Genomic DNA, 144,179 nt, shown 5'->3' with positions numbered 1-144,179 from the left:
ATCACCCAAAGGTGTCTACATCATCATACAAAAATGGTACAAAACACTGATACATAGGGAGCCCTCTAAGGCTATGATGAACTCCCTCCCTCGAAGTTGTCCGACCTCGACGGAGTCTGAGCCCTGGAAGGACCCGCCCCAGGATCGTCTCTCCTGTCCCCTCTGTCCGGTGGTCGTGGAGGACCCATGACCCCACCGCTCGATGCCTGTCTCCTATCCCTCCCTCCAGTGGTCGTCACTGTCCACGATGGTCTACGAAAGCTCCTATCCCACTGCTCTAGTGGCACCACTCCATAGTATAGGTCTCTCCAGTAACCTATCTCCTCCCCGACCCACAGAACATAGGCATATCAAGCCCCTGTGTCCTTTGTTGCCTGCCTCCCTATCCTCAGTACTATCTTAGCCTCTATATAGCGCTGAATATCTTGATCCCTCTCTCGCTTAGTGTCCCTTAGTTGTCTCCTAATCCTAGTTGTATCCCTCTCTAGATCCTGGATCTCATCTGCCTATCCCTAGCAGATCTCCCTCAAGGATTGTAGCTCATCCTCCTCCTCTCCTCCCACCTCCCCTTGTCCCTATGGCTGCTCCTATGGTTGTCCATGTCCAACCCTCATCTCTAGTCCTGGATCTTGAAACACTTATCTCAGTGCATTCCTGTCTCCATCTCGATAAGGAACCAAATCCCCAACAATCGGTATCCATGGTATCCTATACACATCCTCTAAGATGACTATCATCTCACCCATCGGCAAATGAAATGTGAAAGTCTCTGAGTGCCATCTCTCAGCTAGCGTAGTCACCAACCCCATGTTTGCCTAAAACTCAAGCACATACAGAATATGTCACAAGCCCATAACCTTAATTGATATCCTATCCTCAAATATCAGCTTTGGTCGTAAACTTTGAGTCGATGGGAATCTCTCCCATGACTCTAGCATAGGCAGGTACTCCTGCAATCAAGCAAATCAACTGTGTCAGTCAAAGTGGTATTCCCTGTTCATCACAAAATTCTGCTTATTATCCTAAGTGCTTATGATACTCTATCCTAGTGGCACTCCCTGTTCATCACAAAGTGTTGTTGTTTATCCTAGTGGTACTCCCTGTTCATCACAAAGTACTACGTGTTTTGCACTCCCTATTCATCACAAAGTGTTTCTCTTTTTAGTACTCCCTGTTCATCACAAAGTACTATGTCTTAGTACTCCCTATTCATCACAAAGTGCCTCGATCTATCCTATCCTAGGGCTCTGCTTGAGTGTATCCTCTTGAGTAGTTTCCTAATTGGCAACGTATGTTCTATCACAGAATTGTCAATCCCAGCCCTATCTGCTATTCTAGTCTTCCCTAGATGACTTGCTTGAGTGTATCCTCTCAGCAGCTTATCCAATTGACAGCATATGTTCATCACAGAACTGTTGATTTGACCTAGAAGACATAAACATGCTTTTATAACATAAACGTGCTTACATACTGCACATACATGTCTTCTCTACATAGACGTGCTTGACATACATAGACGTGCCTCTGCTCTGCACAGACGTGCCCATACAACATAAACACGCTTGCACAACACAGACACACTCGCATCTGACAAAAACACCTTTGCATTCATAGACGCGCCTAGCACAAACATAGATGCACCTAGCCTACCCAAACGCGCCTAGCACCAGCACAGATGCGCCTTAGCATTTTTTTACCCCTACTTGGCATATCTAAAATGCAATTAATGCGCTACCTAACATGTATTTATGACAACATTTCATGCGACAAAGTACAAGGAGATTTTGTAGTACTTACCGACTCTCCTGCATCTATTCGCCTCTGAAATTGGCGAACGCGATCGAATTTGTGCACCAATGCCATCGTTGTTGACTGCTCTCTTCTCTCTCTCCACTCTGATCTCTTAGATGTGTGGATGACAATGAGGATGTTTTCCCTCGTAGTCTATCTTATAGACTACCCTAGCCGTAGCCCTAGCCCTCATCTCCCGTGTTAGTCTTCTTTATCTCGTGACTCTGTCACTCTATCTTGTCACTTCATTCTAGCCTTTCTTTCTTATCGAGAGATTGTCTGTGATCTTTTCAAACATTTTCATCCAATCTCTCAAGGGGGCATAGCATTCCCATCTTGAGGCAACTTTGTATCAATTCATATTATCTTCTTTGAAACAACACGACAAGCTGCATTGTCTCAAAGAGGGGCAAAATGTAGACACCTAAAATTGTCCTATCTAATTAAATAAATATCTTTATTTATTTAATTATTTTAGCCTAATTCTTCTATTAATTAAATAAATATTTATTTATTTAATTAATTCATTTATCCTCTTCTAGCCTTATTTCTCATTTAAATAAATACCTTTATTTATTTAAATTGCCTTTTCCTAAATTAAATAAGTACTTTTATTTATTTAATTATCCCACTTCTTCTATTAATTAAATAATTATTTATTTATTTAATTAATTCATTAACCTTTTCTACCTATGACACATGTCATTCATCTCTTAATTCCTACACTACCTACCCTCTCATTATTTTCTTATTTTCTCTACCTACCCTCTAATCCTAGCCGACCATTTATCTTTTACACCTCTCAATCTTATCCCTCCATTTCTTATAGTGCCTTCTATATAAGAGGATATTTCTCTCATTATCAACCCTACACATCCTAATAAGCTAATCATTCTAATCATTTTGTTCAATAATAATATTCATTCTACCCGACTACGCTTTCGAACTTTCATATGCGATCTATCTATCAACCACATTTCCGTTCTTTGTTGAGCTTTTGTGCACACCTAAAATCTGAGAGCAAATATATCAAGCAAGATCAATGGAGATAGGAAGAATGGAGATCCAAACCCTATTGGACATGTGATGGTATAATATTTGTGATTTTATTTGATTTGCATTGTCTTAGGTAATCTTCATATGTTATGGTGGATCTTTATTGATTGTTAGGCTAGGGTTTTGTGGTTGAATTCATTTAGCCTTTCAATATTGTTGTCTCCACTTTTCACCATATACAGGTAGTATTATGACAGTGTATGCAGAAAAATGTGAATGTAAACTATTGAAAAGATAAACTAAACAATTAACAGACACACATTTCAACCACACTCAAGAATAGGACCCTAAGAATGAAGAAAAAACTAAATAAACAAAAATTAAAGTGCAAACTCCATATTCTTCCTTCTATTTGATTGTCCCTTGATTTGATGTGTGCTACTATATGGTAGATACTCGATTGTACTCCATGATAGTGAATGGAAAGATGAAAACTAAGCAAGATGTGATACAAAATGCTATGCTAAATGGATGTGATTATGCAAAAAAGATGAGTGAGCATTTATACATTATTAGGGGATGAAAATGAAAGTGGATAGCTAAAATGCATTATAATGGTATGAGATTGTGAAAGTGTGTGGATTGTGAAGGAAAATGAGGGGATTAAATAGGCCAAGTTGGGAGAAGAAGAGTCATGAATATGAGCCACTTGTCCTTGAGAAAAGAAAATATCATGGAAGGAAATGACAATTGTCTTTGAGAAAGGCAAGTGTCTTGGAAAAGAATGGCAAACGTCCTTGAGGACACATGCCTATTTGAGAGAGAGACACCCAAATAAGAAGATTCATTTCCAAATATTAGGATATTTAGGAATACACACATATGGGGTGGAAAAGAGGTTGGAAAGAATAAAAGGATTCATTTCCAAATATTAAGATATTTATAAATATTAGGATATTTAGAAATACACACATATGGGGTGGAAAAGAGGTTGGCAAGAATAAAAGGATTCATTTCCAAATATTAGGATATTTAGGAATACACGCATATGGGGTGGGAAAGAAATTGGAAGAAATAATATAAGGATGACTAAAAACCCAAGGTTAGTTAATGGGTTAAGTTAGATGAAAAGTTATATGGGGGCTAAAGTTAGGAGACGTGTGAGGAAATAGAATTTATTTAATTAATTAATTTCGTGATATTTCCATGACTTGGGATATTTGGGAATACACACATATGGGGTGGGAAAGTAGTTGGAAGAAATAAAAGGATGACTAAAACCCAAGGTTAGTTAATGGGTTAAGTTAGAGGAAGAGATGGATGAGGGTTAAAGTTAGGAGGCATGTGGGGAAATAAAATTAATTAATTAAATTAATTCCATATAGGATATTAAGAGGAAAGGACAAAAAATGAATTAAATAGTCAAAGTATGAATATGATTTATGTAATAGAAGAAGGGATCAAATTTAATTAATTGATTGATTTATGGTTGTCCATTAATTAATTAGAGGAGGACTATAGCATAATTAACAAAGTTAATTAGCTAGAAGGAGGGAACACTAATTAATTAAATAATACATAATTATTTAATTTAAGAGCATTTAGGATAGCTAAATTTAATTAATTAAATTAATCAAATTTAGGTGTCTACATTTTTCCCCTCTTCACGGTGGCGCTAAAATAGTGTCAGTGCGAAGACAATAAGACACCATCGACTCGAAGAACAAGGTGGAAGAAGATCAAGTGGACAAAAGAAGGACAAAAACTAGGATCAATAGGCGAGAATGACGTTCAACAAGACGAGAGGTGTATACACATTCACAAGTGAAATCACGAAAGGAAAAGAACTATGTGAATGCAATGCATATGCAAATGTGAATGAATCATGGGCCATGAGTATCTTTAACATTGATTGTTATTTTAGCAAGCACTTATTTTGCTTTAGCACCGTATGTGGCACACAAAGATACAGAAAACCATTGTAATTTTCACAAACAATGCATGGACTGACTCACATAAACAGACACAAAAGGTTAACCTAGCACCACACGGAGTTATAGAGACTCTACAAGAAACAGTGCTAGAACAACCATAAGAAGAAGGCATGCCCTTGTGTAACATGAGATATTCGAGACCTCATGAGGGTATAACAAGGAACGCATCCAAAAGAGATGCCAAGCAAAAACCAAAAACAACAAGATCACATATTGAGACTTATTATTCCCAACGCACCATGATATAAAAGATCATGGCAACCAAGAGGAAACAGGACCCAAGGAGCTTAAAAAGATAAACAAAGATAAAAAATAATCAAAGCCAACGCGAGTGTCTCAAATATCTTTTTTCAAAGGATGATTGATTGGATGAGGATTGACAGTGTGTGACTCAAGGAAGGATACATCCTGCATAGACTAATGATGGGTGTTGTTGATGTGAGAATGATATATCTCAAAACAACACCAAGGTAAAAGATTGATGAGCGATGTACTGAAAAAAGGGACCCGATATGATCATGATGACAAAGATGATTTTTGAAGAACCAGTTGATACGATATGATCTCAAAGAACAAGACTGATGCGCACATGTACAGTGACCCCTATTTACAAGATGTACAAGAGCTATTGATGATGGAGGAAGACCCAGGGATGGGTATGATGTTGCTCCAGTCAAGATGAAAAGCCCTGAGAGATTGATGATTGATGGGGTGTTTTTGATGTGAGAATGGTAGATCTTGAAACAACACAAGGATTGGGAAGGATGCATCCTGGTGATGATGATTGGATTGCAATCAAGGCTTGCAGCAAGGCTAGGAACAAGACCAAGGATGTGATTGGATGATTCAATTAGCATTCGACCTTAGATAGTTTAAGAAGATGGATAGGATTTGTATGTGATGGTGGATTGCGAGGAACAGATGGATTGATTGGATGAATGGAATTAGATTGTGTGGGGGTATCCTAGAGCTAGATACCAATGACAAGGGATGTAAGAGGTGATAGAATGACATTAGAGGAGGGAGGAAAGGATGAAATGGATTCATAGATGGAAGCATTATGGATGTGGTTGTGAGATGAAAGGAGGAAGGAGGAAGGGATGAAGGTAGATGAGGATTGAGAGAGGAGTCAATTATGGATGAAGGGATGCAGGAACTAGAAGCTAAGGGTTGGTGGATGGATCAGGTTATGGGTGAAGAGATGGAGGAATTGGGAGATAAAGTTTGGTGGATGGATCACGTTATGGATGAAGAGATGGAGAAATTGGGAGATAAATTTTTATGGATGGATCACGTTATGGATGAAGAGATGGAGGAATTGGGAGATAAAGGTTTGGTGGATGTATGAATATGATAAGATGATAGATAGAATGATAGGAAGTTGAGGGAAGTGGATGGAAGATAGGTGATGGGTGGATAAGGACTATGAAGGTATGCGAAAGGATGACATGGAAGGGAGGAAGGATGGGTGGATAGGAAGGTGAATGAAGGCCAAGAGGTGACCTTTTCATTTTATCAAGATCTAGGAGAGGATGGAGGAAGTGAACTGGATAGGATACGATGGGTATGGTAGGCAGATGAGATGAAGGAGGTGATGGATGGATGGATGGATGGATAGAAGAACTTGCCCCCAAGAGTGGAGAGCAAAAGGATGAGGGGAACTACACATGATGCATGTTTTCTGGGTTTACATCAAGGTACTTATCCAAGGATCCTGTTTGCCAAGTTTTCGCCATTGGCTGAATTTTTCTCTTTACTTTTTTTTTTTTAATTTTTAAATTTTTGAATTTTGGGGAAAAAATTTGTGGATGCAATCTATGGATGAGGATAAATGGATTTGGGATAGAGGGATGGAGGAATCAAGCATCAAGTTCCATATCAAGGTATTAGGAGCCCATTTGGAGTGATCACTGGATTTTGGTACAACTTTATTAGGATGGGTAGACTATGCAAAGGCTAGGATTAGATGGTTTTGATGGGGAATGTATGTGGTGTAGGGGATATAGTAGTGGCAAGTGTTTAGATGGAATGAGGGAGAGTTAGTATGATGGGGGGATGTTGTCAGGACCAACATTGGAACGTGTTGTGGGGGATGTGGGATGAGCAGAGGGAGATGGATGTAGCATGCATATAGGATGGAGGAATTATGATAGGTAGCTTTGGGACATAGGGACCCATAATAGATTTAGGATATGGAAGGGAGGAATGCTTAGCTTGTGTACTAGCAACTTTTGATGCCCTTGGAGATTTTTCTTTTGGATGCATTACTTCTTTTTGCTTTGGGATCCTTTTTCTTGATTTTGCTTTAGTGGGCCTTTGTGGCCTTTGGGATTCATTGCATTTTTGTATTAGATTTTGCTTTGTTGGAGCATGTCTTTTGAATTGAACATGGCCATCTTTATATTGTTGTTGATGTTTAGATTTATGCATTTATGAATTGGCATCCAAACTACTGCTAGAAGCATAAGAAGGAGTGTGTAAAAGTGTAGGAGATGGAGGAAATGTGGATGAAGTGATGTTTGTAGGATGTTGGATGGAGTGTGGGGATATGTGCCTTTGTTGATCCTAATTAGGAATGAAAGGTGAAGAAGGTTTATGATGGGTGATGGGGATATGGGATTTGTGTATGGAGGGACGAGTAGGAAAAGATGGAGGATAGGTTTTTGGGATATAAGGGCCCAAAATAGATTTAGCATGTGGGGGATATATGAAGGTGGATTTTGGGATGTAGGGACCCAAAATGAATTTAAAGGACGAAGGAGGGATATGGATGGTTGTTTTGGCTTTATATGATGGAGGAGGGGAACAACAAAAAATGATTTGGAGGAATGATGGGAAGATGTAATGGTGTGTTTGAAAGCATACTTGGATTTTGCATTAGTTGTACCAACATTTTTGGATGCAGTACCTTGGGATGTAATCGAGACCATAAGATTATGGATGTGATTTTACGGAATCCAAAGTACCTTGTTCATGTAGGCCTACTTTCCTTTACCTTGATAGTTCATTTTTTTGAGCATTTTATCCACGATGGGATACATGTTCTCTAGGTAACAAGATGTGAGTCCTTTATCAGATGGAGGAGAATGTGTGGTGTATATGAGATGTTCTTCTGCTGTGAGTGAACTACCATGGATGAATGTAAGAAAACCAAGGGAATAGAGTGATGGTGGTGGGATGGTTTGGATAGGAGGAAATGGAGGATCAAGAGGTGGAGTATATGGGATAGGAGGATCTTGACTTGGATGAAGAGATAATAAGGACTCTTCAGAAGGAGTAGATGGACTGATAGGATCTTGATTTAGATGAAGGGATAATAAGGGCTCTTCAGATGGAGTAGATGGACTGGTAGGATCTTGATTTGGATGAAGTAATGATAAGGGATCTTGAGATGGAGTAGGTGGACTGGTAGGATCTTGATTCGGGTCAATAATTCTTTCAACATGCTTTGGAACAAGATCTTGGCATGAGGGGATTGGTGTGGATGGTGTGATGAGGGGTGAGTGGGTATATTCTTTAGATAAAATGAATGGAATGATGGAAGGTTCAATGACTTTGGTGGATGGACTGGATGAGAGGATGAGAGGTTATTCAATTGGGATAGATGAGGTAGATGGAAGGACGAGAGGTTCTTCAACTAGGATAGATGGAGTGGATGGAAGGGTGAGAGGTTCATACACTGGGGTAGATGAGGTGGATGGAATGATGGGAGGGTCATTGGATTGAGTTTGGATGTTGGTACGAGTTGGTGATAGGGATTGTGGTTGGACAGTCTCAATGGATGAGAGGTTTTTGATGGTGGTAGGAGGTGGGATAGGAATGATAGGTGTGGGAGTTGGAAGTGAAGTTGGTGGATTGAGATAATATGGGGTGGGTGAAGGTAGAATAAGGTAGGATGAAGTGGATGGTGGAGGATTGTGGTAGGATGGTGGTGGATCGAGGTAAGATGGGGTGGATGAAGGTGGACTAAGGTAGGATGAAGTGGATGGTGGAGGGTTGAGATAGGACAAAGTGGATGATGGTGGATCGAGGTAGGATGAGGTGGATGAAGGTGGCCTATGGTAGGATGAAGTGTATGGTGGAGGGTTGCGGTAGGATGAAGTGGATGGTGGTGGATTTAGGTAGGATGAGGTGGATGAAGGATTAGTATTAGATAGAGGAGTGAGATAGGATGGATGGTTAGGATTGGATGGAGGAGTGAGGTAGGATGGATGATTAGGATTGGATGAAGGAGAGAGGTAAGATGGAGGATTAGGATTGGATGGAGGTTTGAGGTAGGATGGCGGATTAGGATTAGATGGAGGATCGAGGTAAGATGGCGGATTAGGATTGGATGAAGGAGAAAGGTAAGATGGAGGATTAAGATTAGATGGAGGAGTGAGATAGGATGGGGGACTATGATTAGATGGAGGAGTGATATAGGATGGGGGATTAGGATTATGGATTGTGTGGGGATAATGAGAAGGTGGATTTGGATTATAGATGTAAGTGGCAGTGTTGTGAGGAAAATATGGGGGTTGAGATAGGACCATGGGAGAAGATGGAGGTATGGATGTTTCATACAAGGGATACATGGAGGTGATATATGAGGGAGCTTTGGGCGGGAGACGTGATGGATTTCCCTTGTCAAAGGTGTGATAAGGATTATGAGTGGATGCACATGGAGGAAGTATAGAGTAGATAGGATGAACAATTGAATTTTGGTATCTGACACTCAGTGCAAGCTTGCTAAGGATGAGGGTATCAAGATTTTTAATTTCATATTCTTCTTGATCAACCATACCCTCATCATCATCAGAATGGGATACAATGGAAGAAAATGAAGGATGACCAAACTCATCATAATAAAATTACGACATAATGATTATTTGATGAGTAGGAGAGATGAAAGATGAAGATGGACAATAGTGACGATGCAAGAATTGAGATGAGGACAACCAAGGTGATGACTCAAAACTGAGATGATAAAGGTGACCATGCAAGTCAAAAACCCTAGTAGATGATAATAACGATGTCAAATTTGAAATGATGACAACCAAGATTATGACTAACAACCGAGATGATAAAAATGACCATGCACGTCAAAAACCATAGTAGATGATAATAATGATGTCAAATTTGAAATGATGACAACCAAAGTTATGACTAACCATTAAGATGATAAAAATGACCGTGCAAGTCAAGACCTTAGCAGACGATAACAACGACATCAAAATTGAAATGATGATGACCAAGGTGAACTGATTTGACACTTGACTTAGGTAAAATTTGACAACATAACGAGACAACTGACGCAAATTCGCTAGAATGAGAGGACAATTTTTTGAAGGACAAGACCAAACTAGGACCTAGTGACGCATGAGATGTTTGATATTTTGAATTGATTTTTGACAAAGATTATTTTGACACCAAACATGACAAACACGTGAGTATGAAAAATGAAAAGCAATCATACACTTCCTAGGTTGGTCAAGAGACAATACTTGTTGAATCCCCTAGCCCAGAATACCATATTCAACAGGATAGATAGAAGCTTGGCAGCACTGGCTCCACTCCACGACACACACTTCTCGGGCATGCCAAGATTTGAATTTCTAAAGATTATAAGATCTCAAGAAATTTTATATCTCAAATTGAAGGGTACATGAGGGGTATCTTTGACATGCCCGTATCACAATGCCTAAGCCAACAAGTAGAAGAATTGGGGCTGCTGAAACATTGGTTTGTAGTGGAGGAACTTTTAGCATAAATCATGTGGTTATACATGCGTTAGCTAGCTCATTTAAGAGATATCCTAGCCTATAGAACACAAGTTTTTACACATCTACCACACAAGCACCAGGGGATTTTGACTTTCATCAAGACCACAAATCTATTTGCATGTAGATACTAAGAGAAACTGTCAGTATAACACGACGACACCCGTTGATTATGGATTTCACCAAAATCATGAATATTTATATAGCAGACTGAAATAGTACCGCTTGGTTCGTTCCCTCTCACCCAGCCTTATTGACTACTCGGGAGGCAGGCCCTTCTACCTAAAAAATAAAAGTCGAGCGTCATTAACACTTTTCTCTTGCACCCAGGACCACGAGAGCCATGGGAGAGGATAGTGTGTGTTTATAGTAGGACCACTCTACATGCACAAGCATTCCAGACATGAAAGACAAAGGTTCATTCCCTTATGAAATTGAGGTATTTGCTAACTACAAGAAAACACGATTCATTTTAACCCAGTTTTTTTTGGCAACTGAACCCTTATTTAGTGGTTCTGCAACAAACAAGTTAGATTTTTGAGCCTTGGGGTCTTTGACAAGTGATGTAGCTGCACAAACATTAGAAAATCCCAATCAAACAACAAACATTAGAAAGTTAGTGACAAGCTAAGAAAAATTAAATTTGGGAAAATGATAGAAAATAAAAAGCATAGAGAATTTCCACCACTTCGCAAAGCAATCCCCACTACTTCTAGAAATTGAAATTGAGATGAAAAATACTCCCGCTGATGTGGAAATCCACTTGTATTCTCATGTTTTTGTTTGAAGGTTTCAAAAATCTACAATATAACACTCTAAAACAACAAAAAAACATGAGATGGACCCGTGAAGTGGGTCCCACCGGGCATGTCATAAATGTATGTAGAAAATTGTGAATGTAAATGATTGAAAAGATAAACTAAACAATTAATAGACACATATTTCAACCACACTCAAGAATAGGACACTAAGAAGGAAGAAAAAACTAAATAAACAAAAATTAAAGTGCAAGCCATATTCCTCCTTTGATTTGATTATCCCTTGATTTGATGTGTGCTTGCTATATGGTAGATACTCGATTGTGCTCCATGATAGTGAATAGAAAGATGAAAACTAAGCAAGATGTGATACAAAATGCTATGCTAAATGGATGTGATTATGTAAAAAAGATGAGTGAGCATTTCTGCATTATGAGGGTATGAAAATGAAAGTGGATAGGTAAAATGGCATTATAACGGTATGAGAATGTGAAAGTGCATAGCTAAAATAGCAATATCATGGTATGAGAATGTGAAAGTGGGTAACTAAAATGGCATTATCATGATATGAGAATGTAAAAGTGTATGGATTGTGAAGGAAAATTAGGGGATTAAATAGGCCAAGTTGGGAGAAGAAGAGTCATGAATATGAGCCACTTGTCCTTGAGAAAGTAAAATATCATGGATGGAAATGACAATTGTCTTTGAGAAAGGCAAGTGTCGTGGAAAACAATGGCCAAGTTGGGAGAAGAAGAGTCATGAATATGAGCCACTTGTCCTTGAGAAAGGAAAATATCATGGATGGAAATGACTTTGAGAAAGGCAAGTGTCATGGAAAACAATGACAAATTTCCTTGAGTACACATGCCTATTTGAGAGAGAGAGACACCCAAATAAGAAGATTCATTTCCAAATATTATCTAATATTTAGGAATACACACATATGGGGTGGAAAGGAGGCTGTAAAGAATAAAAGGATTCATTTCCAAATATTAAGATATTTCCAAATGTTAGGATATTTAGGAACACACATATGGGGTGGAAAAGAGGTTGGCAAGAATAAAAGGATTCATTTCCAAAACTTAGGATATTTAGTACACACATTTGGGGTGGGAAAGAAATTGGAAGAAATAATAAAAGGATGACTATAACTCAAGGTTAGTTAATGGGTTAAGTTAGAGGAAGAGTTAGATGAGGGCTAAAGTTAGGAGACATGTGAGGAATAGAATTAATTTAATTAATTAACTCCATGATATTTCCATGACTTATGATATTTGGGAATACACACACATGGGATGATAAAGTCTCATAGCTTCCAACGCCAATTGGATGGTAGTTTAGGTTACCCATTTTTTTCAATCCTTAATGTTGATTAATGTGTATGGCCCTACATCATTAGTTAGCAAAAAACTCCTTTGGGACTCTTTGTCAACAATTTTATAATCTCCCTAAGATGAAAATGTGGTTCTAGGTGGAGACTTCAATGCAATCTTATCAATGGAAGATAAAGTTTGAGGCATAATTGCTCTTGTAAAAATAATTCAAGACTTTAATGTATTTGTTACCAAAAATGGTCTATATGATTGTGCTCCCACTAATTAAGACTTCACACAGATAAATAAAAGAAAGGAATACCAACATATCATTGTAAGATGATATATTTTTTATCAATCCTTCTTGGATCCTTCATTATGGTTTAGCCTCAGTCAAGATTATCCCCCTAATAGGTTAAAATCATTTTCCTCTTCAATTTTCAGTTTTAGTGCCCTCATCTCATAAGAAATCTAAGCCACACTTTAAATTAAAACAAATGTGGCTAAGAGATTTATCTTTCCTCCCTCTTCTAAAAGAATGGTGGATAAAGGCTCCTTTCTTCCCTGACTCTAGGATGTATCAACTTTGCAAAAAACTTGGCCACATCAAAAGAAAAATACTTTCTGGAATAGATCTCATTTCAAAAATATTTTCTAGGCCAAAGAAAACATAGAACAACATCTATCCTTAGTTAATGAACAAATTTCTCAGCAAGATCACTAGACTCTTACGCTCGTCAAAAGGAATTACAAAAGAAAATAGAGGAAATTTTGGCCAAGGAGGAAATATACCAAGTTGGAGACACAAGTCCAGAGAACTCATAGAAATACAATTTTTTTTTCATACATTAGCTAAAATCAAGAAGCATTGTAATACTATCTTGCAAATTAAATATTCTAATGGAAATTTGCTTATTGAGTAATAAAAAATCCAAGAAGAGACAATAAGGTTTTTCTCAACCCTTTTATCCAAAGGACCTCCTGATCCAAATGAGGAAGTAGTGGAAGAGGAAGTGCTTGGCTATATTCTAAAGCTGGTTTTTGAAGATGACAATTTATGTCTTTGCAAACCCTTTTCATTGGATGAAGCTAGAAGAGCAGTATTTTATATATAAGAAGATAAAGCCTCCAGCCAAGATGGTTTTACAATCTTATTTTTTTTTAAATGCTAGGAGTTTTTGGGTACAGACATATGGTAAGCCCTTGAAGAATCAAGGAGGAATGGAAAAATGATAAATCAATTTAACACAAATTTTATTTCTCTAATCCCAAAAGGTAACAATCATTCCTCCTTTGTTGAATATAAACCTATTTCTCTTAGCAAATCTATCTACAACATCTTTACAAAAGCAAATTTATCTAGACCTACCTCTATCATTTGAAACATCATATTAGAAGAGCGGGGAGGATTTATTCTAGGAAGGGAAACCATAGAGGGAGCTCTCATTGCACACAAGATGTTACACACAATGCACTCCTACAATATATTTGCAATGATTATCAAATTAGACACGATGAAGGCTTACGGTGGAGTGAACTGGGTTTTCCTTCATAAAGTTCTCTTGATTTTTGGAATCTAAAAAATGTGGTGCAAATACATCCTTTCATGCATCTCGAGGAAAAAATTCCCAGTCCTTGTGAATGGTTATCCATGTGGCTTCTTCTCATCCCAAGGGATCAGACAAGGTTACCCATTGTCGCCATCTCTCTTCATTTTATTGGCAAAGGCTCTCAGTCGATTCATCAATCTTCAACATTCATCCCTCAATTGGAAAGGAATTTCAATTCCTAATTCTTAGCCATCTACAACTCACATCCTCTTTGTAGATGACACATTGTTATTTGGTGAGGCTACCATGTCAAAATCTAAACTTATAAAATCATCTCTAGACAAGTATTGTTGCTTATTAGGTCAGAAAATCAACACAAGTAAATCAAAAGTATTCTTTTTCAATTCCCAGGCCTTTATCTCCAACTAATACAACCCATCAGAAAAATAAGAATTCGGTGTGCAAAATGAGATATGAAATGATCACACATGAATTGGAGATCAAATCATGTTGATCCCAATGTGACTAACAATTTCAAAAGCCTTAATCAAAATTGATTGTGGAAACAAAAGAACAACTACAAAACAAGTAAAAAATTAGATGAAAAAAAATAAAAATAGTATACCCAATTCTTCCTCAAGCTCTGGAATTGAGGTTAACTTGTGCTTTGTAAAGTATCTACTTCCATCTTGAAGGCTGACACCTGTATGGGCTAGAAATTTTGCTATTTTATTCCCCTCTCTATAGCTGTGGGAGATTTCATAGCTTTGAAATGATCTCAATAATTCCAAACATTCTAGGAAGATGTATTTCAGACCCCAATTGTTAAATTGTTTGAGACTCAATGTATTGACTACAAGAAGAGAGTCTCCTTCAATGAATAAATGAGAGATGTTCTTTATTTTTGCCAATTTGATACCAAGGAGTAAAGTCGTAGCCTTAGTTGTGTTATTTGTTCCATTTTGTGTTTTAGAAGCAACTACTAAGATGATTTGACCTGTGTGTGATCTCAAAACACATCCCTAACCCGAGGGGCTAGGATTGCTTCTTGCCGAACTATCAAAATTTTATTTGATAAAACCATATGGAGAAGGTTTCCATTTTATATATTTTTTATCCACTTTGTGTGGGAGGTTGAACAAGAGGCTTCCTTTGAAAGGGAGGGATATTTGCTTCCATTTGTTTAAAAAGTTTGAGTCTCAGGAAGTGAATAAAGAAGTTGCAAAGAGAGATTGTCAATCTTTCCTTGACCATTGTGAAAGTTATAAGATCTAACTACATCATCAAACATCTAGTTAGGCAAATATTCTCCATGAACAAATTCACCAACAATATGGGCAAGCTAACCAAATTCTTAACATAGGTCAAGATAGTTGCAGAGGAAAATAGATAACTACGAAGGAAAGAGAAGCCAAGAAGGTGAAGCTGACAAGATGTGGTCGCCTATCAATTCTTTGATGGCCTCCTCAATGGGGATTTTTCTAAATAAATATATTACTCAAATAAGTGTTGGAGCACTAACCTACAATAGGGAATTCTCATTTTCTCATTGAGACATTTATTTTGAAATTGTATGGCATATAGGTTTGATTGGAACAATTTGTAGAAGTCATCATGTTGATAGCCATGAAAAAAGCCCTTGCACCTGCTAATGAGCCTAGAAGAGAATGTGAGAAAAAGAGCACATATAAATATTTAAAGGGAGCCACACATGTGGAAAACTCATTTGGATTAATGCTAGGATAATAAAATCATATTGCTAAAGATCCATTAACAAGAAAAATACTAGAGGCATAAACGAATCAAGATAATGGTGGATAAACTATCTAATATCCCAAGCTATAAGATACATAATTGCCATTTAGAACTACAAACCACAAACTAGTTGCTCTTGCGATGAGTAAAGGATTAATCGCCAATTAGGACAACCCATAAATAAAATGTGAATTCGGTGTATAAAATGAGATATGAAATGATCACACACAAATTGTAGATCAAATAATATTGATCTCAATGTGACTAACAATTACAAAATCCTTAATCAAAATTGATCACAAAAACAAAATAACACCTACAAAAGAAGCAAAAAATTAGATGAAAATCAAAATAGTATACCCAATTCTTCCCCAAGCTTTGAAATTGAGGTTAGCTTGTGCTTTGTAAAGTGTCTACTTTCATCTTGAAGGCTAGCACCTCTATGGGCTAGAAATTCTGCTATTTTATTCCCCTCCATGTAGCAATGGGAGATTTGATAGCTTTGAAATGAACTCAATAATTCCTATCATTCTAAGAAGATGAATTTTAGACCCCAATTGTTAATTTCTCTGAGATTCAATGTGTTAACTATAAGAAGAGAGTCTCCTTCAATGACTAAATGAGAGATGTTCTTGCTTTTTGCCAATTTAAGACCAAGGAGTAAAGTCTTAGCCTTAGTTTCATTATTTGTTAACTTTTGTGTTCTAGAAGCATATGTTGAGATGATTTGACCTGTGTGTGATCTCCAAACACATCCCAAACTTGAGGAGCCAAGTTTACCTCTTGTAGAACCATCAAAATTTAATTTGATAAAACCATATGGGAGGAGGGGGTGTTCCATTTTGTAAATTTTCTATACACTTTGTGTGGGATGTTGAACAAGAGGGTTCATTTAAAGGGGAGGGATATCTACTTCCATTCATTTAAAAATTTTGAGTCTCGAGAAATGAATAAAGAATTGTGGGTCTTATTTCTAGAAGTGAAAGATTTAAAATTATGAGAGATAAAAGCCTCAATCCCTTCAATCACCTTTTCAAATAATTGAGTTTGCGATCTAAACATCCTCTTGTTTCTTTCCCACCAAAGGTTCTAGATGAGTATTGTGGGGAAGACTTTCCATATGCATACAAAAAAACCATCATGATGAGGAAGATGCCAACAATTTATAAGTTGAAAAAGTGAGTTGGTAAAGGACTTGTCCATTTCAATTCATTTATTAACCACATCCAACAACTTTGAGAAAAGTCACACTAAAGAAGAAGGTAGCATGAGGTCTCAAGAGAAGAGTTAAGTACAATACATAATTAAATTTGTCAGAGATGCCCAATTTTTCTAGTCAATTACTAGTAACGATTATTTGGTTTAGGGCAAACCATGCAAATGTACCCTCTTTAGGCAGGACTGTTTGATTCCAACATAAAAGGAAATCTCAAGAAGATAGTGAGGGTTTGTGATAGTTGAAGTATTCATTACCCTTTTTTACAAATATGAGGCTGAGGGAGAAGATGCCTATTGGCAACAACAATGAAGGAAAATTGAGGGGGGGGGGTGAATTAGTTTTCACCAGATTAATCAAATTAAGAACATCTCATATCTCAATCAACTATAGCAAGAAAAAATATAAACACACATGACACCAAGATTTTTGACTTGGAAAACCTGATTAAAGGAAAAACCATGGTGGTAACCTACCCACAATAAGATAATACTCTGCAGTAGTATGTATAAATATTTCAATGGGGAATGCACATGCATTCAAGTACACTTCCTAGAGTTCACTACTCAAAATATAATAACCCAGAAGGCTCCAACCCTTAGAGAAGATTCACTACCTTACGATAATGATTGAACTACAATTTGGATTACATGAACTGCAAAAATAACATTTGCTAATGCCTGATGACAGTTCCGATTTAGCTCATTTGTCTGGCCTACAACAATATTTGCTCAATACACCATATTGAAGGATAAATTCACTTATGCACACATAGACCACTCTCTGATAATGCAGATACCACATTGACACACAAATTACATAAATATAACACCTATTTATACAATTCATCAACCTTAACTACAAGGTCGGCCAAACCCTCAACCCTTAATTACAAAATGACATCACATGATACAAAGATCAACCATCAGACTAATACAATGCCATAGATGACATAGCATGGACCTAAATCAAATCTCTAAACACGCATCACCACCGAAAATCTTGCCAAGATCAACCGCAACACGTTACACCACCAAAAATACCGCATAACACGAAGAATATCACTAGATCAACAAAATCACCATTACCGCACATAACGATCAATGTGGACCAACAAAACAAATAGAACATGATCATGAAACACCAACAAGCACATTAGAACCATCCACAATAGTTGCACCAACACCACTTAATCAAATCTTCATCAGTCAACCTGCTAACACTCAAGAACACATAACAACAACAATTCAGACTAGAAAGATAACTTGCGGAGCACCAAATCACAAACCATTAGAAATGTAGATACACATGAACATCCAAAACACTCTCCCAAATCCACAACCAAAGATATAATCATACCGGAGCACAACAGATCAAATACTAGATTCTGCCAACCACATAACAGAAGAACAGTCTTCATACCAGAATCCACAACTCAACCAAATCACTACATAGCATCATGGAATCAATAGAGATACTAGAGATACATCATTATTGAACCACAAATCCATTCTCTGCAATCACCAGAACACCAAACACAAAAATATGTTGACATCAATGACAACAACATACCCTAACAGCAACAATATCCAACAATCTCCCCCTTTAGCATTGATGGCAACATATGCATGTGAAAAACAATCAATGCAAAGGAATGAATCAACACCAACAATCTGCATAAAACTCCCCCTAAGATCATGCACACAAAGCTCCACAGATAAGGCAATTTTTTCACATGCTTCTCTCCCCCTTTAACAACAATGTCAAAGACAGAATGCAAATCATGCTTCTTTACCCAAAACTCATCCTATAAGAGGGAAGATCTCTCCCCCTTAGGATAAACTCACAACTTTGAACATCTGAATCACACATTGACTACTCTAGTTGAGTAGAAGTATCAACTCATCAACCCAAATAAGAAGATAAGGCTTTGAAATCCACCAGATTGATGTAACTCTATGCATCTAGTTCTCATCACAAGGGGCAGAGACCCCTAACTTGTCTCTCAAATAGACAAATGTATATGCAGACAAAGGTTTAGTGAAAATATTTGTAATTTGATCCTTTGTAGATATATTTTCCAATCTGACTTCTTCATCACTGACTCTCCCTCAAGAAATGATACTTTATTGACACATTCTTTGTTTTAGAATGCAATACCAGATTTTTGGAAATATTGATAGCACTTGAATTATCACAATAAATAACAATAGGCTCATCATAAATCACTCTAATATCCTTCAACATTTGCTTCATCCAAACTACCCAAGTACAGTTGCTAGCAACAACAATGTATTCAGCTTCAGCAGTAGATAGAGATACAACATCTTGCTTTGTTTTGGACCATGAAATCAACTTCTTTCCCAAAAATAAGGCTCCACCGGAGATGCTCTTCTGATCATCAACATCACTTTCCCATCTAGCATCGACATAGGCATATAGTAGAAAATCATCATTTTTCAGATATCACAAGCCATAGTCAACAATCCCCTTCGAGTATCTAAAAATCCTCTTTACAACAGTAACATGAGTCTCTTTAGGATCACCTTGAAATCTAGCACAAATACAAACAACAAGCATAATATCCGGTCTAATCTGAGTTAAGTACTTGACAATCCACCAACCATAGATCTATACAAAGTCTGATTAACTTTATGAGATTCATCATTTTTAGACAATTTACATCCAAGCACCATATGAGTTCCAATAGGTTTAGAATCATCTAACACAAACTTCTTCAATAATTCCTTCACATACTTAGATTGAGAAATGAAAATGCCTTTGTCAATCAATGTAACATGTAGTCCTAGGAAGAATTTCATCTCAGCTATCATAGACATCTCAAATTCCTTTTGCATATCATTAGCAAATTTCATACTCAAATCATCATCTCCTCCAAAAATGATATCATCAACAAAGACTTCAACAATCAAAATATTATCATTATCAACCTTAAAGTATAAATTACTATCACTGGTACCTTTATAGAATCCCAACTTCAACAAATACTTTCCCAATCTAGCATACCATTCTCTAGAGGCTTTCTTAAGTCCATACAGAGTTCTCTTCAATTTGCATACCATATCTCCTTCATCTGATAAAGAAAATCCATCTGGTTGCTCAATGTAGACTTCCTCTTCCAAATACCCAATCAAAAAGGCTGACTTGACATCCATCTGATATACCTTGAAATTCTTGTAAGCAACATATGCAAGCAATAATCTAACAACTTCAATTCTAGCTATCAGAGCAAAGGTCTCCTCATAATCAATTCCTTCCATCTGAGAACACCCTTTACATACCAATCTTGCTTTGACTCTGACAACTTCACTACCTTCATTCATTTTGTTCTGGAACACCCATTTAGTGCCAATCACATTCTTGTCTTTAGGTCTTGGAACAAACTCCCAAGTGTTATTCTTCTTAATCTGATTCAGCTCCTCTTCCATTTCTTTTGTCCAATTCTCATCTTTACATGCTTCTGAAACATCTTTAGGCTTAATCTTTGAAATCAAACATATCTCTTCAACAACAATCCTTCTCCTAGTCATCACACCTTTATTCTTATCACCAATAATCTAATTTCTCGAATGATTCGATCTTACATACCTCAAAGTCTTTTGATTATTCTGATTGTCAGGCTCTTGAACTTCTTCACCGACAGCAACAATATCTGGATTACCTGTCTCTACTAGATCATTCTACTTTAGGATCTTAGTCACAACATCTTCACCATCAAAATCATAACCATATGCTCTGATCTTCTTTCCAAGGCATTCATCAACTTTCACGTTTGCAATCTCCATTATCTTTCTTAGTCTCTTGTTATAACACCGGTGGGCCTTGTTCTTAGTAGAATAACCCAAGAATATTCCTTCATCACATCTTGCATCAAACTTTCCTATATCCTCATCTCTTTTGATATAACATTTACTTCCAAACACTTTGAAATATCTAATTGTAGGAACATGACCAAACCATAGCTCATAAGGAGTCTTACCGGAATCACCTTTTATATGCACCCAGTTGAATGTGTAAACAATAGTGCTAACAACTTCCCTCCAAAAGTTTTGAGCAACATTTCTTTCAATCAGCATAGTCCTGGCAACATCCAAAATGGTTTTGTTCTTCCTTTCAACAACTGCATTCTGCTGAGGGGTTCTAGGAGCAGATAAATCTCTTCTAATTCCATTCCTCTCACAAAATGTATCATACTCTCCTAATGTAAATTCTCCTCCTTTGTCAGATCTCAGGTACTTCAACTTTAATCTTGTCTCAGTCTCCACTCTAGCTTTGAATATCCTGAATTTCTCCAATGCTTTTGATTTCTCCCTTAGAAAGGTAACCCACATCATCCTAGAATAATCACCAATCAACAACATGAAGTATCTATCACCCTGCACGCTTCTCATTCTAGTAGGACCACATAAGTCAGTATGCACTAGATCTAACAATCCACTAGATGAATACAACTTACTCTTGAAAGTAGTTCTTGTTTGCTTTCCCATGTGACATTCCTTACATACCAGATTAGCAGGTTTCACAATCTTAGGCAAATCTCTAACAACTTGAGTAGAACTTATCCTTACCATGCAATTAAAATTAACATGACACATTCTCCTATGCCACAACTAACTTTCATCAATTTGAGCAATCAAACAACTTTTATCACCAACATTCAAATGAAAGATATTACCTTTAGTCTTAGTTCCTGATGCAATCTCTATACTAGAGGCATTTAGGATCTTACATTTACCATTATTGAATTGAAAATCATATCCCTTGTCAACTATCTGTCCAACACTCAAAATATTATGCTTTAAACCTTCAACATACAAGACATCATTAGTATTATGCTACACCATTAAAAGATATAGAACGTCTACCATGAATCACACAAGCTTTATTATCTCCAAACCTCACTATACCACCGTCATACCTTTCGATACTCACAATTTTACTTTTATCACCTGTCATATGATGTGAACAACCGCTGTCAATTACCCATTCATCTTTCTCTTCAATCTTAGCAGCCAAAGCTTTCTCCTCAATAATGCAGCTTGTAGGATTCACTGGTACTAGATCATCTTCCTTGATAGCAATAAATACAAACTCGTCTTCTAAATTCCCATTTTCTGATTCTTCATCTGTCACACCTTCATCAGCAACATAATAACACCTCTTCTAATATCTGAACTTCTGGTTAGGCTTATAGGGCTTGTCATTCTTTTCATGCTTCTCATATCTATCATACTTATTAGATCTATCATGCCTTTCAAATTTATCATGCTTATCATATCTAGACATTCTCTTAGGGAAATTAGAAGCAAAATGTCCTATATTATTACAAGAGAAACATTTCAAAGGTAACTTTCCATCATACTTACCGGCTCCCTTAGGCAATCTCCGAGCAATAAGGGCTTCAAGCTCATCCAATTTTCTTTCCTATTCTTCCATCTCTCTCTTATCTCTTTCATATCTGGATACTCAACATTAACTTTCTCCCAGATCATACTTCTACTTCCCGGTTACAGAAGCTTTGAATGCAGTCTCAAATTTTCCATGTGATTCTCCAAATTCGCTCAACTCAAATGCAACAAGCTTTCCAACCAACATGTCTCTGGTCATAGTAGTCACACTCTAGATCTCATCAATAGCAACTACTTTATGCTTGTAAGCAGAAGGCAATGATCTCAACACTTTAGCAACAATCTCATCTTCTTCAAGAGTTCCACCGACACATCTGATGTTCATGACAAGCTCATTCACCTTAGCCATAAAGGATGTTATGTTTTCATCTTCTCCCATCTTCAATGCCTCATACTTCCCTTTCAAACTCTAAAACTTAGCTACTTTGACTTGTGCATCTCCTCCATACAAGGTCTCTAACTTCTACTAGATCTCATGTGTACTCTTCAAACCCATCACATTTGTCATCTTTGAATCGGTCAAGGCACACAACAATGCTTCCTTAGCTCGTGTTATGTTCAACATCCTTGATCTTAGCAGTAGTAACCAGTCCATTCTGAGGGACATTGTAGACATTCTTTGTAAACTTCCAATACTCATCTCCAAGACACTTCAAGTGAACTTCCATCCGGTCCTTCCACACAATATAATTGCTTCCATCAAATCTAGGACTCTCCTTCTTGAACACATAGGTTGTCATCCCAGATCTCCTCAAGCGGTCAATTAGTTTTCACCGAATTAATCAAATTAAGCACAATCTCAAATCTCAGTCAACTGCAGCAAGAACAAAGATAAACGCACATGACACCAAGATTTTTGATGTGGAAAACCCGATTAAGGGAAAAACCATGATGGGAACCTACCCACAATAAGATAATACTTTGTATTAGTATGTGTAAATATTACAATGGGGAATGCACATGCATTCAGGCACACTGCCTAGAGATCACTGCTCAAAATATAATAACCCAGGAGGCTCCAACCCTTAGGGAAGGTTCACTACTTTACAATATTGATTGGACTACAATCCAGATTACATGAACTACAAAAATAGAATCTTCTAATGCCTGATGACAGTTTCGGTTAAGCTCATTTGTCTACCTTGCAACAATATTTGCTCAGTACACCATACCGAAGGATAAATTTTCTTATGCACACATACACCACTCTCTGATAATACAGACACCACATCGACACATAGATTACATGAATATAACACCTATTTATACAATTCATCAACCTTGACAAGGTCGACCAAAACCTCAACCCTTAATTAGAAAATTACATCACACAATACATAGATCAACCACCAGACCAATACAATGCCATAGATGACATATCATGCATCACCACCAGAAATCTTGCCAAGATCAACCGCAACATGGTACACCACCAAAAATACCGCATAACATGAAGAATATCACCAAATCAACAAAATCACCATTACCGCGCACAAGGATCAATGTAGACCAACACAACAAATAGGACACAATCATTAAACCCCAACAAGAACATTAGAACCATCCACAATAGCTACACAAACACCACTTAATCAAATCTTCATTGATCAACATGCTAACACTCAAGAACACATAACAACAATAATTCAGACTAGAAAGATAACTTGCGGAGCACCAAATCATAGACCATCTGAAATGTAGATACACGTGAACATCCAAAACACTCTCCCAAATCCACAACAAAGATATAATCATACCAGAGCACAACATATCAAATACCAGATTCTATCAACTACAAGACAAAAGAACAATCTTCATACATGAATCCACAACTCAACCAAATCACCATACAACATCATGGAATCAATAGAGATACTAGAGATACTTCATTACTGAACCAAAAATCCATTCTTTGCAATCACCGGAACACCAAACATAGGAACATGTTGACATCAATGAAAACAACATACCCTAGCAGCAACAATAGCCAACACTGCCTAGGTCAAAAAGTCTTCTTTTGATGCTAGATGCAGATCTCTCTCTTTTAAGTAGATGTGTAAGAAGATCTTTTTGGTCATGTGGAAAAGGGAGATTAGAAATATATCTCCATTTATAATGAGTAATATTATTCTATTGATATCAAGTCATAGAATCTCTAACTTTTACTCCCCAAGAACTTTGGAGGACATATTTTGCTTGTGATAGAGCTTGGTTATTAGCAAGAGGGGTCTAACGAAGCCAAGAATCCTCCCAGGATAATGTCTTATTACCATCCTAAATAACCTAGGTTAGATGTGGAAGGATCACACCTATGCATTTCATTATGAAGTTCCACATTTTCATCCTTGAAGAGGATTTGCTACTGAGAAAATTCTTTTAGGATTGTTTGAATCTAGATATTTTGTGTGAACGAGTTTAGCCCATTTGAAGATGGTCTAGAGTATAAGTTCCAAACTAATTTGGCAACTAAGGCCATGTTAATACTTTTCTCTTGCACCCAGGTCCACGAATGTTAGGGGAGAGGATAGTGTGTGTTAACAGTAGGACCACTCCAAAGAAAGAGCAAGTGCTCAAGATTCCTTCCTTAAGATATAACATTGTGTTATTTATTCTATTCATAAGCCTGATTCACATTCATTTTAAAGCCCAAACTGATGTGTGAGATATGCATGTGCATGTCTATTTTAAACACCAAAGTAAAGTGTGAGATCATGCATGTCAATTTTAATCCCAAGATCAATTTTAAGCACCAAGTTGAAGTGTGAAAGCATGCATGTCAATTTTAACCAGATTTGTTTTAAGAACCTAGTTGAAGTGTGAAAGCATGCATGTCAATTTTAACCAGATTTGTTTTAAGAACCAAGTTGAAGTGTGAAAGCATGCATGTCAATTTTAACTAGATTTGTTTTAAGCACCAAGCTGAAGTGTGAAAGCATGCATGTCAGTTTTAACCAGATTTGTTTTAAGCACCAAGCTGAAGTGTGAAAGTATGCATGTCAATTTTAACCAGATTTGTTTTAAGCACCAAGCTGAAGTGTGAAAGCATGCATGCCAGTTTTAACCAGATTTGTTTTAAGCACCAAGTTGAAGTGTGAAAGCATGCATGCAAATTTTAACTGGATTTGTTTTAAGCACCAAGCTAAAGTGTGAAAGCATGCATGCCAATTTTAACCCGATTTGTTTTAAGCACCAAGCTGAAGTGTGAAAGCATGCATGTCAATTTTAACCGGATTTGTTTTAAGCACCAAGCTGAAGTGTGAAAGCATGCATGTCAATTTTTAACTAGATTTGTTTTAAGCACCAAGCTGAAGTATGAAAGCATGCATGCCAATTTTAAACCCAAAATCCAAAATTGATTTAACCCTAAAGGATCCTGCAATCAAATTGTTAGCGACTTCCAAAATAATCTGGGATGATCAAGCCTTCTCTATAATTTTGCCACACGCTGCAAACATGGAATTAGTAACCAGGAAAATACACAAAAAACCAGAAAATAGAAAGTCAAACTACTTATCAAACAAATGTGTGATCCTAATTGAGCAAATGCGTAATAATGTCTAGGTGATTCCCTTATGATGACTGAGTGAATGAGTAAAATTGATAGAGCGAATGCGTGAAACTAACAAGGCGAATGCGTGACAGACAAATTGAGAATTAAGAAAATCTACAAAAAAGATTAAATTTCACCAAAAATCTACAAAATAGACTGTGAGGCCCTAGTCATATCTCTCATCAACCATTCTATATTAAGCAAGTCATATTTCACTTTGTATGATAGAACAAGGCTGTTGTATCTGTTAATAGTCGGTTGGTCTTCAAGGTCTTGTATTCTCTTTTCTACCTTTAGGATTTGCTGGTAATTTCTGGCTTGCCTCCTTTGTTTTGTTGTTCTTTGAGCACCTGAAATTTTAAATTTTACCTTATGTGCCATGAGATGTTATATTTGAATCATCATATAAGGATAAAAATCTTCAGATTTGCAGAATTGAATACATAATTTAGACAAAACATAGGATTAAAAAACAGGAAAACAAAACAAACAGAATGCCTAAATATGAATGACGAATGCATAATTATGTCTAGGCGAATGCGTGAAGGTATCATCACGAATGTGTGACCTTGTTGGGTCGAATGCATAATTCTATCCATATGATTGCATGATGATATCTACACGATTGCGTGATGATTAAATCCGCCTTTAAAATCCGTACAAAACTTGCAATTTTTTTTTTTTAAATAGTACGATCCTACAAAATCACACAGAAAACACAGAGGGTTAATTAGCTGTTGTTCACGTTGGGTTCACCAAAATGTCATATGTAAAATTCATCATTATTCAATTAGAGTCAAAGGGAAATCATGAATCCCTATCCAATCAAAGAATCCTAAATAAACCAATGAAATAATGCAAATCAAAGTAATAGGAATATAAAATATTCAATTAAGACTCCCTATTCCATGACTGCACATGGCTTCCATTGTTCTTCTCTTCTTCGTGGTATGATGACTCTCAGATATTGCGTTGGCAACCTGCAAATGACACAAAGATTCAAAATTCGTGATTGTTGAAAATGGAGATTGAATGCTCAATTTATAGATTTTTGGAGAAGATTGATTGAGAGGTGGAACAAAATGATTAAGAGGTGGAACTTAGGTGAGCTCACATGCTGATTGATAGTTGAAATGCTGATTTGGAGGTGGAATAGAATAAGATTGAATAGATAATTGAGTTAACTGATTGAGAAAAAAGTTGATTGGAAGATGAAAAAGAATGATTGGAGGATAATTAAAGAATGATGTAATTAATCAATTAATTGAAATGATCAATTAAAATAGATGGAATAGTTAACTGATTGAAAGCTTTTTTGGAAAAAGCTAATTAGAAGATAGAAATAGAATGACAGGAGGAAATTAAAGAAATGATGTAATTAATCAATTAATTGAAATAATCAATTAAAATAGATTGAATAGTTAACTGATTGAAAGCTTTTTGGAAAAAAACAAAGTGGAAGATAGAAATATGAATTGAAAAGATAATTGATTTAATTAATTAATTAATTTAGCACGTGCTTGCACTTTGACTTTGATTTTCAATTTAATCTTTGCATGAGATTTAATTCAAGTATTGAATTTATTTTAAATTCAATTTGTTATTTGAATATATTTAGAACTTGACTTTGATTTTCAATTTGATTTTTGAAATCATGGACATGTATTTGAAATTAGATGAATTTAGAAGAATTAGAATTAGAATTAGAATTAGATTTTGAAGAATTAATGAAATTAAATGAAATTAGAAGAATTAAATGAAATAAAATGAAGTTAGCATTTGAAGACTTGGAATTAGAATTTGAAGAATTAATTAGTTAATTAAATAATTTAAAGAAGCTATTTAATTATTTAGAAATTGAATTTAATTAAATAATAAAGATTATTAAATTTAAAGGATTAAATTCATAATTAATAAAATAATAAATATTTAATTAATACTTATAAAATGGTTAAATGATTAGAAATAGAAATATAATAATTAGTAATATGATGAAGAAATATGAATTTAGAAGAATAAGATTAATTAAATTAATTAAATAATTAAAAAATTACTTAATCAATTATACGAATAATTAGTACATGATCAATGAGACATTTTTAGGTCTATCTCTCTCTCTCTCTCTCTCTCTCTCTCTCTCTCTCTCTCTCTCTCTCTCTCTCTCTCTCTCTCTCTCTCTCTCTCTCTCTCTCTCTCTCTCTATATATATATATATATATATATATATATATATATATATATATATAGTAAAAACTAGATTGAACCTATAACGTCGTAAATTGTACACCCTACACCCTTGATTAGGGTTGTCCAATTTCACGCTTAGGTTAACACCCACCTTAGTGTGTTGCATTTTAAAAATTCCTTTAAGCATTTAATTATTAATTTAATTAAATCTTAAAAACCTCTCTCATCATTCCACACATTATAAAATTGGACCCTTAACCCTAAGTGTGCCCCATTTTATTTTATATTTTTTAATTAATTAATTATTAAATCCTAATAAAGTCCTATTTCAAGCTTCAAGGCATATTTTCACATATCTAAACACTTGGATTGACTCACCGAGTTGGATTTGACTTTGTCATCATGACACCTTGCATCCCTAAACATTTGGAAAAAAGTCGGTTGGACTAGTGTGGTACCACCACATTGGTCTTGACTTTTTCTCCTTGAATTTCGGGAGCTTAATTTGGTGGTATTATAATGTTCAAATCCTGCTTTGTGCAAAATTTTATCAATCCTAGGTTGACACTATGATCAGAATTAAAGTTAGGGTTTCATATATATAACCTTTTCTTTCCTCATTTGAAGGATCTAGAATCAAGCAATTGGAGGAGACTCTTATGAAGTGAAAGTGCAGGTTTTATGTGAAGCCTACAATAAAAAAATTCATCATCAATCAAGTTTTCATCAACATTTTTCAACATCCATGGAAGCTTAGGAGATATTGAAGAATAATAAGGAGATCATTGATTGTTGATTGACTTGTACCTCTCCCTTATGGTTTGGTATGGTTTCATGTTATTTTCATATCTCTATGTGAGTTTTCAAATCTACATATCATCTATTTTCAGATTTACATTATTGCTTTAGATCCATATTGCATTTGTGATTTGAAGCATTTACATATGTTCATTTAGGGTTTTTACTTCAAACATATGGAAAAACTCTAGTTTTGCATCCTAGCTCATATGAATCTTACAAATAGATGAGACTCTAGGGCAACCACACTTTTCAATACTTTATTGGCTATTTGTGGAGGTGGAAATCACTAAAACAAGGGGTTTAACTAAGATAAAACCCTATATAGCCACACATACACCATTTTCTAGCTTGCAGGTACCTTTGCAGGTTTTCGTCGGAGGGGGAAATTTCCGGGAAGTCTCAACAAGAAGACATAGAAAGGAAATTCTAGTTTAATTTGATATTATATAAACATCCTCCAACAAAGAAAGGAAAATATTAATTCATTAACAATTTTAGATTTAATGTTAGAATCAATTCTATTAATATTAATAATAATAATGAGATATAACAAATAATATTAGACATAATAGAGACCCTCTAAGGATAAATTTCTAATACAAATTAAAAAAAAAATTCAAATGAAAACTTCAAATATAAAATTATTCCAAACAAAAAATCTTTGCATTTTTAACAATCATCAGAGCATACTAGTGGTACCGACAACAATGGGTAGTTGTAGATTTCACTTTTGACATTGTTGTTTATTGTATTTAATGCTAGGGGTATGCTTTAAAAAATAGACAAGTTAAAATTAAATGAACAAATATTACTAGTGAGAAAAAAATGCACAAAATACATTGTTGGTAATTTATAAACACATTTTTAAAAAATAGCCTTTCAATAGCAAAAAAACTGACTAAAATATTGGATATTATTAGTGGATCTTAAGACCCCAAGTTTATTATCAAATCATAGATAAGAAAAATATATTTCATAATTGTTAAACTTAAAAAATACACAACTAGACTTTAAAAAAAAGAAAAGAAAAGAAAAGAAAAGAAAAGAATACCTCCCCCCCTCTCTTATATCTATATCTCTTTTCCTCTATACCTATCTCTCCCTATCAATTCTTTCATTTATCCTTCTATCTCTATCTAGTTATTTATATCTCTCCCCCCCCCCCCTCTCTCTCTCTCTCTCTCTCTCTCTCTCTCTCTCTCCTCATTCTCCATCTCTATCTTCAACTCTATCTATATCTCTATCTCTTTACCCATCTCTCTCTCACTCTTCCTCCTCTATATATGCCTCTTTATAGACCTATCTCAACCTCTCTCTCGCTCTCAACCTATTGTAAACATAGCATGAGCTATTGGTAGTTAAACTTGATTATCTTCTCAATTCACAGGTTTTATTTTAGTTATGATTGGATCCTTGTAAGTGGATGCATAGTTGATTTTAAGCTATCACTTCTCCATTGAGACCTTTGCTACACAAGCAACATCGTGACCTAGCAATTGACCTCATGTACTACACAAATTTATGCAAAAAATAGACCAAATTTTTCCTAATTGACCTTCCACACCTCTTCGGCATACCCATTGCACACCAAGATGCAATTACTACTAACTAATTAAATTAAAAAAAATCAAACTTATTGCAATAGTACTTAACCTCTACAAGTTGTAATAATAGTTAAAAAAAATAAAATCTTAGATATTTCTATCACAATATTAAAATGACAAATATTTTATAAAAAAATGTTTGTGAATTGTCATGAAAAAAAAAACTTCATAATATATGCTTAATGATAAGAGCATACGACAAAGGTTTGATAAATCACCATGTAAAAATACAATTAAAAAACCTATGAAACTGAACAATTAAGAAGCCTCCTTTATTCCCATTCAATAATTACAACACCTATTAATAATAACCAAGTTATCGTCATTTCAATATACGAATATACGTTAAACAATTAAGAAGCCTCCTTTAGTCATGTTCAGTAATTGCGACACCTATTAATAATAACCAATTTATTGTCATTTCAATATATGGAATACACGTTAATAATAACCAATTTATCATAAAAAAATATACATAGGGGCCAATATATTGTGGAAAGCCAAAATCCTCATTGCTTAATTAAGAACTAATTCCCATCAATTCCCTTGCGAAACTGTACGTTGGAAAGGACCAAAAGAAGCTTGGGAGGAAAGAGTGCGTACTTCAGGTGAAGTTGACAATGAAAAACACTTCATTCTAGAATGAGACGCTTCCAATGTCAGTAGGGACAACTATGAAAACATTGGCAGCCAACTTTTGGGATAATTTATTCAGCAAGGAGTTTGTGGAGAAATTAGGGGCACTCATCATCACACTACACAAGAAAGAGTTGAAATGCAAAAGTTGTTTTGTAAAGGGGTCTATCCCATAGACTATATTTAGCCTCGTGAACATTAAAATAATTTCTTTCTTTTACGAGATATAGACTTAACTTCTGCCACAACCAAGCGCGCTCGCACAATCTTTTTCCACTATTAAAAAACCTTAATTTTTAAGGGCTACGATTTTAACTGAGTATCTAGATTTAAGAACTGTTTTTTTTTTCACACGGATGGCTGAGATCTGATGTCTCGACTGTAGAACATCTATCGATATTAATAATAATATAATGTTTTCTGCCGGGAGGCTTTTCTTTGTCTTTTCCACTAAAATATTTTCCATTGGAAGAGCTTACATTTACAACTGCAAGACGAACTTCGGCAAATCGGGTATGTCCTTCAAATCGATCGCACCGGTACTTTCCCTAATAACAATAATTTATATTGAAATTTTTTACAGTCGAATTTGCTCAACACATTGAAAGCCTAGAAATATTGTTTCAATCATAAATTCTTTCTGATACCGCAACGTAACTATCATTCATTCACTTGGATTGGCATGCATCTCCAAAATAATCTGGAAATGCAGTTGAATTTGTTTTATTAGTAAAACAAGTTCGACATGTCACGGTGTGAAGCTAAAATTTAAAACTTTTTAACGATCTAAACCCTGGGCAATTAGGCCAAAATGGGAGTATATGTGTATATATCATACCAGAAAAACAGTTCTAAATAAGAAAAAGTAAGATTTTTAAGAGAGGTGGCCCTAAACCTCAGAACTCTATTAGAAGGAAGTTTTTTCATGTTTGTTCGAATCTTCTGTATTTTGTTGTTACATTCATGACATCTTATGTCGATTAAATATCTATGCAAATTCAACTCTTTGGCCCTAGTTAGACTATGAAACATTCAAAGCAAACTCCTCCTCTCTCATCCTTTGAACTGAAAGAAATCAAGTATGCAGGGATAAACGAGAGAACCAAAAAACTCCCAATGAATAAGAAACAATAAAATTGACGAATTTTGTCACTCACACTAGCAGAAGTGAAAATGGCTGAAGTATCTATGCTAAAATTAAACTCACTCATTCAACTACTTGACATAACTAGGATTTAAAAAGATCATACTTACAATGATCATACTTACAATAGACTAATTCATATGAAGATAAGATAAAAACCTCTTCACCCAACTAATAGAAAGATAATACATTTTTTAATTTGGCAATAAATAGAGTAAGTAATAACTAATAATTATCTCCTCACCATAATGCCAAAAATTCATTTATTCATGACAAATATAATGAGCACAATTGGGTATTTTCCACATTCTCTCCATAATGACTACCTTGGGAGACTCCAAGAAGTGCTCTGTGTATGTTGAATCTATCATAAGCTAATGATTTCATAAAATATATGTTAATTTCTCTCTGTGCTGCAATATATAGGCTCAATTCAACTTCATTGTATAAATGATGATGAATCTCTATATGCTTGGTTGTGTTGTGAAATACTGGGTTCTTAGTCATCTAGATAGTCCTTGTGTTGCCGTAAAAGACTTGTGTAGGTCCATCCTGCTTCTAGTGTAATCCTTAAGAATTCTGCAAAGCTGTACTTCCAATCAAACTAACAATTAAACTAATTTCTGGTCTTGTTGTGGTCAAATACATCAAACTACCAATCAAGTGGTGGTACAATGTTAGATCAGGTGACTCCAAACTAGCACACTTGCGCAAGCTTACCCCAAGTTTAATCGGTGTTGCAACTCATTTGCAACACTCTATGTGAAATATTTGCAACAAATCTAGAAGCGTACTTGCCTTGTGAAACAAATATGTCATTCTCTGCCAATCAGTTCTCAAAGCTCCAAAGACAAAAAGAAATGCATCTGCCGAAGACCTATCATCTCAAACTTTGAAGTCATCTCAGCTCTAAATATATCAAACATTTACGAACTATTAAGTATAGATAATATCATCTACACAAATAACAATGATAAGAATCAGAGTGACTCTTTTGTAAACCTTCATTCTGCAGATGCAATCCTTGAATCCTAAACTTGAAATGCATGCTCACCACACACAGCTTTTTTCAAATTTCAGGCCATATACATGATCTTCCTTGTGATATACTTCAAAGCCCTTGGGTTCTGCTACATAGATCGCCTCAATAATCTATCCATTCAGAAGAGAACCCCTCATATCCACCCGATATACTACTCATCTTGCTGCCAAAGCCAAAACCAACTGGATGGATGCCATTGTCACCATTGGTAGTTCGACACCCTTAATCTATGTTGTGCACAAGGATATGTGTAGCCGACTTGTGGCTAGCATAACACTTAATTAAGTTATATGATCATATATATAGTCTTATATAGGTAGTAAGGTTGGCTTGGATGGCATCCATGGAATATGGCATTATAATTTATAGGGGCTAGTTGTTAGTTTATTATTGTCATGTTGTGTATTGTGTTCTTATTGAAGAGTATTGGAGATAGCTCCCCCAAAGTGGCTTCCTTTTGGAGGTTGTCCCCTTGAAGTGGCTTATTTTTTTTTATGTGATACCAGACTAGGGGTTTGGACCCATTATATTAATTTGAAAAAGGATTTTACATTTATAGTTCATTTTTACAGCAACTCTGCTACCGCCTTAAAACAAAATCACAAAAAACCCCCTCCTAACTATATCATTTTACTTGCATACTTTGAAGTAGCTTATTATTATCAAGTATTTGCTGCATATTTCCTATATTCTTCTTTTGTGGAAGTTATTTTGTTATAGGTACAGATGTCTCCCTGCATAGTGTACTCCCTCTGCTGAGTAAAACTTTGGGAAATGAACCCTGCTTTACGCCTATTCAATGTAACACGACTTGTAGTTGGTTTTTAATATCCACCTTGTATCTATCACATACTTTCTATGGGGTAGCTTAATCCCATGTGCCATTTTTCTTAATGGCATCCATTTGTGACCCATTCTTTTTGTTCTACTGGCTCCTCAAAAAAGCTAGACTTATCGTTTTTTATAACCTGTATCATCAAAGCAAAGTTCATTTGTGCTTTGGACTGAGTGGTTCTCATATTAAAGTTATTGTCCAATATTTTTAGTGACAGATAATTCTTCTCTACTCACCTCGTTCGTCATAAGTGTTGAATACTATGGGTTTTGTCCTTGAAAAATATTTTTCTTTCAATTTTTGAAATGAACATATTCTTCATCCTTGTCCTTGGTAGGGTCGGTTCATTAGAAGATAGAGAGCTTTGGATTCCTTATGTCTCCAGGATGGGAATTCAGGATCTGAACTTGGCTTCATTAGTTTGAACAAGAAACTTGTGCGTGTAGAATTCTGGCCATCAAAAATGAGGGAATATAAATTGCAATGCAATACTTCAATTGCAGGCTGTGGACATGGGTGGAACCTCGTAAGGTGGGAATTATTACACATGATGAAACCAAATAGCCAAAATCATGAACATAGCAGCTGCCAATGGGCTGACAAAAACCACTATATTTGATAGAGACCTTTAACCTAACCTTGACAATTGATTTCTTCACACGGATTCAAGTAGACCATTTTTTACCATAACTAAAAGAATAAGATTCCTATAAGATAATAGTTTAATACATCAGCTTTATTAAATCAATCCTCAACGTTATTAATATTACAATAACTTTGGTTGAAAAGTTTGGATAATAACTCCACATTTTTTAAATAGCAATGTTCTTTGCAGGAATGCAATGCCACTGAGCAATACATTTGGACAAACACAACTATGAATCTTGTCACTTGCCAGTTTTGAGCGCTTCATTACATAATAGGTAAGGGACTTCATTTGTACTAGTCATCAAACTTGCATGTAGAAACAAATACTGTTGGAAAAAAGGCGTTAAGGACAACATATTAGTTTGGATGCAGAAAAATACTAGGAAACAAGGAATGCTTCATCACAAAGTCGCAGTTGCTTTATCCTGTTATATCAAATGCGAGGATATTTGCACCAACCATTGTATGTGTTAGTCTGGAAAATCCAGTTGAAACAAGTGTGGGTTCAATAAGACAACTTCAACACGCATTAATTGAGTGTCATGACTTCACTAATACTTTGAACTACTTTTCTAAGCAAGTCAAATGCAATATAAACAGAGTTGAAGGACAAATCACAACATTAACAGATCTTTGTCAAAACAAGACATCCCTCCCAAAAGGGGAGTGGAAAACAACAAACATCAAAGCTTTCATTTGAGAAAGACTTATAGTGTGCACTGCTAGAAATTGCCTTGAACTTGTATACACATGGAGATGAAAATTATAGTATAATGGTTAATGCAAGCTAGAAATACTCAGATTTTATGGAGTGTTATTTGGTATCTCTCTGATTTGTAGCTTCATCACCCTCCATTAGATCATTATCATTCTTGGTGAAATAAATCCCAATAAGAATTTACATCCATATTCTTTTTGTTGAAGGACTACAATGGTTCACCATGTTGGTCACAACTTTTGGGTTCCACTCATGTTTGGAACCATTTCCTTATCTCTAGATATGTTTGCAATGTTTGTTGAAAGCTCAATATGTGTTTCCTAGGATGTTTTCAACTTGACCTTTCATGTTTAGTAAAATGCTTGTTGTCTAACCCGTGGTTGAAATTACAAAAAAATTGCTTGAGTCAATAAGGTTTCCAAAGTGCTTTTCCTTCTTGGTCACATGGTGGTTCTAACAATGTTCTTTTTGTAGTAACCATATGAATTTTTTTGTGTTGTGTCAAGTTCTAAACCAGACGTTAGTCGTTTCTTGTTTGTGAGTTGTATTTGAAGTATAAACCTTGTCATTTATTGCTTCTAAGTTCGTGTTGCTAGTAGTTGTCAATGCCAATTTTAGCTAATAACACCTATGCAAGGATTATGAGATAAATATTTGCAAACATGCTAAACACAGACACGCCAAATCAAGTACAAGGAAAGGTAGTATAGTGCAAAAGAAAAAAAGTGGAGGATAGAGCTTTGAGGCATGTTTTGATGAAGGAAAGGCTCCTTATAGCAAATTCAAGAATGGAAAAGGCTATTGGGTTATTTGAAGGGTGCGTAAGGAAGAGAAAGTAATATCTAAGTGCCAAAATCACATAAAAATCACTACAAGAAGCTTGGGCTTGCCCAAAAGCAGTCTAGTGTCACGATGCAAGCCAAAAATCACTCTAAGGCAAAAAGTGCATTGTCAATGATAAGATAGATCACTTAACTAACCCCAAAAATGCTTTTTCAATTAAGTGGCAAAAATCAAAATCAAATTCGGAAAAAAACGTTTTTTCATTTACAAAGGTGAATGCCAATGAAGAATTAGGATGAAAAAGTGTACTTTTTGATAATTATGTGGCTACGCACATGTTGGACAACTTAAATGTTCAAATGTTGTTGATCAACTACCTCTCTTGTGTGCTCAATATGACTAAGGGGTCAAAATGCCAATGCAAAATTAGACTAGAAAGTGCTCCTCATTACTTGGGCATGCCCTTGGAAGGGAGTTTTTCAGGTTAAAAATATAATGAAAAGGTGCACTAGTAGGTTTGGATGCCAAAATGTCACTTGTAAATTAGACCAAAATTGCACTCATTATCTCTATTGTGCCCCTAAGTGTCCTAGTGTCATTTTGTCAACTCAAAAAGTTGTCCCATGAATATTTTAAACATGTCAACTCAAAAACATGTGGGTGCTACTGAGATTTTTTAGGAATATTTTATAGTTGGCAGTCCCATGAATTTAGATGTGCAATTCAGCTTAAAAGTTTAAGCTCCTTAATTTTGGGAAGCTGGTGGAATGTAATTGTAAACACAAAGATAAAAATTAATAGATAAAGACATTTTCCCTGCAATTTTTCCTAACAAGATTTTTTAAAAATTGAGATTATTGACAAGTGCCAATGAAAAACCTAAGCTAGTGGGGCAATTTCTAGGTGCATCCCAATTTCACCCACTCAAATTTGTAGCCCTAAAAAGTAGCGACTACTATTATTCACCAAAAGGTTCTAAATAATCCAATAACATATTTTTTTTGCTTCATGGAATCCCTTGTTCCTTAAAAATAGATCTCGAATCCCCTCCATGGGACCCCAACCTAAGTGATTGGGTGTGCCTAGAGGGTCCTAGTGTCAAATTGTCAATGAAGCAATAGAAGATCTAGCTGCCCTTAGTGAGAGGACTTGGATGTTAGAAAGTAGGATGGAGACACAAGCGAAGATCAAAAAGCGCCTCTTTATATGCCATAGTAAGGGTTCAATCTTCAAACTCACATGGGAGATAGCTTCTATAGTCTCTTGTTGATTATTGATGATAGATTCCTCAAGCTCCTTCACCATTGTCCAAGGATCAACACTAGTCTTTGTCATAGAGAATATCCAAGTACATGACACAAATTGCATAAGCTTTCAAGAATGGAATCAAACTCGAGTCACCAAGACTAGTCATCAGGGTTTCATGACTTTTTTAGAGCGATCACCATGGTTAGATTGGAAGGGTTTTGTTAGAAGCATTACTAGGAGCCAAGTGTTAGATTGGCTATTTTTAGTTGTCATTTTTTGTAGAGATGAATCATATTTTGGGATATCTTTTTTAGATCGACTATTTTTAGACAACCTTTTAGAAGGTCTATTTTTAGTGGATGGTTATCCTTATTAAAAAATTCATTAGAAGATTTCCTTTATTTAGTGTTAAGAATTTGTGGAAAAAATTGTATAATAAGCTTGCGTTGTGTGCAAGTAAATGATTCATATGATAGAAGTTCTAGTTATTTTTTTGATTTTCTCATGCAAAACCTTGTAAAAGTTTATATTAAGTTCTTTTGGCACTTAGATGATCATGAATGGAATTTGGTACGACAATTTTGCTTCAAAAATTGCTATCGGATGTCTTATGAGTGATCTTGTGTAGGTGTGTTTAAGTTTATAGAATCACTTTGTTGAATCTGCAGGCTTTGTTGTAGGTTTCTATAAAGTTTGTGTTTGTGGCTTTTAACACAATTCCATATTTCGTTTTATTGAATTGTGCTTTTCTTCAATTTATTTCAGTCCTTTTGTTGTATTCACACTTTTTATTCTCTGCTTTTAGCTTGAAGGAATGAAGGTTTAATAATTGCTATAAGTTGTTTGCTTTAAGTAAAAAGACAAAGTTCTCTTGTCTTGAGTAAATGTGCTATTAAGCCTTGTGCCCTTGCTTGAGAACTCAAACATAGGTGGTTACTTAGTTTCTTTTTGCAATGTATATTCAGAATCCCAACATTTAAAATATACATTTTGTAAAAAGATAGAGGTTTTATCCTAAGGTTCTAGGATCTTTTTTTAATTTTCTGTTACAAGGAGCTCCCCCTTCCAATTTGCAGAGAGATCTATCCTCAATTCTATTCCATTTTGTGCTGCACTAAAAGGTTCAAATTAAAACACTAACACCACTCATTAGAAAAGTGTTTTTTTTAAGCAATTGGTACCTCAGATGTTCTAGAACTAGCTAAGTAGGCCAATAAATCAGCTTTAGAACTAGTGCACAATAGGTGATGACTGGTTGATTTACTTTTGATGTTTTGGAGACCATGCCGGGTGGTTAAATATATCATCCTTTAATTGGCAAAGAAAAAGAGTGTGACATTATTATATTGTGTGGCAATCCATGTCTTACAGCTTCTTCATTGGCCAAATCTTTGCCTTCTATGTGTATTTTGAGTGATCCCCACACTTTGATGTGTACATGTGTCATTTGCCTCGAATGTTATGGATATGATAAGAAGGTCCCATGCACAAGATACCAAACCCTCTCTAATCATTGATCTTTATGTTGGACTGATTAATCTTATTTTATGTGAACTCAAACTATTTGCCTTGGATGTTTTGTGGATGGCAAGTGGAACCCACTAACAGATTTCTAGATTGTTGATGATTGTGTATTTTTGTTACCTCGCTATTGGTTGTTTCCACATGGCATTCTATGGGTTGCCTCAAATGTTCGTTGGACTGATACAACGGACTTAGTTCCAAGCTTAGATTTGTAGCGTTGTATATTGTAATTGGTATAATTCACAGCTCATGTTTGCACTCCTACTTTAGCGTGTCCTATCTCCATTCCCCCTAGGTCACTTTTGGTCCTCTTTACTCCAACCTTGATGTCACTTGTTGACACCACTGAGTGGGCCCCATTCGAGAGTTGCCTTCCCCCAATTTTTGAGTTGTTGGTCCTGTTGTTGTTGGACTAGGGCGTGGAGCGCCTTGGTATTGGACAAGGGTGCCCCAAACCGCCCTGGTCCCCCTTAAATAAGACCCAATTTGAATCTAGGCAGGTTCTCTCCCTCCTTGATGGATTTCGGTCCTCGTGGCTGCACTTGACTGTTGGAGGTTGGCCTAATTGGTAATTTACCTAGGGAACCCTACATAAAGACATCCCATCAATTCATTTTGACATATCTCTCATACCCCATCATTCGTGCATCTATCAAGCATTCATCATCCAACATTCTTAAGCATTCAAGGCAGCATCTTATTCTTCAAGCATTATGGAGGTGTTTGATTAGGTCTTTCATGTTTATGTGTTTGTCATGCCATTACATCCAACATTTGTGATTACATTTAAAGAGCATTGCATCATCAATCTTTCTATCAACCATTGCAAATTTGAGGTATATCTCCTAGCATTTTACTTCAGCATTTACATTATTCAATAATTCCTAAACTTGGGTTTGACCCAAGGAAAACCTCTATCCACAACCCTTTCTTCTCTGGAATTGACTCAGGAGTTGTACTTTGAGATTTCGACAAAGCTGACGATGATGAACAGGTTCAAATTTCGACAGAGTGAAAATTAGAGGATCAGGGCAAATCTCTGCTACCTAGTCTTGGTAAATCAGCCTGAACTTTTGAGAACAGGTTCTGATTCTCTTCTTTTGCTCAGATCCCTGTTTGTGGCTTTGTTGGATACCTACGAAAATCTGTTTTTACTGTTTTATCTCAATTATCCCTTGTCTTGCCCTAATTTCACAATTCCCATCCAAATTTCAACTAAAAGAGGGTGGCAAACAAAACCAGTGAATCTAATTAGAATTTCAGCCCTTTCCCTATTTGGATCGTGGCTAGATCTATTGGATTCACCCCTCTTTCAATGTGTTGGTCCCGTAGGCAAGATTAGTGGTTTTATTATCTTAATTGGTGAAACCCTAATTTTTCCTCACCAATACAAGATTTAACACCCATTGTCTCTCTAATCCATAAGATCAACAAAATGTTGCTACATGGAGGACACTTTCTTTCCCGACTTGTTCGAAAGATCTTGGAGTAAGAGGATTCGATATTTCAGATTTATTGAGGATTATGGATGGTAGATTTAACTTGTAAATTAAAAAAAGGTAGCACATGAGTTGGAATTTGAATTTGAATTCTAGTGGGCCATGTGGGAATGAAAAGCTCACAATTAATGCAATACATATTAATGGCAGCCCTAGTGTTTGTGATATAAAGAATGGTTTTGGATTCAAGTTCACCTTTGTTAGAGAGATTTGAGATTGAAGCAATTTGTGTGAATTTTGAGTTAGTGGTTAGATTAACACAAATTAAACTTAGGTTTGGAAGCAAACTATACGATGAGTCCTATTCTTATATGGGTTTCATCTAAATTGTTATTGGGTGATTTGTTGCTTTTGAGTTCTCAATTTTTGATTTTGGTTCTTGGTATAGTTAAATTGTATGGAATTGCTTGCGGGTTAGGTATTATAGAAATTTAGTTTAGGGCTTTTGGTTATGGGTTAGTCTAGTTGTGAATTATAATTTTGTATCATGATATGATATTTTCCTTGTTGCAAAAGGCTAGTGTAGACAAACCTAAGACCCACCATACAATGAAGATAATTCTCTTGAACTGGAAAAGTTTGGGCGTTGGGGATTTTTGTAATTTGGTGAATCAAATTTTACACAATTAGGGTTTTTTTGTTGCGGGCTCATTTGGTTGTGAATTAGAATTTTACATAAGTCATCATCATAAAATATAACTAGCTGTTGAATTTTTGAACTAACACTAAAGCCCTAGTGTAGGAAAACCTAACCTACAATCCATCACACAAAGGAGATAGTTCTTGAATTGAGAATGTCAACCAAGAGTATTTTGTGTAATGAGGGACCAAAGATTTTCATGGTATACTTGAAAAGAATGAAAAAGGCCATTGGTCCACAAGAGGACTAGGACCCATGGAAACTTTTTGAGGATAAATGATAGAACAGTGGGGACCCTTTGCTCTCATTCCTCGGCCTATCCAATTCTATAGGTGTGGGATAAGTGGCATGAGAAAGCCCTTGCCAGTAACATTTAGAACTTAGATTTAAGACAAGCCCAAACTGTTTTGAGAATTTGTGCATCCTAGAGTGGATGATTGAATTACAGCTCTAACCAATATGTTTCAGAGCCTCAGCAACTTCAGCTTCAAGCTGATCTAGACTCTGAGATAGGTTTTGCATATCCTTAAAATCAATTTTTGTCCGCTTCATGTATTTCTTGAGATTCGCTTTGGTTTAGGCACAAGGACCCTTCTCGTCCAACACCTGCTTACCCTTCTCTGCATTATCAAGATCAACGGATGTCTAAGTAGCATTATCACTCTTCCTGAGTTGTATCTTTATATCCTTGCATTTTAAGTAGTAAGGGGTCTGCTTATATCTGAGAAAATATAAGTTTGTATATAAGGATTCTTATCCTACTAATGTGACTGAGTTTCTGGTAATAGTCTGATTGCCTTCCCTGCATATGACCTTATAAGCATGCAATTGGTTTGACGCTGCTCCTGATCAATAATTTTTTTATTCATGTGTTCATAGCCTTGTAGATGGTGAATAAATACCACCTGTACTCGGCTGCCTGAAGGCTCTTGAGCGCTTCTTTAATCTGAATCAAATGTATAAAAAATAAGTTTCCAATATGTTTTCCAGGCTTGCCGTCCTCCTTTAAATGTCTTAGAATGGACATTCATCAATAGACATATCTTTTCATACTCAGCAATTGCTTCCTTTGTATCATAACCAGTTCTTTCTAATTTAACAAATCATAAACAATGTTAAATCATTACCCCATTGACTGATGGGATTGCCACCTCCTTGGGTGGCAATAACTTATATTAAATAACAAGTTATTGTGATTTTTTTGTTTGGACGATGGATAGCTTTTATTAAGCTATGCCTTAATATTTCATGGTGAACAAGAGGGTTTATTACGAAGTTAGTGTTCTGTGCATCAAGGTAGTTATGTTGATATTATCATCAACTAAGGTTGCTCACTAATGTAAGGATTGTAGGAGTCTAACACATTCATCTCTCAATCATACCATTCCAAGCAAAACCTTAAACCATAAACACAGTTGACCCTTGTGCAAACAAGTAGATCAAATAATCTTCTCAATAACAGCCAAAAATACTAAGAGGATCTACAAGGGACATTACATACAATCAGATTATGGTAAGAGAGTCAGAGCAAACTAAAGAAACCTTCATCATGCCATGGGGAACATTTGTGTATTATCGAATGCCATTTGGATTGAAGAACACTGGAGCTACATTCCAAAGAGTCATGGATGTCGCCGTTGCTAGCCTCATAAATGAAATGATGGTTGTCTAACATGATGATTCGATTGCATACCTTAAGGATCGAAATGATCATTGCAAGCACTTGGAGTTAATCTTTTAGAGATGTTTAGAGTACAAGATTTATTTGAGTCCCAAGACATGTTTTTGATGTGGAAGAAGGTAAACTTCTTGGACATATTGTGTCTAAAGAGGGGCTAAGGATTGATCTAGAATGTGTCAAAGCCATTGATTTTATCCCACAACCGTGAAATGATAATTAAATGTTGTAATTAATTAAGAAGTGGAATGCTTCTTATATAGAAAATTACAAGACGATCTTTCCATAACAGAAACAATCGAGAATAGACACACGAAAGACAGAAAGGGAACTTCCTAAAATAACTAAAGATGAAAGACCTAAACATAAGTTTCTAAATACTAACTAAATGACTAGGATGACCATTATATCAATATTACAATATTATTTTACTACCCTCCCTTAATGGTCATTCTACTAACTACCGTACAAAAAATGTGACATAATGCAAAGAAGGCTGCTCCCTTCTCCTCAAAATGCTTTGCGACTTGAGTTTGTTATTGAAGCCTGAGACCCTCTCCAATTCTGCTGAATTTCTGGATATGACCAAGTTTACCACAATCCTTCCTGTTAGACACAATGCACCACTGAGAGGGGGGTGAATCAGTGGTTCTCAAACTTTTCCCTTTAACTATCCTATGTGAGTATACCGGTTATCAGATCTAACTGAATGCAAACTTACCGATTAGATGGGAGGCTAACACAAATGCACTCACACATAAAAGGACATCACATAACAGCAACATATACGAGGAAAACCCAAGATGGGAAAAACCTCGGTGAGAAACGTTGCTGGAGTCTACTACTCCAATCCAGCCTCACAATGAATATCTGATTACAATGTTTAGGGCACCAACCCAAGGAGCACCGACCCCTGATTTAGGGCACCAACCCAAGGAGCACCAACCCTTGATTTTAGGGCACCAACTCAAGGAGCACCAACCCCTTATTTAGGGCACCAACCTAAGGAGCTACAACCCCTGCACCGAGCTACAACTCAGTGAATACAAAATCATGTTTTTATACCAAAGTTATCTTCTTGTTACAAATGGATTTTGTAACACTTTTGCAAATCTCTTTGTTGGATCTTCTATCCAGTTTACTGCCGGTTCTCTGTTAACCCTCACACTGCTGCAACCTTCCTTTCTGCTACATTCTTGTCGGTTCAGCCTCTTCTCCTTCTCTGCCGGTTCTACTCTCTGTCGGTTCTGCACTTCACCGGTTCTCTCTTCTCTCTGCTACGCCACTGCTCTCCATCGGTGCTACTCTCTGCCGGTTCTATGCCTGCCTTCTCTGCAGTCTTCTGCACTTCTTCTCTGCCGGTTTGACCTCTGCCGGTTCACTCCTCTGTTAGACTCAATGGCTAGCTGCCGGTAGCCTCACTGATGCTGGTTGAACACTTCAACCCTGTTCTTTCTCATGCTCAGTCTCTTCTTCTTCTTGATGAGCACTTGACTGATTTCACTCCTTCAACAACAACACTCTCTCATCCAACGGCAACCTTCAACGATTTTGGCTTGCATATTTATAACCTGGTTTTCCCACCAAAAGCCAATTCAAAATTCAGGCGGTTAGGGTTTCCTCATCGACCTCGAGGCAAACCAAATCCAATCAGATCTCCTTCCAGAGATCAACCTCCTTCAATGGATCAGTCAACTCCACCAATCGCGCGGCTTCCAATTCACTTTTGCTGAGTTTGGCAAACATGGCTCCTTCTGTGGTCTACACTTGTTAGACACCTATGAAGCGATCAAGCAAATAGCTTCACCTCCCCTGATCAACACCTGGACACTCGGCCTTAATCATGAAGTCATCCAATTAGATCTCTGTCATTTGATTAGTCTCGGGCCGCACTCTTCTGCACCTCGACCCGTGAAACACGCTATCGACATAAATGTCGACCTGTCACCGTCTACCTCGCCGACAACACATTCACCATCCTGTGCATGCATGCCACATCACCTCCACGTGGCCCCTTTGTCGGCAGCCACCTTTGCTCGAACATCTGTGTCGGTATGGATTGGATCACCGACCAACACCATTACCGGGTTCCTCTACCGGGTTACTATCCCTGCCGGTTAAACCCTTAACCGGTTTGCTTTCAACCTTGCACTCTGCTTCTCTTCTGGTGGAACACTCAACCGGTCAGCACGCTTGCTAACCTACCTTATGCACATCTTCATCAGATGGGAGTCTTCTGCATTTGCACCTTGTCCATATTATCGGTGGACATACATACCGGTAAACCCTCTTGATGACACTATGTCATCAACCCTCAACTGACTCCATCTTCAATCCGGCCATTGTCCTCTGTCTGCAGTTGCTCAGCCTTGCCTTCTTCATCAGCCCAGACCATATCTCAACCGGTTTGTCAAAGTGACAGACCCATCACTCTTCATTTGTCTTGGCAACTCAACATGCCTTCTTTGTCTGTCCAGTGCATAATCCCGATTTCATGCACTTGAGGAATCTTTGTGATTCACCAGTAGATCCAGTGTGAGCCTTCAAACACCTGCTTTTAACTCTTCTGTCTTATCTCACAAAACTATGATGCACGCTTTGCATAATAGGAGATAAGCTCCACTTATTGGTGGTAGCGAATCCTTGTCATTTGCATCCTGCAATCCACTCATGTGGCTTCCCTGTTTGTGCAACATATCTTCAAACAGGCACATGTGATTCAGTGTGGGCACATTCACTGTCAGTCATCTCTTCACATGGTGACTGCATCTCTATCCGGTGGGAGTCCTGCTGTTTTGCATCCACACAACATACCAGTGACCTGTACATCCTTCTCCTCCCGTGTTGATGTGATTTAGGTAACATTTCGCCTCTTCATCACAAACAACAGCTCAAGCACCTTCCTGCTTGTACATTGGTCATGAGCTTGTTGGTTGGCAACTACTCACTGTCAACACAACTCTTACTAGTTGACATCCTTTCTTTACCGGTGATAGACTGTACCGATAACCTGTCCATTTCATCCACACAAGTCAAACACTAACTTGTGTATCGGTGACTCCAGTGGTCATTCCTCTGAATGACATTCTCTTCCTTACCGGTGACTTCCAACACAAGTTGACATCAGTGACTGCACATCAACAATACTCCCATACCGGTTGTCCTTCTATACCGGTTGACATCAATGACAACACAATGCCAACACTTCTGACATGATGTTGGGTAACAAAGCCATCCCTCCTTTTATCCAGAGCCATTGAGATCAGCTTTTTAAAACCACACAAAAAACCCATCATGATTTTTTTTGGAAAAAAATAAAAAAACCCATAAAACAACATTAGTCATGATTTTTTGTGGAAAAAATCAGAAAACCCTCAGTGAAGAAAGAACCCACAATTTTTGTGTGAAAAAATAGCACAAAAAAAGAAAACCTATGACCATGATTTTTTGGAAAAAATCATGCAAAACCCTCTATGATTTTTTGTGGGGAAAGATCAGGAAACCAATCCACGATTTTTAAGGAGAAAATTGTACAAAACCCCTAGTCTGTTTAAAAACTTTACTTGCAGCCATCATGAGTATTAAACAAGAATAAAACTCCTTGATTTTTGTGGAAAAAATTAAGCAAAACTCTTCCATTTTTTTTGTGGAAAAAAATCAGAAAACCCATGAATTTTTTTACTAAATTTTTTTGCCAAAAAAGAACCTAAGCTCTGATATACTAGGAAATGATAATTTAAATGTTTATAATTAATCAAGGAGAGGAATACTCCTTATATAGAAAATTAGAAGACGATCATTTCATAACAGAAACAACCAAGAATAGAAACCCGAAAGATACAAAGGAAACTTCCTAAAACTAACTAAAGACGAAAAACATAAACAAAAGTTTCTAAATACTAACTAAATGACTAAGATGACCATTATATCAATATTACTATATTATTTTAATAAGCCCAAATAGTCAAAGTAGTTCAATTGTTCTTTGGATAGATAAATTTTGTTAGGAGGTTTATTTATAACTTTGTAGAAAAAACAAAGGCTATCTCAAAAGTTCTAAAGAAGCGACAATCATCAAGTTGGGATAAGAAATCAAGTGTCTCCTTTCTAGAAATCAAGGATACCCTAAAGAAGGCATCAGTGCTGGCAAGTCTGGATTACTCAAAGCCTTTCTAATTATTTTCTTTTGTCTCATTCTACATTATTGTTGCTGTTTTACTACAAAAAAATGATGAAGGATATGAACAACCCATAGTCTTCTTCAACAAATCCTTATAGGATGCTAAATTGAAAATTTTTCATATTGGAAAAACATGCCTATGCTCTTGTTAAGGTGGTGAAGCATCAAACCTTATCCTGTAAGAGCCAAGGTCATCGCTTTTGTGCCATATATGATGGTTTGAGATATCTTTGTGCAACAAGAGGCATCGGGATGGTGTAGATGGATCAACAAGATCCAAGAGTATGACATGGAGGTTAAAACAACTAAGCTAGTTAGATGTCAAGACCTAGCCAAATTAATGGCTGATGCAAATTTAGATGTGGCTGAAATACATTAGGTGAACTTTGATCTATCTTTTCCTCCATGTAATTTGAAGGATTCTCCTTGATATAAGGGCATTATATTTTATTTAAAGAATCGATGTTGTCCTCTAGAGCTAAATGATAAATAGAAAAGAACATTAAAGCATGAAGCTTAGAGTCAAGTGCTATTCTAGGGAGAGTTAATATCAAGAAACCTGGATGGTGTGCTCCTAAAATGTTTAGCTGGAGTGTAGTTTATGAAATTTATTTAGGAATGCCACCAAGGATTGTGTGGTGGGCATTTCATGTTAAAGACTACAGCTCATGTGATCATGAGAGTAGGTTATTGGTGGCCTACATTATTTAGAGGTGTGGCCAAGTTTGTAAAAGGATGCGATGCTTGCTCGAGGTTTTATCATAACTTGAAAGTTGTAGGTGCTCTACTTGTTGATGTGTTTTTATGCACATGCTAACGCAAAATAAAATACCCAAAGTATCTTATCCTCTCTTGAACAAAGTCTCTCAAATCCTGAAGATTCGCATAACGATCACTTGAGACAACTCCAAGGTTTAAATGTCGGGTCATGACGTGTGGATAAGCTCGTTGGTTTGATGTGATTATGCTGGAATCACAAGGGGACTTACGTTGAATTGTTGAATGCTTGAATTGTTGGAATTTGATCATCTGATGTTGCGATCTTGTGATGCTTTTTATCCTAAACTAGCTTGAGCTTGAAGAAAAAAGGCAAAAGGGAAAGGGTTGAGGAATTCTATCCTAAAGCCTAGAATGCAAGGAGATGGGTGAATGATTAGATGGAATCGTACTGGGCAAGGTCTTATCATCAAATTGAACAATTTCTCACAAGCTGAGTGCAATCTTCTAAGGTGCAATTCAAAGATGTTCAAATCATTATCATCAAACATTGATTACCATTCGAGTTAATGCATAAACAATGGATATATAGCAATTTGAGGTTAAACTCATATCATTCCAGTTGACCACGCAAGGCACACTTACAATCAGCAAGAGGCTAGTGGTATGGACTAAACGGATTCCACACAAATGCATTCAACAAATTCCTCCATTCAATCTAATTATTCATCATCTAACATGAAGATCCAACAAGAAACCATGCACTTTGTAAAGGAACATCACATTCCACCATAACTTCAATGAAAAGGAAGTTTATTTACAACTTTGGCAACAATTTCTACCTTCTCCTCCTACTCTACTCTAGCTACTATCTAAGCTCTATTCATTATTCCTCTGCTACTTATTATTACTATTCGCCTTTACAAATGAAGAGCTTGAGCTTTATATAGAGAGCTCATTACAATGAGTGGCCTAGGTTGATTTGAGATCAATGGCCAAGGTTTTACAATGAAACCCTAATTAGGGTTTGTTACAACAAACCTTATTTTGGCCAATGAAATAATTACAATGCTTTGACACATGTCATCTTTAGAATATTCGACCAATAAATAGTGGGGGTAGGTACATCGGAGTTTGTGCCCCCATGGATGAGCTTGGTTCGTGTAGAATTCTTTTGGTTGGTGGAGTAGTGACTGGGACGCCACCTCAATATGCACTTGTACTTGGTAAATCATCATGAAGGAATGTTGAGCAATATCTCTTGATACTTAACATTATCTGGTTTGCTCAATGTGATGATGATGAGAAGCATTGTTATGATCTAGCAAACTTTGATTAACTCTTTTGAAACTATCTATTTTCTTGATCATGTTTGATGTAGGCTGTGTGATGACCTTGATTGATCTTCCTTGCGCATGATACACTTGGTGGGATTAGACTCCTCAATGTACTGGCTTTGATTCTTGGATTCCCAAAGGGAATTCAAGATTGTAAAACATTCTTTCATCATGTTAGTTATCTTTCCTTCTGACTAATGCCTTGACCTTGATTTCATGACTCGAGCTTGATCTTGATGTTGATTTATCCTCGATTCCTTATTTAATCATCTGCAAAGCAAACAACAGTGTGTCAAATACATAGAATACATAGTTAATTCACTTATCTTTCACTCTCATATCTGATTTGGAAGTGCTCCAAGGTCTGAGTCACATGTTCGGAGATCTCATTCCACCTTTTATATGCAAATGTAGGGTTGATTACACAGAGATTCTGATCTGAAAATGCCTTTAAATCAGAATAATGATCTTCAAATTGATTCCATTCTCCTTGTCACTGTGTCTTTGATCAATGAAATGATCAAACCTTTGTCCAAAATTGCCAATATAGATAACTTCGCTCCTCAAACTTGCTATCAAAATCACAGATTGTGGATGAACCTGTCCTTCAAAATAGTGATCTCAGGGATAAAGATCTGAATGTTTCTCTTGAAATCGATTTCTTCTTTCTTGCAAATAAGTGTGTGATCAATGAAATGATCAATCACAATCACTGCTGTAGGTGAATTTGCCTCCTTTGTAGATGAATGTTTGCTCAAGGTAATGATCCGCTCTTCAATCAAAATTACTGTTGTAGAAAGAAAATCATGATTTTCAGAGATGCAGATATGAATATCAAATTGATTTTCACCCTTCTAATTTGCTTTGCTTATGTAGACAAATTCGCCCTTTGTTGAACCTGCTCCTCTGTAATGTCCCCATTTTTCCTGTGATCACTTAGTTGCATAGTTTTGCCTGTTAGCCATCTCTGCAGGCAAATTCACAGTGTAGGGGGATGATTGATTAGCCAAAGGGGACAAATACTTAGACAAATTTTGCTTTGGTGAGCCTTTAATAATAAAACTTTATAATTTGATGTTATAAAGTTACTTTTTCTAAATTAATAAAAAAGTGACTTAATAAGTTACTTTATGTTTTAATAAGTAACTTTATTATAAAGTTGCCTTGTTCGCCCCCTAGGTGAATAAAACATGTTGAAAAGGTGGGCAATTAATTATGATGAAATAAACCTCTTGCTGGGCATACCTCCTAAAAAAAGAAGATTCTTTTGGAATCTTAAAAAGATGCCATGGAAGAGTTCGATTAGGGTTGGGGCTATTATATTTTTGTTTTGGCGTTCATTTTTGGTATTCTTGGATTATTTTCTTCATCGACATAGTTGGAGCAAGTCTGCAATTTCAGATATGCACATAGTTACAGGGATTTGGGAACGAAATCTCCCATATCTTCACAAGTTGGACGTAGCCTCTACCTAGTTGGCACAATTTTCAGTATATCAGCACCTTGAGAAGCTATTTCAGGTCATCTAAGGACCAAATTGTGAGGTTATTCAGCTAAGACAGTAAGAAGATGGTATGGACAGCAATTCTGATCCAATTGGAGGTTACTTACAACAATCTCACCACTCTTAAATGCTAGCCATTCCATTCCAGGGAATTCACAGAAAATAAATTGGAGGGTTTATATCTGTTTTTTTTGTGCAAATTTCATTGTCAGCATTAGGAATAAGAAAAGAATCATTCTCTCAGGATTATGATGACCTTGGAGAGAGATATGAGCATATTAGTGAGGAAAATTGACCAATTCCAGTGAAGTCTCCTGGGGGCTTGAAGGAAACAGCAGCAGTTTGATCTATCTGTGCAAGATTTGTTTTTGATAATTATTATTTAAGAGAGTAAAACTCATTGGAGCTGTTGGTGCACTTTAGAAGCTCCTACAACAACATTTTTATTCAATAAGGTCAATTATGAAGCCTCCAGGGAAGGCGTTGGACCACTGGTAAGCCAAATTTGGCTATTTAATGTTGAAATTCTTTGATTCCTTGCAATTGTTAGTAGCTGTTAATAATCAGTTATTCTAAAAATTATTTTCATTTGATGTCAATTTTTCTTGCTTGCATTTCCAATTTGCATTATTCATTCCATCTCCTAAAACCCCCAAAAAACATCAAACTCAAACCTCTGCAATTAAAACTCCGAGTTACAATATGCTGGTCAAAGTTTGGTACTGAGACACAACAAATCAGATTGTGCCAATATCTCAGTTGGCATCTTTCAGTGGTATCAGAGCATAATTCTACCAGCCTGTGGGGTGGTAATTGCATTCACTTGGTGTGATTGGATTTGGATTTCAGTTGGACAGTAAAAAGAATCATCATGACAGGGTTATGTAAAAATAAACAAGCAGGGAGGGAATTTGATCAAACATCTTCAAAGAGTTCAACACACCCTAGAGGTACAACTACATCTAAAAGTACAAGGAGGAGGCTCCCTGTTAGAGCATTCAATGATACAGTCATTAGCAACTATCATAAGTATTACTCCCTTCCAAAAATGTTATAGGAAATGCTTACCTTCACCCAATTTATGGGTATTCCAGATGAAGCTGAAAATGCTAGGAATTCATATCAGCTGCAAAGAAAAGGAGGAGAACCGATTGACTCATCCATAAATGAGGTTTGTAAAAATCTCTATGAAGAATTCGATGACCATGCTACAAGGGATGAAGTGGTAGCGATGAATGTTGAAAACATGTCACAAAGGTATGGCAACCATTCTGATTTTTATAACAGTAGTCTTACTATTGAGCATAATCATGATTTAGATGCTTTGGTACATAAGGATGATGGTTGTGAGGGGTTATCTAATGCAAACACTCATTGTTTGGGTGTTATTGATGCTTTTGATATTGAAGATACATGTCATAATGAGTCTGATTTTTTCAAATCAGACCTTAGAAGATGGGAACAAAACAGAAAATGTGCCTAATGGTGATGGTTCCAAGGAGAGTTTGACGGATGTGTGTGAGTCTATCTTGATAGGGGAGGTGTATGTTGAACTTGGCAAATCAACAACCTCTAGCATGTCATTCGAGCCACCCCACGAGGTTAATAACGACAGTATACTTGATGAGGATATGTGCGAAGTTGGTAGCACATTATAGGGTGTTTACCAAATGGATAGTGATGGTGACTCAGCCTCATACCATAGTACAGATGACAAACCAGGAAAATTGTATGGGGGTGATGAGTTTCATAATCCTCATAATTTTGCAGGGCAATTGAAGGTGAACGAAGGCACGATTGCTTCAGCCTTAGAACACTTTGATGTTGTTCAGCAGTTGGTGGCACATTGTTTGTGGACACTAGGTACATATGAGCGCTGTGATGGTGGACTTTCCCTTGCAGAATTTCAAGCACCGAGAGAAGCAGTTGGGGTAATGAAGAGAAATCATCTACAACTATTATTAGATAGAGATCATCTTCTCATGCTTGATGGAATCTATCATTATGCTTTAGAGGGAAAGGAAGAGGAGGTTGATGAGCTCACATATGAGCTTGAGGTCGCCATGGTTTCCTTGAAGAACACTTAGACAACCCTTCAAGAGTCCCAGTTTCAGATTGATGAACTTACCATGGAGTTGAGGTTGGCACAGTATTCACCATTCATAGGTACAGTTCTGATTCCTATGACATATACTAATGATGAGCGTACACCCACTGGTAGCAGTAGTGAGCACATGGAGGATGTGGCTACATCCATTACATCGACTGGAGCAGATGACATATATGGGATGAGTGCTTTAGTAGAGAGTAGCAGAGAGCCATCTGTTGCATCAGGTGATTCTGAGGATAGCCCTATGTCATGGTACATGATGATTTTGGCAGTGTCTCCTATTTGAGGATTGGGATCACTCCTTTTGACTCAATCGGTGTTGAGGGTCACGTGTTGCCAGATGCAGAATATGTAGTGGATCAGCTTGATGATGCTGGTAGTGGTCTTATTGATTCTCTCTTAGTGGAGCTGTTACCCTAGAGAGGACTTTGTTGAGTACGCATGACATACATGCTCCATTGGTCAGTTTATCATCCAATTCTCTTAACATAGCAACGATGTTCTTGCTGATCAGTGACTCCATGATCTTTAACACCTTATGGACAGGTAGTTGTCCAAGCTGGAATCATATACCCTTCCCAGGTTTGGCATTGATTACATCGGTGTTTTAGCACGAGATTATTGAGGGGTATTCCTCTTGGGTATTCTTTGATAGGAATTGGTTGGTTGACTAGTTTGCGATCATTCATGTTGCTGGTCAGAGTTATTACAGCGAGATAGGATGGCCATTGGTGCTAAGATTTGAGCATGCGGAATATCACATCCACATAGTTTTGATGTCCTAGATACATAGATGGTTATGTGCTAGTGATGGTGATGATATGATACTTTTCTTCTACATCACATATACTAGGATGTATATATTTATGTGGGACCTAGGTATTGACATGTATAGTACATTCATCCACTATACCTATGATGAGTGGTTACATCGCGGGGGTACTGATGTTGATATCAGAGTGGCGCAGTGGTTGGATGGTGCTGCATATCTCGCATTGGTATGGGATCCAGATGTTGGCTTGCTGGGTACTTTGTTCCTCATGGATCACAGCTTGTTGTTGCATAACATTTAATGTTAGACTAGAACAACAAGAGCATTCAGTATTTTATGTACGACTTGTATGGGATGGTGGTGGTACATGGAGGCATTGCTTGTGGACAAGCAATCCTCGGGAAGGGAGGACTGTAATGTCCCCATTTTTCTTGTGATCACTCAGTTGCATAGTTTTGCTTGTTAGCCATCTCCGCAGGCAAATTCACAGTGTAGGGGGATGAATGACTAGCCAAAGGGGACAAATACTTAGACAAATTTTGCTTTGGTGAGCCATTATTAATAAAACTTTATAATTTTATGTTATAAAGTTAGTTTTTTTAAACTAATAAAAAAGTGACTTAATAAGTTACTTTATGTTTTAATAAGTAACTTTATTATAAAGTTGCCTTGTTCGCCCTCTAGGTGAATAAAACATGTTTAAAAGGTGGGCAATTAATCATGATGAAATAAACCTCTTGCTGGGCGTACCTCTTAAGAAAAGAAGATTCTAAAAAGATGCCATGGAAGAGTTCAATTAGGGTTGGGGGCTATTATCTTTTTGTTTTGTCATTCACTCTTGGTTTTCTTGGATTATTTTCTTCATCGACATAGTTGGAGCAAGTCTGCAATTTCAGATCTGCACATAATTATAGGGATTTGGGAACGAAATCTCCCATATCTTCACAGGTTGGACGTAGCCCCCTACCTAGTTGGCACAATTTTCAGTATATCAGCACCTTGAGAAGCTATTTCAGGTCATCTAAGGACCAAATTGTGAGGTTATTCAGCTAAGACAGTAAGAAGAATGTATGGACAGCATTTCTGATCCAATTGGAGGTTACTTATAGCAATCTCACCACTCTTAAATGCTAGCCGTACCATTCCAGGGCCAGCCGTACCATTGTTTCTTGCCTGGGATTCACAGAAAATAAATTGGAGGGTTTATATGTGGTTTTTTTGTGCAAATTTCATTGTCAGCATTAGGAATAAGAAAAGAATCATTCTCTCAGGATTATGATGACCTTGGAGAGAGATATGAGCATATTAGTGAGGAAAATTGACCAATTCTAGTGAAGTCTCCTGGGGGCTTGAAGGAAACAGCAGCAGTTTGATCTATCTGTGCAAGATTTGTTTTTGATAATTATTATTTAAGAGAATAAAACTCATTGGAGCTGTTGGTGCACTTTGGAAGCTCCTGTAGCAACATTTTTATTCAATAAGGTCAATTATGAAGCCTCCAGACAAGTCGTTGGACCACTGGTAAGCCAAATTTGGCTATTTAATGTTGAAATTCTTTAATTCCTTGCAATTGTTAGTTGCTGTTAATAAATCAGTTATTCTGAAAATTAGTTTCAGTTGATGTCAATTGTTCTTGCTTGCATTTTGAATTTGCATTATTCATTCTATCTCCTAAAACCCCCAAAACACATCAAACTCAAACCTCTGCAATTAAAACTTTGAGTTACAATACGCTGGTCAAAGTTTGGTACTAAGACACAACAAATCAGATTGTGCCAATATCTCAATTGGCATGTTTCAACCTATTGTGATTGAGTTTGTCGTAGTGCTGATTGAAATTCGCCTGATTGTTGATGAATTCGCTTTGATTTGATGGTTAGACGATTGTTCTAAACTTCCTTATATAGGCATTGGAGGTTGAGGGGTGTGTCTTTTTATTAGAAAACGTCACAACACTACCCCTCACTACCATTTTAGTAGAGGCTACATTCTAGCAGTGGAGTATAGACTTCATAGGGGAGATAATAGAAAAGTCCAATGGTTATAGGTGGATATTGGTAGCCATTGATCGTTTCACAAAATGGGTGGAAGGAATCCCTAAAAAAATTCTACCTCAAAGGTAGTGATTGAATTTATACTAAATAATATAATTACTAGGTTTTGTGTACCATCCTTATGCAATGTGTTTTACTTTTAGATGTCGAGATTTTGTTGACGTGTGTTCTCAATGTGGGATCTCCTTGAAACATTCATCCCCTTATCATCCACAGGGAAATAGACAAATTGAGTCCAATAGCAAATGCATCTTGAATATTATTAGGAAAACTTTGGATTTGAACAAGAAAAGATGGGATGATAAATTGAAATTTGCTATTTGGGCCAACAAAGTCACATATAAGAAGGCTACGGGAAAGAGTTCATTTGAATTAGTATTGGCATGGAGGTCAAGATACCAATCAATCTTGAATTGCTTGCGTACAAATTGCTACAACATATTGAATGGGAAGAAGAGACCATTTCCCAAAGAGTGCATGATTTGGTCAAGCTGGAGGAGACAAAAAGGGATCGCCTATGAGAGAAGTTTGTTGAGATAGCATAACCTCTTTGATAAGGAGGCTATCAAGAGGGTGTTCTTGGTTGGTGACCTTGTTTGTTATGGTAAATCGATGTTATTAAACAATAGAGTGAGAGATCTATATAAAGAATTTACAAGAGATGATGTTTCTAAAAGAAACAATCGTAAATAGAAGCTGAAAAATAGAAACTAACTAAAGATGACTGAGATGACTAAGATGACCATTAAAGAAACATTACAATATTCTAATACCCTCCCTTAATGGTCATCGTACTTCTAACTACCTAGAGAAAAACAAAGAAGGCTGCCCCCTTCTTCTCATAATGTTTTGCGACATGAGCCTGCTATTGGCCCTGTCACTGAGATGAGCCTACCATTGACCCTCCTAGAATCTGGAGAACTTCTGGATAACACAAATCATACACAAACTTTTGCAGATGAGCATGACGCCCCAAAGCAAACTGCAAGAAGCCACGATTTTAGAGGAAAAAATCTCCAAACCCAGAAACCGAATTTTACAAAGCATCGTTTTTTTTCTTAAAAGAAAACGGTAAAAACCCTAAGACAGGAACACTTGTACCCTTGATTTTTTAGGATAAAATTAGGCAAAACCCAACATGATTTTTGAGGCAAAAATCGAAAAAACCTTTACAATAATTTTTGAGAAAATTATAAACTAAACAAAATAATTATTTTAGGAACTAGCTAACTTAACTAAAAATTACATAATTGACCATTAATATTAAATAGGTTAAATATTAATCCAATACCCTCCCTTAATGGTCAATCTGTCAACTACACCAAGTTGCCCCCTAAATTTAACAAACTTATTCGGACTTAGGGACTTGGTAAGAATATCTACAGTTTGATCCTCTCTCGGAATATGCTATAGCTGAACTGATCTGTCTTCTACCAGCTTGTGGATGTAATGACAATGAAGCTCAACATGCTTGGTATGTTCATGGAAGATTGGATTCTTGGCCAATTTGAGCACCCCTTGGTTATTAGTGTACAAGGGAGAAGGATCGCTTGAGTCATTTGCATATCAAAAAGCATCCTTTGTAGCCAAATTGCCTCACACGCTGCCTTAACTGTTCCCCGATATTCTGCTTCAGTTGAGGAAAGAGCCACTGCTTGTTGATTCTTGCTGGTCCATGTTACAGCACCTGTACCCAAATTGAATACATACCCAGAAGTGGATTAATAAAAACTTTGTAATTCCAAAAAATTGCTTTGGTGAAAATTTTAAAATCCGTCTAGGGTTTTTTGTGCTTGTGTTTTTTTAAAGGGTCGTATTTTTTTGTTTGTGTGGGTTCTTCTCTATTCGTGGCTGTGTTTTTCGCACAAAAGCTTGTAGTGGCTCTGTATTTTCTGTGCGACCTAACCACATGATTTCTTTTTGGGCCGCGTGTTTGTGCTCCTGGTGGCAAGAGTCGACGTGTTTTTTCCTGATTGCATTCTTGCGTGACACAAATTCTCGTGATTTCTGTAGACATTTTCTTTGGCGCACGATTTTTTTCAGAAAAATCACGATTTATCTCACGGTTGTTTTCTTCCGCCCGCATTTCTTCAAATCGTGATCTTTTGCGAAGGCTCACTATGTTTTGCACACGTGAGATCTTCTCTGTGTGTCTTGGCCTTCACACTGGCTCGCGATTTCTGGTTTTTTTTTGTCACGATTTACATAATTTCTGGTTTTTTCGCGTTTTTTTGCAAATTTTGGTTTCGTGGCGGTGACTATTATTTTCACCTGCGTTCTTCTATGCTTGGCTTCTGTATTTTTCTATGGCTAGGGCATTTTTTGTGCTGTAAAATTATGACCTAGGGTTTTCTCTTAACCCTGTGTATTTTCTGCAAGTGACTGGGGTATAAAAAAAATATATATCGAACAATTTTCTGGGCATTTTGTGAAACTTGCCCTAGGGTTGGGTTTTTTATTTTCTTTCTAGGTGCTACCAAAAATTTCTGGGTTTTGCATTATTCCTGTGCCCTAAGGTTTATACTCATTTTGTGTTGGGTACTTGCATTGGAATTTGTGCCAAATTTTGTTGCCTCAAGTATCGTGCCATTTTTTTTCTTTTTGTTTTCAGTGATTTTTCGAAAATCGTGAAAAATGGCATCTTTGACAAATATTATGCTTGAAAGCAGTAAAAAATTTAATGGGTGCAATTATAATACTTGGAAGCAACACATGATGACTATCTTTGAATGTCATTGCTTGGCATAAGTTGTTCTGGGGACCATCTCTCGTCCTACCATTGCCGAAAAAGACCAAGACGAATGGGATGAGCGCAACCATGAAGTGATGATGCGCATCGAACTTTTAGTGACTGATGATCAACTACCCCAAGTGCCGTCTGGCAAGACAGCTGCTGAGATCTGGAGGCACTTGAAAGATCTCCATGAAACGTCAGATAAGAGCCGTGCATTCTTTCTCAAGAATATGCTCTTCACAATCATGATGGACGAGTAAACATCTCTTCAGGAGCATCTGACGAAGATAAAGGATATTCGTGACCAGCTGGAGGCTATTGGTCAAAAAATGGAAGAAGATATGGTTGTGATTACTCTAAAAAGTTTTCCAAAATCTTAAGAGCATTTCATTGAAACACTCAACATTACTTCAACAAATGTTGATTTGAAGTTTCCAGATCTTTATAATAAGCTTCTACAGCAGGATCGTTGGAGACAATAGCTTGGTAGTAATGTCAGTTCATCCTCCATTGAACAAGCGTTCTCTGCTAAATCTTCTGCTAAGGACAAAGGGAAAGGTCAATCTTCTCAGCTGAAAGGCTTAGGTCCTTCTCAGGACAACAAGAAAAAAAAAACGTTCAATGTAACTATTGTCACGAGTATGGTCATGTGAAGGCTGACTGTCACAATCGATTGGCTTCTGAGCAAAAGAAAAAGGGAGAGTCTCAACCCAAAGCAAATGTCGCAGAGCACTCTGATAAGAAAAATCTTCCTTCTATGCCTTTATGGCCAAAAGAACTGCAGATCTAGTCAAATCTTCTGCTTGGTATATCGATTCAAGGGCTTCTTGGCATTTTACTCATCGTCGAGATTGGTTCACAAAATACGAACCATTCTCTAATTTAGTGATCTTTGGAGGAGAGGAGTATACTGTTGTTGGTAAGGGCAACGTACAGATTCATTTTGGAGGGATAAATTTGATTTTTCTTGATGTATACTATGTTCTAGGTATGGAGCTTAATCTTCTCTCAATTAGCCAGATCATGAGGCATTCTCCCCAGTTGGATATTATTTTTCAGTTTGCACACATGCAACATTGTTGATAGGGAGACTCGCACTATAGTCGCTATGGGACTTGAGGATCATGGTCTTTATAGACTTGTTGATTTAGGTGATTCTTAGGAGCACGCCATGGCAGCCAGAAGTTCTTCTATCAGCAAGCTTTGGCATCAATGTTATGGGCACTTGAATGTGCACTATCTATCTCAGTTATCTCGGGAGGGTTTGGTTGTTGGTCTACCTAAGATCCTAACTCAAAATCATGGAATTTGTGGAGCTTGTTAGGTTGGGAAGCAACATTGGACACCATTCTCGGATGGCGATTATTGGTGAGCCTCCAAGATACTTCAATTGGTTCACGTTGATGTATGTGGACCAATGAATACTCCTTCTGTTACTGGGTCCAGGTACTTTTTATTATTTGTTGATTATTTTAGTAGAAAAATGTGGGTGTATTTTTTGAAGAATAAATCAGATTTGTTTAGTATATTTCAGCAGTATAAGGCCTTAGTTGAGAAAGAATTAGGTTCTCAGATTGTTACTCTAAGGTAGATAATGGGGGGGAGTTTTGTTCGTCTGATTTCTCCACCTTTTGTGCTACACATGGCATTAAGTGCCAACTTACCACACCATACACCCCTCAGTAGAATGGTGTCATTGAGCGTCGAAATCGCACTGTTACTGAAATGGCTCGTTCTATGTTGGAGCATCAAAATGTTCCTAAGAAATACTAGGCTAAAGCGGTTTATATTGTAGTATATCTTCTCAATCGGTCACCTACACAGGCATTTAAGAAGATGACTCTTGAAGAAGCCTGGTTAGGACGAAAGCCGAAGGTGGGCCATCTGAAAGTCTTTGGTTCTATTGCTCATGTATGGATTTCTGAAGCCAAGCGTGCCAAGCTGGATTCGAAGAGCCAAAAACTTATGTTTACTCGTTATAGCGACAATCACAAGGCATATAGATTGATTGATGTGGAGACAGATTGTCTGATATTTTGTTGTGATGTTGTGGTTGATGAGACTATTGGTCCCTTTCTTTCTTCTACTACTATGAGTCCTAAGGATCAGCCTATGAAAGCTTCTGATTTGGGTGTTCATCTTCCCCTAGGATCACCTGATGTGAGGGTTTCAGATCTTTCTGACTCTGAAGATGTGATGCAGGAGCATCCCCGGTTCACAACAATCTTGCATCAACCAAAAACATTTTCCTTTCTGTTTTGTTTGCAGTTTCAATTTTCCTTTCTGTGTGTCCCGGTTTTGGCTCACCGGATCCTGTGGAGTTGGATTCTACTTGAAGACTTGATCATCTTTCTTGCTTTCAGACCGCATCGCATTTGGATCACTTACCGTCAAGATATCGCTATCGGTTTCCATGACAATTTCTTGTTACCGGTTGCCTGCGACCTATTTTGGTGATCTGCCGGAACCCATTCCGAAGCTTGTAGAGCCTTGAGCGTTGATTTCGATGTTCCTTGGCGTGTGGCCAACCTTTTCCCGCCATCTACATTTCATCCTTTGGATTTTCTGAAGGAATCTCTTGGCGGAGGCCGACCTTGTTCATTTTGCACGTTAGGTCTTGTTCTTTGGTTTTGATCCCTTTTGGGCCGACTGGATCCTTTGGATCGATATATTTGTAATCATACTTTAGAATGTAATCAATTAGAATCAATCAGAGTATCAGACAAATAGACTGTGCCTAGAAGATAGATCTTTCGATTCAAGGTCCCGGTTGTGACCTATTCTACCAGGCTTGTGTGCCGGTATGTTGCAACCCGGTTGTTCCTGGTTGAATGTAATCAAATTTCATGCAATAAAACTACCTATTTTGCATTGCGTCCATCATATATGTGTGGAAGGGTCATATTTGACTTCCAAGTCAACTGTAAACTTAGAACTTTGTGTATGTGCACTTTTTGAATTATTTTGGATAAGTTTTAATTACCTTTTTAGGTAGTTATTACTCCCTTTGGGATAGCTGCTGATATTTACCCTCCATTTATGGGTATGGGTACCTTTTGTAAGGATGAATCTGGGCCACTTGTTTAGATTAGATCTTGGCCATTCATCTATTTTTGGAAGCCTATTTAAAGGGGATTGGTTTTCCCTCATTTTGTAAGAAGTTCATGGATTGTTGCTGAAGCTCTGGCGAAATTTACAGGATTTAATGCAAAGTTAAGACTGTTCCAATTTCATTGTGAGTGCATGTTCTCCTTCTTCACCAATTTGAATCATTCTGTTATGTTTCTTTCATTTCTATAGCATTTTCTAGATACACATCTCATAGAATCCTCGCCGTTCATACCATTAGGGATTAACTGACTGTCATTCCTTCTGCATGGTTAATCTGAACCGTCTCATATGCTTAGTTCGGTTATTGAATACTCATTGAATGAATTTTAAAGTTCTGAAGTTGTGTTTAATAGCATGAAAACTCTATTTTTCTTGAAGATCGCACTAGATTCATACAAATATTGTGCTTAAATGGCTGATAGTGTTTAATCTAGTTATTTGGAGGTGTCTGTCTGTTTTTCTTAATATGCTATCTTAGCTAAATAGTTAGATTCTCTGTACCTCTTTTCTCTATCCCTTCTTTTTCCTTTTTTTACCAAGAAACCCCCCATAGTCCAGCTGAAATAGTATCATCCAACCGAAAGCAACTGATAACAAGACTGTTAGAATTTTAGGGATCTCATCCAACAATTATCCATATCACCGTAAGTCCCCTTTGTGTTTCCAGCAAATCACATCAATCACTGAGTAATCCCGCAGTCAAGACCTGACAATCAAAACCTTGAGGTCGTCCCCTTTGATCAACGAAAAACAACATTAGGGATTTCCTTATCTCAAGAGAGGATAGGATACTCAGTGAGTACATTCTATTCTGCGTTGGCCGGATAAAGTTTGCAGCGATGCGACTTTAGACACGTCAACACCAGTACAGATCAAAACAAGGACAAGGAAGTGAGCAAAGAAGGTAATTCATACCGAAAGGATGATAGAAATTTTTTCCGGAGGAGAGAACCAGATGGTTACCAGAATGAGAACTTTGGAAGACAAGACAAGAGGATGTTTAGAGGAACTCTCTTTAAGTGTGGAGGAGAAGGACACCGTGCATTTGAGTGTAAGAAGATAGAGGCTACCAGAAGAGCAACGGTGGTCTAGGAAAATTCCACCGGATCAGACAATAAACTGGAAGATGGAGAACTGCTGATGATGAGGAGAGCTTTGTGTCATACCGGAGGAGATGTAGAACCCTTGCAGAGGAAGAATTTGTTCAAGACCAGATGTAAGGTATCCGGTAAGTGTTGTAAAGTTGTTATTGATAGTGGTAGTTCAAATAATCTTGTTTCAGAAGAGATGGTGAATAAGTTGAAATTGGAGAGGTTGAAACACCCTAAGCCTTATCAGATAGCATGGATTCAGGATGAACATAAGTTGTTAGTAAGTGAACAGTGTTTGGTAAAACTGAAAATTGGGAATTATCATGATAAAGTTTTGTGTGATATTATGCCTATGGATATTTGTCATCTTTTGTTGGGAAGACCTTGGCAATTTGATAGACAGGCAATATACGATGGAAGGAAGAATACATACACTATTGTGGCCAATGGGATGAAGCAAACCTTGTTACCTTTGGAGGAACCTTTGAAGAATGAAGTCTATACAAATACTAGAATCTGTTTAGTAGATGGAAGGAAATTTATGGATGGACTTAGACATGAGAATGTGTGTTTTGCCTTAATTCCTAAGAAGACTAAGAGACCGAAACCGGAAGAAGAGCACTGGGAAGAGATAAGAGATTTGCTGACAGAATATGAGGACATCATTTCGGATAATGTACCTGATGGATTGCCACCTGTTAGAAGTATTGGTCATTGCATGGACTTGATTCCCGGAGCTAGTTTGCCTAACAAAGCTGCACACCAGTTGACATCGGCAGAGAATGAAGAACTAAATAGACAAGTGCAGGAGCTGTTGAAGAAAGGTTTGATCAGAGAGAGTCTGAGCCCTTGTGTAGTACCAACAGTATTAGCACCTAAGAAGAATGGAGAATGGAGGATGTGTACCGATTCAAGAGCAATAAACAAGATCACAGTGAAATACCGGTTTCCTTTGCCTAGGATGGATGACATAATGGACTGTTTGAGTGGAGCAAAATACTTTACAAAGATAGATTTGAAGAGTGGATATCATCAGATCAGGATTAGAGAAGGTGATGAGTGGAAGACAACATTTAAGATAAATGAAGGACTATATGAATGGTTGGTGATGCCTTTTGGGTTGACTAATGAACCGAGTACTTTCATGAGGCTGATGAATGAGGTATTGAAGAAATTCTTGGGTAAGTTTGTTATTGTGTATTTGGATGACATTTTGATTTTCAGTAAAACAAAAGAGGAGCATTTGCTGTAGTTAAGACAAGTTTTGCAGAGGTAGAGAGAAAAAAAGTTGTTGATCAATATCAAGAAGTGTACTTTCATGAAGGATGAGTTAGTCTATTTAGGATTTGTGATATCTGAGGATGGTTTGAAGATGGATCCTGAGAAAGTGAAAGCCATTATTGAGTGGCCTACACTGGAAAGCATTGGGGAGGTAAGATCATTTTATGGATTGGCTAGTTTTTACCAGAAGTTTATCTAAAATTTCAGTTCAGTTTGTAACCCTATGACTGAGACCATGAGAGGAGATCGGGAGGAATTCAAGTGGACCATCGGAGCAAACAAAAGTTTTGAATTGTTGAAGCAGAAAGTGACTAAGCAGCCTGTGTTAGCTTTATCGGATTTCAATAAAGTATTTCAAGTGGATTGTGATGCAAGTGGAATAGCAATAGGAGCAGTTTTGAGTCAAGAAGGGAGAGCAGTAGCCAATTTCAGTGAGAAATTGAATGATGCTTGGAAGAGATATTCAGTGTATGATCAGGAATTTTATGCCATAGTTCAAGCCTTGAAGAAACGAAGACACTAGTTGTTGCCTAAGGAGTTTGTGTTGTATACAGATCATCAAGCTTTGCAGTATTTGAACAGTAAGAGTAAGTTGAATCAGAAACATGAGATGGGTAGAATTCTTGTAGAGTTACACCTTTGTGTTGAAGCATAGAAGTGGGAAATCTAACAAAGTTGCTGATACATTGAGTAGAAGGAATTTGCTGACAGAGATGAGAGTGATAGTATTAGGTTTTGAAGATTTGAAGATCTTGTATGATGAAGACCCGAATTTTGCAGAACCTTGGAAAGCATGTAGAGAACCGGTTATGGTTGATAGGAGCAAATGGTTGGATTATTTCATTCAGGATGGGATGTTATTTAGGGGAGTTTAGTTGTGCATACCTAAGAGTTCCATGAGAGAGAACCTAATAAAAGAGAAACATAGTGGAGGTTTAGCTGGATATTTTGGCATTGACAAAATAGTTGCATGGGTGAGTGAGCAATACTTTTGGTCCCAGATTCATAAGGATGTTAAGAGATATGTGCAGAGTTGTAGAGTTTGTCAAGTTGCAAAAGGTAGTAGTCAGAATGTGGGATTGTATAAACCTTTGACAATACCGGTAAGACCTTTGGAGGATATAAGCATGGAATTTGTACTTGGATTGCCTAAGACACTGAGAGGGAATGATTCTATATTTGTGGTAGTGGATAGATTTTCGAAGATGGCTCATTTCATACCTTGTAAGAAGACATCAGATGCATTACATGTAGCAAACCTATTTTTCAAGAAGTGGTGAGATTGCATGGATTACCTAAGAGCATAGTTTCAGATAGAGACACTAGTTTGTTGGCTATTTTTGGAGAACACTTTGGAAGAAGATGAAGACAGATTTGAAGTTCAGTTCTATTTTTCATCCACAAACTGATGGATACACAGAAGTTGTTAACTGGAGTTTGGGAAACTTGTTGAGATGTTTAGTGGGAGATAAAACCGGAAGTTGGGATTTGATCCTTGCACAAGCAGAGTTTGCCTACAACAATTCAGTGAATAGAAGTACCAGAAAAACACCTTTTGAGATTGTTACTGGAGTGCATCCTAGAGGAATATTAGAATTGAGAGACATTAACAGTGAAGACCAGAAGAGTTCAAGAGCTGAAGATTTTGCAGATCACATGGCAGCATTGCATATTCAGGTTAAACATCATTTGGAAGACATGAACAACAAATATAAGAAGGTAGATGAGAAGAGGAGAGATAAGGAATTTGAAGTTGGTGATGAAGTGATGGTATATTTGAGAAAAGAGAGATTCTCGGTTGGAACTTATAATAAGTTGCAGATGAAGAAGTTTGGACCCTGTAAGATTTTGAGGAAGTTCAATTCTGAAAATGCATATGAAGTGGAGCTACCGGATAGTCTAAGTATTTCACCTATATTCAACATTGCAGATCTTCATGAGTACCATAAACCAGAATTCAGTGAGGACAGTGTTGTAGACCTTGAGAAACAGTTGCCCCGGAAGGAACCGGATCAGATTGAAAAGATTTTGGACAATAGGATTGGGCATAGTACCCGAAACAATCAGTACAAAGAATATCTTGTGAAGTGGAAGAGCAAACCGGTTGAAGATTCATCTTGGATTTCTCAGGAAGAGGTAGACCGCTTGATTTCCCTCTAACCCCAGCAAAGTGAGAGGCTCACTTTTTCATTAACCCCGGATGTTTGATGCAGGAGCATCTCCCCTTCATAGCAATCTTGCATCAACCAAAAACATTTTCCTAAACATTTTCCTTTCTGTTTTGTTTGCAGTTTCAGTTTTCCTTTCTGTGTGTATCGATTTTGGCTCACCGGATCTTGTGGAGTTGGATTCTACTTGAAGACTTGATCATCTTTCTTGCTTTCAGACCGCATCGCATTTGGATCACTTACCGGCAAGATATCGCTACCGGTTTCCATGACAGTTTCTTGTTACCGGTTGCCTGAGACCTATTCTGGTGATCTACCGAAAGCCATTCCGAAGCTTGCAGAGCCTTGAGCGTTGATTTCGATGTTCCTTGGCTTTTCCCGCGATCTACATTTCATCCTTTAGATTTTTCGGAGGAATCTCTTGGTAGAGGTCGACCTTGTTCAAACCCTTTTGGGCCGACTGGATCCTTTGGATCGATATATTTGTAATCATGCTTTAGAATGTAATCAATTAGAATCAATCAGAGTATCAAATAGATAGGCTGTGCCTAGAAGATAGATCTTTCGATTCAAGGTCCCGGTTGTGACCTATTCTACTAGGCCGGTGTGCCGGTATGTTGTAACCCGGTTGTTCCCGATTGGATGTAATCAAATTTCATGCAATAAAACTACCTATTTTGCATTGCTTCCATCATATCTGTGTGTTTCCGTTGTGTTTATTCTTGCTGACTGGTCTGGATTGATCTCCTTGAGGTCCCTCCTCACCAGTGACTGCTTCAAGATGAGTCTCCTAGGCATGATACTACACCACCTGATTTTCCTTAGGATCTGCATTCGGATGACTCTGTTCAGTACCCCCAGTTGATGTTGTTTCTCCTATACCAACTGTTGGTGCTTCTACTCTCCGGCCTAAATGGTGGGCCAAGACTATTGGAGCTCTTCATGGTGATGAGCTCATTGAGGGCAGATAAGCTCGAAGAACGAGCAAGCAACAAAACACAGTCAGTTTTTCTCTTATGGCCAACATCCATAGCATCTATGAGCCTCAGACATATTCAGAGGCTAAAGGAATTCCTGAGTGGGAAAAGGCTATGGAAGTTGAATACCATAGTCTTCTAAAGAATTACACTTGGGATCTTTCTGATCTTCCTCCAGGGAAGAAACCATTCAGCTGCAAATGGGTTTACAAGGGCAAGTATCATGCAGATGGTACCTTGGATAAATACAAGGCAAGGCTAGTAGCTCAAGGATTCACATAGCAGGAGGGCATTGACTATGAGGAGGCTTTTGCTCCTATTGCCAAGATGAGAACAGTTTGTCTTCTTCTTGCTATTGCAGCCTAGTTTGGATGGAAACTCCATCAGATGGATGTCAAGAATGCATTCCTCAACAGTGAGTTGCAGGAAGAAGTTTATATGACGTAGCCTCTTGGATTCAAGGTTCCTGGTAAGGAACATCAGGTTTGCAGACTAGTGAAAGCACTCTATGGCCTGAAGCGGGTGCCTCGAGCTTGGTACATCAAGATTGATTAGTATTTGATTGATCACGGTTTTCAGCACAGTTTCTCTGACACTAATTTGTATGTCAAACACTATGGTGATGATATTCTTTTTCTTATTGTCTATGTTGATGACTTAATCATTACTGGCAGTTCAACACATTTGATTGCAACAATCAGACAGGATTTGTGCAAGGCTTTTGACATGACAGATTTAGGGCTTCTCCATTATTGCTTAGGTGTTGAGGTCTGGCAAACTGGTGATAGTATTTTTTATCTCACAGTCTAAGTATGCCAAAAGTCTGCTTGACAAGTTTCGAATGCAGGATTGTAAACCTACTTCCACACCTATGGATCTAGGTTGAAGTTGTCAGCCAAGTCTGATTCACCTATGGTGGATGAAACAACATTTAGGCAACTAGTGGAAGAAAATAAAAAACCAAACCCTAGGGCGAGTTTCACAAAATGCCCAGAAAATTGTTTGATATATATATATATATATATTTTATACCCTAGCTGCTTGCAGAAAATACAGAGGGTTAAGAGAAAACCCTAGTTTGGAATTTTATGGCACCCAAAATGCCCTAGCCGTAGAAAAATACAGAAGCTGAGCACTGAAGAATGCAATTGAAAATAACACTCCCGTCGCCATGAAATCGGAATTCACAGGAAAAACGCGAAAAAACTAGAAATTTTGTAAATCGTGACAAAAAAAACCAAAAATCGCGAGCCAGTGTGAAGGGCAAGACACACAGAGAAGATCCTATGTATGTAGAACACAGTGATCCTTCGCAAAAGATTGTGATTTGAAGAAACGCGAGCGGAAAACAATTGCGGGATAAATCGCGATTTTTCTGAAAAAAATCGCGCGCTAAAGAAAATGTTTGCAGAAGTTGCGAGAATTCGCGTCGCGCAAGAATGCAAAGAGGAAAAACGTGTCGACTCTTGCTGCTGAGAGCACAAAAGCGTGGTCTAGAAAGAAATCGCGTGGTTAGGTCGCACAAAAAATATAGAGCAGTTGCAAGCTTTTGTTCGAAAAACGCAACCACGAATAGAGAAGAACTCGTGCGAATAGGAAAATACAACCCTTTAAAAAAACACAGGCACAAAAAACCCAAGATGGATTTTAAAATTTTCACCAAAGCATTTTTTGGAGTTACAAAGTTTTTATTTTTGCCTGCTCTGATACCATGTTTGTTATGGTAAATGATGTTATTAAACAATAGAGTGGGAGCTCTATATAAAGAATTTACAAGAGACGATGTTTCTAAACGAAACAATCGTAAACAGAAGCTGAAAAATAGAAACTAACTAAAGACGACTAAGATGACTAAGATGATCATTAAAGAAACATTACAATATTCTAATAGACCTTGTCCTTATGTGGAATTTTAGGTTAGAAGATAAGGCAAAACATGGCAAATTTGATGTCTTATGGTTTGGGCACTATTAAATCATTGAAGGATGTGTTCAAGGCACGTTCTACCTAGGAAGCCTTGATGGGGATTTCATGGAACTGTCAACATCTTGAGCAATATTTTTCTTGAGGTTAAGGTTCTTTGAACCTTTGTAATATAAGTTGTTCTTTTGTTGTCTTTTGTGTCTTGTCTTGTACATATTGAGTTGCGTGTTCCTTTGTGTAGTCATGATCCTCATTTGATCATGATGAAGTGTGTTTGTCTCGATCTCCGTATTAGTCCCCATTTTTGGTTTGCTTTTGGAGATCTAGATTCTTGGTGTGCCTACAAGAGACTCATTTCCCCAATTGAAGCCAATGTTGGCACCTCATTTTTTATGTGTCTCATCTTTACTTTGTTTTGCTCCATAAGTTGTGCATTTGACCCTATCCATACTCTATTGATAACCGATTTGAGAAATCTCTAGTTGGGTCCTTAATGTTGAGTTATTGTCAAATGGTATTAATTCAAAGTGTTTTTATCAAATATCCTTAGTAAAAAATTCTTAAAAGGTACTTTTGTGATCAATGCCTTGTAATTTGGTCTTTCTTTAGGTAATTTAATGCAATTTTGGGATTTTGGATTTGGTCATCCTAGTATGCTTGTTAGACTTGTCAGCCTTAGCATGCCTTTCCCTCCAACTCCCTTGGTCTTTGCTAAGATCATATTCCTTAAATTTTGGGATTTTGGATTTGTTCTTACATGTATCCTTTCCTCAAAAATCACTTTTTCCCAAGTCTTCTCTTCCTCAACCCCGGAACTCCGAAACCCCTAGGTTCCCAAGTTCCTAAGTCTTCTCTTCCTCAACCCCGGAACTCCGGAACCCCCAGGTTCCCAAGTTCCTAAGTCCTCTTCCCCGGAACTCTAGAACCCCCAGGTTCCCAACTTCCTAAGTCTTCTCTTCCTCAACCCCGGAACTCCGGAACCCCGAGGTTCCCAAGTTCTTAAGTTTTCCCTTCCCCAAAGTTTCGTAACTCTGGATTCCCGAAGTTCCCAACTTTCGACTTCCGATGACTTTCAACACTTCCAGATGGCGTGATCAAACACTCAAAGCCTTAATGCTCCACCGACTCTTGTGACTTGTACACTTTCTTTTGTGGAGCTACAGGGGTGCATTTAATGATTTTGCAGGATTTCCATTAGGTGGAGTACAAGGCCATGCTTATTTGTGGTTACTTATGTCATGCCTGCATGCTCTGATTTTGGAATGTTAGGCAATCCACCTTTTGGAAGTCCCTTTCTTCTTGGGATTGCGTTGTCAGGGTATGGCCAGGTTGCTTGCATGTACACAATGTCAGATGCATGGACTCCCCTGCATTCCTTAAATGACATTTCCCTGCACAACCAAGGGTCAAGGCTTCTCTTCCTTGGCCAATGGTCTCTCCTCTGCGACCAGTTTTCTATATAAAGGCTGTTAAGGCTCTTTGTAAAGGGTTCTCTCCATGCTGGCTTGAGCTATTCTATGCTCTTTCACTTCTCTTAAAGACTTGTATTTATCTTGCATTTCTGCAACTGTAAGTTTGGCCATTGACCTTATAATGAATTGAAATCATCATTCTTGCTTTACTTCAACTTATGAATGTTGTGTATGTGTTCTTACCTTCATTATAAGTGTATGTTTGTGGCTTTCTTTCACATATATGCTGTGTTAACTTGTTTCTGGGTGTGACTTGTGGGAACCCTTCTCCCCTCTTGACATTCAACAAGTTCTAATCTCCATACGTGTGTTGAGGTCATTCATGCAACTGAAGTTTGTGCATATCTTGGGTATTTCAGTTGATTCTTTGTGCCATTTCCGGTGGGGAGAGAAACATCTCTTATCTTGGTGCATCACCTCCTTTCATTTTAAGCATTTCTCTCTTCCCTTTTCCTCTGCAAGCTATTAGGATAGGTTTAGAAGTAAGATTTGGAGTGTTGTGTTGGTTCAACACCTGCACTTGGATTGAGAAGGAAGCCGGTCTTCTCCGGAGATCCAATCCCCTTGCGCACCGGAGATCCAATCCCCTTGCGCAAGGTCCCACACTTTGGGGTTCTTTCCATGTTTTACAAGGTTGCTGAGTTGATAGCTCAGCAAGGGTGCAAGCTTTTGTGATAACAATAACTTTAACAATTAATTTTCCAGAATTGACTTAAGTTGTAATTTTAAATAATTTTCAGATTTAGGAGCCTTTTAGAATCAGAAATTCGAAGTTATGAAACATAATCATGGAAAATACAAATGTTTGGATCAAAATGTAGAAAATTCGCCTTAAATAAACCGGAGTTTCAGACTTATGATAGTTCTGATTTTAATGTGTTAGTCTGAAAATGTCCTTCCAAACTTAGAAAATGAATGGTATTGCAACACAGTTCACTGTCTCAGGTCTGATTTCTGAGTACAAAGGTCTGAAACCTCTTTGAAAATCGTATTATATCAACTGAAAATCATCCCCTTTCATGGCGCAATTCATGTGGTTCATGCAATTTGTGTTTGTTGTGGCTGGAAGTGATACGTTTTTCCCTTGGACAATGGCTGGTAATGGTGGTCTAAGCCAGAAATGGAGCCTTCGATGATGCTGCAAAATACTTCCAATGGGGGCGCGATACCCTCTTCAGTGGTGGCACAATCTCCTTCAACACCCTAGGCGATCTCAACCTTCCTCTCTTCCAGCTCACTTGGAGTCAAATCAGCAACTTAATGATATGATATCGCTTGCTGGCCTGTGTTCTTATTCGTCATTTCACCTTTCACTTTCACCACACAGCGAATGTGGGATTAAAAAAATTGTTACCTTCAGCAAGGGGGGAAATTGGTATTCATGGGGACATTTAAACTTATCTTTATTTCCCCCTCATTTTGTCCACCAAATGGAATGTTGGAAAATTGATTTTCATCAGGACTGATTTGTCCCTAAAAATTCCCATGTTATGTTGATTTCCAGCTCCTTGGTGGAAAATCGATGGCCATAGGGACTTTATTTTTCATTGAAATTAAGCCATCACCTTATAACCATACCTCAAGTGGAAAGTTGATGTCCATCCGGACTCATAAATTTGGTCAAACCTTTGCAATTTTGCCCCAAGTGGAGGATCGACCTCCATTAGGACACATGGTTTTCTCTTAATTCACTTTCACTTTGGTCATTTTTCCATCAAGTGGAAAAACATGGGTCATCTGGACTCTTAATTCCTTATCTATTTTCTCCTTTGTGAACCCAGTGGAAAAACGATCTCCATCGGGACACTTCATTTTCATTGTTTTGTCTTGAGTGGAAATTCTCTAGTCATCGAGTCTTTCCACATTTCACTTTCATTTGCTTGTAAACTTAATCTTGGAGTGTAAATTTGACCTCCATCAGGATTTCATGATCCTTAAAATTAAATTGGTACCTTCATGCTCAAATTGGAGTGGAAAAACATCCTCCATCGGGACTTTGTTGATTTTCATACTTTAAAAGCCCAAACTTACTATGTAGTGGAAATTGTTAGTTCCAACCGGTGCTGAGAGGGGAGGGGTGAATCATCACTTTACCAATTTTACACAATTAAAACTTTTAACTCAAGTTTGCACTAACTTAATATTCATCAATACAAACAATTACTGCAGAAGAATGTGCATACATGAAAAGATTCACAGTGACACCAAGATTTATCTCGTGGAAACCCAAATGGGAGAAAACCATGGTGTGAGTAGGAACTCACAAAATTTGTACTCTTCTGGAGTACACTTGATGAGGAGCCATCCCTGTTAGGAGATTACAAAGACAATATTAGGTGTCACCCGGTTAAGGGATTTTGATTAAGGCCTGTTAGTGCCTTTACCTTGTTAGATGTAGCCTTGTTAAAGGTCTTAGGATCATCAATTAAGATGACACTTGGTTAAGGGATTTTACAATGGGACCTGTTCAAGTTCACCCTGTTAAGGGATTTGAGTTCCAATGGTTAGAAAGCAACAAAAAGATGATTTGCTGGAGTAGCTATTGATAGCTTGATCAGATTACAATGAAAATCATACTCCAACTGCACCGGTTGTGTCTGCTCTGCAAAACACCGGTTTTCTGCTTATACCTTCGGCTCTGCACTCTACCGGTTCATTGATCCTCGGCTCTTCACTTTGCCGGTCCTCTGACCCTTGGCTCTACACTTTGCCAGTCCTCTAACCCTCGGCTCTGCACTCTGTTCTGCTCCCCCTGTGTTCACTTTCACAGATCTCTTTTCACATGAACAACAACATAATCAAAATGAATTATGTGAATATATTACCCTTTGGCTTTGGCGCAAACTTTCCCTCCAAAAATCTCATTCAAAATTCTATTACCGTGCCTTAAACTACTCTCCAGAAATCATTCCAGGAATATCGGTCAAGACAGTCGTTCATGCTGATAAGTCTGCTGGTTGACTGCCGGTTCAATTGGATGTTAATTGAATGTTTCCAAGTCTGTTGGTTGAGACTCCTATTATACCGGTGTACTGATTTGTTCACTGCTTGGCCAGTTGATTGCCTATGTGCAGGTCTACTCACTGCATAGTCGGTCTATACTTTGCTTACCCTGTCTGCATACTGCTTAGCCGGTCTATACTCTGCTTACCCTGTTGCATACTGCTTAGCCGGTCTATACTCTGCTTAGCCGGTTGACCTCTGTATACCGGTCTGCTCACTGCTTAGCCAATCTACACTCTCCTTAGCCGGTTAACTTACTACCGATAGGAATAAGAACTCTTGTTCTTTACTAGTTATCCTTTACTTCTTTACCGATGGACTATGAAGACTTAGAAGATGATGTTGCCAACAATGACAACCATTTCATTCACCGGTCATACAAAATGCACTAGAATGCCAACAAACTCCCCCTTTGGCATTGGTGGCAAACGCTACAAAAGATGTGCCGGTTTCTAACCCTTGTTTTTGACCCCTATAACCTTGTTCCATTCATCTACTGCATAAAATACAAACTCTACAAAACTTCCCCTTTTGACATCAATGGCAAAGACTACACAAAATGATTCATGAAAGTAAAGCAAAAATTTCTGAGAAATTTTCTTGAGCTGCTTTCAAAGAGGATTCCCATGAAGGCTTTACCTGTTTCATGGTGTTGAAATGTCCATGCAAAACTGCAACAAAAATCTCCATATCATCGACTGTCTTGCAGTCAGGCTCACTTATGAGGCATTCTGCTTCTTTAACATTCATTTGCATGAAATCAATAATTGGTGCCAGGTAGCATTGTAGCTCTAACAAACTAAGACCTCGTTTGTCCTCTTCTTCTTTCAACCTTTTGATTTCATGATTGAGCAGTTTGACCTTGCCACTAAAAGTTGATGCTGAGCTGGTAAGAGGATCAAAAGAGCCTATCAAATCTTGAATTTCTCTTTGAGTCTGAGTTCTTTTATCTTCTAGATCTCTGATTAAATTAGTAAAACTTGAAGATTTGACCAATAATTGGCCAACTTCCTATAGTATATCCTTCACCTCTTTTGTGCGGTTGGAGAGGGCAACGTTTCCAATTGATATTTGTTCCATTAGCTTTTCTCCTCTCTTTGATTCATATTGTCTTACTGCAACCTTTTCCAGATCGGTTGCCTCTGAACCGATTGTTGTTACAAGAGTGCCCAACTGATCAATGATGGGTGCATTGTCATCAACAACAATGTCAGGAATTAGGTCAGATAGAATTGTCTTGGCAGAATTGAGAATTCTTGCCTTCTTTTTCTTTGCTCTCAATTTAGCCTTTTCAACTTGAATTTTCAGTTTTTCTGAGACTTTCATCAATTGCTTGGGAGTTATTTTCTTTATATCTTGAATTTTCAGTTTTTTTGAGACTTTCATCAATTGCTTGGGAGTCATTTTCTTTATATCAATGACCGATTCTTCCTCTTCTTCCTCTATTTCATCTTCCTTTTCTACAGTCTCAACCTCAGAATTGGCTGCAGTGGTGAGTTTTACTTTCTTCTTTTCACTTTCCTTTTCTAAGTCTAACTTCCTCTTTGCCGGAGGAGTATCCATCACTGCTCTCTTATCCTCTACTTTCTCCCCTTCCTCTTTGCCTTTTTTTGTCAGAATAGGATTTGGTGTCAATGAAGTTCTGTGGGGTGTATCTTCATAAGGAATGTCTTCAATTGTCACTTCATCTTGACTGGGATGCTTAGTTTGATCAACTCCCTTCACCAGTGTAGTGTGAACCGGTTGCTCGACATCCTTTGTCAGATTGGGAATGTCTGACACTACATTTCCTATGATGTCCTCAACCGAGAAAACATCAAAACCTTCAGTAGAGTCTTTGTCTTTACCTTTCTCTTTGTCAAGGGTAGCTGCACCTTGGTCCTGTTTTTTTCCCTTTGCTATTTCTTCTTCAGCTTCCTCTTGTTGATTCATGATTGTTTTCCACAAGGCAACACTTTCTTCATGTACCGCTTCAACTTCACCTATAGCCACTCACCTTGTTCTATTTCTTTTCTTAAAATGTTGAATGCATGCTTCAGCTACTAATGAAGCTTGATCAAGATCTAAATCATGTTGCACTTCCATGAGTGCTTTTATCCTGTGCTCTTTCTCAATGGCTAGAGTTGTTTTCCATCTCCCTTCAATTTGATCTTGCAAATATGATGGGATTATTCCATATAATTCGTTGGGAGTTCTACAAAACTTGTGCAAGTTCCAGATCACGGCTTCCTCAATTCTTCTTTTGTCTTCTTCATGACAGAGGGAATATGTTTTCACAATACCAGATAGACCTCCAAATTCTTTGATCCCATGGAACAATTCATCAACTGTTGGAGCTATGTTTCTTCCACTTCTTCTAACCTCTTTAATTTCCACATCTGATTGGGTGTCAGTGTTATCACCCTCTTTTTCATCCTTTTTGGGCTTCTTTTCAGCCTTTGTATCAACTCTTCCTGCACTCTTCTTCTTTCTGGTATAAGTTACTCCTACCGGTCTATCTTTACTTGGTGAAGATACAGGAGTACCTATGTCCTTTTCTTTTGTATATGTTGCTGGCTTGGTAGCTGCAGTCCCCTTGGGTTTTGTCTTTGACACTTTCTTCTTTTCACTTGTTAGTTCTTCATCTTTATTAGGTTTGACCCCTGTTTGTTCACTAGTACCGGTGGAGGTAGTGGCACCAGATGCTTCACCTCCATATTTTTTGTCAAGAGTATCAATCATTCTTCTTACTTATCTTTTCATAATTGGCACTTGAAGTTCCTGTTTTATTTTGGAGCTTGCCTCCTCACAAGTTCCAAATCTCTTTGCCTTCTAGTCTACCGGTTTGGATAGTAGCATGTTTACATGAATTTTAACAATGTCTGCTGCAACCTCATAACCCATAGGTGGAACCCAAAAGGTTCTGGGTTGAACCGCTTGAATGATGCAACAATCTGTGTCTACAAGAAAGCAAATGTTGTCTTTGTACTTCCGCACTATACCGGTTGGTATTCTTTCCCTTTTGTGCATCTTGATTTGAAATTCCTTAAAGTATCCCCACATTGTTTCTCCAAACCTATCTCTCAAATCCCTAATCATTTCACCTATCTGAACCATGATAGGTTTTTCTTCAGACCATACTATATTACCCTTACCGGGAAAGAAGTTTTGTACATAGAAAAATATACATACCAGTAGTGAGCCATATTGAAAGATTGCTTCTTGTCCTTCTTGATTCTCTCCATGTTCACCAGAAATTGGCTTTTGATCATCTCACAAATATCATAGGTTGCATCCTCCTTGATGATTCGATAGGCAGCATGTATAGCACCGCTTGACACACTATTCATCCGACTTGATTGATAGACCTTGTAACCCAGTACTGCAGAAGCAAATCTGACTTAAGCATCCTCAATATGAGTGATTGTCATTGCTCTACTGTCACATCGGGATTTGGTTAACCGAGTGACTTCAGTTGATGAAATTGTTCTTAGGGTTAGTGCTTCACCGGTTGTGCTAAACCCTGTCACTCTTCGAATCACATCCTTTGTGATTTTGATCGGTGCTTGAGCTTCCAGCCACAAAAATTGATCATGTACTCTGCTTAATACATACCTAACCTAGTCGGCATGAAACTGATCGGGAAAATCAACAACATTCGACAAACCCTTGGTCTTAAGAGGTAAATATTCTGCCTTCAACTGATCATTAACACAGAACCCTTTAAATTCATTTCGAATGAATTTGTCTCCAAGTTCTTCAAGCTTGGAATGGATGTAGGAGCGAATATCTTCAACCAATAATACACCGGAGGGCACAGATGATAAGGCACCAGTCATGTCAATCTCACCAGCTTTCGTTGGATGCAACTTGAATTCGGGTTGAGGTTCTTTAATAGCTTCAACCAACACATGAGTCGATATAGGCGCTGCCATGATGACCTTCAAACAAATTTTTCTCAAACGGGGTTTGAATACCTTTTCCTCAAAAATACCAAACACCACTATCACTCTGCTTGAACTTTTCGCACAAATATCACTTAGCAAGATTTCAATAGCCTTTGGTCGCACAAGAGCTTGAGAAAGTTCACAAGAAATCAGGGTAAGTGAAATGTATTGACATCTCCTTAATTATCTGTTGATATTTATCGGCGTTATGATACAACGGTTAGTTTTGAAACTTACAACTTAAGGTACACCGATTTACCTTTTACCAATTGTTTGTTATCGATACCAATACCGATACACAAACAATTAACTCACAAGACATTTCTCAAACAAGAACTTTAGGCTAACTTTTATGCATCTCAACTATGCAGATAGACAACCATAAATTTGTTAAGGGGATTCAAAAGTAATCTTACCATATGTGCTCCCCCTGAGCATCGGTATGTCTAGTTTGAAGAGGAATTGCCATCACCGATGGATGATGACTTGGTTTCAGAATGACTTTCTCCTTCTTTTCTTTCTTCCTTCGTAATCCATGTCTTTTTCATTTCATTCCTCACTTCTTCAATTGTCTTCTTTCCTTTCATGTCATTTTGCTCTTTTTTCTTGCCAAACCTGTTCATGTCTTCAGACCAGTTATAAGATCGGTTCCTACATTCTCTGGCTAAGTGACCAATCTTATGGAAATTGAAACATGCCATACTAGTTGTCCTCCATGGTGTTGCATTTTTTCTCTGACCTATTCTCATTTTGCAATTTGCTGCAACATGACCAAAATTACCACAAGTGGAACAGGTGGCATTGAACTGATTATTCCTTTTATTAGGGCTAACCGGTTTGAATGGTGGTCTTGATACATATGACTTGAACATGCATTCTTCAGATTTATGTCCATATTTATTGCATGTAAAGCAATATCCATTAAATTTTCTTCTATTTGACATGCTGCTAGATTGAGATCTACACTCATAAGTAGTGTGACCATACTTGTGACAATTATGGCAGTAACCATCAAAGTTGAAAGTCTATTTCTACAGACATCAGACTTATGACCCGGTTTACCGCATTGATTACAAGAAGATTTAGAAGACCTCATACCTTTCACTCCTGAATGGTTCCTTTTATCATCCTTCATCTTTTTGGATTTAGATGATTCTCCAGTTTCCATAGGACCTGTACCGGAGTAACCAAGTCTGGTTGTTTCCTTTGTTCTTCTCCGAGCTTTCAACTGTTCATCTATCTTCTCAGAGCTTTCGTTGAATTTCCTCAGCTTCTCATTTCTCTCATTTTCAACTTTCAACTCACTCTTGAGTTGTTCAATCTCTTTCATCATCTTCTCCTTTTCCTCTGTGTTGTCATGCAGATGCTTATGTATGTATTCATTCTCTTGAGTGAGAATTTGGATTTCTTCATCTTTTTCAATCATGATTGCATCATTTTCTCTCAGGGCATCTTCAACAAGCCTTTTGGCTCTTTCAGCTTTTGGCAAAGCTTCTTCCGTATCTCTTTTTCTTTCATCAACACTTTTACTGGCTTCCTATAACTTAGTCATTCTCAGGGCCTGACTTTCATGTTCTCTTTTGAGATGTGTGATTTCTTCAGTCAACTTCTTGTTCTTTTCCATGAGTTTTGAGACTGCTTCTTCAGCTTCTTCAGATCCACTTTGTTCAGAGATTTGATCTATGATATCCTGACTCTCATTTAGTTGTTGAGCTAGTTCCTTTCTTTTAGCAAGAGGTTTTCTCAGTCTCTCTTTCAGCTGAGCAATAATTTCATTTGCTTCATCAATTTGCTTCTAATACCGGTAATCTTCCATGATCTTTTTCCTCAAGCCATTAAGCTTTACTTCAAAGGACTAGAGCTCTGATACTAATTGTTAGTTTCAACCGGTGTTGAGAGGGGAGGGGTGAATCATCACTTTACCAATTTTACACAATTAAAACTTTTAACTCAAGTCTGCACTAACTTAATATTCATCAATACAAACAATTACTGCAGAAGAATATGCATGCATGAAAAGATACACAGTGACACCAAGATTTATCTCGTGGAAACCCAAATGGGAGAAAACCACGATGTGAGTAGGAACTCACAAAATTTGTACTCTTTTGGAGTACGCTCGGTGAGGAGCCATCCCTGTTAGGAGATTACAAAGACACTGTTAGGTGTCACTCGGTTAAGGGATTTTGATTAAGGCTTGTTAGTGCCTTTACCTTGTTAGAGGTAACCTTGTTAAAGGTCTTAGGATCATCAATTAAGATGACACCTGGTTAAGGGATTTTACAATGGGACCTGTTAAAGTTTACCTTGTTAAGGGATTTGAGTTCCAATGGTTAGAAAACAACAAAAAGATGATCTACTGGAATAGCTATTGATAGCTTGATCAGATCACAATGAAAATCATACTCTATCTGCACCGGTTGTGTCTGCTTTGCACAACACCGGTTTTCTGCTTATACCTTCGGCTCTGCACTCTGCCGGTTCTCTGATCCTCGACTCTTCACTTTGCCGGTCCTCTGACCCTCGGCTCTGCACTCTGCCGGTCCTCTGACCCTCGGCTCTGCACTCTGTTCTGCTCCCCTTGTGTTCACTTTCATAGATCTCTTTTCACATGAACAACAACATAATCAAAATGAATTATGTGTATATATTACCCTTTGGCTCTGGCGCAAACTTTCCCTCCAAAAATCTCATTCAAAATTCTGTTACTACGCCTTAAATTACTCTCCAGAAATCATTCTAGGAATATCGATCAAGACAGTCATTCATGCCGATAAGTCCGCTGGTTGACTACCGGTTCAACTGGATGTTAACTAAATGTTTCCAAGTCTGTTGGTTGAGACTCCTATTATGCCGATGTACTGATCTGTTCACTGCTTGGCCGGTTGACTGCCTATTTGCCAGTCTACTCACTGCATAGTCGGTCTATACTCTGCTTACCCTGTCTACATACTGCTTAGCCAGTCTAGACTCTGCTTAGCCGATTAACCTCTGTATACCGGTCTACTCACTGCTTAGCCGATCTACACTCTGCTTAGCCGGTTAACTTACTACCGATAGGAATAAGAACTCTTGTTCTTTACCGGTTATCCTTTATTTCTTTACCGACGGACTATGAAGACTCAAAAGATGATGTTGCCAACAATGACAACCATTTCATTCACCGGTCATACAAAATGCACCAGAATGCCAACAAAATTTCTATTTCCATCGGGACTTTATGAATTTTCCTAATATTTGAAGGGTGGAAAATAGAATTCCATTGAGACTTTGTGCATTTTTGACTTATTTCACCTCCTAGTAGTGGAAAAACGACTCCTATAGGGGCTTTTGACATTTTCACACAAAATTTGCATGAATATGCAACATTTTCATCATTTTTTGCTCAAATTTTAAGGCAAGTTGCAACTTCAACACTTAGAAAAATAAATTGCCAAGCTAAGGCAATTTGGCACTTAGGATCATTTTAACAATTTTGACATCCTTTTCAACATTTTGATCCTATTGACTTCAAAACTTAAAGATTTATCATTGCTTGCATCATGAAGAAATGGAAACATGACCATATCCAAAGTTGAGACTTGGACATTTAAAGCTCAAAATTGTCACCTCATTGCAAAAACCCTAACCTAGCAAAACCAAAAAGCAGGAAAGAGGGGGTTCCCATTTGCAATGGGGCGATGTGTGAAAAAGTCACAACACTACCCCTAATAATTTGTATTTGAAAGATACGTATTTTCTTTTACTTGACATATCATCTAGTTTTTCTTTTACTTCCCATTCATCTTTTCTTCTCCCAAGGACATGCCTAAGCCAATTAAGTGCGATAAAATCATAATTTGTATTTGAAAGATACACATTTGTAACTTGTAATGTCCCCATTTTTTCTGTGATCACTCAATTGCATAGTTTTGCCTGTTAGCCATCTCCACAGGCAAATTCATAGTGTAGGGGGGTGATTGATTAGCCAAAGGGGACAAATACTTAGACAAATTTTTCTTTGGTGAGCCATTAATAATAAAACTTTATAATATTAAGTTATAAAGTTACTTTTTTCTAAATTTGGAAAAAGTAAATTAAAGTGACTTATAAGTTACTTTATATTAAAGTGACTTATAAGTTACTTTATATTTTAATAAATGACTTTATAACTTTTCCCATTGCACGACCCCCTAGGTGAAAAAGTAATTTATTAAAAGGTGGTTAATTTTAATGTGATGTGGACCCTTGAGCAAATTGAACTTATGGGGGAGAGGAAAGACTCCATTGGAATCTTCTTTTGATGCCTTTCGGAGTTCGATTAGGTTTGGAGGCATTCTTGGATTATTGGATTTGGTACTCATATTTGGTTTTGGTACTCATCTTTTGGCATTCTTGGATTATTTTCTTCATCTTCATAGCTGGAGCTATTCTGCAAATTCAGATTTGTAGGTTTTGGTAAGGATTTAGGAACGAAATCTCCCTTATTCTCACAGGTTGGACCTAGCCCCTACCTGATTTGATAGTATTTTCAGTAATTCAGGTCATTGGAGGACCAAATTGTGTGACTTATCAGCTAAGGCAGCAAGGAGAGGGTTTGGACAGCAAGTTTTGATCAGATTGGAGGTTCTTACAACAAGGTTTCCACTCCTTGAAGCCAGCCATACCATTCCAGGGCCAGCCGTACCTTCCTTCCTTGCCTGGAATTCATAAAAAATAAATTGAAGGGTTTACCTTTGGGTTTTTTGTGCAAATATCATTGTCAGCAGTAGGAATAAAGATTGGACTCATTCTTTCAGGCTTATGATGTCAATGGAGAGAGATATGAGCAAATTTTTGTGGAAAATTGTCCATTTTCAGTGAAGTCTCCTGGGGGCTTGAAGGAAATAGTAGCTGTTGGTCTATTTATGTTAGATTTGTTTTTGATAATTATTATTTAGAGGAATAAAACTCATTGGAGCAATTAGGACTCATTGGTAGCTCTTGTAGCAGCACCTGGACTCATTTAAGCTAATACAACAACCCTCCAGGCAGGGCGTTGGACCTCTGGTAGGCCAATTTTGGCACATCTTTGATGAATTCTATTATTTATTGGCTTTTGTTATTTGCTGTTAGAAAATCATTCAATCTGAAATTTAATTTCAGTCATTAGTTCATGTTTTGTCATTGTCTTTCAATTGCATTATCTAAATTCCAAGGCATATGTACATTTCAAAAACACAGAAAAAACATAAAACCACAAAACAAACATACAAAACCAATTTTCTCTACCGCTGGCCAAAGGATTCAGAATCAGAAAACTAAGTCAGATTGCTACATTCAGTAGTCGGCATCTTTCAATGGTATCAGAACCTAATCCTGCCAGTCTGTGGGGTTGTAATTGCATTCACTTGGTGTGATTGAATTTGGTTTTCAGTTGGACAGTAAAAAGAATCATCATGACAGGGTTATGTAAAAATAAACAAGTTGGGAGGGAATTTGATCAAACACCTTCAAAGAGTTCAAGACACTCTAGAGGTACAACTTCATCTAAAAGTACAAGGAGGAGGCCACCTGTTAAAGCATTCAATGATACACTCATGAGCTACTATCATAAGTATTGCTCCCTTCCAAAAAAGATACAGGATAGGCTTACCTTCACCCAATTTATGAGTATTCCACATGAAGCTGAAGATGCTATGAATTCATATCAGCTGCACAGAAAAGGAGAAGAATCAATTGAGTCATCCACAAATGAGGTTTGTAAAAGTCTCTATGAGGAATTTGATGAACATGCTACAAGGGATGAAGTGGTAGCTATGAATGTTGAAAACATGTCACAAAGGTATGGCAACCATTCTGATTTTTATAACAGTAGTCCTTCATATGAGCACAATGATGATTCAAAGGTCATGGCACATGAGGAGGAAGTTGTAGGAGGGATTCCTACAGTTGGCACGCAAGATATGAGTGTTAAACAAGAGGGATGCCAAGGGAAAACAAGCCATAGCAGCCTTGACTTTTATGACAGCAGTCTTACTACTGAGCATAATCATGATTTAGATGCTTTGGTACATGAGGATGATGGTTGTGAGGGGTTATCTAATGCAAACACTCATTGTTTGGGTGTTACTGATGCGTTTGATATTGAAGATAGATGGCATAATGAGTCTGATTTTTCAAATCAGACCTTAGAAGCTGGGAACAAAACAAAAAATGTGCCTAATGGTGATGGTTCCGAGGAGAGTTTGACGGATGTGTGAGTCTATCTTGATAGGGGTGGTGTATGTTAAACTTGGCAAGTCAGCAGCCTCTAGCCTATCATTTGAGCCACCCCACGAGGTTCATAACAACAATACACTTAATGAGGATACGTGTGAAGTTGGTAGCACACTGGAGGGTGTTTACCAAACGGATAGTGATGATGACTCAGCCTCATACCATAGTACAAATGACAAACCAGGAAAATTGTATTGGGGTGATGAGTTTCATAATCCTCATAATTTGGCAGGACAATTGAAGGTGAACAAAGGCATGATTGCTTCAGCCTTAGAACACTTTGATGTTGTTCAGCAGTTGGTGGTACATTGTTTGTGGACACCAGGCACATGAGCACCGTGATGGTGGACTTTCCCTTACAAAATTTCAGGCACTGAGGGAAGCAGTTGGGGTAATGAAGAGAAATTATCTACAACTATTATTAGATAGAGATCATCTTCTCATGCTCGATGGAATCTATTATGATGCTTTAGAGGGAAAGGAAGAGGAGGTTGATGAGCTCACATATGAGCTTGAGGTCGCCATGGACTCCTTGAAGAACACTTAGACAACCCTTCAAGAGTCCCAGTTCCAGATTGAGGAACTTACCGTTGAGTTGAGGTTGGCACAGTATTCACCATCCATAGGTATAGTTCCAATTCCTATGACATATACTAATGATGAGCATACACCCACTGGTAGCAGTAGTGAACACATGGAGGATGTGGCTACATCCATACATCGACTGGAGCAAATGACATATATGGGATGAGTGCTTTAGTGGAGAGTAGCATAGGGCCATCTGTTGCATCAGGTGATTCTGAGGATAGCCCTATTGTCGTGGTACATGATGATTTTGGCAGTGTCTCCTATTTGAGGATTGGGATCACTCCTTTTGACTCAATGGGTATTGAGGGTCACATGTTGCGAGATGCAGAATATGTAGTGGATCAGCTTCATGATGCTAGTAGTGGTCCTATTGATGTCTCTCTTAGTGGAGCTGTTACCTTAGAGAGGACTTTGTTGAGTAGGTATGACATACATACTCCATTGGTCAGTTTATCATCTGATTCTCTTGACATGGCAACGACGTTCTTGTTGATCAGTGACTCCACGATCTTCGACACCTTATGGACAGGTAGTTGTCCAAGCCAGAGTCATATACCCTTCCTAGGTTTGGCATTGATTACATCAATGTTTCAGCACGAGATTATTGAGGGGTATTCCTCTTGGGTATTCTTTGATAGGCATTGGTTGGATGACCGGTTTGCGATCATTCATGTTGCTAGTCAGAGTTATTACAGCAAGATAGGATGACCATTGGCGTTGGGATTTGAGCATGCGGAATATCACACCCACATAGTTTTGATGTCCTACATACACAAATGGTTATGTGCTAGTGATGGTGATGATATGATACTCTTCTACATCACATATACTAGGATATATATATTTATGTGGGACCCGGGTATTGATGTGTTTGGTACATCGCTTCACGTAGACTTCCATAAGTTGCGTGATGGTTTGAGATGTTTGATCAGTTTTGCTTGGATGGATCAGATAGTTGTATGGTCGGGAGTCTTCGAGGCTTGCATGCGATGGATGAGCATGTTTTTTATTCTGTCACACCAGAGAGTATCAGGTTCCAGGATTGTTGCTATGGACTTCTTCGTGATGCTTCGGCAGTATGTATTTACTTTTATGTTTAGAGGGGTACATCATATGCATGATGGATCTTTGCCGAGAATATCCTGGAATCTTAGCATTGACATATATAGTACATTCATCCTCTGGACTTATGATGAGTGGTTACATTGCGAGGGTACCGATGTTGATACTAGAGTGGCGCAGCGGTTGGATGGCGCTGCATATCTCGCATTGGTATGGGATCGGGATGTTGGCTTGCTGGGTACTTTGTTCCTCATGGATCACCGCCTGTTATTGCGTAACATCCATGTTAGACTAGAATAGCAGGGGCATTCAGTATTTTATGTACGGCTTGTATGGGATGGTGGTGGTACATGGAGGCATTGCTTGTGGACAAGCAATTTCTGGGAAGGGAGGACTGTAATGTCCCCATTTTTCCTGTGATCACTCAGTTCTATAGTTTTGCCTGTTAGCCATCTCCGTAGGCAAATTCGCAGTGTACGGGGATGATTGATTAGCCAAAGGGGACAAATACTTAGACAAATTTTGCTTTGGTGAGCCATTATTAATAAAACTTTATAATATTAAGTTATAAAGTTACTTTTTTCTAACTTTGGAAAAAGTAAATTAAAGTGACTTATAAGTTACTTTATATTTTAATAAATGACTTTATAACTTTTCCCATGTCACGACCCCCTAGGTGAAAAAGTAATTTATTAAAAGGTGGTTAATTTTAATGTGATGTGGACCCTTTAGCAAATCGAACTTATGAGGGAGAGGACAGATTCCATTGGAATCTTCTTTTGATGCCTTTAGGAGTTCGATTAGGTTTGCAGGCTATTATATTTGGTTTTGGTACTCATCTTTTGGCATTCTTGGATTATTTTCTTCATCTTCATAGTTGGGCTATTCTGCAAATTCAGATCTGCAGGTTTTGGTAAGGATTTGGGAATGAAATCTCCCTTATTCTCATAGGTTGGACGTAGCCCCTACTTGATTTGGCACTATTTTCAGTAATTCAGGTCATTGGAGGACCAAACTGTGTGATTTATCAGCGAAGGCAGCAAGGAGAGGGTTTGGACAGCAAGCTTTCCACTCCTTGAAGCTAGCTGTACCATTCCAGGGCCAGCCGTACCTTCCTTTCTTGGAATTCATAAAAAATAAATTGAAGGGTTTACCTTTGGGTTTTTTGTGAAAATATCATTGTCAGCAGTAGGAATAAAGATTGCAATCATTCTTTCAGGCTTATGATGTCACTGGAGAGAGATATGAGCAAATCAGTGTGGAAAATTGTCCATTTTCAGTGAAGTCTCCTAGGGGCTTGAAGGAAATAGTAGCAGTTTGGTCTATTTATGTTAGATTTGTTTTTGGTAATTATTATTTAGAGGAATAAAACTCATTGGAGCAGTTAGGACTCATTGGTAGCTCTTGTAGCAGCACCTGGATTCATTTAAGCTAATAAAGCAGCCCTCTAGGCAGGGTGTTGGATCTCTGGTAGGCCAATTTTGGCACATCTTTGATGAATTCCATTATTTATTGGCTTTTGTTATTTGCTGTTAGAAAATCAGTCAATCTGAAATTTAATTTCAGTAATTAGTTCATGTTTTGTCATTGTCTTTCAATTGCATTACCTAAATTCCAAGGCATATATACATTTCAAAAACACAAAAAAAAGTTTAAAACCACAAAACAAACATACACAACCAATTTTCTCTACTGCTGGCCAAAGGATTCAGAATCAGAAAACTAAGTCAGATTGCTACATTCAGTAGTCGGCATCTTTCATAACTCCTTTTACTTGAATTATGAATGCATAGAATCAATCTTTATAAACTGAATTTGGTCTAATAATTAGTTTTTGTAGTCTGAAAAACACAGTTCCTAAGAATATTTGAAGCATGAAATTGATTATTTTGTGGTGAGCACAATCAACATCAGACTACACAATGGAATAAGTGTTACTTGAGATATTTCATTATCTATGCTAGCTTCAAAGCTCTGTAATAATTGATTTGCATTTTATGGGGCAGAGTGTCACCTTGTAAAATTTGTCTTGGCTATAGGCCAACTAGTTTGTCTATAGACAAAAGCAGGTTGAGTCTCCTCTAATCAAAGATCACATCAGTAATGTGCAAAATTTCTAGTCTGCATGATGGTTAATTTGTTATTTCATGTTAGATTTTCTATTTGAGATTCCAGCATTGTTTAATTTTATCCTTACATCATTATAGGAAGTTATTTGATACCTATTGATACCTGCGGACAGATTCTTAGACAATCTATTACAGGAAATGCATATATTGTTTCTCTTTTGAGTGAGCGTTCTATCCATGTAAGGCCTTGAAGTAATAAGCAGTCTTTTCATGTTGTCCATTTTATGATTGTAGATGGAAATGGCAACAGTCGTGGTAGAACTGGAAAGTCACAAACAGCAGGGAAATTATGCTGCAGATATCTTATCAATACAAGAAGCTAGAGTTCGTATTGGGCCATATATAGATAAAACACCCATTCTATCCTCAACATCTTTAAATGTTCTTGCAGGAAGGACTCTTTTCTTTAAATGTGAAATCTTCCAGAAGGGGTAAGAGTTTTAACGAGCTCAAATTATTTTTAACCAAAACATATTTTTCAAGCTTTACTTTGGTTGCTGTGAGAAAAAAGTTCAAGATATGTAAGAATCTGCTTCTTTTCACAGTTCATAAGGATAATGATGAATATGGCCATTAACCAATCTCTTTATTTTCATACTTTCCTGCCTTGGTGATTTGGAGAACTACTCTATTCCTTTGTAATCATTGTCTGTTTGTCATGGTTGTTTACTTTGGTTGCAATGTTGTATTGGTCTGTTGACCATTTCATTTTGGTTGCCTTCAGTGGAGCTTTCAAATTTAGAGGTGCTTGCAATGCTGTGTTTTCTCTTCCAGGGGATTTGGTAGAGAGGGGAGTTGTGACTCACAGCAGGTATCTTATTGTGCAAAAGTTGGAAGTTGTGTATGTTATTGGGGACTGAACCCTTGGAAGAAAATAAGGCCTCTCAAATCTTTTTCTGAATTCAAATGCAAATGAATAAAGGAAGAATTAAAAGAAAATCCTGTTAAATATAGCTGGTTGCATGTAATGATGGTCTTATTCTTTTGTTATTTTTGTAACAAGTGGCAATCATGCAGCAGCATTGGCTTTGGCTGCAAAAATCCGGGGCACTCCAGCTTATATTGTAATCCCAAAAACTGCTCCAGCATGTAAGGTAGAAAATGTCAGACGTTATGGTGGACAGGTCATTTGGTGTGAACCCACGATTGAGTCGAGAGAAAGTGTGGCTGCTAGGGTTCAGGAAGAAACTGGTGCTGTATTGATCCACCCCTTTAATGATGGACGTATTATAAGGTATCTGTGCCCCCTTTTAGTACTTCATTTCTCTAAATTTGAATCAATCTTTTGAGCACCTGTTCTGTTTATACTTTATTGTATACTAAGATGGAGCTACTAGAAAAAAAAGATCGATGTTGGAGTCAAATATCGGGTTTCATACTGAACTACCAGCAATCTTCTCTTTAGTTTGGGGGAGATGTGGGCTAAAAAAGTACAACCAAAATACTGTATCATAATTTGAAAATATTTGACAAGCAATACATAAAATATCAGTGGAAATTAGTTTTAATGATGATCGGAAAATGTTAAATATTCAGTGATAAATTGCTCAACTGTCTATTTTCTGGTACATATCTAATCTATAGGCTGTGCAGTGGACAAGGTACAATCTCTCTGGAATTGTTGGAGCAAGTGGCAGATCTTGATGCTATTGTTGTTCCTATTAGTGGTGAGTATTCACTAGAATTTGTCAAACAGATTCTATTTGGATGAGTTTGTTAGATTCTTTCAGAAATTTTAATTTTACTGCATTTGATAAATGACTCAACAATGCATTGAAGAAAACAAACCAACATGAATAAACAGTATGCTAAAGAATTTTTGTTTGGGAGGAATGAACCAATATTCTATTATCTATTTCTGGATAATTGGATATTGATATCCTCCTCAAGCTTATCATGTACACTGATCCTTTGCCTCAACTAATCTTTTTGTGTTGCTTTCACCAGTCAATGAATTCTTTTTTGCCTTCCACTGTCATATGGATAACTGACTTTGGTGATTGGCCACTTGATTCATTAATTATAAACATAAATGATGTATATATTAATGTTACACATCCTTAGTACGTTATTTTATTAGCTATCTTATACGTTATTATAAAACCATGAGAACTATGAGATTGACGGTTTTAAATTTTAAGATTATCCAAAAGTTAAACTATGAAAAGAGATTTAACTCTACATAATTCCTATAGGCTTGTCAATATCAATGTGCCACTTCATTGACATCTATACAGTCCATTTTAAATGTTATGAACATGAGCAATAAATATCATTGAAACAAATGAGGACTGCGAAATTTCATTAACCAACGACAATCATGTTATCAGTTTGTGTCACAAAACTGTCAAATTGGTCCAATGTCTGTCATGATCAATTTTGGACATGGCAACTTATACATCTAAATCCACAACATCTTCAACTCATTAAAATTTCAGTCTTCCATGGTAATATGTCCTTGGCGGTTTGGAGGATGTCGTGAGAACTTGGGGACCTGGAGGAGATGTCCGTTTTATCAGGAGCTGACTGCTTACACCATTTGTAACCTTTTTGTTGGTGTAAATAATGACTTTATCAAACTAGCTAGCTATTGGCATTCCTAGAGATAGTCATATTCATATTGCTTAAGTCTCCACTTAGGGACTTTTAGCATTTTGTCTCACTCTCACCTCATCTACTTGAGACATGTGTCCTCACTTAGTGAGACACCTATTGCATGTACATTAGTCACTTGCTCACTTCACTTGTCAAGTGTGCTCACAAGTGTCCCATCTTTGGAGAGTGAGTTAGTTGTTGTATCCAACTTGTCTATCTCATCTAGCTTGCCCATATATGCTAGCATTTATGTACATTTTACTTAACTCTATGATAATATTCATTTGGCTTTTTTGTGTGCTCATAAGTTTGTTGAAGTTTGGTTTTTGCTTGTTGATCTTGAAAATCCCAACATGGTATAAGAGCCATGCTAGCAAAACCCTTCCCAGACTGCACCTAGCCTAATCAAGAGTTCCTCATTAAGCTACTCTAAGCATATGAGTCCGATCCACCATAGATTGCATGATCTGTTAAGGATGGTTTTTGAAGGCATTGTATGTCATTTGAGACTCACATAGACAATATTAGAGGTGTTCTATACCCTAACTGCATTTTAATGCGTATGTGAAGATGATCTAGTGTGGAGGCAATCTGAGATCAGAAGTGGTGTAGCATTGAGGTTTGCATGAGCATCCATCCTGGTGTGATGAAGTCTTGTTGTGGAGGATATATAGCCATATGATTCAGTTGGACCGGTAAGCCTTTATGTGTCAATGTTACTCTAGTCTTTGGCTGCTGCAGCTTTAACGTAATGGACAAGGGAAGGTTTAGTTGTTTTTCTATAGTTAGCGGTCTCTCTAATCCCATCTTGTACTTGTCACTTGAGTGAGCAGAGAAGGGCCAGTGTGAAGAGGTCCCAAACTACATTCTGGATGCCACCAGTACCATGCCTTCATCAAGGTATCCACAGCAAGGGTCTTCTTCGAGTCATAGATGTGAGGACATGTTTTTAGAGGCATAGCAGTGCGTAGCCTTTCTTGGAAGACCACTAAAATTGGTCAGTGTCTTTTTCTTCCTGTGAGTTTTTTTTTCTGTGGATAGCCAAAAGGTTAGTGCTGGGTGAGAATCTTTGTGTGCATGTGGCGGTCATGAAAGTCTTAAGTGCCAAGGAGATTGCTATTTGTGCTTGGGAATTGGAAGCATCCATGAATACTTAAATATTTGCATGCCTCACCATGATGGAGCAACACTGATTTTAAGGCATTTGACTTGTCTTGCAAACCAATCGGGAGGATGGATGGTGCGAGAGAAGCACATGAACTAGAAGAACACAACATTACACATCGAATTTTTTTTGTCCACTGTTCACATCGCACTGCACATTAAGGTGTGAAGAAAAGCTTCCATGGCAAGGGTGGGATGCTGTGCCAAAAAAATTCAAAGTCCGCTCTTAATGTTCTAGCTCAACGCGCTGCTCTAGAGAATGTGTAGGCAGCAGATAACAATAATCAAGTCCAAATTTTATGATGTGCACAGCAAGAGGTGGCATGACGTTCAACATTAAAGGTGAGTTTGTTTTGCAACAAATGTAGTGTTTCTAGCACTTTGACTAGTTCAAAGTTCGAATCACTACACCTCAATCTTCTGCATTAACAAACACACCAACATCTCTCACATGCCACCATTACCACTTATAGCACCTAGCACAAAAAAGGTTTCAACCATTTGGCACTAAAGACCAAGTCAACTCAGCCTTGCGTCACTATATTCAGCCAACAAGGCGCCACATCAATAGTTGGCAACAAAGATACTTCATGCAGTCTCTCTCCAATTGTTGCACTTTTAAATCTACACTCCACCAACTTCTCCATGACCTTCCACACTTCCTTCCACGCCTTCAAGGAGTTGTTATGCAATTGTCCTCTTCATTTTATTTCTCTAAAATGGTTAAGAATCATTAAATGTCAACATTTAATGTACATAAAACATTAGTTGTTAACATTACTTGTTAACCTTTTGTTCAAGTGATTGAAAAGGGCTTTTTTCCCTTTTTGCATAATTTGCAAATGGAAGGGTTTTTTTTCACGTGGGGATGGCCGTTGTGACACTCAATTCATGTCGATTCCAACAAGTAGTTGGAAGCCTAGGTTTGACCTCATAGTAGGCATTTTTTTCTGATTTCTTGTGCAAATGTATAAAAAATAGGTCTTTTAACAAGAAATTGTTTTCTTAATAACCTTTGATCAGTAGCTCGAAATTGAGCACCGCTTTTTGCAAGAGTTAATGTTTTGACATTTTCCATCCATTAGACTTTGATGCATTGTAAAAAGCACTAAGTTATAAAGTGTCAAAATTTGACGGGGTCACCTAATGTTTAATCAAGGAGGGTATCTTGAGTTGTGCCTACGAGCACTTCCATGAGTCATGTTATGAACACTTCCATATCTTCTTTACTTGTATTTCTCTTGAAAGGTTGTCTTGAGTCATGCCTTTGAGCATTTCCATTAAGTCATGCCTTTGAGCACTTCCACACCTTATTGAGCACTATATGGAGATGAACAATGTAGTCCACTGACAACCCTTTGAAGTTGGTAGCTTTCTACATTTGGCAGAATTTTTAGGAGGATTTGCTAAATTTTGCAATTTTTTCTAATTTTAGTGACATTTCTAAAATGTCTTTTGGAGGAGGCTGCACCATTAAGCTTTTCTGTTTTGAGGATCATTTTCAAATGGCCATTCCATTAGAGAAAGTCAACATATTTTAGTAAGAGAAAACATTATGAAGTAGCATGTTGTAGATCAAATCATCTTTTTGCAAAGAAAGAATCTTGAGGAGTGAGGCTCCGTCCTCCCCCCTCTAATCTTGAACTTGTGGTAGAGAACCACCTATTTTTGGCACACCTAGAGAACAACCTTTAATTGTTACATAAGAGACCAAAGGGACCATTGAAAATGTCATTTCACAATGAGTCTTAAGAGATCGTCAATCAACACATTGCCGGATGTATCAATGAAAATGAATTGACTTCTAATGTTGTGTGTTCACCATAATGACAACAATGGTGAGAACAAGTAATGAGGCTCTAAAAGGGTACGAGGGCCTAGGTTTTGAGAAGGTTACCACCTTAAGGAAAAGGAGGTGTAGTTTGTAAAGAATTTAGTGAAACCCATAAGGGATTCATGGGTTGAGAGAGGAGTGTCTATTTCTAATGGATGGAAGGATGCAAAAAGTTAGCCATTGATCAATGTTGTTCAATGTCTTTTTAAAAGGTAATGTTTTTGGGAACAATGGATTGAGGGGGAGGTGAAGGATGGTACCTTTATTGCTACCATCTTCACGACAACCATTGAGGAAGGTAGTCTAAATGTTGTTCAAGTCATAATGGACAACACCAAAAATTGTAGAGTAGCTAGTTTATTGGTTGAGTCTTATTCACATATTTTGGACACCTTGTGCTATCCACTCCATCAACCTTATGCTACAGAAGATTGGCATCGAATTCACTAGATAAAATAGTTGTATGCTTATGAGATCCAAATGTTCATGTAATGTCCCCTTCTCAGCAGTAATCAATTCAGTTGGCCGTTAGCCTATTTCGGAGACCCGTAGGCTAGTCGGGAGCAAAAATTAGGGTTTCCTATTTTCTAGGAGGATTCTATGGAAGTTTGGCAGCCTGCATGTTGGATTTTCACAGTTTTGATTCTGCATTCCTTCTGGGTTTTTTGAAAGCTTCGCAATGATGGTACATGCGTAGCAATCAGTGGAGTTTGGTAAACTTACTATTTTTAGTAAGTGGGGGCGAGGTCAGCTCATTTCTCCGAGTTTTTCTGGGTTTTTAGAGAGCTTCGCAATGGTGTGACATGCAAATGAATCTAAGGACTTTTTCGGTCTTACTATTTTTAGTAAGTTGCGACGGCTGCTTAAAATGTGGTTAAAATGCATTTGGACACACTATTTTTAGTAAGTGCTATTTTTTAGCAGTGCTAATTTTAGCAGGGTTTCAACAGGTTTGTTCAGATGGCTATTCCCGGCAGGTCAGTTTGAGCAATTGGTCTTCTAGCATTTTTGGAGCTATTTTGGCAAGTTTGAGCTTATGTTGGGCGAATTCATGGTTGAGGAAAAGTATCTTATAAGTGAATTATTAAAAAGGCAAGATGGATGCCTTAGGAAGAAATAAGTTAATTTTATGAAATAATTCACTTATTTACTTTGGACACCATAATACACTTTATTGATATTTTTTATAAAGTATATTTGCCTCCTTGTGATGGGCGAGAGAAATGAAATGCAAATTACAAATTATAGAGAAATGAATGTGCATTTGGATTTGGCATCCATTTGGGAGGTAATTTGAATTTGAATTTGGAGCTTCAAAGGTTATAAATAAGAGTGTTAGGCTCTTGTTTTTGGTATCCATGAATATTGCAACGAAGTGCTACCGAAATTTAGATTGATTGCTTCGAGGAATGCATACCTCCTAGTTGGTTCTTAGCTTCTTGCTTGAGAGATAGCAACTAGTTGAGATTGTGAGACTGTTCTTTACACTGAAGAACAGATGGAGTTCATTGTTGTAGTGACATTTGATGTTTTTTGATGTGTTTTGGGGGTGTTTGTGAGTTTCCAGGTTGTCAGTTGATTGTAGAGTTGAAGTGGGTTTTCCATCATAAGTCTGCGAGGGAGTTTTTGTTGCTTTTGGGTATTTTCCCTTTATTTTCCCAAGGACTAGGCGATCCCATTTGCTAATTATCAGAGGTTAATTCGAAGTTTTGAATTTTATATTGCAAATCACCCTCCTTACCAGGTCGTACCATGTCTGTGAATGCCTTGGAAAGCGTGCATTAATGGTTTAATAAGATTTGCAGCTGGTTGTTGGTCTTGGCTTGGATGCCTCCTCTCTAGGGATCATTTGCACTTAGTTTCAAGTCATTCCATCGAGTTTTGGAAGAGTTATGAGCATTTTAGTGTGATTTTATGTTGCTGGTCTGTGTTTTGGAATCAGTGGTACAAACAAAAGTTTAATCCTTTTAACAGCTTAAAGTTTTTGCTAAACTTTAATCTGAAAAATGTAAGATATGAAAGATGCAACAGCAGAAACCAAAAAGATACACCAGCAAGAGCACAACACACAAATTTTACGTGGAAATCCAATGTAGGAAAACCGCAGTGAGAAATGCCGCTAGGGCCTTCCTAATCCGGCCTCACAAGGAAATCTGATTACAAAGCACCAAGGGCACCAACCCTTTCAACAAGAGCACCAACTCTTACAACATGAGCATCAACTCATTAACATTCAGGGCACCAACCCAATCAATCTCCAAGAACTTCAAAATAATTACTTGTCAAACTATCATTACATGATCAGTACAAGATCTGAAAACATTACAATATACGCTAGTACTGAATGATGAAGAAATGTAAATAAACTGAATTATATCTCTGTGATTTCCTTCAACAATCCTGCAAACATATATGTTACTGTGACAAAACTGCAGATTACTGAGTCATAATATCCATTCTAAATAAGATTTCCAAGCGCACCAACAAACTTGATAATATCAGAGATCCAAGCACACCATCAAACTTGATAATATCTGAGATCCAAGCACACCATCAAACTGATAATATCTGTGATTGTTCTTAATTCTGAAAACTTCTTCTAATCTGAGTATCTTCACCAGTTAGCAAGTCATCAAGTTCTTCAATACAGCAAAGAAATAACAAAAATATATTATACCTGACTCATCTTTTAAAATGAAGCATACTCCAGAATTCTTTCTTTTGATTTTGCTGACTCAGAACGTCCTTTATTATGACAAGGACTTAACCCCAAATTATGAATATTTCTTCATGAGATCCTTTTCTCTCCTTTTGTTCAGTATCATCAAAAGAAAATTTTCTAAAACCATTCGAACTCCAAACCATATTTATAGGAGTGAATATAATTAGTAGAACACCAAACCACTCAAATAATCATAACTATCTCAAACAAATAACTTCCACAGTTATAACTGCACACTAACAAATGTTTTAAGATGAATTACTTAATCTCATCAGATGAAGAAGTTATAACTGCTTCAATAACAAACAACCATGAGACTTGTTTTAATTCGAACAAATTGTCCAGGAATTTTTCATGCATACCTGTTGATGTGTTTTTTATGCATATAACAATACAGAATAAATTACCAAAGTAATTTACCCTCTCTTGAACAAAATCACCTCAGATGCTAAGAATGAGATCAACTAAAATGATTCCAAGGTTTCTACATGTCAGGTCTTGACGAGTGGGTAAGTTCAGTGGTTGATGTGAATTGCTGTGTTTCACTTGGGGACTTACGCAAATGTTTGGATTATCATGAATCATGCGGAATAGGTGTGCTGACAACTTAAGATTTATCAATATGGCTCTGGATTTACTTCCTACTAAAAAAAGGGGGAAAAAGAATAGGGTTCAGGAAATCTATTCTAATCCTAGGAATGTAGGAAATGATGAATGGATCTAGTGGAATCAAACCAGGCAAGGTCTCACAATCAGGTATTGACACAAGCTTAGTGCAATCATCTAAGGTATACTTAATGATTTTCAAACTATTACCATCAAACATAGACACCATCCAAGTTGCTGCTTGTCAACGGATGCATAATAGTTGAAGTTATGCTTACTCAAACTCCAGTTGACCACACAAGGCGCACTTACCAGCGGAAAGAGGCTAGTGGTATGGACTAAGGATTCCACACAAATGAATTCAACAAATCTTCCACTCAATCTAACATACATGAAAATAAATTCTAATCTAACTTGGAGGAATTGAGAACCATGAATGCAAATACAACATTTGAAGAGAAAAATCACCAACAATTGAACAATGATTAGGATTCAAATAGCTCTAGCAGATACCAACAATTCTACAAAAACATACCAACAATTCTACAAAAACTCTCTCTTACAAATGAGAGACAAAGGGGCATATATAGAGTCTCTTACAAAATGGATGGCCCAGATTGATCTAAGATCAACAGCCGAGATCATGCCAACAAAACCCTAGAATTGCCCTAATTAGGGTTACATCAAAAAATGGTGCAACCAACATATGGCCCAATGAAAAGATACCTAGTCATCATATAGGGGATCTTCTAGAAGATTCCTTCCTGTATCTCTCTCTCTCCTAGCATACTCCAAGAATCTAGCCAATACTGAATCTAACTCCTCCATGGAAATGCTAGGCAAGGTATCCTGTTGTAAATCAATCACATCCAATGAATCCGAGCAAGCATTCAAAGTATTATCCCATACAGGCATGAGCTTCTGCGAATTATGAACATGAATCAACAAAGAGACCAAGTCATCAATCTGACTCTTCTTCAAAGAGTCCAACTGGCAAAAATACATGAATTTCATCGTCTCTTAATTCGGCTAAGTGTAAACCACTAGCATCACTAACATCAACACCCAATAATTCCTCAATCGAGGCAAGGATCTTCATCTGAATGTTCTGAATTAATCCTTCCATCTCCATACAACTCAATTGGGCGTTCTCATAAGCTGATTTCTTCAAGGCTAGTGCACAATACCAGCCATGGAAATTATATATGTCTCCACTGTGCATGATGTTCTCGCTGACCAAGGTGGAATTAGGAACCTTCTTCAATGCCAGGAGGTGTGGAATAGCTTCTCTTGGATAGGCCGAAATTCTTCCCAAACTCCCTCCAAATACTGGATTTTGAATACAAGCGTTGTTGTCTTATCATATGCTTGGACAAACTGAGTAAGGAAATCATTTGCCTGCTTCCTTGTGCTTTCAATCCACTTTTCCACCTCTGAGTGTGTACCTCTCGCTACCTCGCAGTGTGAATGTATTCCATGGTCAACTGCAATGGGGGAAATAAGGGTGGGATCTCCACGCCTTGTCCTTGCAATATACTCTCTGAGTCTAATATTTTCTTCTCTGTACCTTTCATTCTCTGCAATCGCTGTGTCCAACTTTGCATTGATTGCTTGGAGGTTGTCACCAATCTCCTGGAATTCCTGCCCTGCGGATGGACGACCAAGGGCAACTGAAGTGATCTGGAAATCCATGGGAGTAGCAGTGTCCGCTGTTACGCCGACTCTAGGAACAACAATCTGCGCAATCCGCATTCCTGTCTCATCTCTAGCTATGTGCGACAAAATCTCCGCTCTCTTGGGCTCTTTCTTCTTAGCACTCCTAGCTAGGTAGTCATCAATATCATCAATAGGCTATACCTCTATCATTTGTTTACTTTTCTCCATGCTTCTCCTCAACCATTCAGGAATAGCGGTCATCTCCATACCATCATCGAGACATATTTCTCGATCAAGTCCTTTCAATGACAAGATAACCTCCTCATTATCATCAGGATTATCCTTAGTCCAATCATATACTTCATTTCCCAAGCTAACTTCCAAAAGGACAGTAGGGGATCCCAGCTGGTCATCATTCTCATCAGGAGGTGCAGATGTTGCTGTGGCATGAAATTCCTGAGTATTCTCTGGTAGTATCATTGTGTTGGAACACTGTTGAGTCTCCTTATTCTATTCTGTTACTTCAATCACTTCGATTGATGAGACACTGGGAGGGGGTGAAGGAATGATAAGTGGAGGAATGATAGTCTTCTGTTTCTTCTTCACTTCCTCAATCTTCTTCCCTCTAGCCTTGACTTCTCCAGGCATGTTCTTCCTTCTCTTGGGAGCTTGACTCTCTTCGTCTGCATGAATCCTGACATCACTGACAGTCCTTTGATCATCCTCGGGAGTAGATTCTTCCGGCTTCATCCTTTCATAAGTGAAGGGAACACCCATGTCAACTAATTTATTCATCTGCATATCCACCCATGTGCGGGAGAAATTCAAGACTTCTCTCATCAATACATTCAGGTCAATCTCTTATGACTTTGACCAATTTGGCAATAGGATTGCCTTCTTCATTTCATTCTTATAATGTGGGTGTGTATGATCTCTATCATCTAATACCTGATCAGGGATGAGGAAGTCCACACCTCCTCATAAAATCCACTGACATTCTGGACCACATTCTTCTCTTCACTGTTTGTCCGTCCATTAAGTTAGCCCAATAATCCTCTATGTCAACCTTCCTTATGAGTGAACTTCTCTCCTCTGATCCTTCCGACCTTCTTGTCTGGATCGAACCTTTCTCTTTTCTTGTAGGTAGCAAATCTGTAGAATGCAATCTCCTCACCTGCAGTGCTAGTAGCTATGGCGGATTGGCAGACCTTTGACGTCTTCCCAACTGAAATAGGGAATGTCATTCCTGTCCTGTGCTTCTCTCTCTGGATAACATCGAACTCTAGAAGCTGTCTTACCACTTCCAACAATATCATTTTGTCAGTTGGATACCTAGGAAGTCTGTAGGGTTCAGATTGAAACCCATGAATCCTGAGGTATGTGAAAGTGGGAAACTGTATATACCACGATCCATATTTCTCTATTAACTCTGTTGCCTCCTTGGACAATCTTTTGTGGATTCCGCCCTGTAGCATCCGTGTGATGTACATAGTGAATGCATCATTCACTCTCTTATAGTCTTCAATTCTGTGCATACCCAACTGGGGGTAGCATTCATAACTCTTATACTGTCCTTGCCCATTCCCGACTTCACCCTTGCATATTAATCCTCTGTATGAAACGAATCGTGCAAGCATGTATACCAAGTAAGAAGTCATGGCGAATGACTTGGACCGCTCTACATTCCTCAGCTGGAAACCCAGATTGTCACTTATGATCTTGGACCAATTCACTAGTGTTCCTTTAAGACAATCCTGGATGAAGTAGAACATCCATCCCTGAAATATTGCTCCCTGCGGCATTCCCATCACTCTATTGAGTAGGAATATCAAATCACTATATTCCTCCTTAAAATCTACGCACATAAGTGTCTTGGGAGCCTTGGAATGATGATTCCTAGGTTCAATCATCCACTCTTTATTAATTAAATTCTTGCATACACCCATCTTCTTCGTGTATTTGTCTGCATAATCCTCCTTGGTCACATCCTTCATGTCTATTCCGCGTGGAATTCCGAACACCTCAGCAATGGCATCCTCGGCAAGGTAGGCGATGACAACGCCTTTAGGACTCTTGATCATTCTTGTGAGTGGATTGTAACATCGTGCACACTCTAGGATCAACTCACTGGACTGTATGGATTGTGGAAACCCAGCGGCATGGAAAATGCCACTCTTCATAATATTCGCATATGTTGGAGAAGGAACCTGATCTCTAGATCCGAACATCCGACGCTGCATCTGGTCGAAGTCCAGGAAATGCATGTTGGTATCAGTGATCTCCTTCCATCTGGATGAAATCTTAAACTCTGGATAAAATCCAGTCTCCAACATCCTCAGCAGCTCTTTCCTTTCCTTGTATCCTGATTTTGACATCGCACCTGTACGAAGCTGGAAGTTAGTCCTAGGATAAAAATAAATACTTGTAATAAAATTCCTGACTTACTAAAGATTTAGTCAATTTAGAGCATGGAGTCAGGAAAATAATCCATACACTTGGTAAATTTTAGCAATTACGTTCAAAGTGTGACAACACTAAGGCATGGAAGCCTTCCATAAAATTCATTTATACCTCCTTATGCTTAGAAAATATGCAAGCAAAGAATGCAAAGGAGTATACTGGATTGATGATGACTTAGGAAAAGTGTGAAAGGTTGTGTTTTCACACAATGAATGTCTGAAGACACCTTCCGCAGTCAACAATGGAGGTCAAAATTCTGAAGACAACCTGAAAATTCAGACTTTCAAAACATGTTGTAATCTTCAAAATGTGCATGAAATCAATAAAAATCAGTTTTATTGATGAAAACAATCATTTTCTGGAATATAACTATGGCTGGTAAAATTTAGTTTTCTGAGGACAAGTCTGAAAATCGAACACTTCAGACTTACCAACACCTTGCAAAGTGGTTTAAATCCCTGAAAATGATGAAAAATTGCTAAGGAAACAGCCCCAAGTAAATTGCCAAAATTGGTTAGGTGGCTGGAAATGAAAATTTCTGAGGACAACCGCCTAACAATGGAGTTTCAGACCTGCAACAGCGATAAAAAGGTCTAAAAAGTGCATAGAAAACTCCGTAAAATGCCTCCAAATGCTAAATGTTTAAGTTGGAAATTGGCTGGGTAATAAAAACTTAAGTCTGAAAATTAATGGCAGCCATTAATGGAGGTCAAAATTTGAAGCAAACCTCAGATCTGAAGCGAATCAGCAGGCTGGAAGTGATGGCAGCCAACAAACATGCATAAAAATAATCAAAACATGGCACCAAAACACCTCCCAAGCAAAATCGAAATTTTCCCAAGTCTAGCGCCAAAAAAGGAATTCTGAAAATTTGATGTCAATGGCAGCCTTGATCTGCAACAATGGAGGATGGCAACAATCTGGAAAAATTGCCCAAGTTGGGGTTGGATACCCCAAACACCAAAAAATTGCCTGCCTTAGCAAACAATCGAAATTTTCAAAATTCTGAAAATTGTTGTTAATGGCAGCAATTTGCAGCAATGAAGGTCTGAACAACAGCAAAAATGGTGGAGGAAAAATCGCCCAAGTCTCCAATCATGAATTTGCCAACTTTTACCAAAAATTGCTAAATTTGGAAAAAATCGCCAAACTTAGCAAAATCGAAAATCTGAAACTGGTCTTTAATGGCAGCCAAGAGGAATAGATCAGCAAGCTGGAAAAAATGGAGGAAAATAAATCCTCAATCCCACGCTTCACAAAAATGCCTTGCTAAAAAAATTCGCCCAACTTGGAGAAAAATCGCTTTCATGGAGACACCTGGCAGAAATAATAATAAAATAATGTTGAAGTTCCTCTCATATACTTGCTTTCATCTTTCACTTTCACCACACAAGCAATGTGGGATTAAAAAAACACTTGTATAAATACTTGCTTGGTGAAACCCTAACTTGCTTCTAGAAGGTTCAAACATTTAATAATTATTGCAAGTTATTAAATTTGCTTTTAAATTTTAAATAATCATTTAATAATTATTTAAAAGCAATCAAAATGGGGCTTTTTATTAAAATATTTCAATTTAAATCCAAAATAAAGCCTCCAGGGGAAAATCGCTATAGGTTGGGATTGAAAAATCCCTTCAAAAATCACTTAGTGTCAAAATTCGCCCCATAAAGGAAATTCGACCCATGCTTGGATAAAAATCCATGCTCAATTTCATCAAAATGCACATAAAAACCATCCCAGGGGAAAATCGATATGAGTTTGGACAAAAATCTAGACAAAAATGCACTCATTTTGCAAAAATCACTCCCCAGGGGAAATTCGATGGGTGTCTGGACAGAAATCCACACTCAAAACTCACTTAATTTGGAAAAAATACCTCCCTGGTGGAAAATCGACCTCAGTCTGGACAAAAACCCGGACTCAAAACTCTTCATAATGTTCTCAGTGGAAAATCGATCCCTGTCTGGACAAAAATCCAGACAAAAATCCTTACACTAATACTCAGGGGAAAATCGATCCCTGTTTGGATAAAAATCCAGACAAAAATCCTCACTTAGTTGTCACAAAAATCCTGGTGGAAAAACGACCCAGGCATGGAATTATCCTTGCACTCCAGTCCACACTTCAATCCGCACTCCCAGGGGCAATTCGATGGCAGTCTGGATAAATCCTGATACTTAGCCAAATTTTAGCATCTCCAGGGGAAATTCGACCCAGGTGTGGATAAACAGTGGGGGAAATTAGTGGCCAGTATGGATTCCAGGGGAAACCCATGTGTAGTATGGATTTTGAGTGGGGGAATGAGTTGGGTAGTCTGGAATGTGAGGGGAAAAACACCTCTAGCATGGATTTTGACCCTTTAACCCTTGGAATATGAATTTCCCTTAGGATTTTATCATTTTAACCACAAAATCACTTAGCGACTTTAAATTTAATTGGACTTAGACTAATTTTCCAAAAATATGAGCGAAACGCTAGGAAAATATTGGAATAAAGTGCGAAACCAACTTAAATATTACCTTAGGAGCGAGAAAACAACTCCAAAAGGTCTGTGAATACCTTGGCACTTTAAAATCACTGATGCGCGTGTTTAAAAACACGTTAACGTTCAATAGGTCGAACACTTAGCAAAACTTAGGATCATTAAAATATCATCTTTTGCAACTTGATCCTAACACTTCAAAAACTCTAGATGGCACTAGGCATGATCAAAACTTCGAGACTCGGGCACGGGAAGTGCAAAATTGCTCACTAAGCAGCCAAAACCCTAACCTGACAACGCAGGAAGCTGGCAAAGAGAGTGTCCCTGTTAGCAATGAGGCGATGTGTGAAAAGGTCACAACAATACCCAATCATGAGACTTGTTTAATTCAAACATATTGTCCAAGAACTCTTCACGCATACTATATACGAAAATCATCAACTTGATATATATTTTAATATGATGCAGATATCTGATTGTTCATTTCTCTGATGCACAGGCTTGATTCAGACATCAATAAGTTGATTACAAATAAGTGTATGTCTATATATATATTCCAGATTTGCTTGTGGGAAAAAGAGTTCGAGCCCAACACAGAGAACAAATACATAAAAAACTTCAAACTGAAGAATCTGTACAGATCCCAATGCATTTATCACGTACAGATTTTTGTAAGTTAATATATCTCTTCATTTGTTTCTGCAATAAAATAGTTTGACAGCAAATAGTATAACATGTTCCAAGGATATATGTCATTGTTAATATATCACTGTTAATACCATCTGTATATATAAGACTGACTAAAAATCTGAAAGGATGGATGAGACTTAATGAACCTGGTTGACATCAATGACAAATTGCCAACATTTATATCTTCACAATGTTTCTTAAAAGGCATACTTTCCTCCAATTTGTCACACCCTTTTGTTAACTTTTATTTTTATTTTTTAAACTCTTCATAATCACACACTTTTAGTTAGTTGCAGCTTTTGAATGGTTTTATTTTTGTTTGACTAAGTCGCACCTTTTCACAAAGAATTTATTAATCTTCTTAACACGTAATGTAATCGGTGTAACCTTAATCAAGGTTCTGAATTGCTTTCTATAGACATCTGAATAATCTCTATTTAATAGTTTGCTGTAGTCTACGTATTTAATTAGTCGATCTGATTTCCTTTCTGTAATGTCCCCTAATGTTTAAAACTATGATAGAGGGACAATAATTTACAAAGACCAATTGCAATATGCTTCTTTCCACAAAATCTCTTAATATTACTTGAAATAATGATAAATAATGCTAATCGGTATAACTTAGTCTACAAACCCAAGAAGTTTGGTGGCTTGGGAATCAGAAGAATTAAGGAATTCAACTTTTCTCTTTTTGCTAAACAAGGACTTCTTGTTTAATGCAATGAGTGGATTTGGATTTTTACCAATAAATACCTTAGAAGTTATGACAATTTCAAAGATCTCTTAGATGCTCACCAAGGTATTCCTCCTAGTTCGGCCCTTTGGAATTATATGATGAAGTCTAGATCATCTTGAAAGGTCTTTGATGGTCTTTAGGGAATGTTCTCAATATCCTTTTTTGGGATGATTGATGGATTGGGAACTGCCCCCTTAAAGTCATGTGAGCCTCCCCTTTCAGAGAGCTTTGTATCAAGACTTTTTGCTCTTATGTTGCTGATTATTTGGCTGATGGTAAATGGAAAGATCTTTTGTATGTCAACCTTGCTTTTGCTGATCTGCATAATCTGCTCTCTTCGGTATATATCCCTTCTTCTTTAATGGCAGATCGTGTGGTTTGAAACTTCTCCACCAATGGAAAATCCTTTGCGAATTCTTCCTTTTTTTGGTAGCTTGACTTGCAGATCCCTCAAAGCTATTAGATTTCCACAATCCATATAAAAATTGTTTGCAATTTCTGGATTAGATTGTGTAAGCAATTTTTTAACCATCAACGTTTCGGATCACACTCTATGATCCCTTCTCCTTTCTTGGCATCTATGTGAAGCTCGAAGCTGGTTCCCAAGATTAATATCTTTTTTTGGTTGTTGGTTCAGAATAAAGTGCTCACCATTGACAATTTATGCAAATGGGGTTTCATGATGCCTAACAGATGTTGTCTTTGTGAGGTGGACTTGGAGAGCTCTTTTCACCTTCTTATTGGTTGTAGCTTTGTTAAAGATATTTGGGTTCATGCTCTTTCACTTTGGAACCTTAGCTGGGTCTTTGCTAAATTGTTCTATGATGTTTGGTCCCAATGTATAGCTGCCACCAAGAATCCTTCTCTTTGTTTCTTTGGTCCCTAATCATGCCTCATATATCTTGGGGAGTTTGGAAAGAGAGGAACAATAGGATTTTCAAGGAGTCCTTTTTGTCTTCTCAAAGATTGTCCTTCAACATTTGCTTCTCTATTAGGGAGAATTTCTTAGCTAGGATTTCTAATGTTGACCTATGTGGCCCAAAAAGTGTGTCTTTGACCATGATTTGCAGGTTGCAAACATGTGGAATCTTCCCTTTGATATCTCCAATCCTATATGTAAAGCTAAGTCATCCAAGGACAATATTGTCTGGAGGGCTCCTCTGAGGGATTGGATCAAAATCAACTTTGATGGGGCGGCCAAGGGAAATCCAGGGCTTGCAAGATGTGGGGAAGTGTCGAGAGATCATAATGGTAGGTTTGTTTCAGCGGTTGCACTCCCTATGGGAACATAGGCAAACCACTTTGTTGAAGCAAATGCGGCCTACAATGGTTTGAAACTAGCCAAGTCTCAAGGTTTTAAGAAGATTGGGATTGAGGGCGACTCTTAAAATATCATCATATCAAAGATATTCAAAGCCCAAGTTGGTCTATTGAAAGTTTGGTTAGAGACTCTATTTCTATCCTTAAGTCCTTTGATGAAAGTGGTCTCCCATATCTATAGGGAGGGTAATTTGGTGGCTGATTATTTTGCTAACCTAGGTTTTGCTATTCCTTCAATGCAAAGGTGGGGTCTTAACAATCCCCTACCCCTCGAGAACAAGGCCATCATTAAACATGAAAATCATAAATGTTAAAATGTTGATCCCATTAAATACTACGATGAATTCTTGTCAAATCAAGCTCCTCTTCACACAAATTCTAGGTATTATTTTGGGTCACTTTTTTGCAGTGGGGTATACTTAGTTTCACTTTGATTACGCTTTGTTCTACTATTTCTTCCATTATGAGTGCAATAAAAGCCATCTTGAGCCTATTTCATGTGATGGAACAAAGAGTAACACTCAGGTTTGGGAGATCTTGGTTGTCGGTGGGATCACTCCATATCTGGAGAAGATCCATGGTTCTGATCTACAGGCCACCATAGCTTTTATTAAGGGTTGGAAGAGTCGTATTGTATTTGTTCATGGCGTGGAACTAGAAATCTCTGACGAATTAATTGGTCAAATTATGAATTTATCAACTGAAGGAAGATTTGTAGAGACAAACAGGTGTCGAAAGTTGCCATGAATAAATTTTTCAAGGAGGAAAAAGAGAAACTAGTGAAGCTCTCCTTTGGCGGCTATGACAGAAGTTCCATTAAACCTATTTGGGCCAAAGTTGCTTTAATAATAATGAGGTAATTTACGCTTGAAGGCAGAATTACCGGTTTGTTTGGGTACTATTTCATTTTGCTGAATCATTTTCATCACAAACAAGTTGTGTCCTTTCCTTTTTATTTGTTGTCTTCTCTTGAGTCTAGGATTATAGATAAGAAGAAGAAATCTAAGCTCCCCGTCCTGCATGTGGATTTAATTCAGTTAGTCATGGAATATGGGAAGTCAATGTCTATCATGGTTAAGCCCAAATAGAGCACCAAAACCCGAAAGACCTATAAGCCTTACCATGTTCATTACTCGGATATGAGAACTGACACAAAGGACAAATCTATTGAGGAGGAAGAGTGGGTTGCTAAGGATGGTGATGGGGACTCTATGCAAATTTCTTCAAACCCTCCCTTTGAGGATAATCCTTGCTCAAAGAAAACCTCCAAAAACCATGCTAAGGTCCAAATTTCCTGGTTGAGGGGTTCATATACTGCTGAAGAAGATGAGGAGACTAAGGTTTATTCCTCTATTGAGAAAAGGGGAAAGTATGATCCAAATAAGCGAAATGGTAAGGATAGCACCATGATGAACAAACATGATGAGGGGAAAGGAAAAGATATAACACGGTGGGGAAGACGCATGTTGAGGGTAATCAGGAGATTTTCTCTACTGCTGAGACCAAGGATCATGGCAAGACCAAAGGTAAAGAGGAAATGGGTGATTTTGATATTGATTAGAACATTGATCAGCATGAGCCTTCGAAGGACTTCACCTATTTCAATACAAATAGGGATAATGTTTATGATGTTCTCAGTCTGGCTAAAGAGGGTGTGATGGAGCAATTTAAACTATCTAAATGGTTTTTCTTTGAAGTCAACCATATTAATGTTAAGCTACGGGCTATTCAAAACAAGTTGGATAATGTTGAAGGTAGTAAGGATCCTACAAGAAATAGGGTTGAGAATACTAAGATATTGGCTATTTTGGAGAAAGTTGCTAAAGATGTCAGCCTTATGAAAAAATATTATGAGGGTCGTATTAAGATGCTGGAGGTCACAATTCAGAAGGTGCACCAAAATTTGGAAACAGTGGTGAAGGTTAGCCAAACTACTATTCAGAATAGTGTTAAAGGGCTTTGTGCTCTAAATGACAAGGTCAAGAATATGAATACTAAGGAGCTGAACATCATGCCCTTGCCAGAATAGAGACAGATTACAGCCCTAAGCATTGAAAATAAAATTATATATAGTAGCATTTTAAAAGGCCAAATGATTCATTAGGCCAAACAAGGTTAAAAATATGTTAGAGGCCGACTTAATAGGCTAAATAATATTAATGAGAATAAGCAGCAGAGTTAAGGGCCAACTAGGGCAAAAGGAAGGGCTGACCAAAGATAGAAGTAGAAAAATTTAATTATCAAAAATTGAAAAAGAGTGCCAACCAAGTGGGTATATTTATAGCCGACTCCTTTATGTAAGCATTTGAGTTAAATAAATGAAATGCTGGCCGACCTTTATGAAAATGAAAACAAAATGATTAAAATAACTACTAGTCGACCTAGTCTTGGAACCCATCCTTTGAGGAATAAAATAAAACGTATGCTTTCTTGGCCGACCTCCACCTATAGGTGATCTGGATGGTAAACAAAATCATATATGTCTTCTTTAAAAGATGCTGACCAAATAAATGAAGAGTTGCACCCCCTTGCGAGTATAGAGTCCTGACCCATTGAAATATATATATAGGAGGGCAATTCATTTGATCAAGGAAAAAAAAGGAAGCAGAGTAGATCAGCTAAAAGAAAAAATAAAACATGGAATAAGATCATAAATTCCTATATAAATATATATAACCTACACTTATCAAGGAAGATTGAATCAAGAAAAGGAAGATCAAAAAAACAATATCTAATCAGCATTCAACACACTCAAGGGAATTTGCAATAACTTGTATTTTACAAAGTGTTTTGGTATGCAATATGATAATATATTGTATATATAGTTTCTTATATTTTGTATAGGCCATAATATGAAATACTTTTCCTTAATCATTAGATTACCCATTTCCACAACAAGGAATCATGTAGAGAAGAGAAGGAAATACGAGGGAGAGAAGATACAAGATCCCCTTCTAAGTAGGCCACCCCATTATGGATGACTGACATGTCTACCACATGTGGGACAAGGTGGTATAAAGTCTGCTCTTGGGCTTAGATATGAAGATTTTCGGGTGCCCTATTGTGGTTTCCTCTCCAGCCTCTATGATGGTTGATTGTTGAAGTCACAATCATAAATAGGTGAATAAGGTCACACGAATAGGGAGGGCAAAGACAAGCACCCACACTAGGTAGGCTATGCCACGGTGGATAAGTGACACGTCTGCCACCTGTGGGCCAAGGGGGTATTGATGTAAGAACCCCTACCTAATTTTCCAATTTGCTTCAGAAATTACTACCAAACATGAACTCTTAGCCACGTGCATTTTATCAAACAAGTTGCACTACCCTTTTTAGCTTCCCAAAGAGTTATAGTTTAGGAACTATAATAATGCAATCAAATTCCCACACTTGCATATAAAGATTTGTGGCATAACGATAATGAAACTATGACACATTAATCTTGAAAGACTGAGAATGACTGACTGTCAAATGACAATAATAACCAGTAATATGCAGCAATTAGTTCCAGAATAAATGAGCCAACAATATTAAGAACTTTTTAAGATCTATGGAATTCCTCTAACCTTGTCTAGCGATGTCACACACAAGAATGCATGGACTGAAACTCCTCTTAATTTGGAAAGCAATCTGGTATGGTAGTTGCTATCACTGGAGCACACCGATATAGGATTTTTCCCTATTTCGTTTCAGATTTTCTCGTAACAAATTTGTCCCTTTCTAACTACTAGTATCAAGCTTGGAGCTTCCTTAGCAACTTGAATGATCAAAATCAAAGGAAAACTGATTATCCAAGCTACGGTTGTAGCATAATTTATCCACTGGAACCAATTTGTAACAGACTTATTGATGCCCAAAATAACATACAGGAAGTTGATCCTTTAGAAGATGTAGGAACTAATAATGAATGACCACCATCACCATCTACAATAAATTTTCACACCAATATCAAATGGGAAGAAGAAATCGACTTGCATATGAGAGACGGCTTGGATACCATTGTCTCCATGTATGAAGGCTCCAATAAAAGGTCACGTGTTGATTAGCTAACACAACTCACCCTCCTTCCACATCAAGAGTTCGAGACAGTTTGGCAGTATGTAGGCTTGCATTGCAAGGAGGGAGTCTAATGAACAATAGATAAGGCAACACATGAATTACAAACAAGCAAGTAGGCAACTCCCGATACGTGAGCAAAGTCCACCATTGCCAATGACCAAGCAGCAAACTTTGTAAACCCACCAAACTCTTTATTTCTCGAATCACATACTTGTACAAAACACCTAGGATAGTTAGAATCGATTCACAATAAAACTTCTCTTCGATATGTTTGCTATATCTTTGCCAATATTCTAGGGAAAGAAATCTTAATGCCTCCACAAAAGGAAATTGCACCATTCATGGCCAATGATCCCAACAAGAAGAAAGATTGTCTCAATACTTCCAACCATGCTGCAAGATACAATAATCACCACCACGCAATTAACCTTGAATTGAATCAATATTTGAAGCTATGTATTGACTGAATAAAAGATTGAATCTTTATCTTGATATGTCGTTTCAATGTGAGTTTTAGAACTTCAATACCATCTCAAAATGTATCATCAACAAGATCGTATATTAATTGCTCACAACAAACTCCAGAATTATATTCACAAACTTCAAAGCCGCAATAATTAAAAGAAATCCATTATTATTAAACTTTGATTCCATGGAGAACATTATTTCCCATAAAGAGATCATAGCAAATATAATATTTTATTTTCTTGGTACTAAATAATAATATTTTATTCATTCCATAAATAATTTATTTCTCCAGCAACAATGTTTTTTCTGAACATGGATAAATACCTTTATTCAGCAATATATCTTAAAATTTCCTTCGTAGAAGACTTCCAAAATTTCACCATTAAAGCCCAAGTGTGGATCCTGAATTGAAACCACCCACAATTGATTGGGTTTTCGTCCAACCAATGTCCAAACTCGAAGGTTTTTGTACTCAAGTTCTCTAAAAGAAAAATGTTCTCCCTAATCTTCCGAAATAATTTTTCCCTGAATGAATAATCTTGCCTTTTGCCAACTATTTATAATATTTTATGTTACCGTTCAAGTAATAATATTATATTGTTAATTGTCTTAAATTAACTTAGGACAAAAATTATAATTTAATTAATTATTTTTTTTTCAGGCTGGCAAAAAGGGACATTACAATTAAGTCTAGGGCACCCTATCGTGTTCCCTCATTCAACCCCTATTATGGTTGAATACTAAAAAATAAACATAGGTAATACATGATTTATCTAATGGATTATGATGATTATATATATATATATACACATACTTATATGTTTGATCCCTAACCCTTGTAGAAAAAAATGATCTTATGAATTATATGTCCAATATTGTCTAATATGATTGTAGGACCTAAACTAGGATTTGTATTGTTTAAAGCATTTTAATTGGTAAAGTTACAACTCTAACTATTTTGTAATTCTTATTTTAATGGAACTTGTGATTTTAGGGCATGATTCAGAGGCAATCCCAAAAAGGAGACATTACACTAAAAGGGAAGACAAAAAGTGTTGTTGATTTTGGCAAGGGTTTGATTAATGGTAAAAAGGTTTCTTCTGAGAAGCAAAGGTTGAGTGCTTGCACTCGTAGCCATTCTAGGAAGCTCATAGATGATTAGAAAATGGTGATTTAGGAGGTGGTCAACCTGCATGATCGCCTGATAGAAGGAAACTGAAGCAGCTAAGATCCTTAAGCATTTACAGTAGTCTTGTCTTTTTCCTATTTTTCTTTTTTTCTTTTCCATTGGGTTGCTAATGGTTGGCTATCAATTGGCTATGCTTTTCTTTAGGCAAGATTTTGTTGTAAAGGGTTTTAGGGCCCCTTCAAAAACTATTTGACCTTAATCAGAAACAATTCAAACTCAAATGTCATGATCTATATTCATTGTTCAAACTTCAATACTAAAATTAAAAATAATTATGTCAACAATTGGCACTCAAGTTTCAACATCATATAAATCTTCAAAAATATCATCACCACCATCAATATTAGATGATCTACATACTAGTATATTAAAAGAACCAAAAGCAATGCCATTGGCACTTGCATGCTCACTAGTTAGCACATTCTCAACTTCAAATTCCGCAAAATTGGGAAGTGGAAGCATCCAAATCTATATGCTTTGGCTCGACATCCCACTTTCTCATGTCCCCATCCTTTAAACTGACTTGTTTGTACAAAAGGAGGCACAAGTTGGAATGCACATTGCACATACACTAAGTCCTTTGTCTTTCTTCAATGTAGTTGATTGCACTATATTGAGTAAATGAAGAAGTATGTGCTCTAATTCCTCTCAAATGCAAATGAACTAGCAACCTATTTAGACAAAGTTAGAGAATTAGAGTTTCAAAATTTTTAAAAAATTATAAATTATAAATAAAACTTCAATAATAAAAAATTAAAAACAATTATAAAACTTACTCTTGATAAAACTTTGATTGCAAAAGGTTGTAATTGTTAGAATTGTTGGCCCTAGAAGCACCACCAACTACGAGCATCCTTCTTGAACTTGTCACAAAAAAAATTCAATACTTTGACCATTGGAGTGTACAAAATCAATGAACTCACTTGTGTCTACATCTTGCAAATCAGGATTATGAAAGAGCAGAAAATGTTGCCTTGTGCACTTCAGCAACTTTGAAATCTCTATATGGAGTGGTCCTCTTTAGTCTTTACCAAAAAAAGGATCTTAGATTCTCCGCACTATAGTATTCTGGACTCAATGTGAAGGCAAGAAGATGTAGCAGAGTGGTCATTACGTTCCATCTCTCTTCCATACTTTTGTACACCTATTTAAACTCTTCCATAATTTTGTGCACCTATTTAAAGAAAGTTTCTTCAAAATGTTGCTCTTTCACAGTTATGCTCTTCATCTTCCCAGTCATTTAGTTGATGCCATCATCTATCTCTCCCAAACAAATCCTACCCATGTTGTTCATACTCAAAATGGGCTCGATGGAAATAAGGAATATTCAACACAATCTCACCAAATGTCATCTAGGATCAAATGTTTAATGTTTGTTGCTCTCTCAATGATGAAGTTTAATGTTTGTTGCTCTCTCAATGATGAATTGCCTCCATATGGACCAATTTTGACGTATGAATATGGTAATAATTTCCTCCCAAACCTTCACAACTTGTCTCAAGATTGTGGTGATGAGTCAAAATGGGTCTCAGCAACCTATGTGAAAATCAAAATTAAAAAAATAAAAACCAAAGAAGAAAAGATAATTAAACAAAAAAAAATTATTCGATTGGAACATGAATATTAAAATAAATCTAAACGTTTCACTTACTTTAAACAACTTCAATTTCAAGAATGATTTGAATATGCCTTGCTGTTGGAAATATTGTCATTGATGTCAAAGGCCGAAGAGATACTATTGAGAGAAGTATCATCATTAATGTTAAAGGACAACTCCATTTCATGGTAATGGAGATAGACATAAAGACAATTATACATAACCGAGCTGATGTTGAGTAGATATCAGTTTATGTTCAAAAGACAACTTCATTTCATGGTAATGAAGATAGACAAGAAGACAATTATACATAACCAAGCTGATGTTGAGTAGATATCAGATTATGTTCAAAGAATGATGAGCAGCACTTTGTTTGAAGGTAGCGATCATATAATACAGTGATTGCCAAAGATTTATAATGCTATATGGTGCGCAATGTTTTGAGAGTGAGTTAAGACTGGCAAGCCTCCTTTATACAGAACATTGACTTTATAATAGCAAGATAGCCTATTGTTTATTTAAAACAAGCATCGACTATTATTGAGGAAAGTGAAGGTGGCTATTATTTATTAACTTCTTATGAATAATACATGAAGACTGCTCTATATGAAAAGGGAAAGTTGATTAAAAAACATAATAATGCAGCGATTCATATGGAAAGAGGGAATTAGTTTGTAGCAAATTAATAATCAAGTCAACTCCTATATTGAAGCACTTTACAACAAATGGTGGTAGCGATAAATGTATACATTCGCAGTGATAAAGGAGAAAGAAATGGATGGGATATTACACAACACAAATATTAATATACGCAGTGATAAAGGGCAAAGAAATGGAAGGGATATTATGTAAGATAAATCAACTTCATATGTCATGTCTTGATACAAGACATTCAACTTCCAGTCTGAAGTCGACAAAGGATCTATGTTAATAATACAGCGATTTCATTGTGTGAACAGCGATTCATTCTTAAGTATGGAAAGCGATCCAATCTGAGACAAATGATGCAATCCATGCTTAAAGTATTATTCTCAAAACCAGCGACTTCAGAGAACCGAGTCAGAATTAATGACAGGGATTAAGTCTAAAGAAGTATATTCAATTCTTATTAAAACGGGTGAGATTTGAAGATAAATAGTGTAAGGAAATACTATAACAAAACAATGAAGACAAACATAATACAATGATCAGTTAATGTGATTGCAATCTAAGGAAAGTGTGATATCCCCACTTTAATTTAGAAATAAATAATGATAATAAAATTAAAATACAAAAGAACAAATATAAAAATTAAATTAAATTAAATTAAATTACGCTTACTTAGTACTGATTAATCATCCGTTTATTTCTATCTGCAATATATTATTAAATAATGAATAACCATTTATCTCTATAATAAATTATTAAATAAAATATTAATTTACAATCAATATTAATTATTATTAAATAATTGTTAAATAAACAGATAATTGCAGACCAAATCTGATGCATGTCAGATTTGTCTGCCTTTGCAACAACTAATTACCAAAAGAAACAAGTAATATAATCAGCGATTCACATACAACAATGTTTATACTTTATAGAAATGGCAATGATCGGTTAATGTTCATATTAAACATTAATGGTAGCTGACTATAAATAAGTTTTCAAGTCAGTGTTCTGAATGTGTTACGGAAGCAATGTTTAAAGAAGCGGCGATAATCATGAAGGCAGCAAGTAAACGAGTCGATATCCCTTAACTAATCCTTATCTATTAATAATATGAAGAGACGTGATTAACGTAGAGGAAGGGTCACAGGTGAAGAGTTGCCACTGTTCCTTATTATAAGATATTTAATATAGAACAATGCTCTAATGGAAGGGCATCGAAGAATATTGTTCTATAGAGATCTATACTGGATTCTACTCCAGTGGCGAATCTGTGGTTGGCACATATTAGAGGAGGGATTAGAAATGATACTGAGACCATCAACAGTGAACTATTAGATACGGCAGAGATAGTTCTAACATTAATTACATTACACTAAGTATACATATATATAAGCCAAGTTTCTCTCACATACGTCTAAGTGTGAAATCTGAGACATCAACGGTACTGGTACTTATGTCATAGGTGATATCAACCGTGTATCAACTCTATCATTCTTATACGGTATGAATACATTGATATCGTGTTGTACTATGAACATTAATCTATAAAGAATTTAGACATTCTGATTTATATCACTGATTATCTTATTATCCTATTTCTGTTATAAAGCAGTTATAAATCAGACAAACTTATATACTTAATGAAACATGATAATAAGAAAGCATTTTTGCATAAGTCAGCACAGCATACCAGTCTGTTATCACCAGACCAGTAAGTAACTCCTTTGCAATTCAATACAAACCAGATCTGAATTCCATCGATAGTCCAGTTAATTTCTTTTTTCTCCTTCAATATCATAGGCATTTAGTCTTCATACCAATTTATTGGTGCAATGTGTAATGTCTGTATATCTGAAAGTCTGATTCCTTATGTCAGATATGTTCCCTTCGTTAATGCCTTTCTCATTGAGTATTGATTGGCAATATATATCCCTCCACCGGTCTTGGAGGGTCACCTCTTTTCATAGCCACGTCCTTCTGAAAGGTTGTATCTCTTTATTTGTGATCATGGCCTCATTCATTCAGCCATTGCCCTGTCATCCTCATGCGTACCTTTTCATAGTTAATAAATCACTTAATTGTTTTAACTTGTTTCCTTGTCACCATGTTAGAGTAGGATATCGCGAATTCTTTGATTACTAACTGTTATCAAAGGCAAAGGCATGGCGATTTTCTTCCATTTGATCACATGCCTCTTCTTAAATCCCTGTAATTAGGAATAATTGTGCCTTAGTAAACTCACACTTTCCACATGATCAAACAAAGAGACTAACACATATGTGGATAAAGGAAATGATGCAGATTTATAAGGGAATTTGCAGTTGTTTTAAGAAATCGTGAAGTCTCATTAATGAGATGATTTCTGATCAAGGATGTTCTTAGATTTATTTATTTCTGTCTATTCTTGTGTAAGAGGTTGTTGATAGCGGGGATATGACGCTATATTAGTCAAACATTTATTTTAAATCATAAGCAACTCGCCATTGTATGTAATAACAGAAAAGCACCATGAAGTAAATATGATCATCAATACTTGTGTCAAACGAATGGATTGAACATTTTATCACCTGTGATAAATAGCACATTAATTACAAATATGCTCATGTTCTTGTAGCTTCTTACATGCACTCATTATGTATTTCTAAAACTAATTAAGATATTTTACATACATAACTGTTTTATTCTTTTGCAAAACTAGGAATGAGTTTTTGCATTCCGGTTTTATAAAAGCAATTGATGCATTTGTTAAATGGTAAAAGGTTAAAATGATTTTTGGGTCTCATCCAAATCAGCACAGCTCCGAGGATATGAGATCCCCTTTGTGAAATCAAGAAGACTCGCTTTACACATATATTTTTCAAATTCTGTACCCCTTCAGTTTTGACCTTATGACCAAGCTGATGGATAAACTAGGCCTTGTCAATCCATCTATGATAGGAGTATATTATTCAATATATTATTCTGAAAGATGAGAATGATAAGTACCTAGGATAAATTGCTAAATAAATGTCTCAGATAGTTTTTTCTGATCCCAATTTTACTTCTCCACAGGGGGTGGTTTGATCTCTGGTGTGGCAATTGCAGCAAAAGCGTTGAAGCCTGATATTCACATCTTTGCAGCTGAACCAAAAGGTGCAGATGATGCTGCTCGATCGAAAGTAGCTGGTCGGATCATAACTCTTCCTGAAACTAAGACCATTGCTGATGGATTAAGGGCTTGGCTTGGAGATCTGACATGGTAAATCTACAATAGCAAATCCTTTTGGTGGAAAATGTTCATTTAATTTGGTTATCAATATATATGGGTTGTGAAGATGATGCGTTGATGTAGGCCTATTGTACGAGATCTTGTGGATGATGTTATTGTTGTGGAGGAGAGGGAGATTGTTGAAGCTATGAAGATGTGCTATGAAATTCTGAAGGTGGTGGTGGAGCCAAGTGGAGCAATTGGATTAGCTGCAGTATTGTCTCGTCAGTTCCAAGATAGTTTGAGATGGCTACATTGCAAAAAAATAGGAGTTGTGCTTTCTGGGGCCAACATAGATCTTGCTGTGCTGTGGGAATCATTTCAAAAGTTATATTAGACTTTATTTTCAGAATGCAAATGGAATCATTTCAAGTTACATTAAAGTTAATTTGCAGATGCATACAAGAGTATATAATATCCTAGTACGGATGCATGTTTGAAATACAAGGTAACTTGTTTTGTCTTGTATGTTAATTTCTTAAAAAAATGCATATGATCTAGAATGATACCCAAAGATGTCATAACTGGTAGCATTCAATTCCTCAAATACAGTGAGTGATACAACTTGCAATAACGCATGTTTGAGTACCACTCATCAGCTGTTACTTAACAGTGAAATCATTGTGACAACAAGTACAGACTGTAGGCCATGACAAATCATGTAACAACCTTGTGGTTCAAGTACACCTGACTTACATATTTGTGAACTGATCAGTTAATGTCAATTGATCAATAGCTACTTGCACTAACTGATAAGTCAATCGAGGATATTTTCACTGGCTGTTCAACTAAGTCAATTATTGATGTACTTGCTTGCTGATTGACATGAGCATTGATCTCTGTCAATCGAAAGAGCTTAGAGACTGCACTGAATGTTTGTACTCTTAGAGGAGAGGGATAGATGTAGTATCCCTTGCCAAATCTGATTGAAAATTTCTGATTTAAATGCTCAAGGAATATTGTCAAACACTTGTCATGAAACTTCTGTACTTGCTGATTGTGCTTTCTTTTTGATATTTTGATTTAAGAGACGATAATATGCATTCATTGAACTCAAAAGGACATATATCAAAGTCTGAAGTTAAATGAGAATGCAATGTAACACCTACAACCAACCTTTCAACGACAATGTGTGACTGAAATCGTATGAAATATGCTTCTACAGCTGTTAGACATTTCTACGAACATTTGGCATGCATTCTAAGAGACCAAAATGCACTCACAACAGATTTTTATTAACACAAACACTTGTCATACATACATGTAATTCCCACGTGCTAATGAGTGGTACTAACAGTAATAAATGTAGCCTCCAACAATCTGAAATCGCTCTTCAAACCCCTTTGAATTTATGTAGATTAACTCTTCTAAAATGCATTAGTACTGTAGCGTTTACTATTCATAGGTACTGTAGCGCACTGTTCACGGGCACTGTAGCAACAAATAAATCTTTGAATATAATCCCTTTCAATCTGTAAACAAACTCTGAAATAAACCCTCCAATCAGCTCAATATTGACTCCTGAATGAAGCCAACTTTCACAAGCATAATCAGATGATATTACACACCCTCTATATGCTGTTACAATGAAGAAGCCACACTCTCCAATGCCGACAAGCCTTGAATCCTGCAGAAACCCTTGGTATTCTACACTTCAATGCTAAGAGAAACTTCAATCAAAAACTCCAATCACATAATCCAGTTCGATTCCTTTTGCACACTTATATTTCCTCAATAAGTTCAAACTTCTTCAAAAAGCTCTTAATTAACATTAAAATGTTATAATATTTCATCAGCATCAATAATGTAATTAAACCTTGGGTTATGTGCTCAAATTATTAATAAACTTGCCCCCTTCTCATGATAATTAGACCCTCATTTAAGTGCTTTATAATATAAAGTCATTTTATAACTTAATAATATAATCTCCAAATAATTAACTGTTTAATTGAACCAATTAAACATTAATATCTCCATGAATACTTTGTATTTTCGAATGTCGTCTAAACTAGGAGCAACATGAAGCGATTGCATATGATCATACCCCCTTTACTAAAAATAGCAGGGGTCCATCTCTAACATCCCAAAACTTACCAAAAATAGTAAGTAGAGCAAATGATGTCTGATTGATGCCAAATGAAGACCAAACTGAAGCACTCTGAACACTGGAGATGATACCAATCCTCATAGCTCTGACTATTGAAGAAGTTGCATCCCTTAAAGGACCATGTATCCAACCTTATTAGCCTACGAGTGTCAAGATAATAGGCTAATCTCATTGCGAGTCTGATACTCACAAAAATGGGGACATTACAGTCCGCCCTCCCTGAAATTGCTTGTCCCCAAGCAATCTCTCAACAAAAGACTCACTGTACACAATCTGGAGAGATCCACAACTCCACCAGGATCCCACGAGTAGAACCATGTATTGTCCCTATCATCAGTGACCGGTTCCTGCAACAATACCATCAATACAGCCAACAGACCCTGCCAAACTGACACAATCACCTCACCATGCTGGAAATGGTGGAGGAACCCAACAATAGGTGTTGTAGGAATGAACATCTTAAAAGTAAGCAACTCGGAAGGTTGACCAAACTCGCTTCCCAAAACTGCGCAAAGTGAGCTGTCATACACATTGTCCAACACATGCGCCACTGAACTGTGCATCTGAAAAAGGTCACACACGAGGGTCAAAAGTAAAAATTTACGTGTTCAACATCATGTGCACACCCATAAACTCCTCTGCGAACTCTGTCTGAAATCTTGATGTACCCAAAAGATCCCAAACCTCGAATAAAAGCCTGCCACGTAGACCCTTAGACTCTTGCTGCTCAACTCTGATCTCATCTTCACCATGCCAGAAGTGGTGAAGCCAACCAATGGAACCCACCCAAACTACAATGCTAACCCTGTCATCACTCAGGTCCCAAAGCAAATTGCACTCACATCCATCTACTATAAAGAGATACAAATCATTGAAGGTATTTGCAGCTCCACAATTATCTCTCACCTCTGCTAGACTCCCATGGATGTGTTGACTCAACAAGTAATCCAGCTTGCAGCTACTAACACCATAATCACCCTATAACCATGTATTCGTACGAAATCTTGGTGATATAAGAGTGACCAACCCTGTCGGATACACATCAATATGATGGAAAATTGACTGGTGTCCCTGCAAATAATTTCCTACAACCATCTGAATCAAGTACTTGCAGCCTCTAGTCCCATCTTCTGTAGATGGTGACCCTCCATCCCACAAGGGATGATATAATCCCTGAGCCAATCCATGCCTGCGCATCATCAGGTAATCCATGTGTGGATCCAAAGAAAAATGATGAGCGTTCCTCACAATGTAATACCTGTAGAAGGCTCCAACCTCGATCAACGAATCATCACTAACAACTCTGGAATCAAAAGATGACTCCAAACTCTGGCCTCGAAAAGCGGATTGGGTAGGGCCTCTGGCAACTTGCTCAACGAACCCAATCACAAAATCTCTATTTGGAAGCATTGTAGCCAAAGTGTCTACAATTGCTCCCACAAGACACTTGATGGCATGAGAACCTCAAATAAGAGTATCCCCGGTAGCTCCATACAGACCATCCTGAAACTCGAAACTCTCAAGTAAGTGCTCAACAAATAAGCTGACGCCATAAAAACGAAATAAGGTTGAGTCAACCTTATCTCCAGAAACCTGTAGCTGATGACTCTGACTCTGAGTCGCAACAAACTGTCCACCCAAATCAACTGCATGAGATGAGGAAACAGATTTGGTTCCAGGAGAGGGAAACAAATAAGTGTGAGAGCCATACTCCCAACCAAGTAACACTCTACCAGTCACTTGTGTAGATGAGGGAGTATTACAGTGCACCAACTCAAAACTCTTTGGAGAACCCATCACCACCATACTAGCACTATCAACAATTTGACTTGCATCACTTGTCATAACACTGATCACTGAAGAACCTGGTGCAACATGTGGTTCTCCACTGCTCTCAACCAAGATGCTCATCCCATCTGAATCAATTGCACCTAACTCAGTGATGGAGACAACAACATCCTTAACATATTCATCACCACATCCATGATCCATGGATATAAGACCATCACCAACTGCCACTGTAGGAGACTGTACTGTATATGTAACTGGTGAAGAGTGAGCTTGACTCAACTCCACAGTAAGATTATCAACCCGTGCTTGCGACTCCTGAAGGGCCAACTGAGTGCTCCCCAATGAGTCCAAAGTCACCTCAAGCTCGTGAGTGAGCTTGTCAACTTCCTCTTCCTTCCCCCTCAATGCATCATAATAGATACTGTCAAACATAAGGAGACGATCTCTATCTGATAATATCTGTAGGTAATGATTCCGCATTACCCCAACGACATCTCTGAGCGACTGAAACTCTGCAAGGGTAAGCCCACCATCCAAGTGCTCACATATACCAGGAGTCCAACAACAATGTGCCACCAATTGCTGCACAACATTGAAGTGTTCTAAGGTTGAAGTTATCATACTTTCATTCACCTTTAGTTGTCCTACTAAATGGTGAGAACCCTGGAACTTCTCACTTCCATTCAAATTTCCTGGTTTGAAATCTACACTCTGGTAAGAGGCGGAGTTGTCATGGCTCACCGAGTAGTAAGCATCATGATGTGTGCTATCTACTTCGCACACATCCTTAACAAGTGTACCACTGTCATGTACCTTTTGGGATGGCTCGAATAACATGTTAGAGACTGCTGAACCACCAATATCAATGCTCACGTCCCCTATCCATATAGATGTGTGCACAACGATCAAACAATCCTCAAAACCATCACCATTAGGCAAATTTTCTGATTTGTTTTCCATGGTCTGATTGGAAAAATCAGACTTGTTGTGGTTTGAATCCATAACACCTATGGCCTCAACATCACCCGTAACTTGAGTGTCTGCATTAGGTGCCTCCACACAACCATCAATCTCACCTAAGATGGCTGCTAACTCATGATTAGGCAAATGAAATATGCCTGCTGTTGCAAAAATTAGAATTGTTATCATGATTGATAACGACTTCTAAATTGCTATTAGTGTCAACATTCTCTTTAAATCCGACCCTCACTTCCTGCACATGTGCCTCCTCACTCTTGGAGTCATCATGAAGTGTCTTGTGCCCAACATATTCCTCCATGTAATTATGATTTTTGCTCGCCATAGGTTTAGCTGTATGCTGGTCACGGGTTGCTAAAAATTCATTATAGAGGTTTCTGAATACTTGCCCTATAGAGACCTCTTGTTTCTTCTTCCCCTTAAAAAGAGATGTCATATACTGAGCAATTCTATCAAGTTTTGCAGAGTCTGAAATCAATTCATCCAGCTTCTTCTGGCTTTGTTTTAACTTTTCCAATGAGCAATACACTTGCTTCATATTTTGGTCCCACCGATTCTGGGTACCCGGAGTAACCATGATTAACTAGTTGAATCAATCTACCCAACAGGTTGATAGGAAACCACTCTACTATCACTGTAGTATCCCTTGCCAAATCTGATTAAAAATTTCTGATTTAAATGCTCAAGGAATATTGTCAAACACTTGTCATGAAACTTCTGTACTTGTTGATTGTGGTTTCTTTTTGATATTTTGATTTAAGAGATGATAATATGCATTCATTGAACTCAAAAGGACATATATCCAAGTCTAAAGTTAAATGAGAATGCAATGTAACACCTACCACTAACCTTTCAATGACAACGTGTGACTGAAATCGTATGAAATATGCTTCTACAACTGTTAGACATTTCTACGAACATTTGGCATGCATTCTAAGAGACCAAAATGCACTTACAACAGATTGTTATTAACACAAACACTTGTCATACATACATGTAATTCCCATGTGCCAATGAGTGGTACTAACAACAATAAATGTAGCCTCCAACAATCTGAAATTGCTCTTCAAACCCCTTTGAATTTATGTAGATTAACTCTTCTAAAATGCATTAGTACTGTAGCGTTTACTATTCATGACTACTGTAGTGATTTACTATTCACGGGTACCGTAGCGCACTGTTCACATACACTATAGCAGCAAATAAATATCTGAATATAATCCCTTTCAATCTGCAAACAAACTTTGAAATAAACCCTCCAATCAACTCAATATTGACTCTTGAATGAAGCCAACTCTCACAAGCATAATCAGATGATATTGCACACCCTCTATATGTTGTTACAATGAAGAAGCCACACTCTCCAATGCCGACAAGCCTTGAATCCTGCAGGAACCCTTGGTATTCTACACTTCAATGCTCCAGAGAAACTTCAATCAAAAACTCCAATCACATAATCCAGTTCGATTCCTTTTGCACACTTATATTTCCTCAAGAAGTTCGAACTTTTTGAAAAAGCTCTTAATTAACATTAAAATGTTATAATATTTCATTGGCATCAATAATGTAATTAAACCTTGGGTTATGTGCTCATAAATTATTAATAAACTTGGCCCTCTTCTCATGATAAATAGATCCTCATTTAAATGCTTTATAATATAAAGTCATTTTATAACTTAATAATATAATCTCCAAATAATTAATGTTTAATTGAACCAATTAAACATTAATATCTCCATGAATACTCTGTATTTTCGAATGCCATATGAACTAGGAGCTAACATGAGAAGACTGCATATGATCATACCCCCTTTACTAAAAATAGCAGGGGTCTGAATGATACCAAACGAAGACCAAATTGAAGCACTCTGAACACTGGAGATGATACCAATCCTCATAGCTCTGACTATTGAAGAAGCTGCATCCCTTAAATGACCCTCTATCCAACCTTATTAGTCTACGAGGGTCAAGATAATAGGCTAATCTCACTGCGAGTCTGATACTCACAAAAATAGGGACATTACAATAGAATTGCTCTAAAGGGGCTTCTCCGAGGGATAGGCTACAAATAGGATGGAGGAAGGTAGAGATGGATTTAGATGCATGTTTCTAGCTAGGGATGTCATTGTTCTACAAACTTTCTTGCATAGGTGCTTGTGCTATATTTTGTGAAATTCCAAAACCACCCACAACCTTGGCCTTTTAGGGATTCTTGCTCCTGCGTATGCTTGTTGACTTGCAACTTTGTTGTACACTAAGTTTTTGTCCCCTAACAGTTCCAAATGTCTTAGATAGTTTGCTATCTAAGGGGGTCACTTATTGTTTTATTTTTATTTGTAAGTAGGTAGCCTTTTGTGCCAACCCTCACAATTTCTGTCCTGCTCCTGCTCTACAATTCCCTTAACCAACAACCATTTTATGAGAAACTAGATTCACAAAATGAATGCCACTCAAGGGCCTTGCAAATTTTTTTCTTTTTCTCATCTATAGAAGAGTAGGTACCTTGCAAGCTCCACAATATTACTATCTAACATGTATTACATGAAGAATTTTCCTAAATACATTGAGTCATCATATGTTGCAACTAGTTTTCCAAAATTTTGTTGACCAATCTAAAACACCTAGCCATGTGACCTAACCACAAGCCACAAATCTAGCCACTTGTAGAACTTTATGGGTTAACTGTAGAAAGAATACTCTTTTTAGGAATGCCATGCACAAATTTCTAGTCATTTATTATAGTGTCTCTTCCGTAGCGAACTCCAAGGCTACTTGATAAAGTCACTATTTTAGAGATTGTAGGTGACTCTGCCATCCTTTCTACCTTAGAAACTATAACAAAGAATAGGTCCCTCACCGAACCAAAGTGTGTGCCATTTTTTTCATACAACTATACTTAGACCATGAAAGGAACATTTAGGTATAGTCTAGACATTAAGCCTTAGGCATTGGCAATCACTTCATGGGGAGTGCAACCCAAGATGCACTAAGTCTTTCCAAAGCCCATCCCTCCGAATAGATATGGCCTTAGATCTTTCTTTCCATTCTCTTCTCTCTATGTTCACATCCAACCAACTCAATTCTCAATCTCTCTGCCTATCTATTTATCCACGCCCTCTTCTTTATGCATGCATCCCAGTCAAGCCCATTCGGTTACAAGTTCGTAGTTGGGGTCCTTTCACCGCCTAAGCATGTAGAACAAGACGGGAAGAGAAGATCCCCCATCCATTAGTAATAGCGGTCGCCCCTTGCCAGCCAGTAGAGAGGGAGATCATTTGCTTGGTTGCCCCTCTCACAACCCATACTACCTTACTTACCTGCCTATGCAGAGGTGAACACAAAACCACAACCAAATCATTTGGAGGGGTCCATGAAGTCCATACAGAGTTGCCATAGCAAGGAGAAGCCTTGACAAGACCTTTTGATGCCCATTTCACAAACTTGACCAGTCACTGCCGGTTAAGAGGCCTAAAAACCCTAGCAAACCCTCATTTTTGGGTTAGGGCATTGCACGGCGAGTTGGGAAACCAAACCCACCAAAATCACTTGGGGATAGGTGAGTGTTTGAAGAAAAACCAACCTTGTTGTAGGGTCTTTTGGACTGTTTTCTTCTAAACCCTTGAAAACCGGATTTTGGAGACCTAATAGGGGCTCATTCCTTGTAGCCCTTTTCTAGGAAAAATGGTGAAATCGGTAGGAAGAGTAATGGATGCAAACCACAAATGGACCCAAATGGAATTCATTTCATGTTAAAAGCCACCTCCACACCTCTGCAACAACTCACAATAGTAGGAGGTGAAATTGACAAGTTGAAGACAAGACATCAAGAATGAGCATATGGGAAACACTTTGAATTGGTAGGGTTCCTAGTTAAACACTTATTTCAAACACCTTGAGATTGGTAAGAAGCAAGCCCTAGAAGAGATTGAGAAGGACTTGGAGGTCTTGGAGCATAGCTATACTTGGAGAGGTTGGTGGAATTGAGTAGCACCAACTAGGTGAAGTGTGAGCAAGCTAGGTGAACCCCATCACCTTCTAGTTGTTCAATATAAGCCTCTTCTTTTAATTCTCCATTCAAGAATGTTGATTTCACATCCATCTGATAGACCTCGAAGTCCTTAAATGTTTCAAATGCCAAGAACATCCGTATTGCCTCCATTCAAGCAACCAGGGCATAAGTTTCATCAAAGTCAATTCCTTCAATCTGAGTATAGCCTTTGCAAACCAACCTTGCCTTATTTCGTACAACCTTTCCATATTCATCCAACTTGTTCTGAAATACACATTTAGTTCCAATTACATTGTTGTCTTCCAGTCTATTGACTAACTCTCATGTATCCAATTCTGATCATTACAAGCTTCTTCTACTGCCTTTGGCTCAGTTTCAGATAGAAAACACAACAAAACTTGTTCTTGAGCCACTTTGCTTCTTGTGATGATACCTTTGCTGCTATCTCCAATAATATAGTCTTCTAAATGATTCTTCTAAACATACCTTGGAGTCTTAGATGTAGATGTCGGAGCATCTTGATCATTCTTTTCTTCACTTCTGATTTCTTCTTCCTTTTTCTTTTCTTCGGACTCATCAAATTCATATCTTGCCACTATTTCTGAGTCTTTTGAAGTACTTTCATCAACCTTCACATTTTCACTTTCAACAATCTTATTCTGCCTTTTGTTGTAACACTGGTATGCCTTTCTCTTTGTTGAATAGCCTAAGAATATGCCTTCATTTTCTTTGTTGTCAAACTTTCCAAGATTATCCTCATCTTTTCGGATATAGCATTTTCTTCCAAATAATTTGAAATATTTCACTCTCAAAGTTCTACCATGCCAAAGTTCATAGGATGTCTTCCCATATTTACACCGATACAAAATTCTATTAACAATGCATGTTGTTGTGTGAACTGCTTCTCTCCAGTAAACTTTTGGTAGTTCTACTGCTGCCATCATAGTTCTAGATGCCTCTTGTATAGTTTTGCTCATTCTTTCCACTACACCATTTTGTTGTGGTGTCGGGGGGTAGATAACTATCTTCTAATGCCATGTTTCTCACATAAATCATTGAGCTCATCAGAAATAAATTCTCCACCTTTATTAGATCTTAAACACTTAATTTTCCTATCAACCTCATTCTCAACCTTTGCCTTGAAAACCTTGAACTTATCTAAAGCTTCAGACTTCTCTCTTAAAAATGAAACCCAAGTCATCCTAGAATAATCATCAATCAGTAACATGAAATACCTCTCACCTTCCAAGCTCCTTGTTTTGGTTGGAACACAAATATTTGTGTGAACCAAATCTAGTAATTTGGTGGATGAGTACTCTTTTCTTTTGAATGTTCTCTTTGTCTGCTTTCCTACTTGACGTTCCCTACAGATGTTCTCCAATTTAGTCAATTTCGGTAAATCTCTCACCACACTCCTTGAACCGATCTGTACTAGGTTGTCAAAGTTGATATGACGCATCATCTAGTGCCTATTGACCATTTTTGTGTCAACCTTAGCCCTGAAGATTATCGATCTGAGACATTTCAGACTGGCTAAATCCTCTTTTTTGAGCCCTAGAACCCTAAACCCTAAGTGTTAAGCCTTTTAAGGCTTTTATTTCTTTTTAGGCTCTATTTTTCAAACGGATTATTGACTGGGTCAACCGGTGAAATCCACTTAATAGACACCGGCTAGAGGGTTTTCAATCATTCGCAGGTTGGTTCCCCCTCTTTTCCCTTTATTAGTCAACGAAGGGTTCCAGCGAAAGTCCCCCCCTACCTCACAAAGATTTAAAGGTTATTGAAATTGGCAGAAAGATAATAATATGGATGGTGATGCAAGAAGGGAATTAGTTTTGTCTTCCCCCTGTGTAAGTAAAAAAAAAAAACAATAATTGGCCACAAGACAACGGGAACCAAGTTCTTGGTCCTCCTCGCTACCTCGATAGGATATGAGAAACATTAGAAATGGCCACAGGTTAGTGGGAAGTCATCTCCCCGCCATCCCGCAAGGTGAAACAAGCATCCAACAAATGGTGTGGGACAACGGGATGGGTCTTGTTGTTCACCAAAAGTGATAACCCAAGAACACCTGCAATTGATCTATGAAGAACCTCAGGGCTTGGGCAACATGACAAGGATATGAATCCTTCTACTCTTTAGGCTCTGCAAAACCTAGGCGGGTATACCTTTGATGCTAGAATTAAACCTATTACACACCTATGACAACATCAACATAAACAAATAGATCTCACCAGGGCTCCAAAACAAGTAGTTTATTGCAGATGGGCTAGATCTACACATAAAACTCAACTATGCTTGAGCATGAGATAGATGAAACATTTCAAAACATAACATAAACTAAGGATATTCTGATTGGATTTTAAATTGGTTTGAGAATCCCCTTAATTGCAAGATCAGTTCCTTATCCAAGGGCAACAAAGTCACACATCAAACTATAAATGGAAGCTTTGATTGCAAATCCATCTTCATTATTAAATATTCATGCATTAATACCTTGCATAAATGCATTACTGAGATCATTCACAAAATCATCAGATCTTGAAACTATATTCCATTATTCATGATTTATTATAGAATTTAAATCCTTCCTTGAAGAATCCCTGCAAACAATCACAACTATCTCATTGAGATAACAAATTTCATCCTCCTTGAGGATCTGATTTGATAAAATGGAAATACAAATCTAGAGACAATCTTGTGTGAATTTATGTATGCCTTACATACACAAGAACCTGCAACTAAGAACACCTATAGCATGAATCAAACTCTATTATTGAAAGAAAAGCCCTGCTCTATACAATCTTCAAGAATACTCAAAATTGGAAGCCATGAAAACTGAAGCCATTCTCCAAATTTCTGGAACCCTTACAAAAATAAGAAGAATTGGGAATAAGGAGAGGGAAGAAAATCAAATCTGCAACTGAAATTGCCAAGTATCTCCTCTCTAACTGAATTTCCCTCGCATGGAAATTGCTCCCAAAATATCCCACATTTGTCAAAATTAACTGCCTGACCGGATTCCTCATTCCGAGAGTTTTCTGAGGATATATAACACTTCATATTTTGAGCAAAAATGAGACCTTGAGCGAATTAATCCTCAACATGTGCACATCATTTACATTTTGGAATTTTAATATAGTTTAAACTATATCATTAATCTGCATTTAATTTTAATTTTTGCTCCTTTTGTGCTTGGCGCCTTGCCACGTGGCGGGACCCGATTGGTTCGCAGGGTCTATTGGGCGCCACTTGGGATGACACCTTGTCACTTTGCCATGTGTCCGTTTGCTTGTCGTCCACCTAGGCACCACCTCTGTGCCACGTCATTAGGGCTGCCTGCTGGACCGCTGATTGGACCTGCCACCTCATCGAGACCCGGACTGCAATCTTCCTTTCGCCATGTCGCGGCATTTATCCAGTGTGCATCTTCACTCCATGAAATCACACGAGCCCTCGATCTTCATCAAACCTGCATGTTCTTTAACCTTGCTCATTTTCACATGTGTTTTTCACTGTTTCGTGGACCTTAACCGGTGAGCAACTTTCCTTCACGAAGAAGCGCGGATCGTCCAATCTCCTGAAACATGCACGATCTTTACCTCTTTTCGCTGTTTCGCAGGGTTTAATTGGCATGCATCTTCGGCCCGCGAATCAACGCACTTCGTCGGATCATCTCGGACTTGCTCACCGGTTAAGTCGACCTTTCTCTGCAAAATTTGCCTGTTTGCCTCAGGAAGCGTGCCTACGTGGGGTCCACCTGGTCATTGCTCAGTCACCTCCTCTGTCGCCTCGGGATTTGCGCCCACGCGTGGGCCCACCTTGGGCACCCATAGGCACCGTCCGTCAAAAGCCCAAAGGCTTCGACATTATAGATGTGTGTGTTCTTGCTTATAAACACCAAAATAGACCATTTCCCAGTCAATGTGGGATAAAAGACTTTGCCTGTAACTGCATTTTTTGAAGGCTTTTCTACAACTTTTAATGGCGATTTTAAAACTTACATTGCTTAGAAGATTTAAAAAATCTCTCCTCCACCCTCTATGGCATCTACATTTGCTTAAAGGTTTTTATTTTCTCCTCAACGCCACAGGGAAAAGTTTAGCCCTTTTACACTTACCTGTGCATTTTCTAATTTTCTGAATGCCCCTTGTATAGTATGGCTGGGAACGTTGGGATTACACCTGCCAAGTGCTTTTGCTAAAATTTCTTTGAGATTTGGCTCACCTATGCTATGCACAACAGGGAGGAGGCACAGAGCGGTTTGCATCCACTTCCACGAAGTGGAGGATGTTCTTATTGCTTGTTTTCAACATGCTACTCTCTGAAGGTGCCTGGTGTTGCTTATAAAACCACACTGCTTGCTGCAGGGAGAGCACGTGAGAGTGGGGACACTGCGTTTCCTAAACACCACGCTCCATACACCATGCCCATACACCACGCCCATTAGATTTGCTTATGAATTTCTTGAGCTGCTACAGCTGCTGACTGAGCATCACGTGGGGGGGTTTTGGATTGTTTGCATTTTCTCTGAAAGCTTCTGTAGCAGCTTTTCACATGCCACGTAGCAGGGGAGGGAGATGGGAAGGTATGTGCGGGAGGAGGCTGCTAGAAATTTGTTTGCATTTGCTGTTTCTGCAGTCTCTTCTTCAACCACGCAATCTGGCAATTTTGCTTTTGCTTGAAAGTATTTGATAATGTCTCCATTGAATTTATTTAGAATCATCTACAACTCAAAACACGTGACATCTCTTTCCTGAAACTCACGACAGGGGAAGATGGATACAAAATGTGTTCACTGAGGGGTTTCTATAGTTGCTAAATTCAACTCCCAACCACAGTAGGGAGGAGAAAAAAAAAGGATACTTCACATCTTCATTTGCCCTTGCTGCCAATGTGCATTTGAAATGGAAGTTTTAATCGCTGTTCTTACCATGCGACACCACACCAAGACAGAAAGGGGGAAAAGAAGACAATTTACAATTCATTTGAAAGTCTCTGCAGCTGCTGCAACGTTTCATGTGAAGAGGATGCTAGCAAAATCACAGAATTTGGCTTTGAGCTACCGAGGCATATGCCAAAACTCTAATGGCCACGCCTTCCAATTCTTACATCCATCTGTAATGGATGAGACCCATACAGATCGAGACACCAACTTGCTTTCAAAATCAAACATAGTGATGCATTGGCTGCAGATCATTCACCAATTTTAAGAATGTAATGCTCTAGTGTGAGGCCAAATTTGTCCCCAATTGTAAAGGAAATAGTTAGCATGCTCAACATTTTGTCACAATAGTTTCCTCCCTCTTGGTTTTACTTTATATTTAAAACATATAAACATATAGTTTAAGATATCAATTTAAATCTTGATTCAAAAACCTCAGGAAACTACAAGTCAGGTTGGGCCCCAAAGTGGGTTTGACTAAATTTTTTTTCATTTCCATTCAACTGACCTTTGAATTGACTCACGGACCTCGAACATACCTCTAGAAACGATCGACATCGTTTTCGGATCATTAGACTGAATTTTGCAACCTTCAGGCAATTACGCCACATTTTTGCATTTAATCACGAAGACGTAATTTTCAAACCTGTCAAAACACCTTTCTGGATCTCGCCATTTGATAGGCGTGTACTCTGATATGCAAGCATGAAATCTACCAAACAGTTTCTTAAGACAAGTCCCGAACGAAGAGATATTAATCGGCGAAAATGGCCAACTGGCTTTGTCGACACTGCGGACCTGACGAAGTCAATGTTCTGGCAACACATGATGCCTTTCTCAAAAATACCAAACGACCTTCGTAGACCCTCAAATTTGAAACACAGGTACCTTAAAGTACATATTAAAACTTTGAATTCTTAGTTCAGCCAAAAGCCTGACTGGATGCAAATGGCGCACTCATAAAAATGGCTACATTAACTAATATAGCACTAGAAGTACGGATAACTGAAAACAATGGCTAAATGAACCCTTTTGATAACCGATCAAACGGATTGACAAAGGCTTGAAATTTGAAACATAGCTCATCATTTATATCAACATCAACCCGGAATTTTTTTTTTGGCATGACACCCACCGAGGCAACTTTTACACTTGTGCGAAATAGGGCTCCGACTAGCTGTCGAAACAGGAACTAGTCAAAACACACAAACTGCAAACGGATTTGACTATGAAAACTAAGCAAATGGATTGTTAGGACTTGAAGTTTTACAAGATGACTCACATTTATGCATAGAATTTAATCCATTTTGAAATTCTCCATGATGATCAATAGGGCAAAAGATACAAACACTCAAAGTAGGCTACTCAATAAAATCTGCATTTGTGCCTAAAATGCACTTTCAGCTCACCCTTCAAAATGGGTACCTGGTAAACTTCTCCAAACTGAATTCTGGAAGTTGCACATCATTGAATAGGCCAAATGAAAGGTGTAGGACATGAATCCTGAGCCTTACCCTTTGAAGATCAACCGGCTCCATTTTGCCCTCTCGCATACTAGGCCCTTCAAACTGACTCATTTAGGTACTTTTCTGACATGCAGAGCAAAATTTTGAATTGGGCCTCTAAACTTGACTCAAATTTAATGAGTCCCAACAGTGGCTCTGACTGGGGATGGTTGATTGCAAGATCAACATAAGAACATAGAATCAATGATTAAGTAGACCCCCCAAAAATGGATCATTCTTCTCTTCTAAAAAACAAGGCTTCCTTATTCTACCCAAACAACAAGGCACTTTATTGAAAACCACACAACTGAAGCAAAGCAACTATACAAGATATACAAACATAGTCACAACTGATCATAGGCTGCTCCGCTTACAAACATTTACCTCTGTCAAAAATCTGATTCTCATCTCTTGATATCATGATCGAAACAAAGGCACCTTCCAGTAACAACTGAGCATAACTTCTATAATCCACCTCTTTTGTCTCATCACTGTAACAACTGGCGTGCTTACCTTTTATCTAATTTTGAAATTTGTAATCACACGCAACTTCAACAAAAATAAAACCATGAGACAACTCACCACAAGGGCTTTCCCACAAGCTGCCATACACTTCACTATCCCACTCAACTCTATCATTTGCAAGGACATCATCATGCTGAACTTGAAAAATAAAACATTCATTTTCAACATTGCAATTCCTATCAGCACATGCCTTATTACCATTTAAATTTATAGAATGAGGGGCATTACTAATCAACTGATGCAAACAAGAAACATACATGTTACAATCCGGATGTGATACTTCACTATGCTGATCACACCCCATACTGTCCTTGTTTATCAAACTCAAAACCTTTGCATTCTCAACATCCCATTCATGGACAAGAATGCATACCTCTGGCTGAAGCAAATCCTCAGCTAACTCTTTCTCTTTCAGGCTTACATCCACCTGAAACACTTTCATTTGTGGTTTTAAGTGATCATCACATAACCCATGCCTCTTACCTTCATCATGAAATAATTTTTTACAACCCATGCTATTACTGTTTGGAATTTCATTAGTATTATGGACTGGTTCATCATTTACAACATCTGGCTGATCAGTTATTTCTTCATACAAAGGGTTACAAACAAAATGAAGAATCCCCTTATGAACATTATGACACTGAAGTGGCTGGTCCATATCTATATCAACATTGAATAAAGCATTAGTAAAATTGCTAAAGACACCATCCATTCGATCATCATAATCATCTTCATCAGGCAAAGAAGAAGTTGAAACTTGGCTAGAACAATCCTTAGTGTTCCATGTTTCACATCCACAAGATTTTATCCTATGACCATCATTCTGAAAATCAAGATAATCATACTTATCTTGCCACAACTGATCTTCTTCACCAATAAAACACTTGTCATCAGCCAAAGAATGAAAATGAACATCGCTGCTATTTACTTCACCAGATGAGTTTTCAGCACATTCACTAAAATTTTGTCATAAAACCATCTGTTAGATCAGCATGTTCATCAAGTGTACAAGCATTCAATTCACAGTCCTTTTCTGAAGAATCCTCTTCACTATATTGCAGAAGGTCTTCATCAACAGCTCGAAGGCTCTCCAATATCTGAACCTTCTTATCCACAACCTCAAGAGCTTTCTTAAGTTCTAAAATCTTCTGGACTTGCATTGCACTTTGCTATTCCATGTGAGATTCCATAAAATTTTCTCCATCCATGTGTGCTATATCTTCATCGCAATCATGTGTACCATTACAATTTTCTGAATTAACTTTGTGTATAACTTTCAAAATAGAAAGATTATCAACATGATTAGAAGAAGTGAAATCTAAAGTGAAATTTGAAAATAGATTTACTTCATCCTCAACACAATTGAGATTATCAATATCTAAGTGAGGATCAACTATTGTTTGCACTAAACAATTCTGGTTTTCATCATATTGCACATTTTCACTTGCACAAACATCAACACTTAGTAATCCTTCTGAATTTGGTATTTCAACATCAAATACATCAGCAACATGTAAAGATTGATGGCCATCACCATCATTATTTTCATTAATATTATCCTGGAGAGATGCATGATTCACTTGGTAGTTGACAGCCACATAATCAACATAACCGGCATACAAATCAAATGGTACATATCCCTTGTATATATCTACCTCTGTATCAACATTTTCACTACACTTCCCACTGATCATTCCATCCTTACTGTGAGAGACAACCGACATTAACAGCAGAGGTTCTCGACTCTCATTTAAATTTGAAACACATGCATCAACAAAACCATTTGGAACTACAAAGCTTGATGCACCTAGACACGGAATGATTTGCTGAGTCTCACATGGTATTTCACCATTGAAGGTGCTTTGATAAGAAACTACAATAGACACAAATCTCTTCGAGATTCTAAACTTCAAGTTATATTCCATATCCCTAGCTGTGTTAAAAGCTTCATACAAAGTTTTGGGTTCTTTGTTTCTTAGTAAGAAGCTCATCTTTTCATCAAATGCACTCATATAAACATCCAGACATACTTTATCATCAAGTTTATACTTTCTGAAAATTTTGGACAAAGCTTGCGAAAATTTGATATTAAATGTTGGTACCAATTCAGCTTCCCTGATTTGTATACAAGTGAATTCTTTCAACAAGTCATAATCACTCACCTTCTCATCGAATTGATCCATGAAATCTGAAACCAATTCTTCCCATGAGGTAATAGAATTCACTGGCAAAAAAGAGAACCAATCCCTTGCATCCTCTTTCAATGACTGAACAAACAATTTCATGCATATATCTTCTTGGCAAATTTCAAATTCTCCTATCAAATCTGAAACTATTTTCACGTGTTGACATGCTAATTCTGATTTCTTCCCACTGAAAATTGGCAAATACTTTCTGATTTCTGTGGGTATGGGATTTGGGTAACCCGGAATACCTTCAAAGTTTAGAGCAGCATACTACTTCATACTGAAACTTTTCCTATTACATGGTTGTTTTGGTTTACTAGGCATGGTCATATGTGGATAAGATTGGAGCTGAAAAAATTTACTACACATTTTCCTTCTTACTCCCACAAAATGCTTATACAACTTTGGATAAAAACTTCAAGCAAGTATCCTTATACTGAAACTATTCATAACATTGCTTGACACAAAGTTTTTCCTAAATTTGTACACTACGGAAGATCATAAACACTGGATATTTCAGCAACATAGATATGCAAATTAATTTTGAGATCCTCTCTTTCCCTCTTTACTAGTGCTGTTCACTAAATGGGAAAACTACATTATACATTCAAATTTTCAGAAGAGATATCTTTGCATTTGAAACCTTTAAAAAATACCTGGAGATTTGCAGCTGTAAGACTTGTAGATCCGAAGATTTACTTCACATTTTAGCACTGTCTTTTACCTCAGAGTCGCCACCTCTTGCACAGAGGATATTTTGAACAACAAAACCATTCAATCACAAATTTAATTCTCTTTACTCCCTCGATCTCTCTGCAATAAACACTCTTCCAGGTTGTTTAATACTGGTATGAACTAAAATCTCTTGCTACACTTCTCTATAAAACCTTTTATGATGAAGAACCTATGTCTGAGCATCTGCTAATTAAACCACCCGCACCTTAATATGATTCATAAGATTATCTACTAATCTTGTGAATGTCTTGGAATACAAACTTTCTTCAAGCACCGATACAGAGACTAGAGTCGCCACCCAATAAGGAATTGGGGAAAAATTTGCATACATCTAAAAGAACTTCTTACAACTTTCAACCATGCATTCACTGTTACTCTTTCATAAAATATGACATGAAACACATGGATACTTGCAGATCTAGAATAAGGAACACTTTCTAACTCATAAAATCACTTTCACACTCTGTGCATACATAATGGATAGACTAACTGGATGAATTTTGGCAATTTCCATTCTCATTTCCCCAGCAGAGTCGCCATTTTTGTTGTTCACCAAAAGTGATAACCCAAGAACACCTACAAATCTATCTATGAGATAGCCAATCTCAATCAATGAAACACTTCAGGGCTTGGACAACATAACATAGGATCCTAATGATCCTCCTGCACTTCAGGTTCTGCTAGACCTAGGGGGGGACACCCTTTTGATGCATTAAATACAACAATCACAAACTTAAGACTACATCAATAATAAGCAGACAAACCATTCCACAAGCTCACCAAATTAGGTAACACGTACAGTATACAAACAATAGGTGAAAAAGAGCTTTGGAAGAATAGAACATTAACCCCTAAATATAAAGGGAAATAGATTTATCTTTTAAATTGTTTGATCTGAAAACATCCCCAAACTTGCAAGACTAGTGCCTTATCCAAGGGTAATAAAGTCATATATCAAACTGTAAATGAAAGCCTGTACTGCAAATCCACCTTCATCATTAAATATCCCTGCATTAATGCCTTACAAAAATTGCATTACTCAGCTCACTCACAAAATCATCAAATCCAAAAATATATATCCCATTATCTATGATTTATTACAGAATTTAAATTCTTCCTTGAAGAATGCCTACAAACAACCACAACAATTTCCTTGGAATTGACAAACTTCAGCCTTCTTGAGGCTTCAATTTATAACAAAGAGATATACATTCAGAGACAAATTCTGTGTGAATTTGTGCATGCCTTACATACACAAGAACCTGCAGCAAAACATCCACAGCAAGAATCAAACTCTATTCTTTGGAAAAGGACATTGCCCTGTACAATTTTGAAAAGAACTCAAAATTGGAAGCCATGAAAATATGGAACCATTCTCCAAATTTTTGGAACCCTTACAACTGAGAAGAATTGGGAATAAGAAGGAGAGGGAAGAAAATCAAATCTGCAACTGAAATTGCCAAGTATCTCCTCTCTAACTGAATTTCACTCCCATGGAAACTGCTCTAGGAATAGCCCACATTTGTCAAAATTAACTGCCTGACCGGATTCCTCATTCCGAGAGCTTTCCGACGATATATAACACTTCATATTTTGAGAAAAAATGAGATCCTAAGCGAATTAATCCTCAACATGTGCACATCATTTAAATTTTTGAATTTTAATATAGTTTAAACTATATCATTAATCTGCATTTAATTTTAATTTTTGCTCCTTTTGTGCCTGACGCCTTGCCACGTGGCGGGACCTGATTGGTTCACAGGGTCTAATGGGCGCCACTTGGGATGACACCTCGTCACTCCGCCACGTGTCCGCTTGCTTGTCGTCCACCTAAGTGCCACCTCTGCACCACGTCATCGCCACGTCATCGAGGCCCGCCTGTTGGACCGCTGAATGGACTTGCCGCCTTATCGGGACCCGAACTGCAATCTTCCACGAAATCGCGCGAGCCCTCAATCTTCATCAAACGTGCATGTTCTTTAACCTTGCTCATTTTCGCATGTGCTTTACGCCGTTTCGCAGACCTTAACCGACAGGCAACTTTCCTTCGCGAAGCAGTGTAGATCGTCTGATCTCCCGAAACATGCACGATCTTTACCTCTTTTTGTGGTTTCGTAGGGTTTAACTGGCGTGCATCTTTGGCTCGCGAATCAGCGCGCTTTGTTGGATCATCTCGGACTTGCTCATCGGTTAAGCCGACCTTTCTCTACAAAATTTGCCTATTTGCCTCGGGAAGTGTGCCTGCATGGGGTCCACCTGGTTTCTTCTCAATCACCTCCTCTGTCGCCTCGAGATCCATGCCCATGCGTGGGCCCACCTTGGGTGCCCATAGGCACCGTCCGTCAAAAGCCCAAAGGCTTTGACCTTATAGATGTGTGTGTTCTTGCTTATAAACACCAAAATAGACCATTTCCCAATCAATGTGGGATAAAAGACTTTGCCTGTAACTGCATTTTTTGAAGGCTTTTTTGCAATTTTTAATGGCGATTTTAAAACTTACATTGCTTGGAAGATTTAAAAAATCTCTCCTTCACCCTCTATGGCATCTACATTTGCTTAAAGGTTTTTATTTTCTCCTCAACGCCACAGGGAAAAGTTTAGCCCTTTTACACTTACCTGTGCATTTTCTAATTTTCTGAATGCCCCTTGTATAGTATGGCTGGGAACGTTGGGATTACACCTGCCAAGTGCTTTCGCTAAAATTTCTTTGAGATTTGGCTCACCTATGCTACGCACAGCAGGGAGGAGGCACAAAGAGGTTTGCATCCACTTCCACGCAGTGGAGGATGTTCTTATTGATTGTTTTCAACATGCCGCTCTCTAAAGGTGCCTGGTGTTGCCTATAAAACCACACTGCCTGCTGGAGGGAGAGCACGTGAGAGTGGGGACACTGCATTTCCTAAACACCACACTCCATACACCACACCATACACCACGCCCATTAGATTTGCTTATGAATTTCTTGAGCTGCTACAACTGCTGACTGAGCATCACATGGGGGGGTTTTGGACTGTTTGCATTTGCTCTGAAAGCTTCTATAGCAGCTTTTCACATGCCACGTAGCAGGGGAGGGAGATGGGAAGGAACGTGAGGGAGGAGGCTACTAGAAATTTGTTTGCATTTGCTGTTTCTGCAGTCTCTTCTTCAACCACGCAATCTGGCAAATTTGCATTTGCTTGAAAGTATTTGATAATGCCTCCATTGAATTTATTTAGAATCATCTACAACTCAAAACACGTGACATCTCTTTCCTGAAACTCATGGCAGGGGAAGATGGATACAAAATGTGTTCGCTGAGGGGTTTCTATAGTTGCTAAATTCAACTCCCAACCACAACAGGGAGGAGAAAAAAAAAGGATACTTCACATCTTCATTTGCCCTTGCTACCAATGTGCATTTGAAATGGAAGTTTTAATCGTTGTTCTTACCATGTGACACCACACCACGACAGAAAGGGGGAAAAGAAGACAATTTACAATTCATTTGAAAGTCTCTGTAGCAGCTGCAACATTTCATGTGAAGAGGATGCTAGCAAAATCACAGAATTTGTCTTTGAGCTATCGAGGCATATGCCAAAACTCTAATGGCCACGCCTTCCAATTCTTACATCCATCTGTAATGAATGATACACATACAGATCGAGACACCAACTTGCTTTCAATATCAAACACAGTGATGCATTGGCTGCAGATCATTCACCAATTTTAAGAATTTATTGCTTTGGTGTGAGGCCAAATTTGTCCCCAATTGTAAAGGAAATAGTTAGCATGCTCGACATTTTGTCACAATAGTTTCCTCCCTCTTGGTTTTACTTTATATTTAAAACATATAAACATATAGTTTAAGATATCAATTTAAATCTTGATTCAAAAACCTCAGGAAACTACAAGTTAGGTCGGGCCCCAAAGTGGGTCTGACTAAATTTTTTTTCGTTTCCATTCAACTGACCTTTGAAATGACTCACGGACCTCGAACATACCTCTGGAAATGATCGACATCGTTTTCGGATCATCAGACTGAATTTTGCAACCTTCAGGCAATTACGCCACATTTTCACATTTAATCGCGAAGACGTAATTTTGAAACCTATCAAAACACCTTTCTGGATTTCGCCATCTGACAGGCGTGTACTCTAATATGCAAGCATGAAATCTACCAAACGGTTTCTCAAGATGAGTCTCGAGCGAAGAGATATTAATCGGCAAAAATGGCCAACTGGCTTTATTGACACTGCGGACCTGACGAAGTCAATGTTTTGTCAACACATGATGCCTTTCTCAAAAATACCAAATGACCTTCGTAGACCGTCAAATTTGAAACACAGGTACCTTAAAGTACATATTAAAACTTTGAATTCTTAGTTCAACCAAAATCCCGACTGGATGCAAATGGCGCGCTCATAAAAATGGCTACATTAACTGATATAGCACTGGAAGTATGGATAACTGAAAACAATGGCTAAATGAACACTTTTGAAAACCGATCAAACGGATTGACAAAGGCTTGAAATTTAAAACGTAGCTCATCATTTATATCAGCATTAACTTGGAAGAAACATTTTGGCATGACACCCACTGAGGCAACTTTTACACTTGTGTGAAACAGGGCTCCGACTAGCTGTTGAAACATGAACTAGTCAAAACACAAATTGCAAGCGGATTTGGCTATGAAAATTGAGCAAATGGATTCGTTAGGACTTGAAATTTTACAAGCTGACTCACATTGATGCATATAATTGAATCCATTTTGAAATTCTCCATGATGATCAACAGGGCAAAAGATATAAACACTCAAAGTAGGCTACTCAATAAAATCTGCATTTGTGCCTAAAATGCACTTTCAGTGCACCCTTCAAAATGGGTACCTGGTAAACTTCTCCAAACTGAATTCTGAAAGTTGCACATCACTGAATAGGCCAAATAAAAGGTGTAGGACATGAATCTCGAGCCTTACCCTCTGAAGATCAACCGGCTCCATTTTGCCCTCTCGCATACTAGGCCATGCAGAGCAAAATTTTGAATTGGGCCTCTAAACTTGACTCAAATTTAATGTGTCCCAACAAGTCTAAGTATAATGCTAATGGGGCCCCTGCCACCCTGCAAGGTAAAATGAAGAAAATCAAAGGGCTCGTGGGGTAACATAGACATGTAGAGGCATGCCTTTCCCCACCATTCTGCACGATGAGTAAGACCAATGCAGTGGTCACATAGAGTAAGAGGTGGGGCTATCCCACTTCATGGTTCAACCACAATCGTCCAACTTTCATTAAAGGACCCGATCAATGGCCATGTTTTAAACACTCAATACAGTCTTTGGAGAGCTATGTGGCATATTCTAGTATGTCCATCTTCGCATGACCTCCATGATCCAATGAATGAAATTCAAACTTGTAGGGGTGGGTGAAAATTTGAGTCACTGCCCAGGGTGGTTGCCGATTTAATGGTCGACAAATAGTTTTCACCCAGTTGGTGACCATATTCGATCAAATTTTAGTCCAACTGTAATGGTGTTGGTATTTTGGTATGGTTTTGTCATTGATGTCAACACTTGCTAAATACACCTACTTTGGAGATCCAACAACATTCACCGGCAATCAGTAAACTGTTCAAAACAGTCACCGGTATATGGTTAACCGACAGGATATAATGTTCACCGATACCTGCATTGACATGGAAGAGACTTGGTAATATCGAAGACATCATGTGGACACTTTTCTTTGAAGTAATAATCATTGGCATATTCTTATTTGCATATTTTCTTTTACCGGCAAATAGGTCCAGGTTATCTAGGGTTACACCGACAGAATTATCTTTTCCAAATCAGCATGGCACGCTATGGAGATGATTTGTTATTGTTGTAAATACATTAAGCCGACATGTCCAATCGGTTATTGCATCGGATATTGTATTATTTGTAAAATGTTTTTATTATAATATCTTGTAGAGCCGACCTACTAAAATTGGTCTTAGGGTATGGTATAAATCTAAGATCTTATTTGTAAGATCAAGTGTGGAATGTGAAAAAGATTTAAGGAAGGATATATGCGAGATCAAGCAGAGATATACACGAAGACATCATTTGAAGGTGAAGCTAGGTTTTTGTAGAAGTATATCAGCATTACACTGGTACTGAATCCAACATATGAAGATGCTATTTTGTGCAGTACATTCTCATTGGATTTAACCATCCAACTGTAGTCAGTGTGACTCCCATCTGTGATTGAGCAGTGAGCTCTAGGCTGCTGGCCTTTCTGCATGTGCAGACCCCTCTTTGTACACTTACTATCTGTAGTAGTATCATCTGATTGTGGGTAAGGTTTCCCACTGTGGTTTTTCCCCTTACAAGGTTTCCATGTACAAATATTTGTGTCATGTGTTGTGGATGACTTTATGTTTATGTTTTATGCATTAATTCTTACCGGTATAGCAATTTTCTGTTAACACTGTTTACCGACATACTTAACTGTCTTACCGGTACTAAGCATTAAGTTGGTTAATAAGATTTTGGTTTGAATTTATTAGACAACTGATTCACCCCCCCCCTCTCAGTTGTCCTCGGGACCTACAAATGGGACTTTTGTGCCTTGCAATTGCATTGAATGTGGATATTTCTCCTTTCTGTAGGGATTTTACTTCTTCCTAGATGGGGAAGATATTTTCAAAGATGTTGTATGCACACCATCAGATCAATTGATTTGATCTTCCTTCTTCTGATATTTTGTAACCTAACCCTGGTGGGTTAGGGTTTCTTAACTATGGTTCAATCTGAGTTATACCTGAACTATATAGGCAATTTTGTAACCCTTTTCAAGGATCTTCTTCTTTCTTCTGCAAAAAACGTATGTTTTCTCTATTTTTGTAAATTTGCTTTGCCTTTGCATGAATAGAATTTACCTTTTGCCTTCATTTAGTTTAAACAACTTATGTAATTTTATTACCCTCTTGTTTGAATGCATTTTAATTAGTTTTTCTTAGTATAGTGACTATGTTGATCTCTCTATGGATGTCACATGTGGACTAGTTTCAATCCCTCTTGCCATCTTGTAAGAATTCCAACCTTCACTTTTCTTAGGGCACTAAAGTAGGATAGGATCTTGTGCATATCTTGGGTAATTTTGTTTGTGTTTTGTGCAATTATAGGTAGGGAGATCAAATTTCCATCCATTTCAAGCCTTATTTCCCCTTTTCATGCATTCCTTTTTTCCCTTTTCCCCTCAAAATCAGTAGGTTAGGACTTATCAGTGTTGGGTTAGACCAACACATGCATCTCAGATTGGAAAGGAAGCTGACCTTGTTTGAAGATTCAACCTAACAATGCAATGTCTTACACCTGGAGGCTATTTCAATGTGGCATAGGGTTGATGAGCTTGAGAGTTCATCAAGGGTGCACACTTTTGTGACAATAGTGCCATAGCCAGCATCATCAAGTTTTGATATTAAAGAATGTCTTGTAGCTCCTTCCAATTGATACATATTCCCATTTGTCCTTTTTCTACCTACAATAACAATTCTGGACTCCTTTCGTATCTCACATCCATTATCCTAAAAAACAACATTATATCCATTTTCGCACATCTATCCAACACTCAAAAGATTATGATTATCAAAAGATTATGATGCAAACCCTTCACATAGTAAACATTGTCAGTGTTATGTTTTCTATCAAAAGTAATTGAACCAATCCCAATAATTCGTGTTGTTTGATCATCTCCAAACCTAACAAAACCCCCATCATACTTTTCAAGATTTATGAACTTACTGTTATCACCAATCATATGATTTGAGCATCCACTATCAATCAACCACTCATTCTTGTCTTTTCTAGCATGAAATACATTAGCAACAGTCTTAGAAATATCAAACCTAGGAACATCCTTTTCTACTAGAAATAAACAATCACCTTCCTTGTAGTCTAATTCATCATCTGAAATGATAACATCATCCTTAACATAATAGGATTTCTTATTGAAATTTCCCTTGTTTTCTTTAAACTTTTGTCTTGTTCCCTTTTTCAGACATCTAGTAGCTATATGACCAATCTTTCCACATCTACAACATTTAAAGGGTAACATACCTTTGTACTTGCTGGTGCTTTTCTGCAATTTCCTCACAAAGTTTTCTTCCATCTCATTCGAGATATCAACACCATCTAGATCATCTTTAGATTCTTTGAATGCAAGCTCTGATTTGTCTTTGTCCTTTCCAAACTTTCTCACTTCAAATGCAATCAGAGTACCAAATAGATGCTCTCTAGTGAACTTCTTCAAATCATAGGTTTCTTCAATAGCTGAGATTTAATCACTGTAACTCATCGATAAAGTCATCAAGATTTTGTCAATCACATCTTCATCATTCAAGGTGCCTCTGAGTTCAATGATTTCAGTAATTGCATTGTCAGCCTTCTCAAAGCAGCTTACTATGTCTTCTCCTTCTTCTATCTTTA

The 144,179-nt window shown here is 37.5% G+C and overlaps 1 protein-coding gene across 7 annotated transcripts; it reads left to right on the top strand.

Moving 5' to 3' along the window:
• Nucleotides 1-31,623: 31,623 nt before the first annotated feature.
• LOC131079452 (serine racemase) lies at nt 31,624-117,906 on the top strand. Of its 7 annotated transcripts, none has more exons than XM_058017408.2 (8): nt 31,637-31,878; nt 87,709-87,905; nt 88,199-88,285; nt 88,478-88,708; nt 89,068-89,141; nt 103,557-103,667; nt 116,791-116,944; nt 117,038-117,906. In XM_058017408.2, exons 1-8 carry the CDS (start codon nt 31,753-31,755, stop codon nt 117,288-117,290), a joined length of 1,233 nt encoding a protein of 410 aa, XP_057873391.2. In that variant the 5' UTR covers nt 31,637-31,752; the 3' UTR covers nt 117,291-117,906. The 7 variants fall into 7 exon arrangements, with proteins under 7 accessions (XP_057873395.2, XP_057873391.2, XP_057873389.2 ...); XM_058017406.2 differs by having other exon boundaries at nt 31,639-31,878; nt 116,758-116,944; XM_058017410.2 differs by having other exon boundaries at nt 31,697-31,852; nt 116,758-116,944.
• Nucleotides 117,907-144,179: the final 26,273 nt, after the last annotated feature.

The sequence above is a fragment of the Cryptomeria japonica genome, chromosome 8 (genome assembly GCF_030272615.1).
Source record: "Cryptomeria japonica chromosome 8, Sugi_1.0, whole genome shotgun sequence".
Taxonomy (NCBI): Eukaryota; Viridiplantae; Streptophyta; class Pinopsida; order Cupressales; family Cupressaceae; genus Cryptomeria; species Cryptomeria japonica.
Note: the sequence above shows the minus strand (reverse complement) of the source record. Positions and strands in the feature narration are given on the sequence as shown.

What these genes read in the sequence shown, in the direction of transcription:
- LOC131079452 (XM_058017406.2), top strand. Translation starts at nt 31,753, where the DNA reads ATGTTTTCTGCCGGGAGGCTTTTCTTTGTCTTTTCCACTAAAATATTT. An exon ending in TATTGTTGTTCCTATTAGTG is followed by an intron (nt 89,142 to 103,556) that starts GTGAGTATTCAC and finishes TATATATTCCAG; the next exon opens with ATTTGCTTGTGGGAAAAAGA. An exon ending in TTTATCACGTACAGATTTTT is followed by an intron (nt 103,668 to 116,757) that starts GTAAGTTAATAT and finishes ACTTCTCCACAG; the next exon opens with GGGGTGGTTTGATCTCTGGT.